This window comes from Hevea brasiliensis, chromosome 7, assembly GCF_030052815.1.
Source record: "Hevea brasiliensis isolate MT/VB/25A 57/8 chromosome 7, ASM3005281v1, whole genome shotgun sequence".
NCBI lineage: Eukaryota > Viridiplantae > Streptophyta > Magnoliopsida > Malpighiales > Euphorbiaceae > Hevea > Hevea brasiliensis.
Window position 1 is genome coordinate 101,605,876 of NC_079499.1, and position 143,154 is coordinate 101,749,029.

The window sequence follows — 143,154 nt, forward strand, 5'->3', positions numbered from 1 at the left end:
TATTTTAGCTTTTATTTTTTTTGTTTGATGTACGCATATGATCCTTTTGTATAATATTTATTGATTTGCATTAAAAAATAATTGAATTCCAAGGCCCTCTCTCTCTCTCTCTCTCTCTCTCCTGTTGTAATTTTTCTTGTTGCTAAAGAATTATTACATGCAATGTCTTCTTGCAAATTCTTATTCTATCAAAAAATGAAATTTCCCTTCAGAAATATAATCCAAAGATTTTGTTTCTACAATATATGATGATACAGCAAATGATAAAAGAAACAACACAGCAATGTAAATGATTATACTTCTGTGTTTTGAAATGATTATGAATCTTGATATGTTTAAGGCCATTTGTCATCTGAATTAACATTTGTTCAAAAATGCAAAATTTAAAGACCAAGAAAAGAGAAAGTCTGATACAGTGGTTCTGTCATTCAAGTACTATAAGTTATAAAATCTATTACATACATTTTGGAAAAATAAAATTGAACATATATCACGAGGGTAATGGATTAGAATTTTTATGAAGATTTAGTCAAAGATCTAGAAATTGTGACTATGAAACATTAAATTAAAGTTGGATATTTTGCTGATATAAATTGAAATTTAATCATGTAATACCTCCTCCTCCTCCTCCTCCTCCTCCTCCTCCTCCTCTCCTCTCCTCTCCTCTCTTTAGGAATTTTGCTATTTTGGAGACTAAAATAGGGATTGGAGGATTAGGTCGTGTATAGTGGCTGCTGCTGAATTTTCAAAGTCAACCTTTTTTTTTTTTGAATCAAAATCAATCTTTTGTCATAAGAAAACTTGTAGTAGATTTTTAATGGACACATGGACAGTACTGCCCTGTAAACAAAGCATCACGGTCATTCGAAGCACATGGTCAATAGGCCATCAACATCAGGGAGCTGCTTTCGGACCTAATAACGCCAAAAAGCATGTTTACATCGGTACACTTTCCCTATTTGTCCCGCTTGATCTGCAAGGGTTTTAAATCACGTATAAAAAAAAAAATGTCATACATTATTTTTGACCAAATTAATAAATTTACTTCACAAGGCCCATAAATAAAGGAAAGCGGATCCACACGACTCGGACCAAACTCCAAACAAACTTAAGGCACATTTATAAGCTGAGCCTCGAAGGACAATAACTAAGACCAATGTATGGGCTTACTTCGACCTAAAGCCCACAGGCATTCTCATCAGCCTGTACAAAGCACCGTCCCCCGGTGCAGATTGCATCACATTTCAGCCCACTTATTTAAAAAAAAAAAAAAAAGAAATCAGTTAAACAGATTAAAAAATAAAGGAAGATAATACTCTATAACAACAAAAAAAAAGGGAAAGACAGATATCCTATTTTCTAAAGACATGCAGTTATATGCATATAATCTTTGGCAAATAAAGCAAGAAATAGTGCAACAATCAATTCAGAAATGAGCAATACAGACGACAAATGAAATGAGAATTAAAATAGCATTCATAAGAAAAATTCGTAACAGGCATTTCCATGGCATACGGTACATAAGTATCCTCCCAACACGTTCGTTTTTGTACTAGCATGGGGCAACCAAAAACCGCTAAAAACAAATTTTGACTCAACTCAGACTAACAGTACTGAAGGAACACCGTTATTGCAGAAGCAAGCTAATATGAGCTATCAATCGGACACCCTCAATATCAGCAAAAGAAATTACTCTGCAGACTTCACCTGCAGTCCGTGGTGATCTTCATTTTCCACCGTTGGCTTAACCTAAGTCATACGGACCCCACCACAACTTCCACCTTCCTCCGTAACAGCTGAACAGGCTCCATCTACTACTGCATGATCTCCACCGTCCAAGTCTTCCCCCAGGATCCCATCAAAGCCAGCAGCAGCGGGATGAATCCTTGGAAACGGCAAGTAAACACTGTGTACGACAATCTTCAGATTACGGATCACATCAGGCACTTTAATTCTCACATAGTTAATCCTCATCGGATAGGCTGCTGTACCTCCTCCACCAGCAGTGGTAACCACCAGAGACTGCCCTCTTTCAAGCGTTGGCAGTGTGGCCCCCACTGGTAGCTTCTCCAGGTCTGTAGCCGTCAAAAAATGATCGGGCACCATGTGAAACCTTACGCTACTAATGTAAGAGTGAGATCCAGAGAAGATTGAAACGTCGTCGAGAGCAAAAACAGTCATGTTGTTTAAGCTCGCCAGCTCAGCGTATTTCACTCTTATAGCGAGAGAGAGGATGCTAAAGCCATTGTTGCGGAGCCTGAGCATGGCATCACGCAGCATCAAGCGCAAGATAGCAGGCTGCGCCAGAGGCTGGTTGTGAATTTGGCGAGACGCGCGATCTGGCATGTAAAACGGAATCGAAAGCGAGTTTAATCTCTCCACATCGCAAGAATATGGAGAGAGAGGAGCGACAAAGCCTTGAATTCCATGAATTACAATCAGACCGTTGTTGAACAGATCTGGGTGCGTTATCTCCACGCCACCGATGAAAACCTTCTCCACAGTGGCTGATGCGGTTGCGTTTTCTATCGAAGTGGAAGTCACTGTGAGGCAACGGCCAGGGCTTAGAGTTTCTATTTTAGTGCCAAAGGCGAGCTTGCGGAGATAATCGATGGTGTAAAGACCAGGAATAATGTGTTCACGAAGGATATTTGGAATGGAGCAAGATAAGCACGTGTGGAGAGAAGAGTCAGAGGGAGCAAAGATTGTGGAGGGGCCAGACCAGGGGTTGGTCGAGGAGTCGGATGAGAGAGAAGGAGCAGCCATGGACAGCTCGTTAAAGCCGAGATGGGAAAGGATTGGAGCGAGAAGAGCTGTGTGAGAGAAGGAGTTTTCATGGAGGTCGTTAGAGATGGTAGGCGGCGGAGGGGGCGGTGGTATTGAAGTTGAGTGCAGCGTTTGTGACGGTGGTGGTGGTGGCGAACGAGAGAAAGTGGAGGTGGAGTTGAAGCCACCAGTGGCATTTGCATGGGAAATGAAGAGAAAGAGAATCAAGATAGCAAAGAGAACCACAAATGGCAGAGAGGTCGCCATGACACGGAAAGAGAAAGAGCTTTGAAATACTGAAATATGAAGAGGAAAAGAAGGTTTTTGGGGAGATATTTATAGGTGAATCAGGGCTTCAAGAGGGAGCGTTTACAGAAGTCTGTTAGCTGAGGAGGTGGTGAGAGCTTGTGCAGGCGCGTGACATCGAGAAACGAGAATTCACCACGGTTGCTATGGTTGGTTGTAGAGCGTGTTCTTTGTTTCTGTTATTAGTTTTGGCGGGAAAGTTGAAAAACATTGGGTCTTCTACTCTTGTTTGATGATCAACATTTGTGGCAATCAGATCCTTCCGACGGCTGATATCACACCAGGTGTCGTTCCTTAAGAGATCAACGACAAACGCGCAATGTTTTGTGGTTCTTTTGTATGGACGCTCCTTCACATTAACATATAGCCTATTTTCCAAACACACACATATATAATTAAGTACTACGCTCAGAGCAGAGGTGGGTATTCAATTCAAATAAAATTCAATCGAATCAGCTAAATTAAATTATAAAAATTAAATTATATATTTTAAAAGTTAAATTAAATTAAAATAAATAAAAAATTAAATTGAATTGAATCGCTCTAGTTTGATTCAAATCGATCAGTTTTGATTTTTGATTGATTTTTTAATTTAGATTTAATTTTTAAGTTATTTGATCTGATTTTGACCTTAGTTTGAACATAATAACTATTAATCAATGAAATTAAATAATTTATATATATAATTACATATAATTCATAAATTTCTCATAAAAATAAATTAATTTAAAAATCAATCAAACTATTCGATTCGGTTTGATTCAACCTTTTTTTCTCTTCAAAATCGAATTGAACTGAAATAAACGAAATTTTTATAATATAAAATCGAACCAAATTATCTTAAAAATCAAACTAAATTACCGAATTAGAGCGATTCGGTTCAGTTTATTCAGTTTGAATAGAATAATGCTCACCCCTTCCTTAGAGTTCGGTATAATAATTAAGAAAATAATTGAATTAAAAAGATATTGATAATTAGTTAAATTATTTTTTATTTTATTTAAAAAATTATGTAAATATTTATTATATTTAATATAAATAGTTAAAAATTAAAAAAATAATATATACAACTGATAAAAAGAATAGATACTTTATTAATTAGATCGGTTAAACTTGACACAATTATAAATTTTTATAATTTTATTATACAGGAAATAGATTTAACGAAATTAAATGAATTATGTTGAAAATAAAGTTCAAATTTTCATTCCTTAGCAATAGTAACCATCAAAGTAAAGCAGAATATGCTGTGAAAGCTTGTGCCTTGTATGCAACTCGTCTGCTACCAGAAACTGAAATGAAAGCATGTTTACAATGCCTCTGTTTGGCTAGATGATCAATTCATTTCAGGTCTGCAAAAGACATTATGTGCTACTACTGAACCATTTATTTTGATGCTGAAAAAATCCTAAGAGCAGTTGTGTAAGTAAATAATAGCCTGATTCCTAATACTTCCATTTTTGCACTATTCTGCAAGTTTTGCTGTGACTTTGATCTTCCTACAGTTATAGATAGTAACAAGCTTTTTAAAATTCGCGCTGTGCTGCGGATGTGAATTTTTTTTTTTATGTATATATATTTATCATATTAATATAATTAATAAAAAAATATTTTTCTTAAAAATACATGTAATTTTTTAAAAATATATAAAAAATTATATTACATATTATTCATGTGTAGATCACAATTCAAGTGAAATAAAATTTTAATCATTCATTATATTATATATTAGTTATGTGTATATAGTTTAATTTAAAATAAATTAATATTACTTGTCATGATCCAACCTATGGGTCGGATCGGCACTAGGACCTGGGTCAGCCTAAAACCTTTGAGGCCCGTAGTTTGATTAACTATTCTTTAACCCAATGCTAAGGCCCAATTTAAGTCCAATTTCAAGAATTCAACCGGATCATACAATGGAGAGTTTTTTACTCGCCCGACCTATAAACACAATATATAATCATTTGAGAAGCTCAGCTTATCCTCCACATACTCATAATATCATAAAATCCAATGGGAGCTTAGCTCCCTCATCCAATCCAGTCAAGCATAAATTGAATGTTCTTACAAATTCAACACAATATTATAGTATAGTCCTAAATTGGTTAAAATACTCTTAACACATACGGAGTCTAAAATTTGACTAAATTGTATAAAATACATTAGGTATTACTAATTGACCTGCGACAAAGAGGAGCAGGTTAGTCTCAACAAGTAATCCTCCTGTAGCCTGGAAAAATAAAATGAATAGGAGTGAGCGTTAGACTCAGAAAGTAAAATACTAATTTTAATTACAATTTCTATAGCTATCTAAAGCTAATGCATCCTAAAGAGTGGAATGCAACATCATCATAATTTTCATACAAATCATGTCATAACAGCAAAAAGGCAATTTGGAGAACTCACACACACAATAATGTTCAAACAGTACATATATAGGAGCTCATCCCCTATACAGCTCTCTTAATTTAATCTCTGCCAGCGGGTGTCTCTCAAGCTGGATTTTCGCTTGATAATCCAAATGCGGGGGCCAGCGAGATCATCTCGAGCCGTGTCTACCCGTCCTATCCATACCCAAAACCGCACACCACACGCACGCCAACGCATGCATACTGTTCCAAATTATCACAAATAACATCCATGACATTTCATCAAATGAGAATGCAATATAAAATATGCCTAGTGTTTAACTACATAGATACATATTTATAAGTGATGCATGGGCATGCTTGAACATATAATAATATTGAAATTATAATTAAAATTAATATTTTACTCACAAACTTGAACCGAGGTTACTGCGGCAGCGGCTGGGTAGAGGAGGAAGGTTGTCCCGGCTCACTTAACAATTTCATTACAATTGTTTAATATATTTGACTCAATAGAAGTTTGAAAAAGATCAAAGACACCCTAAGTCGTGCAGAAAATTCGGTAGAGTCTCCCCTATACCTAGGACCTACCCAACCTGTAAAAGGGCTCAAAATGCACTTCTATATCCACAAGTCATACATCCACAACTCAATCACATCACATGGCCCCTCCTGAGCTTATCCAAATAGTCAACAATCATAATTTGGAAAATTATAATTTAGTCCTTACAATTACCCCTTTTGCAAAAACTACTCAAATGAGCTTTAAAATTCTAAAACTTTGCCCCGCGGTCCCTAGCAATATTATTAAGCTAATGCAAAAGGAATTATATTTTTTTAACCTATCACGGATATTTTATAGATTTTTAATCAAAATTAAACACTAGATAATTAAGAAAAAGTAGGGTTCGGAGTTACCTATGCCAATTCCGACTTTGGGGACGCGTCCAAAACATTTGAAAATGGTGGGGTAGCCTATAATTTCGATCCAATTTTGAAACTTTTTCGATAGCCTGCCTGCTCGATCCGAAATTGCAGACCTGAGAAACTGTTGAATTTCAGTGAATTGAAGGTACCTACGCGAAGCCCACAACACGAGGGTTAGTATATAATTTTTACGAAATTTTCTAAACTCATTAAATGATCGAAAAAATACTGCGAAGTTTTGCAGGACCCACCGGAAAACGATGTCGAAAAAATTCGAAATGAGTATTGCATCGAAGCTCTCTTCGAGGGGAGCACTCCAATACTCTTAGATTTTTAGTAGGGTTTACGGTTTTCGAGAAATCTAGCCCAAAAATCAAAATGGGCTAAAATTTTCAGAGCAAAAATTAGACAAATCGCTCAATAGATTTTTGTGTTCTTGGTGTCTATGGAAAGCTCTCGAGGTGTAGATGTGTTTTGGGATAAGACTCGATCCAATCGGTGGCCGGATCTGCCGGAATTGGGCTGTGAAGCCGAAACAGCGTGCGCGAAGGGGAGTTTTTGGGGCCATTTTCCGAAGGCCTGCAGGGTTGGCCAGCGGTGGGGAGGTGTCCTGGAGGTGCGCTGGTGACCGCGGAAGGCTGGGGGGGTGGCTGGCCAGCCAGCGAGGGGAGGAGGGAGGAGAGAGAAAACAGAGAGAGAAGTGAGGGTATCGGGTGCGCGAGGGAGGAGAGGGAAGAAAAAGAAAAGGCCGGTTCGATTCGGTCGGTCCGACCTGGTTCGGTTAGATTCAGGATACCCGAAATTAAATTTTTTACTCTACCTTGGGATCGAAAATGAGGCCCAAAAATTTCGAAAAATTTCTAAAAACTCAAAAAAATTCATAGGGTCTAAATATATTTTTAATTTTGCCACGTGACCTTTAAATAAATTTTTAAAAATCATCAAAGTTTTATATTTTCAAAAAATAGAACCTGATTTCAAAAATTTGAAAAATTTCAAATAATTTCTCAAAATTTAAATAAAATAAAATATTAATAGCTACCCATAAAATAATTAATTTAAAAATTACGAGTGTTACATTCTTCCTCCCTTACAGAAAATTCGTTCTCGAATTTACACAAGTCAGAATAAAAGAACAGAATTACACATTAGACAAATAAGGGTACTTGCTATGCATGTCCCGTTTTGACTCCCAGGTGCATTCTTCTACTTATTGGCTCCTCCACAACACCTTAATCATAACGATCTATTTCGACCTTAGTTGCCTCACTTGGTAGTCTACTATGGTTATTGGCTACTCCTCAATCGTCAAGTCTTCTTTTAGCTCTACTGTATCCAGTTGTAGCACATGAGAGGGATCTGATATATATTTCCTGAGCATGGAGATGTGAAATAGAGGATGAACATGAGAAAGGCTGGGTGGTAACTCCAACCGATAGGCAACTGTTCTAACTCTATCAGTAACCTCATAAGGTCCAATATACCGAGGTGCTAACTTTCCCTTCTTTCCAAATCTCGTGACTCCCTTCATCAGAGAAACCTTCAGGAATACGTAATTGCCTACTACAAACTCTACATCCCTCCGTCTGGGATCTGCATAACTCTTCTGCTTACTGAAAGTTATTTTCAATCATTCCATGATTAAAGGAACCATCTCTGAAGTGTACTGCACTAGGTCTATATCATGCACCTTCGCTTCTCAAATTTTCGTCTACCACTAAGGAGACCTACACTTTCTGCCATATAGCGCCTCATAGGGTGCCATCCCGATACTAGAATGATAACTGTTGTTGTAGGCAAACTCCACCAAGGGTAGTTGATCATCCCATTGACCTCTAAAATCTAGAACGCATATACGAAGCATGTCTTTCAGTGTCTGAATTGTTCTTTCGGACTGCCATCTGTCTAAGGGTGGAAGGTGGTACTAAAGTTTAAGTGCGTACCAAGTGCCTCTTGCAGCTTTCTCCAAAACCTAGAAGTAAACTGAGGCCCTCTGTCAAATATTATTGAATCAGGAACTCTATGCAATCTGACTATTTCTCAAGCATAGAATCTGGTGTATTGTGCAACAGAATAGGTGGTTCTCACAGGCAAGAAATGAGCTGCTTTAGTCAAACGATTTACGATTACCCATATCGAATCATATCCCCACGTGGTACGAGGTAACCCAGTTACAAAATCTGTAGTGATTATTTCCCACTTCCATTCTGGGATAGGGAGCTCTTGCAGCTTCCCTGATGGCCTTTGGTATTCAAACTTCACCTTCTGACAAGTCAAGCATTTGGACACAAAGTCTGCTATGTCTCTCTTCATGCCATTCCACTAGTAGCTATCTTTCATATCATGGTACATCTTGGTGGAGCCTGGGTGGACATTGTACAGTGTATAGTGCTCCTCTTGCATAATTTCATTCCTGAGATTGTCCACGTCGGGCACACATATCCTGGAACCTTGCATAAGAGCTCCATCATTGGCAAATCCAAACTCACCACCTTCACCCTGCTGTACTATTTCTATAATCTTCATCAATTGCGGGTCTCTGTGCTGGGAAACTCTGATTTTGTCTTGCAAGTCTGGTCTCACTGAAAAATGGGCCAATAATACCCCCTCATCTGAAATATCTAAGATTAGACCTTGATCTATCAACTCATGTACTTCCTGAATCAATGATCTCTTCTCCACTGATATGTACGCCAAGCTGCCAGAAGATTTTCTGCTCAAAGCATCTACTACTACATTGGCCTTCCCAGGATGATACCAGATGGTACAATCATAGTTCTTTAGAAGCTCTATCCATCTCCTCTGTCTCAAGTTTAAATCCCTCTGTTGGAAGACGTACTTCAAACCTTGTGGTCTGTATATATCTCGCACACTTCACCATATAAGTAGTATCTCCAGATCTTTAGTACAAAGACTACAACAACTATTTCCAAATCATGGGTAGGGTAGTTCTACTCATGCCTCTTTAGTTGCCTTGAAGCATAAGCTACTACTTTCCCATGCTGCATCAAAACACATCCCAAACCAACTCTGGAGGCATCACAGTACACGGTATATCCTTCACCACTCATCGATAATGTTAACACAAGGGCTGTAGTTAGACATTCCTTAAGCTTCTGGAAGCTCTCCTCACAATCAACTGTCCAAATGAATGGAACATTCTTTCAAGTTAACTTAGTTAGGGGAGTTGCTATCCTGGAGAAATTCTGTACAAAATGCCTATAGTAGCTAGTTAGGCCCAGAAAACTTTATGCCGTAGTGACTGTTATAGGCCTAAGCCAATCAGTTACCTCCTTAATTTTCTTGGGATCCACTTGAATGCCTTCACTAGAAACCATGTGTCCCAAGAATGAGATGCTTTCTAGCCAAAATTCATATTTTGAAAATTTAGCATATAGCCGGTACTCCCTCAAAGTTTGCAACACCATCCTTAAATGCCACACATGTTCTTCCTCAGTCTGAGAGTATACCAAAATGTCATCTATGAATACGATAACAAAACGGTCTAGGAATGGCCTGAACACCCTATTCATCAAGTCCATGAAGGCTGCTGGTGCATTAGTGAGTCCAAAAGACATCATCAAAAACTCATAATGACCATATCTTGTCCTGAACGCTGTCTTGGGCACATCCTCATTCCTGATTCTCAACTAATGGTAGCCTGATCGTAGGTCTATTTTGGAAAAGAATCTAGCCCCTTGGAGCTGATCAAACAGATCATTAATATGAGGAAGTGAGTATTTGTTCTTCACAGTCACCTTGTTCAGCTGTCTATAATCAATACACAACCTTAAGGACCCATCTTTCTTTCTCATAAATAGTACAGGAGTGCCCCAGGGTGAAGTTCTCAGACGTATGAAACCCTTATCCAAAAGCTCCCGTAGCTGCTCCTTTAGCTCTTTCAATTCTGCTGGTGCCATCCTGTAAGGCAGCATTGATATGGGGTTTGTACCCGATACAACATCAATGCAGAACTCTATTTCCCTTCCTAGTGATAACCCTGAAAGCTCCTCAAGGAAGACATCCATATGTTCTCTGACAATAGGAACATTCTCAATGTTAACACCTTCTACAGATGTATCTCTCACCAATGCCAAATACCCCTGACACCCACATCTCAACATCTTTCTAGCACTAATTACTGACACTAAGTTATATGGAGCCACGCTCCTATCACCATCAAAGCTAAACTCTTTCACACCAGGTATATGAAAGTACAGCTTTTTATTCCTGCAGTCTAAAGTGGCATAATGAGTTGCCAGCCAATCCATCCCTAAAATTACATCGAAATCCATTATTGGTAGAGGAACCAAGTCTACTGGGAGGATCCTTCTAACCACTATCACTGGGCTACCCGAAAAAACCATATCCACATCTATGTTGTCACTAAGAAGGGTAGCTATAGATAAGGGGCATTCTAAAGTTATAGGGTTCCTACCCAATCTCATGGCCAAAATAGGGGAGACAAATGAGTGCGTAGCACCCGGATCTATCAAAACACGAGCCTCATAGGAACAGACTAGAAGAATACCTGCCACAACTGCATTGGAAGCCTGAGCATCCTGGTGGGTCAAGGTGAAAACCCGAGCTTGACCCTTATCCTGCATTGCAGAACCCTGAAATTGACTTCTAGCTCTTGACCTGCCTCCAAACCCATGTCCTCCTTGTCCTCAGCCCTGTTGGCAACTGAACTGACTGCCTGCCATACTGTAAGTACTAGTATATAATTGACGAAGAACATTTGTAACAGAACCCTGTGACCCCATCTGTGGCTCGCTGAACATGGGACATTCTCTAGCAAAGTGACCCTACTGGCCACACCGGAAACATACTCCTGAACCCATCATATAAGGTCCTAAATGTCCTCTTCCACACTGTGTGCAAGGTGCCAAGGAGGATCTTGAACCAAATCCAGAACTGCTGTAACCCGAACTGTGACCACTGTTGGATCCGTACCCTGGTCTGAATCCCCGAGATCTGTGTTTAAAACCACCCTTCTTGTTGTTTCTACTTCTTCCTTTGTAATGACTTTGGCCTCTACTATCCGTGGTACCCATGTAGGGAACATTTGAAAAACCCTCTGCTCTATTCTTCTTTGCCCTTCCACTGTCATCTCCTGTATAGCTAATTTCAATCTGTTAGCCTCGATCAACTATCACATCGAAAGACTGATTAGACTTCATGGCCAGGTTTGCATATCTCCTGTCTAGCTCCTTTATAAACCTCTTTACCTTTATACTTTATGTAGCCACTGCTGTAGGGGCATACCTACTCAGTTTTAAAAATTCTATAGCATATTCATCTACGGATCTGCCATTCTGCCTTAAGGCCTCAAAGGCCCACTGCTTCTGGTCTCTGAAGCTTTCTGGCACAAACTTATTGACGAACAGTTCCACAAACTGAGTCCAAGACAATCTCTCAATGTGAGATAGTACGTAGTCTGTCATCCACTGCATTGGCACTAACCCCAATACATACTGCACACACTCTATAAGTCTCCTATCAGTCAACTACAACTCCATCCCTGTCTGTTTGGAGGAGTCCAAAAACCGATAGGCATCATCTGACACATCATAAGTACTAGGCATCAACTTCTTGAAATTAATTATTTATTTGTAAGGCTCCCCTCTTGGTGCGGTGGGCTACTGCTGTTGTGGAGGGTGGACCATGTATTGTGCCATCATATCGATGGTTCTCTGCAATCCGGCCAGGGTAGCTGCCATTAGATCCACAGGACCCTGGGCCATAAAAGATTGTTCCTGTACTGGTGGTGGCTACTCTTCTACTTGAGCAGTTCTAGGTCTCGTGCCCCGCCTCCTCAGGGTAGGCGCCTCATCCTGTGCCGACACCTCGTCTGGACATCCTGTTCTGGTGTAGTGGCAACTCTTCTACTTCTACGCATTTTTCTGAAATTCAATAGCATTAGCCTACAAAAATTTAAAACGGCATATTACACAGCTCTATAGACTCATATTTACACACAATTATACAAAGCAAAAACTAGAAGCAAGGATGACAATGCAAGGATGAATGTGGACCCTATTCTTCGCATGTGACTCCTATTAGACTCTTCTCAAAACTTTAGACATATATTCCCTATGAATCTGGAACCCATGTAACACCCCTATATTCATCAGTTCCATACATTCTATTGTTCTGGCGACTAGTGTCTGTTTGGACAGTCAGGATATTCAGAACCATAATTAAGTCACCTAGGAAAGCCATAAATAAAAATAAATAGGAATTGCATGAAGGTAAAAAGGAAATAAGAAAAACAAAGTATAATCAGTTAAATGAGCCAAGGTCCCAGCGATGGGTGATTGAACTGGGAAGTGACTGCGAGCTCAGTTGCTACCCTGATTTCGTGTGGGGCTTTGTGACACCCCAGGCCTAGGAATAATTGTGAAGCTAATGGTAATGTGAAAACCACATAAAAAAATAGAAAACCAATTCAAATAATTGAATCAAAGTTCAGGAAGTAACTCAGTATTATTAGAAAAATTGATAAGACCGATAAGCGATAATTTGGTCAATTCACCCTCAGAGTTGACTCTTGGCCTAAATATCCATTAAAATGTAGAAAATTAAAATTTTGAAAAATAGATTGAAATTGAAGAGGTGAATGGAAAGAAAAGGAAAAAGAAATGAAAAATAAAAAAAATTAAAAAGCTTTATGACATCATCCATTGCACAAGCATGGCATAATAAATTATAATTTTTAAATTATGAAATTTGCGGATAATTAACATAATAAAAAGAAAAATTAAAAAAAAAAAATTTCATTTCCCACTTTCTTCTTTCCCTTGACTGATTGTCTTCTCTCTCCTCTCTCTCACTTTCATTTCTTCTTTCCTCCATTAAAGCCAAAGTTAAGCTTTGGTAACCCTAATTTTAGGCATAAATCCCATAAACCCCTTAAGTAAAATTTGTGTTTGAGTCTTGGTAAGAAGATTGGAGAAAGAAAAATTCAAGGAAGAAGTGAAAATTTGAAGAGGGAAAAGCTACACATAAGGTTAGTGAAGATTTTTTCAATTTTCTCTTTAAATTCATCATTGGACATATAATTGAGTTAGAATTGTTTGGAAAACATGAAAAAATTCATGCTTATATGGGACCCCATGGATTTTAGCCAGCTTGGGGTTGAGTAGAGTTTAATAGACTTTGATTGAATTAAAGGTGTAGGCTAGCTCAATTGAGTAGGTAGAGATGATTTATGCATTTGAATTTCATGAATTATAGCAAATGCATAATTAGGGTTCTTGATAATTGAAAATTTGGGGAAAATTTGGAGATTTGGTGAATTGATGCCAATTGACCAAATTAATGTTTAAGTTGGTCAATTGGTGTAATTTGGAGTGTGATTGATTGATTGAAATTGAAATTGAATTGTGAATGGTAATGTCCAATTCTGGACAACCTGACCATGGTCCACTCAAATGGCCATAATTGAAATTATGTTGCTCCAATTGGTGTGAGGCCAATTGGAGATGAAAATTACCCAAAGCAATAATTTTCATGTAGAAACTTTGCCTTAAAACTGACTACATGTTAGTGTAAAATTTGATCAAATCTGGATTAGGTACCCTGTTACTGGACAAAACAGACCATATGAATAGTATATGTTCAAAGGGTCATAACTTTGTGTAGAGAGGTCCAAATGACCTGATTTTTGAACCATTTGAAAGCTAGGACATAATAGAACAACTTTCATGAAGACCACAATCCCAAATTCTGGCCATAACCAAATCAGATTACCAACCAAATTTGGATCATTAAATTTGCCTGAACCTAAAATTGCCCAGAAAATTTGGAAATGACCAATCCAGCCAGCCTTAGTAAAAATAGCATAACTTGAGCTACAAAATTTCAAATGGAGTGATTCAAAAAGAAAATTAAAGCTAAGACATTAAGGAACAACTTTGGTGAAGAAAAGTTAGCTAAATTTCCACTGTAGTTAGGTCCAATGAAACAGTAAACCCAAGTGACCAAAACTGAAATTTTGGAATTTCTATTAGGGAGTTTTGAATTTCAATTGGCAATTAATGCCAATACAATTATAACTCAAAATGTGATATGTGGGTGTAATTAGAACTAATATACCTATTAAATATGAGAAAATCAATATTTTACCTAATTGATCAAATGAATAGTAACCACCATAGCCATAAACACAAAGATGAGTAAAATTAAATATGCAAAGTTTAATTATTGGGTTAATTATTAGAAATGGTTTGGAAGGATGGTGAAACACTTTAAAATTATGTGTTTCAGTTGGAAAGAAGTCATCCGAGAAAGAATGAGAAATTGGGATAAATCAAGGCAGACAAAAGAGGTTTGTGTACAACTAGCCTATTTCTATATTTTAAATTTATAATGGGTTTTGAGTGAACTTGATAATTGTATTTTCTCTTGCGTACAAGAACTTTAATTCATTGAATAACTTTGTATGATTTAATTATATTTTCTTCTATGCATTTAAGAATTTATTGCATGGTTTTAAGAATTATAAATTGTGAATTTAATGTGTTGCCAACCATGTGCATAAATTTACAATGATTAAATATGTTTAGTGATTTGTAAATACCTTTTGTGAATAGAAATTATTTTGAATATGATTTGAAACCACAGTAGACATAGCAATGTGATTGAATTCTTCATTAGCTTGTCTAATGGGATGAACATGTTATTCCCTCTCTAGCTGAAGTGTTGAGGTGTGTGCTAGTTGAGGAAGAATTGAATGAGTACTCATACTTGCTAGCTAGCCCATGTATACCCCTTTAGCCTTTGGTTATTGGGAGAATTGGCTTTGTTGTGGTGTACAACCCGATATTGTTTTAGTGTCATGCTCTAAGCTATGTGAATGTTTTCAACATCCTTAAATCATGCATACTTTGATAAAATGTGATTGAAACAAATATTTGTTAGTGGTTGGAAAATGATATATTGTTTCATGGTTCAAGAAAAATATAAATATTTCAATTGCTTTATTATGAATTGGATAAATTGTTATTACTCGATCAAACGCTATTCATCAAATAATTTGTGTGATTGGAATTATCAATTTTAATTTTATGAATTTTGAAGAAATTAAATATTTTGAGCCTTTTTGTTATGATTTGTCAAAGTATATTTTATATTAAATTTTAATTTATTTGTTGTGCACCACTGAATTCATCGCTCAGCGACAGTTTTGTGTGCTGTCGCAAGTGAAAGTAAAGATATAACAGCTGAGTGAGGACACTTGAAGCAGTGGATTGAAGTTATTTACGAGTATAGCCTAGGTATACCCTTGTATGTTAAGTTTTGGTGTAATTATGTAATTATATGTATGTAACCATATTCTAGCAGTTGTACAGAAACACTTGTAATATTATTTTGGGATTATAATAAAATGAAAAAAAAATTATACTATTAATTAGGGACTTAATTATATAAATTTCTTTTGTAATATAAATTTTGTTATCTCAATGAATGCAAGTATTTAAGTTTCTTTCTGAGTATTGTACATAATGAATTATTTTCTTTATGATGAGATTGGGTTGTGTTACTTTAAATGAAGTTTTGGTTGAAATAAATTATAAGAAGTGTTTTTCTGCAGGTTTTGAAGAACTGTTTTCTAAATTTCTAGCCGGCACTCTACCGAAATTTTTGTGAAATTTTTAAATATTAAATTAATGTCAAATAAAGTTTATGGCATCACCGCAAAATTTTAAAAATGCTTAATTATTCCTAAAAAGTTTTATGACAGATATTGGATTTGAAAACACTTAGTTTAAATTTTTGTAACCACGCTAGATTGTTAAATGGAATTATTTTGCCAAAATCTCTTGTAGTATTTTTAATAGATTATCGGTAGGCAAAGTACGATAATTTATTAGGTATACTACGGGATCATGTTATATCTTACGGAGGGGTGGGGTGTGACAGCTTAAGTTCTGATACCACATTTGTCACGACACAACCTATGGCTGGACCGGCACTAGGACCTGGGTCAGTCTAAAGCCCCCGAGGTCCGTAGTAAGCCTAACTATTCTTTAACCCAATGCTAAGGCCTAATTTAAGCCCAATTTTAAGAATTCAACCAGACAAAGTTCGGCCATAATAGGGATCATACAAGGGGAGTTTTTGATTCGCCGGACCTGTAAACACAATATATAGTCATTTGAGGAGCTCAGCTCACCCTCCACATACTCATAATATCATAAAATCCAATGAGAGCTTAGCTCCCTCATCCAAGCCAGTCAAGCATACATTTAATGTTCTTACAAATTCAACACAATATTATATTACAGTCCTAAATTGGTTAAAATACTCTTAATAGATGTGGAGTCTAAAATTTGACTTAATTGTATAAAATACATTAGATATTACTAATTGACCTGTGAAGAAGAGGAGTAGGTTAGTCACAACAAGTAATCCTCCTGTAGCCTGGAAAAATAAGATGAACAGGAGTGAGCATTTGACTTAGAAAGTAAAATACCAATTATAACTACAATTTCTATAGCTATCTAAAGCTAATGCATCCTAAAGAGTGGAATGCAACATCATTATAATTTTCATATAAATCACATCATAACAGCAAAAACGCAATTTGGAGCACTCACACACCCAATAATGTTCAAACAGTACATATATGGGAGCTGATCCCCTATACAGCTCTCTTAATCCAACCTCTGCTAGCTAGTGTTTCTCAAGCCGGACTTTCGCATGATAATCCAAATGCGGGGGCTAGTAAGATCATCTCGAGTCGTGCCTACTCCGACTTATCCATAAAGGACTGGGTTCCAGTGAGTGTCTCTCAAGCTGTGTCCACCCATCCTATCCATACCCAATACTGCACACCACACGCACGCCAACGCACGCACACTGCTCTAAATTATTACAAACAACATCCATGGCATTTCATTAATTAAGAATGCAATATAAAATATGCCTAGTATTTAACTACATAGATACATATTTATAAGTGATGCATGGGCATGCTTGAACATATAATAATATTGAAATTATAATTAAAATTAATATTTTACTCACAAACTTGAACCGAGGTCACTGCGGTGGCTGGGTGGAGGAGGAAGGTTGTCCCAGCTCACCTAACAATTTCATTACAGTTGTTTAATATATTTGACTCAATACAAGTTTGGAAAAGACCAAAGACACCCTAAGTCGTGCCGAAAATCTGGCAGAGTCTCCCTTATACCTAGGACCTACCCAACCTGCAAAAGGGCTCAAAATGCACTTCTGTATCTACAAGTCACACATCCACAACTCAATCACATCACATGGTCCCTCCTGGGCCCATCCAAACAGTCAACAACCACAATTTGAAAAATTACAATTTAATCCCTACAATTACCCCTTTTGCAAAAACTACCCAAATGAGCTTTAAAAATTCTAAAACTTTGCCCCGTGGTCCTTAGCAATATTATTAAGCTAATGCAAAAGTTATTATAGTTTTCTAACCTACAATGAATATTTTATAGATTTTTAATCAAAATCAGGCACTAGATAATTAAGAAAAAGTATGGTTTAGGTTTGCCTATGCCAATTCTGACATTGGGGACGCGTCTGGAACGTCTGAAAATGGTGGGATAGCCTATAATTTCGACTCAATTCTGAAACATTTTCGGTAGCCTGTCTGCTCGGCCCAAAATTACAGACCCAAGCAACTGTTGAATTTCCATGAATTGAAGGTACCTACGTGAAGCTCACAACACGGGGGTTAGCATATAATTTTTACGAAATTTTCTAAACTCATTAAATGCTCGGAAAAATACTGCGAAGTTTCGCTGGACCCACCGGAAAACGGTATCAGAAAAATTCGAAATGGGTATTGCCACGAAGCTCTCGTCGAGTGGAGCACTCCAGTACTCTCAGATTTTTTGTGAGGTTTACGATTTTCGAGAAATCTAGCCCAAAAATCAAAATGGGCCAAAATTTCCCAAGCAAAAATTGGACAAACAGCTCGATGGATTTTTATGTTTTTGGTGTCTATGGAAAGCTCTCGAGGTGTAGATGTGTTTTGGGACAAGACCCGGTCCAATCGGTGGCCGGATTTGTTATGACCCAACCTATGGGCCGGACAGACACTAGGACCTGGGCCAGCATAAAGCCCTCGAGGCCCGTAGTAAGACTTACTGTTCTCAAATCCATAACTAGGCCCAACATGCATATAAAAATAATTTAAATTAAAATATTATAATTTTATTCTAGGTCAACTTAACCCAATATTTATCAGAAACTTAAATTAGGGGAGCCCAACTCAAGCCGGTTACATCATTTACAAATTGTTTAAGTATCATACAAATCTTTATTTATTAACCTCAAGAATTTAAATTAACACAATTCCTAACAGGGTCTATACTACTGCTAACACATGCGGAGTTCTAGATTTCAAATTTAGAAAAAATAATAAAAACAATTAAATAACCGACGTTAAACCTGCAAGGAAGAAAGCAGGTTGCTCTATAAAAGAACTTCTCCCGTAGCCTGGAAAAATAGGTGAATAGGAGTGAGCGTTCAACTCAGAGAGTAAAATACCAAATTTAACTATAATTTCTATAGCTTTCTAAAGCTAATGCATTCTAAGGAGTGGAATGCAACACTATCAAAATTTTCATACACATCACATCATAACAGCAAAAAGGTAATTTGGAGCACTCACACACCCAGTAATGTTCAGACAGTACATATATGGGAGCTAACCCCCTATACAGCCCTCTTAATCCAACCTCTGCCAGCGAGTGTTTCTCAAGCCGGACTTTCACTTAATAAATCAAATGTGGGGTCCCAGCGAGTGTCTCTCAAGCCGTGTCTACCTGTCATGTCCGTATCCAATACCATACCATACGCACGCCAACGCACGCACACTGCTCCAAATTACCACAACAACATCCATGGCACTTCATCAATTATGAATGCAATATAGAACGTGCCTAGTGTTTAACTACATAGATACATATTTATAAGTGATGCATGGGCATGCTTGAACATATAATAATATCGAAATTATAATTAAAATTAATATTTTACTCACAGTGTATCAGAGGCTATTGTAGCTGTTGGTTGGAAGAAAATAGCTGACCTCAATCACCTAGATAATTATATTATAGATTTATTAGTATTAATTCAAAATAAGACTCTAAAGAAATAACATACAACCTAATTTATGCCGAAAATTCAGCAGAATCTCCCCTATACCTAGGACCTACCCAACCTACAAAAAGATTCAAATAACACTGCTAAATCCGTAAATCACACAATCACTACTCAATCACATCACAAGGCCCCTCCTGAGCCCACCCAAACAGTCAACAACCATAATTTAGAAAATTATCATTTAGTCCATACAACTAACCCTTTTACAAAAACTACCCAAATGAGCTCTAAAAATTATAAAAATTTTGCCTCGCGGTTCTTAATAGGGTTATAAGACTATTGAAAAAAGAATTATAATTTTATAATCACCCATAAATATTTTATGAATTTTTATTCTAAATTAGTATTAGCCGAAAATGAGTAAGTTGGAGTTCGAGTTTATCTATGCCAAATCTGACACCTGGAATGCATCCAGAACGTCTGAAAATGTTAGGATTGACTATAATATCGACCACGTTCTGAGACGGGTTGCTGGGCAGCCGGATCTGGCTGAAAATGCGGTCCCGACACCAGTGAGCTATCTTCGATCCGATTGCACCTAAATTATGCTTAAAAATTGTTAATAATTATCATAAAATTATTTTTAAATTTTGGGAATCGAAAAAGTTCGAAAATCTCACCAAGCGATTTGAACCGTCCGATTATCGCTTTTTTCCAATGGTATCCGATCGGAGCAGGGCCGGTTCCATCTTGAAGGGTCCATCGGTGGTCTCGGATTTCCGATCTGAAGGTCGGATCACCAAAAAAGTGATCGAAAATTGAGAAACCCATATGATTTTCTTCCAGCTTTTCCTCGCCGGTTCTCTTTCCTCCGGCCACCAAACGGGGTGTCACTGATCTCATCTGAAAGTTCATTATCTTGGGAGTCCGTGGCACTTGAAATCACTTGAAACGGCCGCGGGAGTCGGCCGGGGCGACGCTGCAAAGTAGGGCCCCTGTCACGCGCTCTCTCCCTCTCTCCTCTCTTTCCTCTCTCCTTCTCTCTCTTTCTGCCACCTCCTGCTGGGTGCTGCCACCGTCTGGTGGTTGTTCTGACATGGGGGAAGGCCGGCGGTATGTCACCGGCACTGATGCTGGCCAGCCGGACGGAAGTTGGGGGGAGAAAGTGAGGGGGAGAGTGGAGTCGGGGAGAGAGAGTGTTGGGGGGGGGGGGGGAGGGGGGGCTACTGCGTTTTAAATTTTCAGGGTTTTTTTTTTTACTTTTAATGTTATTAAAATCCATGAACTTTTCTTGTTTGTTCACATAAGTCCCTAATTTTTCTTTAATACATTTAAATTGATAATAATAATAATAATAATAATAATAATAATAATAATAATAATAATAATAAAATTAGTGACCACTAAATCAATTGTTAATAATATAAAATAATATTTTGTTAAACATTTAATATGGATGTTTAAAAATAGTCATATAAATAAATAATAATAATAATGATAAAAATAATAATACATTTAAAAATAATACCCATTTAACACAAATTAACATTGTAAAAATATTAATTTAAATTCATGAGTAAAATATCAATAAATTATTAGCTCAATAAAAGAAAATTTATAAAAATATATTTTTTTAGGAAATTTGGATTGTTATAGGATGGGCCGGAATAGGCCCGGGAAGCCGAAACGGGGCGCGCTCGAAGGGGAGTTTTTGGAGCCATTTTTCGGCGGCCTAGAGCGTCGACCAGCGGCGGGAAGGTGTCCTGGAGGTGCGTCGGCGACCTGTGAAGGCTGGAGCGGTGGCTAGCCGGCGAGGGGAGGAGAGAGAAAACGGAGAGAGAAGTGAGGGTGTCGAGCGCCTGAGGGAGGAGAGGGAAGAAAAAGAAAATGTCGGTTCGATTCTGTCGATCCGACTCGATTCGGTTCGATTCGGCCAGTTCGATTCAAGATACCTGAAATTGAATTTTTTACTCAGCCTTGAAACCGAAAATGAGGCCCAAAAATTTCAAAAAAATTTTAGAAAACTCAGCAAAATTCGTAGAATCTAAATATATTTTTAGTTTTACCACGTGATCTTTAAATAAATTTTTAAAAATCATCAAAGTTTTATATTTTCGAAAAATCAAACCTGATTTCAAAAATTCAAAAAATTTCAAAAAATTTCTCAAAATTTAAATAAAATAAAATATTAATAGCTACCTATACAATAATTAATTTAAAAATTAAGGGTGTTACATTAATAATATTATATTTATTATTTATTAATTATAATACATAGAATAAACAAATAATTTCAAAAGAAAAAATAATTAATTGTAGAGTATAATTTTAAAAGAAAATAGTAGTAATGATGGTTTAAAAAAGTAACAAAAAAAATATGTCTACTATTATTCTTAAGGTAATAAGTTTAGTATATAAAAATAATAATATATATGCATATTGTTTTAAAATATTTTTAATTATTAAAAAATAAATTAAATATAAGCAAAGTAAATTTAATTATTTATTATTTATAATTATACATTTAACTCTAAATAGATATTATAAAAAGTTTATAAATATTATTTTTAAATATTTTAAAAGATAATAATAATAATAATAATAATAATAATAATAATATTTATTATTATTATTATTATTATTATAACAAAAAATAATAATTTTAATCAAAATTTTAGAAAAAAATAATGCTCAAATAGATTAATAAAGTAAAATTTATTTTATCATAAAATAATATAATCTTAAAACTGATTTAAGAAAAACAATAATAATGAATGCAAATTAAACAATTAAATAATTAAAAACAATTAAATTGAAAATAAAAAAGTAAAAATTATACAAAAATCAATTTATTTATGATCATATAAATGACTTAAATATTAAAATAAATAAATAAATAAAAATTTAAAATTTCAATTAATAAAATATAATACCTATATAAAAATTTAAAAGGATTCAAGCATTCATTTTAATTCAAAAATTCAATTAATTAAAAATAATATTCTAGAGAGTTAGATATTCAAGACACATCATGTAAAAATTAAAAATAAAATATTAATTTTTAATAATAAAATAAAAATAAAAATAAAGACAATAAAAAAAATACAATAGAGAAAATTATCACAACATTGTTATTAATCAATAAATTTCAAAATTATTTCAATAATAATAATAACTAAATAATTTGAAAGTAATTAAAATTAAAATATAAATTGAAGTGAGAAAAAATAATTTGAATTGATATATATATGTTAAAATTATTTGTTATTATATTATTCGACTATTAAAAAAGCAAAAACTCTTTAGGATTTAGAAATTGTTTTTTTCATAAATTTTATTTAAAAGATGATTATTTGATATATGAACATTGATTGTTATCTGACAATTAAAATCAGAAATCATAGAAACAATAACACCTCTACAGTTAACACGTGCTATATATAACCAAAAAAAAGCAAGGGTAGAGAGGATTTTTCACTTTGTTTTCCTTTAATAATAATAATAATAATAATAATAATAATAATAATAAATAAAAAGGATAAAATTACATTTTTTACTAGGAACAGTAAAAAAGTAAAAAAGTTGTGCGTTTTCGTAATATATAATAATTTGGTTTTACAAGATGAATCACCCAGAGTAGCAATCGGAGGGTCAAGTTTCCCTGGAGGTAAATGTGATGGTAAATGAGCCGACTGATCTGGGATGTGTTAGAGGTGGCTGATGTGGGAGTGGAGCTGTTCTTGTTGCCCCTCACGATGTCTTCCAATTTGTAGTAGGATTCTGTCTATTCACTTTCATCATCACTTTCCTGAAAGTTCAAATGGTTCATATTCCTTTCTAGCGGTGGAAGTCCATCTTCTGAATCACTAGAAGCATCCTCATCTTTGCTTGTTTCTGCTCCTATAGCACAGAAAGCTGACATTCTTCATTATATAACTAATTTTTAGGAAGTGTCCCACAAATGTTAGTAAATTTAGTATAATCAGCAATGTAATCAGAGGCCAAACTTGCAGTCATTATTAGCATAATTCAAAGTCACAGGCATAGCAAAATTAGGGAAGATGGTATAAACCAATATTTCCAGATTACTAAATTACACTCAAGATTTTCTCAGTGGCTCACCAATTCCAGAACAGCAGATCAGCTATCCCATTGGATAAGGATATTCAGTGTGGAGGTAAACAATACACTTCTTTTACAGTTAATAATAGAAATGGCATTGCATTATTTTCATATATAAGACCTATAAAAGTAGCATTATGATGTGAAAAGAGAAATCTCGAGTACCAGCAAAAAAGTACCTTCAACATCTGGGACAGCTTTTGGAACCTGATTTTGCAGGGAAAGCCAATCATTTTGAACAGAAATAATGGCCGCACTATTTTCACACTCAGAGTATGCCTTTAGAAGTTCCCTGCATCAATTGGAAACCAAAACAAAATGAAAAGAATTTAATGTTATGACGTATATCAAGAGCAATGCCAAACTCCACATAGATATGAAACCATTCCAACATGAGAATGTCACTAGAAAATGCACCCCCTCTTTCCTCCTTTTTTCTTCCAACCCCTATTATTAATATAGATAACTATATACACACACAAAACACACAGAGTATTATTTTCCAAAAGTTCACTTATGCTTCTAACCATTACAAATTTGTCTCTCAACAGTGACTTCTCAAGCCAGTTATATCATCAAATTGAACATCCCAATAAAACTTGTCTAAAAAATTCCTTGTCCTCTTGTAACTTCATGATTATCAATTGATACATGATAATAGGGTTTTTTTTTTTTCATTTTTTATTTTTTTACAACAAAAGGATGGCAAACATGAAATTCAGAGCAAACAAGACGACACCAATCCTAACTCTTCCCGTTCCAGAAAATCAGATATAAGAAAAGCATTGTAAGAATTTTTTTTAAAGCACAGAAAAACATATGCCAAAGTAATAATATATGCACTTCCCTTAAGAATTTCTGATGTACCAAAAAATAAAATAAATGAATAAAACAGCACTTCAAGGAGCAGAACCTATAGCCTTCAAATAGTCCTTGACTGATCCGTTCTATGCTTATGCATAACAGAGTTCAAAGTGCTTATGCATAACAGAGTTCAAAGGACATTTAATTTTTGTTTTCTCATGATTTAAGATATAATTAACAAATTTAGGCTGATTTGAGTTTCAAAGATAACCATGCTTCGTAAAACATTTATGTAAATAAAAAAAAAGAAAAAAAAAAAAAAGAAAGCAAGTACCTATTGAGGCTCAGGAATGCATGACCCCATTTGAACTTGCCCAGCAACAAATTTGCAGTTTCCTTTTCCCCACTGTCAGAAAATATAACAGCAGCGTTAAATCACAGATATTTTGACTAACAACATGAATTCGTGACTCTTACCCAACAAAAAAGCAATCTTGAACAATATCTACCAATATTATGAACATTGTGTAAGAAACGGGTTACTTTTTGAAGATGGCTTAGACTTGGTTACGAATATCTGATCCATATGCATGTCCAAAGGTCAGACTTTTCATGATTTCATAGATTTTCCCTTCAAGTTGAAGCATCAAAGTGTCAAACGAATGTTCAAGAATCCTTATCCGTAAACGGTACTTTAGATTAATGTGAGCAGTTGAAGTAACAGCTATATGCTATATCAATTATGATCATCCAAACTAACAATAAATAAGATGACTGCCTTTAGCACCTCCACAATCCAGTCACCTACTTAAACTGTACTCTCTTGTTTCACCAAAATCACCTGTATACCAGCACAACAAATACATGTGCCACTATCACAACTGTCAGCATTAACATAACCACCTTGCCACAGCTGCCAATTAATACTACTTAGACTGACATAAATATCATATCTTGCTTTGGTTTTTCATACCTTATATATCTCTTTATTTTCAGCATGAAGAAGATATTAAGAGTTCATTTGGTTCCTATTTTTAAGAAATATATTCTGATAGGATAAAAGGGAAAACTGTCTTCTAAGATATGAAACTTCAGATGATTTTCTCTTAGAAGAGTTTATCAAACGGTGAACTAGCCAAAAATCCCATATTTTTTACAAAGTTGCTTGCTGAGTTAACAAAAACTATTTTGAAGATAAATTCTCTTGAAAACAATGAAAGAAATGACAATATCTTTCATTAGCACTGTCAGAAAATGATTTGTCAACCAAAAATTAAAAAAAAAAAAAAAGAAAAAAAGAATTCAAATGTCACTAGTTTTTACCAAACTTCTCCCACATGAAAGATTTTAATGGCTAAAGGCTATAGCCTCACTACATGCTAGAGGGATTTTCCTCGTTATGTGAAACAGTCTGCTTCAGTGGAATGCAATAGCAAAGCACACTCTTTATCATCTAAAACCTTTGGCAGAAACAGGAGTGGTCTCAGATTGAGCCTCTCCTTAAGCTGTTACACAACTGTCTCACCTAAACTTTAAATAAACAGATAACAAATTTTAGGCTAACTTCAGTCTAAAATTATATCTTAGCTAAGTTAACAATTATTTGTAAATCAACAGGATATAAAGGGAGAAATAAAAACGCATCACAGCAATAGTACATGACAACCATTTCATGTGAATTTGAGTTGGAAATTTTTTCACCATATTATCAAAGCTGCAGATAATGCTTCTACACAAGAGAGCTCACAGGGTCGACCATAATTTACTGGGTTCGCTGCTACAAGCCATGGTACTGCAATTAATAAAAAGAAAAAAAAAATCATGAGCAGACATCCATTGGACATCTAAGCATGGAATAATCACTTAATTCTATAAAATCACTGATATTCAAATCACATTAATGTTGTAAAGAAAATGTGATCTTTAGTTTTGATGTAACACCATTGAATAGCACGATATCACGCTTCAAATCAATAGGTAGCGGTCCCAACATGATCATGTAACCGTGATTATCTTCTATTTCAGATGTCCATAAGTAAACAGCCATTCTCCGAACCATCAAGAAATAAAAGACCAAATTAAAGAAATAAAAGACCGAAAGTAAAACCAGGTTTTCCTTATGTAAGTAAAAAACTATATACACAAACATTGTCAGGGAAAAATGTTTACATAATTGCTGATGTCCATTCCTAATCGCCTAATAAGGAGCAACCTACTTTGCAAGACTTAACTATCAAAAAGCCATTGGGGAAAAAAAATCCTTTCATCATGGCTTTAAGTCGAGTTCCTTCTCATTCCTGAAAAGAATAGTTGATTATCACAAATTTTGTGTATGCTGTATCTTAATTTTATTCCATCGCCCAATACATTTTCAAAACCACTGCAAACACAAGATTAATGACTCATTTTCCAGAGCAACATAGTCCGTTCATCAACTTACAAGATTAATGACTTGTCTATTGTTCAATATTAAAAAGCAACTCCACAATATAACAACAGGCAACAGCAAACACAATTTTGGGATACAAATAAATGATCAAGACCTAACCTTTAGAAAAATTTCTTTTCATCAATGTCAATGACAATACTCAACACTACAAATAAGGTCAAATCCAACTTGAAAGTTCAACAAATTGAGTCACACAAATGAAAATAAATCCTCAAATTCAAAGAGGATAACTACATTCTCATGATTATGTAATGAAACTATGCAAATGAATTCCATGCTCATGATGATTACTTGAAGGAATCGAACAATAAAGATGTTATGTAGATCTTCAAATACATGTGATGATAATCATTACAAACAGTAGTGAAGCATAAAATGAATAATTATATTCAGAAGTAGCCCAAATGCAAAACTAGCACAAGATGTATATACATAATTCTCGAAAAGGAAAAAGAAAGGGCATGTAGTTATGTGCTTTTGTAAAATAAGATTCTTTTAAAAGGGTTAACTTATGATGAATTAATGTTCATACACAAGCGAGGAGCAGCACAGCGCAGTTTCACAAATGGTACATCATTCAAGCGTGCCCATGAGCAATCCACAACAGCTAATCCTCTCCTCTCTATTAAGCAATAATCTTCTTTAGAGACGCATTGACTCCCAACAGGACTGCCAGCAAAGACAAGCAGCAGATAATAAGATGAATAAAAAATTTCATGAACAACCTCTCAAGCCCCATATAAACCATGGGGGAACTTTAAGAAGAAAAATATAGCAACTGGTCCCACAATTTGCATTATTGACTCGATTATAATTTTTAACAATGTGCGGCATAAAAACAATTATTCTAAGCATTAGTCAATCTTGCACCACTCCCTATCTCCCAGTTGGCATCACTTTTCAAAATCAACCATACAGAACATCCAATCAATAATAAATTGCGTTCTTCTGAGCTCAAATCATTAGACAAACTGAGATTCAAGGGCACATTAAGGCATAACAATTGGACAAAAAGAAGCATGAAAAAATGGATTGGAAGAGAAACCATTCAAGAGGAAGAAGCTACATCAGAAACTTATATATGTTAATGAAGAAAAGTTGCTGGTGTTACCTTAAAACAATGCCACCAAAACCACTACTGACACGCAACTCCTGCATAAAATCATTCAATAATCCATTTAATGGCATGAGAAACAATCTATTTTGCATTAGTAATGCATACAAACACATTAACCAACTGATCCTTCAAATATGTGAAGTGACTGCACTTGATATCATTTCATATTTGAGCTTGTTGAACAATGCCGTGAAATAAAGTTCAGGATAGCAAATGGTGCCTCGAGGTTTTAAACTCTGAAGTGATATCAACCGACAATCTTTGCTACTAATTAAAGTGATGAGCATATCATGAGTGAGGGAAAATGACATCACATATTTATCTTTATACAACAATGGACCACCAACTTTTCAACAACATGAAAATTACTTAGATCAACTGACACATAACCCACAGCAAAATAAAGAGATATATGGTCGATAAAACACTATTTTGAGAATCTGAAACCTAGTTCTTTGTAGTTTTCTCTTTACTTTATTTTGGCATCTGTTACATTTTCTATCAACCTTCTCAGAAGAAATATCAACATCTTTAATACAACTCCCCTTCTACATATAAAACACCCGTATCATAATCCAACAACTTCTGCACCACACAGTACCAAAAGAAAAGAAAAGTAATACATTAACTATTGAAGTCGTCATCATATTCTTAGTAGTTATTGTGAATTGGTGACCAACTTATTATGAAAGAGGTTTTGTGCATAAGAGTGCTCTTCCATATTCAAGCATGTTAAATAACATCATTCAATTGTGGTCCACAAAGGACCATACGAGATCTTATCATTGGCCATATGATGCGATCACATAAGACAAACTCCTATTAAGCATAATAAGAATACAATCAGCTGAAATATTAAACTAGAAGAAAAAGGTTATACAGATACTTTCTTTCAACAAACCAAATCTTGCGAGCTTGCGCCCTGTACACCTTTTCGCGTCACACTGTCCAAAGTCCTGAACAACACATTACAACTGATTATATCGAATGCTAACATCAAGTTTAATCACCAACTCCATTCTTAACTGAAATTCAAGTTACATTCTATAGTATAAAACCATCTAGAAATTGATATTGCTGAGTACGATATATCAATTGAGATACAAGAAAACTGGTTAAAAAATCCTATTAACATAAGGGGATATTAAAGACAAAAGGACATCAAAACGCATGGAGCAGAGAGAGAGAGAGAGAGAGGAGTAAAAGGACGCATACCCACATTGCAAGCTGAATTCTGGGCACATTTGTAACCTCTTCAGGAACTACAAATAGTAAGAAACTTAATTAAAAAAGGAAAAACGAATACCACCACAGCAAATATATTTCAAAGTTTCAAACACCTGATTAAAAAAAAAAGTAAGAAAAAAAGGACTGACGAAGTAATACCTTGATCAGATGGGAGAGACTCATCTTCCCTGCAAAATTGGAGGAAATTCAATTTCAAAACAAGGAATTCCCAACAATGATATGAAATTTGAGGTTAAAAAGGAATTACCTTTCAAGGTGACTGGTCCGGCTGGATTGTCCACGATGAGAATTGTGAGTTTTAGATCGCCTGGGTTTGTTACGACCCATTTTTGGTCGTGAATGGAGCGAGAACAAATCACCAACCGAATCTAATACGAGAGAGTTAAGAGGGAATACAAGGAAGAGAAAGAGAAAGGTCTACGATTTTCTTGCCAAACAGCGTTTTCCTGGAAAAGAAAGAGGAGTAGAATTGCCGGAAAAACAGACAATTGGGATCTGTGAGAGCTATTTGCGCAGGTGTCCGAGTTACAAAGTTTGCTTGGCCGATCTATAAGAGCTGAAACAGAAACCTTTGAACCTTCACCGCAGGGAGCAGCAGCCTACTAGGGTTTATGCAAGCACGTGATATTCAGGTGCATCCTAGAGTGTTCCTTTTTTTGCAAACGGTTTTCTTTTAATTTAGGCAAATAAAATGTAAATTACACTTCAGTCCCTAATAGTATTTGAAGAAAAAAAAATTTCCCCAAAATTACTCACATTATTATATATATATATATATATTTTTTTGAAAATGTATTATATATTTTAATTAAATAATATAAATTGGTGATTTATTATGCCAGGAATTTTTGTTTATTAAGAAAAATGCAAATTGCATCCTAAGGATTAATTTGTAACTTTGAGAATTAAAAACTACACCTTTTTTTTCCTTAAAAATATGAGAGATTACTATGCAATTGAAGAGTTTGTATCTTCCGCTGCTTGGACAGAGGACTCTCATAGCCATTATCTCCTTGTCGATCTTCCTGGTATTCCTTTTTCATCCTTCTATAACTATTCTTGGTATTCCACTTCTCTAATTTGGTAGTCTTTCAAATTTATATAAATTCATTTTTTTCATTTTTAGATTTTAGAAAGGAAGAAGTGAAGCTTTAATTTGATAATAGGTTCGGTCAAATAACAATGAGTAGAGAAAGGCTAGTCAACAACAACAAATATATATATTTCAAGAAGACATATAAAGCACCAGAAAATTTCAGACATAGAAAAGATCACTGGAAAATTTGATGGTGAGATTCTTTGTATAAATCTTCCAAAGCAAGTACAAAAGAAAGAACCAAAGAATGAGAGGGAAAATAATAATAGCAAGCGTAGCGCTGAGAAAGATGGTCATTATAGGCGCCAAGTCAACAAAATAATTCACCTTCACTCGCTACCGCGTGAGATGCATCTTCACTGTTTTGCTGATTGTGCAAACTTATGTTCAAGTGATACGTTTTTATTAAGTTGAGATATAAATCAATCAAAATATATATTTGGCCAATTATCATCAGTCGGAAATTAGATTCCACCATTTTAAGTTCAATGCAAAAGTTAAATTCTTGTAAAACAGGATAAGAAGGAACTCTTGTTCAATAGCAATACACGATATGATCACAGGTGGGTGGATCGGCCCATACACGAGTTCTCAAGTCATGTTTTCCAGCACTAAAATAAAACTTAAGCCTTTAAAAGGCAGTCTTCCAAAACCAAAAATCCATCAATCGAACCACATCCCTTTCTGCTTTGGCTGGAACAATTCCTTCTATAAGCAACACCTGCAAAGACTCGATTATGTGATACTATCTAACCATTTATCTAACATACTGACCATCCCATACGAAAATCCTAAGAGCAGCTACGGAAGTAAATGATAGACTGAATGACTGATCCCTATTACTTGGCGTTTTTGCCCCGTTCAGCAAGTTTTGCTGCCACTTGTTTTTCAGACAACGGAAGATAATAGATCCGAGGAGTTGCTCTAGTTTTCCGAAAGAGATCATCCAGAGTAACAATTGGAGGGTCATGTTTCTCTGGAAGTGGAGGTGGCTGCGGATGAGCAAGCCGTTCCTTAGCCAGAGAAGGGTTAGACAGAGGTGGTGGAGATGGAAGGGGAGGTGGGGGTGGAAGTTGTTGCCTAGAAACCTGCTGACGGGGAGAAGCCTCCAGCAAAGATGGAGCAGCAGTAGCACCAGGAGTGACGGGCGTAGCTGGAGGAGCCTCCACTTTTATTTTTACTTCCTTTGGGTCAACAAACTCAGCCGCTAAAAGACGCCCACCATTTGAAGGCCATTGTAGGTTATACACAGCATTTCTAGTCTCTATAGCTTCTTCAACAGATGAGTACTGCAACAAGAATTTTCCCCGCATACAAAAAATTAGGACAGAGATTCAACAACATATACATGCCAAAGACCATCAAATGCATCTTGCTGGTCCCAATAAAAAAGATTCTTCTGCATTTAAATAGACAGCAAAATTAAAAACTTGCTATTGGAGTCCCATAGACAATGGGAAAGAGAGAAGCCTTACACTAACATAGCAATGGGTTTTGATTTGGTCCATCCAGAAACTAGTGACCTTCCCAGTTTTGCCTAGAAGTTCTTGGACAGCTTTCAGGGTAAAAGGTCGCACAAAATTATCAATTCTGAGGGAATTAGTTTGAGGCTTTTGTGATGGTGGAACTGCCAAACAATAAAAAGCTAAAACTCAGTAAGTTTCGATTACAACCGCTCCCAGATACATCTGTATTAATCCACTAAGAAAGAAACCACAACTTACCGACACGTTTTCTTGGTGCATCCTCAACACTAACGGAGGAGTCGGATCGTGAGAAGTTGCGTCTAGAAAGAGTAGGCTGAGATGCATCCTTGGGCGTAGTGGCAGGTGCTACATTAGAGCTTTGATGTTCAGGCACCTTAAGGCCTTCAGATTTCCATCTGCGTTGCCTCTTTAAAGGCTCAGCACTTTCAACAGCATCTTGATCTGCAAAAAACACTCATTATGCCAAAAGAACATGAGGAACCCAGTTATCATCATACAGAATATATATATATATATATATATATATATATATATATATATATATACACGGATTACTGAGTTAAAAAAAAAAAAAAAAAACTCAACTTTCACACATGTAAGAATTTTGACCAATTCTTTTAATTTTATCAATTGGGGGTCAGAAATATTTTTATTATTTGGTTAACAACCAAACCACCAAAAAATGGCTTTCACCTGTTTAATCAACATGTTTTCACATATACAATTCTTTTATTATTTGGATAACAATTAACAACCAAACCAAAAACAGCATTGATACCAAAACAGCCCTAATGTTTTCAAAAGCGTAAGTCTACCTGTGCGGAAAATTATTAACTGATAACCTGATATATTGCATCAGTTATGAAGAGGAAAAATTATGAAAATTTGCATGCACTCATGGTCATAAAGAAAATATTCATATCGCAAAATGAAGATAAAAACTATTCTAATAGCAACACCATGTTAAAGGAACATGAGTAAAGTGTAGAACATATGGCATAAGGAATTTGCAAAGGAGTAAATATGAAGGAGAAGAGGGGAAACTCAGAATGCAAAGCTCACCGTTAAGCTTTCTTTTCTCAGCAGGCACAGCAGGAAGAGTTTTATTCTCAACATTCATTTCCTTTTGGTCTAAAGACAAGTTGCTCCCCACAACATCAACAGTATTTTCCTCATTCACAACATGCATTCCACTTTTCTCACTTTTGTCTCCTACATCATCGGAGTTATAATTTGAATCAATTTGCTTACTCTCCACAACATCCTCCTCCATAGAATCATCACCAGAACTTCTGTCTAAATTTAATTTTTCCGAGTACCCCACATCTATAATATCATTTTTCTTGCTCATATCTGGATTTGTAGAATTGCTGTCATCTTTCTCTTCAACAGATGCCTTCTTCTCTTGTGGCTCCTCAACATCCATTGGATATGATTCGCCACCAACTGGGATGACATTATTGGATGATGGTTCCACCATCTCAGGCTTAACAACATCTAGTTCTAATTTGACATTATCAGCATTTATATTATCCTTTAGTTCAATCTTTTCATTAATTGACACAGAATCAGTAGAAATAGAATCAGATTTTACTTGAAACCCTAAATTAGGGCTGACCTCAGATACCTGGTTGTTTGGAGCAGAAGAGTCAAGTGTGGCAACCTCGTGTGGAGCCCTCAAACCCTCATTCTCCAGCTGGGGCTTTGATTCATCATAGTCCAGCTGGGATTTCGAATCCTGAAGGTCCAGCTGAGGCTTCGTATCCTCATTGTCCAGCACGAGCTTAGAATCTCCATTCAATTCCTGTGTTTCAGAATTTTGTGCATCTTGCCCACCCAATGTTTCTTCAGATGCTACACTCTCAGAAACTGTAGTGCTGATCTCCAGAGTAGCTGCAGGAACAGTGTGCTCCCCATCAACCATAGAAGAATCAACACCTCCTATTATGATACCTTCACTAGGTTCTTGACCTGTGGCTTCAGCACTATCATTGATATCAACCTGAACCTTAATATCACCCACATTCTCAGTTTTTTCAGCAACAACATTCATGTCAACTTTAGCTGCATCAGAAACAACTGGCACTGCCTCAGAAAATTTTGTCCCATCTACAGGCTGTTTATCAAGATCAATATCAGCATCCACATCTTTTGCATCATTTTCCCTCTCAATGAGAAGTGCTTCGCCTAAACGTTTTATTAAATCATCCTTCAATCCTTTTGTTGTCAATTTTCGCCTCTTAAGTTCTTCCTTTAACTCTGTAACCTTCCATTGTTCTATTGGTCGACTGTCAATAGTTGGGTATTTTGATGACATCCTTTTCCAGCTAAAATCACTTTCACAATCCTTAACAAAACATAAAAATTCAACACGCAAGCAGCCACTTGTGATCTGACAGTGAAGCATACAACAATGGTAAGAGACCCCCATAATAAATTAAAATTACACACCAAATGTACCATGTCAGAAAAAGCAACCCAACGTTGAAAAAGCATGGATTGCTTAGCTGCAGAACCAATTTAATATCCTAGGAAATGAAACAGAAAGGTTTTTTTTTTCTCTCTTTTTTTTTTTTTTTTTTTGGGGTTGTTGTTAAGCATAGTACTGCAATATCAATGGAAAATATAATTTTAAAATAAAATACAACAACAAAAACATCAAATATAGATAATCTCTAACACTATGTTTTAGATCATGGTTTCATAATATATCGTAAGGTTTTCCTCCTTGTTTGTTTTGTTTATTCTTGAAAAAAGATGATTTTGGATTGTAAAATGATGATTTCCTAACCATCACTTCACCATAGGTTTCAATCCATCAAATCAGTGGTTCGAGATGATTTAAAATTTTTATATTAACATTTTATCCTCATACAATTTCTAAAATTTTAATTATTATCGTATTCTTTAAACTATTTAGATATTTAAAACATTAACAACGGTGGGTATTTTAGTAATCTTTATATTTATTTTACTGAACCATACCATACCCATCTTTCCAAACATGTTAAAAATAAAAACTAGACTATACAATAGTATACATTAATAAATTAATAACCACGTTGCCCTCAATCCCATTGTAAAAACATGAAAATTTTCAAATGCATGTTAAAAGAAAAACATACCAATATCACTCAAACCAGTTTCACTTTGGGAATTGAGAAATTCAGCAAAAAACCAAGAACATTATTCACTGACAAGCATTAGACACTTAATTCAACAACAAATCACAGCCGAATTACCAAAAAAAGAAAAAGCGATTAAACATAATTTAAGCGATAACTCACTGGAATATTTGATTAGCAGCTCGCAATCACCCAAAAGGCTCACAACAGAATGGGATATGTGTGAAACCCTAATTTCACAACATAAAATCCACCGTCAGACGTATAGAAACAAAAGCAGCAAGAAAAACAACAGAAGCCCACAACAAAAGACAGGCCAAACAGTAATTTATCGCAGCCCCCAAACAACAAAAGACCCAACAATCTGCGTCTCGGAGCTGCTCTGATTCCTGAAAACAAAATGAACAAAACCAACTAAAACTAAGAAAACATGAGAATCAAATGTACAAGAGGGGAAAAGCAACAAAGGTTTCTAGAGATACGAAAATGAAAAAAAGAAACAGCTTCCGTTGGATTTTTTTTTCTCTTCCTTTTATCCAATACAGGAATTTTTTTTTTTTTTTTAGGGAGAAAATATGAAAAAATGAAATTAGGGTTTCTTTGTTTTTTTTTTTGGTTGCAGAGTTGGCTTGTGTTGTCGAAAAATAAATTGTAAGAATGGGTACTCTGAGCCCTGCGTCTTGAAATACTGATTTCCCTTGTGCAATACCGATTATGCCCTGATGGATAGCCAGATGCGGTGAGATAAATTTTCTCGGTAATCAATAATTTTGTTAATTTTGTCATTTCAGTAATTGTAATTTAATTTATTTCTATAAAATTACTATTTTTTGTTTTTTATATATTAATAATTATTAAATTAAAATCCGATAAAATTTTCCTTCTTTATGTTATCAATCACTCAAATAAAAATGCAGTAATATCTATGGTAAAAATCATATATCACGTGTTTAAGTGGCTTTAAATAGTAAAAGAATTATATTATTGCAAATTTAGATTAAAAAAATAATTAAAAAAATATTATTTTTTAATACTCTAATATATGAAATAATTAAGCAGACTGTATACGTAATAGAATAATAAACTTCTAAAATTTTAATGTTTATCAATTTTGAATTAAATCTTTTTTAACTTTATTTTTCCTTATCATCTTCCTATTTTTTTAGAGTCATATGGTATATTATTAATCAAGATAATTTGAATAATTCAATCAAATAATTGGAATAATTCAAATTGTATAATTATAGTTTAATAATTATACATTGATGGAAAATTTTTATTAAAAATAATAAGTAATAAATTTTTTGCTTTTTTTTTAATGTTCAATATGTTATCATGTTTGGATTTTAATAATTATTAATTTTATAAGTTGATAATTTTTATAGTTATTTTATTTAAAATAAAATAGGACTATTTTATTTCAAAAATATTTATATTTTTAGATAAACTAATATATTTTTGTATAATAATTATTTTCTAACAACTTTCATAAATTAATAAAAATAATTACACTTTATAAGTATATAGTTTTTATAAATGATATAATAAAATATTATTTTAAATTAAAAATAGTGAGATTATTTTTTCTTATTAAAATCAAATAATTCAGTTCATTGTAAATTTAATATATATATATATATATGTTTTAAAGTATATATTTTATTTTTATTAATTTAATATATTTTTGTAAAGTAATTATTTTATAAAAATTAAAAAATATTCTACATAAATTTACGTAAATAAACGTAAAATTTTGTGAAACTTAGATTTTAAAATAAAATTATTTATTTATATTAAAAAAATAATCATAAAATTATCATAGAAATGACAATTATAATTCAATCAATTAATTTTTTTTAATTAATTTATATTAATTTCGGTTAATTTTTAATTTCCTAAATTTTCTCATCAGCCCTCGAGACCTACGTTGCCCGTTTAAGCTTGAAGTGGGACCACTTCAAGCTAAATTGGGCTTAATTGTTATAAGTTAAGGGAAAAAAAAATTGGAATTAATTTTTCATTTTAGTGTTTATACACATGATGCTTGTGATAGGAATGGAGTAAAGAAAATTAAGTTAATGAGATAAAAAAAATATTTTACTTAATTATAAGAGAAAAAATATTATAGATAATAATAATTTATCTAATAAGAAAAAAATGTAAAATTTCAATATATAATAATATAGAGTAGAAAAAAAATTATAAAATAATAAATTCTCACTATAATATTAAATTTATAATTATACTTGATGAATTTACATTTTGTGTTGTATAATTAATTTATTGTTAATGTTATTAAATTTGAGAGAATATTTTGACAAAAGTCAACAAGATGATATAATTATTTTTATATTTAACAGTTAAATCAGTAGTTATCTTTACCGAACGTTTCTGCTTTTAACAACTATATAAACAACTAATCATTAACACTTAATATCTAATAATTAACAATTAATAAAACAGTTGACAGCTATTAAAATTGTTAACGGTTACTAAAACAGCTAATATTATTAAATATAGCTTTAGTAAATAAATTTTTAATTTTTTAGATTTTATTATTAATTTTAAAATATTAAAATAATAGATGTCTAAGGTAAAGTGATCAATGTATTTAAATTTATTAAATATAATAATATTTTCAAATATTTAATGGGATCAAAAATTATTTTAACGAGTCATATAAATAACTTTCCATAATAATATATATGAAAAATTTCTAAAAAAAAATGAGTATGCCAATTGACTCCACTATATATTGATCAAATATTTTATTATGCTGTTATTATTTAATTTTTAATGTTTTATCACATATATAATTTAATTTATTTTTCAATTATTTTACTAATAGATATATTTTTAAGGTATTTTTTTAATTAAACATGTCAATTATTTATTAGCCATTTATAAACACTTTATTCAAACACGTAATTATTTAAAATTTTAAATACTTATAAATTTAAATTAACTTATAAATACTATGTGCTTATAAACTAATTTTAATAAGTTAAAATCAAACACCTTCAAAGTCTTATTAATTTCCCTATTGGTTGGTCTTCCTACATCTTAAGAAGCAAAGGAGTATAAGAGTCTCAAACTCTCTATCTACCTCTTCAAACATTATTCACCTTTATGAGAAAACGGAGAAATATATATCGTTGTATAGTCATTAGTTGTAATTAGTCAATTACGCTTTTTTAAATAAAAAATAATATATTTTCTATATTCTACCCATTGAGTGGAAAAATCTTTTTTTTTCTTCATGCATCAAATAATAATAATAATAATAATAATAATAATAATAATAATAATAATAATAATTTATTATCAATCTAAATAATTTATTTTTAATGGAACCAAGGGATAGATTTAAGGTGATCATAAAAATTGAAATTAATATATCTTAAAAGAACCTAAAAAAAAATTAAATTATAGCATTTGAAAAAATATTATGTACTTTAATTTTAATAATGTCACACTTTGACTTTTAAATTTCTTTCGGTTCATCTCTATTATTTAATTTTAAAAAAGGAAAAAAATAATTTATCTATAAGCAAGTAAAATTTTCCTTTAAAATATCACATAGCACTTATTATTTGTATTGTCATATGGCCTTTACTATTTATAAATAAACTTATTTATATGTTAAGTTTTTTTTAACAAGTATTTATTTTATTTTAATTATATTTATTATTATTATTATTATTATCATCTTAATTTTTATAATTTAAATAACTATTTTATATTAATATTTAATATTTTCTTAAATTTTTTAAAATCTATTGAAGTAATTTTTATCATATATATTAAAAGGTGATTTTAGACTTATGTTAAAAATTACTGATAAAAAAAGAAATTAAATGATTTTTTTTGGAATAATTTACTAAAAACATTAATTAAATAAAAGAATTAGAAGAGATAACAATATTTTAAAAGTTTTTTCATTTTTTATATTTGATTAATAAAAAATTATTTGTTAAAAATATTAATTAATTAAATATTTTAAAATTATAAAAGAAATTCGGCATACGGCTACCAAAGTTTAATTTATACATCGTGTTGGATATATAATTGGAGGTAATATACAGAAGGATCCTCTTCCACCATCTGGCCAGCTCCCTCTGTTGCGGCAGCAGCCGGAACGCGATCGTCTCACTGCTAAACATCTCACTATTACGAACAGTGGCCCCAATCCAATCAACCGCCTATACCTTATTTTAATGCCTGTAGCCTAAAACCAAGACCATCTTTATTCTTTGTTCTCTCTTATCGATTGGACATTTCCTCTCTCTCTCAGTCATTCAATCAAACACTTGCCGAGTCGCGCCCCTTCGTTTGCAAGATAAACTCTCTTTACAATGTTTCGAAGGTGTGGACTTTGCCTTTTACAGCTACTAGTGTACCATTTCATTCTTTAATTACCATATCAGATTTTGTCTTTGAGTTATACAACTTGTGTTCTAGGGCTTCCCCTTCTTAATTGAACGTTAATATCATTGTCGAGCTTCAGCGGATGATAATTCTTCATGGGATTCTTTTTTCAGGTCGATCTTGGAATTATCGTCTCGTCAAACAGTGAGGAGGATCCCGAGGCGGGTTACATCTCAGGCATGTAATTTGACTGACCCATTGTTCTTACATACTTTCATTTGGACAGATTACTTATTTTATGCCTGGAATTGTTTGTTTAGTTGCGTGTGAGATGTAATTATTGAGTGGAGGATATAAATTTTTTACTATAATTTGTTCTGTAACTCTGTACTGGCATTTAGTAAAATTTAATTTATGGAACTTGAGATTATGACAATGGCTATGTGGTTTAGTGCGGGAAATTAAAAATGAATGTGGAAGGAACTTAGGTTTGCACTATTTGTATATATGCTTTTGTTTTGATTAGCTTCGTTATTTGGTTAATGATCAACTCTCATGTACTGTTATTGGGTGGGGGTGTGATACAACCGCAGCCTGTACCGTCATTTCTTTCTTCAAGGAAGGAATTTTCAACGTCATTCCAGAAAAATGCACCCCCAAAAGCTGATTCCAGTGGTAAACCACCTGAATCAAAGAGCAGTTTACCAAAAGTTCTCCTGGGAACCGCCATTGTTTCTGGTGCTGCTCTGTTAGCATACCAATCAGGTTATTTAGACCAATTTATTGCTAAAGAGCAGCAAAGCTCCGCTAAGGTTGGCAATGATGATAAAGAGGTAAAGGAAACCCAACATTTCGGAGAGCACGTGACTGTTACCATTAGTGAAGAACCTGGCAAGTTGAGTCACGGTTTGGAGCAGACTGGAGAAAAGGTTGAAAATCAGATAGATCTTCCTCAAGTTGAAGCTCAGCAGAAGGCTGAAACTCGCATAGATCTTCCTCATGTTGAAACTAAGCACAAGGATGGAACTCACAGAGATCTTTCTCAGGTTCAAGCTGAGGGGAGGATTGAATCACAGACAGACATTCATCATCATGAAGCCTTGAAGGAAACACCAGGTATAAACCAGTCTTACATTCAAGAAAAATCTGATGTGGTAGTAACAGAAGATGAATCAATTGCTGTTAAGGAGAAACAAGTGCCAGAATTTTCTCAAAGTATAAATACTGAACATAGTCTTGACAAGGTCAAGGAAAAATCCGAATCAAATACTACTAGTGAAACGAGTGAGGGAGTTCAAGTTACACAAGAACAAACTCGGGTCAAGTTGGTTCCTGAAGAGGGTGAAACAAAAACAGTGCCGCAGCATCTCGCTACAGAAGACAGATCAGAGGTACTCAGATAGTAATTTCTAATGCTCTTTTTGGCTTCATATTTCTTTAAAATGTAACATCTATGAATATTGTTGCATTGTAAGAACTATCATTTTGCTTTAAAAAAAACGAGTGGCACCTTTCATTGCCCTATACAGCCCTATACAGAAGATGGCACAGGCAGTAGATTGTAGTATAGACTGTTGTATCTACCAGGAAAGGTTGGGCTATGTCTCATGTTCATTCTCCTGGAAAAATAAATAAATAAATAGAAGGAGAGTAAGAAATGAAGATGATATATTATTTGTTGTTGTATTTCTATTGGTTTACATTGTCAGAAAACATTGCATTTCCTTTTAACTTAAGTGGAGAAATGTTTCATGAGGCTTTTTCAATAGAGAAACCAGATAAACCAAATCCTGATTTGTATTTGCATCCCTAATAATGATTGGGGTATGCATGATGCATCTATCATGAAAATTATGATAATGGTGATGATTCCTGGCTTTTGCACTTTCGTACAAAATGAGTATAAAAAATTGTTTGTGGTTTTCCTCTATTGCAGGCTGCAGTGGGTAAAGGTACGGAAGCAGCAAGTTTACTTGATGCATACAATCTCAAGGATAGGGCTGAAGAAAGCATTGCAATGGAGGGGCCAGAAGAAGAGGTCATTTTAAGCATCCTCAACTTTTTTGTGCATTTTATTATTATACTGTGTAAAGAACTTTCAATTACACAAATGGAAACACAAAATGAAAGCAACACTAAATTTTGGTTCCTTGAAATAATAGGCTCTTGTTAGTGCCGTAGAGGAATTGAATGATAGCTATATAACAAAAGATGGAAAGATGGTTATGAGTTTTCTTGAAGCAATTCATGCAGCTGAAAAGAGGCAAGCTGAGTTAGATGCCCATGCCTTTGCTGAGGAGAAAAAAGCATTGAAGGTTTGATTATTTTATAGCCTTGAGAAATGAACTGCTCAGGTTGTTAATGCATAATCTACAATTTTCTCTCCATTAATGTGTTCCTTGGTATAGCCAACTTTTTGTTATGTTTTTAGTTAGCTTAATGATCCTATATTTTGAACCTTACCTGGATTTTCAATTGAATCCAATTATTTTAATTTTATCCAATTGATCCGTAAACTTTTGAATTAGTATCAATCTTATCCAAATCCAATGGCAAAGGACGTGGACCATTCTCAACATGGCAACTGGTGTTGCATTAAAATTATTGTATGTGTGTGCTGATGTGCAATATGCATTAAAAATAATATTCTATTTCAAGAAAAATTATATATATATATATAGAAAATGCAAAATCAGCAAGATTTTTTTTTTAATGCCATATTAAGCACCATATCAATTATGGCACATCCCCTTCAGCTGTTGGATAAAATTAATACTAATTTGGAAGTTTATGACTAAATTGATAAAATTAAAAGAATTGGACAGAATTGAAAATGGGAGCAAAGTTCAGGATTTTTTAGACCATTAGATATTTTTAGTTCTACTAATCTTTTCACTCCCATTCAGGAGAAGTACGAAAAGGAATTGAGAGATTTAAGAGCTAGGGAACTTATGCGTGCTGAAGAGGCAGCAATACTTGATAAGGTTGTACAGAATTCTAGCTGCTTGCTCATAATTTTCTTGTTGTGAATGATGGCAACTGTTGAATGAGCCTAGCCTTCACGCATATGCAAACTCTGCAACTCCTTCCCACCAATTCAGTACTGTAAACTCATTAGAACTTCTATCATTTCAGGAAATAAAAAGAGAGAGAGCAAAAGCAGCAGCTGCCATCAGAACACTTCAGGAAAAGATGGAAGAAAAACTCAAGATGGAACTTGAACAGAAGGTATGCATTTTTGTTTTTTGGTTCTGTTAAAAGTATCATATGCCTCTATTCCAGCACTTGACAACTGATTAACTTAAGTTGCCATTCTGTTATAATTGCAGAAAAATGAAGCGGAAATGAATCTGAAAAAGTTTCAGGACCTGGCAAAAGCAGAATTAGCTGCAGCAATCGCGAGTGAGAAGGCAGCACAGATTGAAAAAATGGCTGAAGCAAATCTCAATGTAAGATATTTTTTAAAGTCATATGGAAATAGAATTTCACATTATATGTTAATACATGAGTTTAAAATAATTAATGCAAATTTCGACTTCTGTATTACTAGAAAATTTTCAATAGTTTTGTTGTGGTTGAGAAGATAATAAAAAAGTCTGATCCATTGTTGAGGTGGAACCTTTTAAAGGTTTATAATCAAGGTAATTATTGAAGGCTTGCACTGGATTGCAAAATTTTAAAGTATTGGCCAAAACTAAAACACACACCAAAACCTTCTGCACTATTGGTCATTAACAGACAAGATGTTGGTGACATGAATGCATGATAAAAGGTAGGCATATTTTCTTCCTTTGGCAAACAAAACTTCCTTGTTTTTCTTTTACGTGTATAAAAGAAAAGGCAATTAAAAGGGCACCAAGAGAGTGCAAGCTCTCTCTCTATTATTATTAACTTCAAATTTTACTGAGATAATTCCTTTTTGAATATCAGAGATTGAAAAAAATAAAACAAGTTTCCATGGGAAGGTATTGGAAATAATATTCAAACCAAGTCTTATATAACTAGCATTTGCAATCCGCAAATTAGAAATTTGTGTTTTGAGGGATTAATATGATTTCAATCAACCACTAGCTTACATTCTATACTTTTGCTAATTAATTACACCAACAGCAAGATTATGACAAAACTAAGTTTGGGATATTCTCCTTAGCATGTGTGGAATATTAGCTACTAATAAGAGTTCATATTTGAGTGCATTTTATAAGGAGTAGTTTGTCACAAGCATGAATTGCTCCCCACATGGAGCTATTAACTTATATGCTTGGCAGAGTTCAACATTGAACCTCAAACATGTTTATTTCATTTCAAGTGACAATGAGGCTTATTACTGTGATAAGTAACTCATAACTTGCATTATGTTTGTATATATATATTTATTTTGCTTCTTATTAGTTTTTATTTATTGACTTTTTTCAATCAATAACCAAGTAGCACAATGCATTTCTCTATAACGCAAGTTATTTAGTTTCTTATACTTTTGTAGATTAATGCTTTGTGTATGGCATTCTATGCACGATCTGAAGAGGCTCGTCAAATTCATTCTGTTCACAAGCTTGCTTTGGTAATACTCTTGTTCTCTTTTTCTTAGACAATTGTTACTTTTTAGTATGCATGTAAACACACCTGTCCTCTTTAGTGGAGTGTACAAGATGTGATCTTTTCTAATTTCTGACCTAACCATTTTTTTTTTTTTTGGTCTAGCCAGCAAATTGACATCCTCTATGTTGATTGCAGGGAGCACTTGCATTAGAAGATGCACTTTCCAAAGGACTTCCAATTCAGCAAGAGCTAGATTCTCTGAATGCCTATCTAGAAGGCATCAATAAAGACTCTCTTGTACATTTGGTTTTATCAACCCTCCCCGAAGAAACTCGATATCATGGTACTGATACTTTGTTACAATTGAATCAGAAGGTAAGTTACTTGAATGTTCCACTGTTAAAATATATGCTTGTAAGTGTTTAAGCATAGCCAAGTTTATATCATATCTCACCTCTTAAGAGGAAGTTGAACTGTCAACTCAACTCAACTCAACTAAGCCTTTATCCCAAAAATTTGGGGTCGGCTATATGGATTCGCTTTTTCCACTCTGAACGATTTTGGGTTAAATCCTCAGAAATGTGTAATGCTTCGAAGTCATGTTGTACTACTCTCCTCCAAGTCAATTTAGGTCTACCCCTTTTTTTCTTTCTATCCTCTAACCTAATGTGCTCTACTTGTCTAACTGGAGCCTCCGTATGTCTACGCTTCACATGACCAAACCACCTTAATCTCCCTTCTCTCAACTTATTTTCAATTGGCACCACTCCTACCTTTTCTCTAATACTTTCATTACGGACTTTATCTAGTCTAGTATGGCCACTCATCCACCTTAACATTCTCATCTCTGCAACTCTTATCTTAGATGCATACGACTCTTTCAGTGCCCAACACTCACTACCATATAACATAGCCGGTCGTATGGGTCATGCGGTAAAATTTTCCTTTTAATTTATTGGGAATCTTACGATCACATAAAACTCCCGTGCACGTCTCCACTTTAACCATCCCGCTTTAATCCTATGACTAACATCCTCCTCACATCCCCATCTACTTGAAGGATGAGCCTAGATATTTAAAGTGATTACTTTGGGACAGTACCACTCCATTCAAACTAACTCCTTCCCTATCACCGGTTTGACCTTCACCGAACTTGCAATGCATGTATTACATCTTCGTTCTACTTAACTTAAAACCCTTTGACTCTAGAGTACTTCTCCAAAGTTCTAGTTTCCTATTGACTCCTTCTCGTGTCTCATCTATCAGAACAATATCATCCACAAACATCATGCACCAAGGAATACTCTCTTGTATATGTTTCAGTTCATCTAAAACTAATGTAAAAGGTAAGGGCTTATGGTGATCCTTGGTGTAATCCAATTGAGATCGGAAAATCTCTTGTGTCCCCTCCCGCACACAATAGTAGTTGCTCCTTCATACATATCTTTCAATACTTGTATGTACCTAATAGATACCCTCTTTTGTTCTAACACATTCCATAAGACTTCTCTTGGAACACTATCATAAGCCTTCTCCAAATCAATAAAAACCATGTGTAGATCTTTCTTCACATCTCTATATTTCTCCATCAAGCTTCTAATGAGAAAGATCGCTTCCATAGTTGAGCAATAGGGCATGAAACCAAATTGATTGAGAGAGATAGAAGTATCATGACGTAGTCGATGCTCCACAACTCTCTCCCACAACTTCATAGTATGGCTCATGAGTTTAATTCCCCTATAGTTTGAGCAACTCTGTATGTCTCCCTTATTTTTAAAAATAGGTACTAAAATACTCTTCCTCCATTCATCAGGCATTTTCTTTGAGTTTAGAATCTTATTAAATAATTTAGTTCACCATGCCACTCCCATATCTCCCAAATACTTCCACACTTCAATTGGTATTTCATCGGGTCCACAGGCTTTACCCACTTTCATTCTCTTAAGTGCTTCCTTTACTTCTAAAGATCTAATCCTTCTAGTATAATTTACATTCTTTTCTATTGTTCTATAATCTATATTCACGCTATTTCCATTTTGACTATTATTAAAGAGATCATTAAAATAATTTCTCCATCTTTCTTTAATGTCCTCATCTTTCACCAACACTTTTCCTTCTTTATCCTTAATGCACCTAACTTGATTGAGGTCTTGACATTTCCTTTCTCTACTCCTTGCTAATCTATAAATATCTTTCTCCCCTTCTTTAGTTCCAAGTTTCTCATATAACTTTTCAAAGGCCTGTGCTCTTGCTTGACTAACTGCCTTTTTTGCCTCTTTCTTTGCTATCTTGTATTGTTCATATGCCTAATTATTATCACATTTAGGTAATTTCTTATACCATTCCTTTTTTCTTTCTTGCCTTTTGTACTTCCTCATTCCACCACCATCTCTCTTTTGAGGGTGGTCCATGTCCTTTAGACTCTCCAAGTACTTTTCTAGCTACTTCTCTAATCTTTGATGCCATCTGTATCCACATATCATTGGCCTCCATATCTAGCTTCCATACTTCGGACTCGAGAAGCTCATTTTTGAACTTCAATTTCTTTACTCATCTAAACTACCACCACTTTGTTCGAGCTATACGAGTTCTTCTGGCCGTACATGACTTTTTCCTCAACTTGACATCCAAGACCACCAACCGATGTTGACTTGTTAAAGCCTCTCCTGGAATGATCTTGCAATCCTTGCATAGAGCTCTATTTGTCTTCCTGGTTAAGAGGAAGTAGATTTGGCTTCTATGTTGCCCACATTTGAAAGTCACTAAATGCGAACTGTTTTTATAAAGTAGGTATTTGCTAGTATTAGGTCGTATGCCATAGAAAAATCCAGATGCTTTTACCTCCTCATTTCATTGCCAAAACCAAACCTCCATGAACATTCTCATAACCTTGTCTATCACTTCCTACATGTCCATTCAAATCTCCACCAATGAAAACATTCTCTTCATTCGGTATGCTTTGCATTAAATCATCCATATCTTCCCAAAACCTTTGTTTACTCTCACTGTCTAGTCCTATTTGTGGGGCATAAGCACTAACTATATTTATTGTTTCCCCTTCTAATACTAGCTTTACTAGTATAATTCTATCTCCTACTCTTTCACATTTCTGCGTCTTTCAATGTTCTGTCTATGATTATACCCACTCCGTTCTTGTTTCTCTCCTTTCCGGTAAACCACAATTTATACCCTGAATTACCCACTTCCTCACTTTTCTCTCCTACCCATTTAGTCTCCTGAATGCAAGCAATATTCACCATTCTCCTTTCCAAGGTATCCACAAGCTCCATTAATTTTCCTGTAAGTGATCCAACATTCCAAGTACCAACCCCTCCTCCTCCTATCCCCTCTCCTTCCTAATCCTATGGTCTCCTTCTATGATATCTTCTATTGTTTTCTATGTCTATCTTGTGTTCTGTTCCACTATTTGTTCTACTATCTGTCCTATGGACTAACTTCTTACCACACACCATGATGTGGGAACCCTTGAGCGCCTACACCCTTGCATATTTATCACTACACCCGGGCTCCGATGTAGCGCGTCGTTAGTAGAGGACGCCCCAACGTTTATATCTTTTGAATCCATATCATAGGGTGTGACGAAATTTTTACGCTGGTTGTCACCTACCGCAACCCTCCTCCTTCCAATAAATAAATAAAAAGCCACTAACTGCTGTTATGCCACATTGTCATTCTTACAGATTGACTCTTGTCATCTTTACAACCTATGGTTAAATTTTGTTTCCCTACTATTTTCATTGGAATAGAGCATAAAATGCTGCCCTTCTCTACCTATTATAAGTTAATGTGATGATTATTTAACAAGTAATTTATAGTTTCTAATGTGCCAATTTTAATGTGCTCTGTTATGATATAGATTTGAACATTAATGTTCTTATTAGAAATAATGCTTGATTTCCTAATTTACCAATTCAGAAGGTATTATTGTTATTATCATTGTTGTTGTTGTTTTTGACTAATCTCCATTTTTCTGCAGTTCAATGCCTTGAAAGGGACGCTACGGCACTACATTCTGATCCCACCTGGTGGTGGTGGCATATTGGCACATGCTATGGCACGCATTGCATCCTGGTTGAGGGTATTTGAAATAAGCTTTTAGCTTCCAAAAAGATTATTTATTTAACCCATTTACTGGAATACACTTCATGAGGCAGCTCTTAACTGTTTAAGTAACTCAGGATTAAAGTAATGTTTGAGTTGTCTTGAGAATTGCTTTGGCTTTTGTGCAGTTTAAGGAAGTTGATCCATCTGGTGATGGGATTGAATCTGTTATTAGTAGAGTTGAGAGTTTCCTAGCTGAGGGAAAGCTTGCTGAAGCAGCTGAGGCTCTTCAAGAAGGACTCAGAGGCAGCGTGGCAGAGGAGATAGCGGGTGATTGGGTGAAGCGAGCAAGGAATAGAGCTATCACAGAGCAAGCTCTAACAGTACTTCAATCATATGCTGCTTGCATCAGCCTTACCCAATAATGCATCATTATAAAGTAGCAGTCTATCATAATTTATCATCTGATATGGCACAGTTTATGCATGCAGTAGTTTGGTTTTTTCCCTGATCATTACCTACACAGAAAGAATGAGGAGTTTAGTATTGACCACCTCAAATTTACAAGAGTTTCGTAATCGTTATGACACCAAAATTGTGTAGATTGTCTCCACCTCTTTGAATAAAATTTTGTTTTTCTTTGCACATTCATGTTCTTTTTCCTGAGAGTATGAACTGCTTTCTTATATTAGTTTGTTGGTAAGATGAAGCATATGGTGCCTTGTGATTATGGCATTCACATTGAGGTGAATTGTCAATTTCCTGACTTTATTTGGAATTGTCAAACACTAACGCTGCCAGTAATTTTATTTTGCATGTCTTTCTGAATAAGTACTAGCTAGTTGGAAAAATAAAAAAAGAAAGAAAAATAAAATTTCTATATTTGATTTTACTTTGATGAGAAATGAAAAATAAAGGTAAAATGCAACATTGTTGGCCTGTAACTTGTAGTGAGATCATCCCAAAATATTTGAATATTAAACAATCAGTTGGTATTAATACAATATGTATGTAATATTATGATGAGACATTTATATTTTCTTATATTAAATATATATGTTTGCTTAAATTAAATAAATAAAGGTTGTAAAAAAAATAAATAAATAAAGGAAAGGCAATAAGTTGGCTGTCCCCTGTCCCACCCTTGAAGAAAACATACACTGCTAAAAAAAAAAAAAAAGTGTATATATATTATAAATACCAAATCATTTGCCAAGAATTAATATGATGTGAATATGATCTTCCACTTCCAGTCTTTATCACTAGAATTTGTTCAGTTTTCTTCAATTTCTGGTAATGGGTTTCTTGTCCCAATCATAAACTGGTGAGAGATCAGCTTCCATTAAAATAAAAAATCAAATCCTTTTTGAAACAAAAATGAAGAAACAAGGGGCCCAATTATCAACTCCTTGGTAACACTAGAGAGAGGGAGAGAGTCCATTGCTCAACTAATTACAGCTCTGATTAGATTATCATGTTGCAACAAGTAAAAGACTTAATTAAAGTAGCTGGTATTGAGTCTCCATCATTCTCTCAAACACTTGCAGAAAATGGAAAGAACCAAAATGGTTTATTAATTTATTTTTTAAATGAACCTTATGTTCCTTCAGAATTCAAATACATTACAATCCTCCCTTATCTTTGCTTTCACACTATTGCCACACTCTCTTTCCCCTCCTTATTCCTGCCTTTGATCAACCCCATATCTTGCATTCCTTAAATTATTAACCTGAAGGAGGCATGGTTGATAAAAGGGTAGTTTAGTCATTTCAATAAGAATAATAATGTGATGGTTATAGTTAGAACAACAGGGATTGTTAAGTAATTATCAAATTACATAATCAACCTTATTAGGTGTATCTCTCTGGTCCATGTTCCATAATGCTATTGCCTTTCACCAATAAATAAAATAAACAAAAAAGTGAATATTATTTTTCTGCCAACTAAGAGAGAGAAATAGAGTGGGAAACATGTTTTTGTTTGCTTTCCAAATTGGCTTGGCTGCACTGATATTGCTTTCGTCCTTTTTTTTTTAATAAAATTAAATATACAAGTATAATTTTTAAAAAACTTATTAAAAAAAATTCTATATTTATAAATTTTTTACAATTTTATTATATTAAAAAAATTATTAATTAAATCATATAATTTTTAACTCTTACCAATTATATCTTTAACATCACTGACAGTTATTGTAAAATCTAATTCTTATAATATTCATCATCACCAGTAAATTTTAATTTTTATAATATAATGATATTTTAAATACTTACACTTATTCACAAACAATTATGTTAGGACATAATATATGAATCACTCAAGTCCATCTAGTCACTGTGATCTTATGATATTGGTCAATTGAAATTATTATTAATATCAATATTTGTAATTTAATATAACAAAAAGGCTTAATACTACATATATATAAAAAAAAATAAAGTTTTAGTTCTAAAATTTAATTTTTAATATCATCCCATCACTGTGTATTCAGATATTTTTTTTTCCTGTATAAAATTAAATAATTGCTACCTTGATTTATTTCATTGTGATTTATAATTTAGTTTCTGAATTTTATCTTTATTATATTTTAATTTTTAAATTTAAAATTAATTATTTAATTATTAAATTTTATATTATATTATATTTTAATATATAAATTTTCAAAACTTAATTATTTAATTTCTAAATTTTATAGTATTTCATCTTTAATTTATATAATTTTAATATATAAAATAATTTAATTATTCTATTAATAGATAAAATTATTATAAATATTAAAATTATATAGATGAAATTATTTTATATATTAAAATTAAAGGAATTATATTTATTTTTTAAAATTTAAAAATTAAAATATAATATAATAAAAAATTTAGAAATTAAAAAGTTAAAATATAATATAAGGTAAAATTAAATATCGGGTCCGGTTGTGAGAGTGAGCCGAGCCGAGCCGCGAAGCCTGAGGTGGAAGTTGTCGGTGGTACTCGTGCAAGCTAACGAATAGCAGAGCATAGCTCGACCTCTTCTCTCTCTCTCTCTCTCTCTGTCTCTCTATGACTACGAAAACGTAATACCCGTTCGAGAAACGGAGAGGAAAAAAAAATAAAATTAAAAAGTAAAAATAAATATCTCTTTCTCCATTGCCTTTCTCAGCTTCTTCTTCATGCTCCCTTCTCTTCTACGGTGTCTTTAGATGCATCATTCTTCTTCTTTTTCTCTTGCATTTCTCATTCTTTCTTTGTGTTTTGATGTGTTGTATTCTTGGCATTGATGTGGATTTGTCGTTTCTGCGAAACTTGAGGTGTTGATTCATTGCTTTTTTGTGTTTGGATTCTTGTAAATCTCTTTTTAGATTCATTCCTTTATTTTGGTTTTGTTTGGTAAGCTCATTTTCAATGAATAGTGAAAATTAAAGTGTTTTGTTGCTTCGATCTACTGTTTGTTTCACTGAATTGTTTTTGGAATTCACTTCTATCTGTTTCCTAAAATGGCGGTTTTCTCCGATTTGATTCAGTTTCATCTGTTTGGTTAGTGGGAAAGCTGTGGAATTTAATTGCCTTTTTTTAGAATGGAAAGTCAAACTGAGAATATGGTATTGGATTACTATAATTTTCTGTGCAAAGAACTGCGCTTTTTGGACATGTAAGCTAAAGCAGAGCGATTGATCTGTGTCCTAGTAGTTCAGGACAAATGAACTTGAGTAATTCAATGATGTGGCACTCTCTTTAGATGTGAAATGCTTTCAGATTCACTTGCTGTGGCTAGCGTTATATACACACGAATTATACTCTTCTTCTTCTTCTTGTTCATCTTCTAAAGTGATTTGAATTCAGTTAGCGTGATGACCAATCTGATCTGGCATTTTCATATCGTCATTATTGTTATTTTGTTTCTCACTTGGGCTTTTGTTTTGTTCTCTGCAGGGGAATTTGATGTTTTGACTCTGTCTACAAGGTAGATCTGGAGAAGGGCACAGTATTTGATTGATTTGTTTTTGGTTGGGAATCTTGAAGTGAAGTAAAGCTGGCGGCTACACTGGCTTGGAGGTTTGCTGCCAGTGCCACCAATGGCAGCAGCCTTGGTGCTAACGACATGGTAATTGATTCTGCTCGTGTTCATTTGTATGAGAATATACAATGAAGAATTTGTTGTAGATGTTGATTTTTGTGTGCCCATTTCAGAATATGAATGGTATAGGCTAGATCCTGTTGTCCTCATTGTTGCTGATTAATATGTCTAGTTCTGTTGGATGCTCCTGATGTTTGCTAGTATAGACTTCAAATCTATGATAGAGTTATCAGAGAAAACGTATTATGCAAGTTAGTAGCATTGTGTTGTTGGCTGCACTTCTCTATGCCTGTTTCAGTAGGCCTGCTGAGCTATGGCAATTGTAGATAAAAAAGGGAAATGCTAGTATTATTTTAAGTGATGTACCATTTTTGATAAGTGAACATCAATAATTCTTCCATAGGCCTTCTCTCTCTCTCTCTCTCTATCTCTCTATGTGTGTGTGTGTGTGTGCGCGTGCGCGCGCGCGTGTAATATCCAAATCTCAAGAATGTTGGTAATGTTTTGGTATTTTCATGATTGAGCAAACTAATATGGAATTGAATTTTCTAGTTGCTTCTCATAATTGCTATTTATGTTCATTATTGACTTGATGTTTTGACTTGTACAACGGACATTCTCATTCATAATTGTAGGAAAAAAATGTTGATGGAAAACTTCAAGATTCAGAGCCCCCAACTCCACATTCAATTATAAAGATGGGTTTGAGGTGAGTTCAGATTTTACTCATGCAATGTAGTAGTTATTTTTCTCATCACGAGACCAACTAGGAGGAAGTTTCTTGTAAGTTACGGTAGAAATGACAATTCTTGCTCTGTTTTTTTATGCTTTTAAATCATGTGCAGAGACCGTAGCAGTAGCATGGAGGATCCAGATGGGACATTAGCAAGTGTTGCACAATGCATTGAACAGTTGCGGCAGAGTTCCTCATCTGGACAAGAGAAAGAGTATTCCTTGAGGCAGTTGCTAGAACTTATTGAAACACGGGAAAATGCTTTCAGTGCTGTTGGATCTCACTCTCAAGCAGTTCCAGTGCTTGTTTCTCTTCTCCGATCAGGATCACTTGGAGTGAAGATACAGGCTGCTACTGTTTTAGGATCTCTATGCAAGGAGAATGAGCTAAGGGTAAAAGTCTTACTTGGAGGATGCATTCCACCATTACTTGGTCTCCTCAAGTCAAGCTCTGCAGAAGGTCAAATTGCAGCAGCAAAGACAATATATGCTGTTTCTCAGGGTGGTGCTAAAGATCATGTTGGATCTAAAATTTTTTCCACTGAAGGAGTTGTTCCAGTGCTCTGGGAGCTGCTTCGCAATGGGCTCAAAACTGGCAACTTGGTTGATAACTTATTGACTGGAGCACTAAAAAACCTCTCTAGCAGCACTGAGGGATTTTGGTCCGCAACAATACAGGCTGGAGGAGTAGATATACTTGTGAAGTTGCTCACAACTGGACAGTCAGGCACTCAAGCTAATGTCTGCTTTCTTCTTGCTTGTATGATGATGGAGGATGAATCTATTTGTTCTAAGGTATTGGCAGCAGAGGCCACTAAACAACTGCTTAAGCTATTAGGACCTGATAATGAAGCCTCTGTGAGAGCAGAAGCTGCAGGTGCTCTTAAGTCTCTTTCTGCACAGTGTAAGGAAGCAAGACGAGAGATAGCTAATTCTAATGGCATTCCTGCCTTGATAAATGCCACAATAGCTCCTTCAAAAGAATTTATGCAGGGTGAGTATGCCCAAGCCTTACAGGAAAACGCCATGTGTGCTCTTGCAAACATTTCAGGCGGTTTGTCATATGTAATCTCAAGCCTTGGTCAAAGCCTTGAATCATGCTCTTCACCTGCCCAGACTGCTGACACCTTGGGGGCTTTAGCTTCAGCGCTGATGATATATGATAGCAAAGCCGAATCTACAAGAGCATCAGATCCTGTGGCTGTTGAGCAGACTTTGGTTAAACAGTTCAAGCCTCGCTTACCATTTCTTGTGCAGGAACGAACTATTGAAGCTTTAGCCAGTTTGTATGGAAATTCCATACTTTCCATTAAACTTGTAAATTCTGAAGCAAAACGATTGCTTGTTGGTTTGATCACAATGGCGACCAATGAAGTTCAGGATGAGCTTATAAGAGCTCTTCTCACACTATGCAACAATAAGGGCAGCCTGTGGCGTGCACTCCAAGGCCGTGAAGGGGTTCAACTTTTGATATCTCTTCTTGGGCTTTCATCAGAACAACAACAAGAATGTGCAGTTGCATTGCTTTGTCTTCTATCTAATGAAAATGATGAAAGTAAATGGGCCATCACTGCTGCTGGTGGTATTCCTCCGCTTGTTCAAATTCTTGAGACAGGGTCAGCTAAAGCCAAGGAAGATTCTGCAGCAATCCTTAGGAATCTATGCAATCACAGTGAAGACATACGTGCATGCGTTGAAAGTGCTGATGCTGTTCCTGCATTATTGTGGCTACTCAAGAATGGGAGCCCCAATGGGAAGGAAATTGCAGCAAAGACTTTAAATCATTTGATCCATAAATCTGATACAGCAACTATCAGCCAGCTCACTGCATTGTTAACCAGTGATCTACCTGAATCAAAAGTGTATGTTCTGGATGCTCTAAGAAGTATGCTTTCTGTGGTTCCCTTGAGTGATATATTACGGGAAGGCAGTGCTGCAAATGATGCAATAGAGACAATGGTTAAGATATTGAGCTCTACTAAAGAAGAGACTCAGGCAAAGTCTGCCTCGGCTTTGGCTGGAATTTTCGAAGTCAGAAAGGACTTGCGTGAGAGTGGTATTGCAGTTAAAACTCTTTGGTCGGTGATGAAATTGCTAAACGTTGAATCGGAGAACATCTTAGTAGAGTCATCTCATTGCCTTGCCGCCATTTTTCTGTCAATTAAAGAGAACCGAGATGTGGCTGCTGTTGCTCGAGATGCATTGTCTTCCTTAGTCATGCTTGCTAACTCCTCAGCTTTGGAAGTTGCAGAGCAGGCAACATGTGCTCTGGCGAATCTTATTTTGGATGGTGAAGCTTCAGAGAAAGCCATTCCTGAAGAAATTATTCTGCCTGCAACTAGAGTTTTGCATGAGGGCACAGTGTCCGGAAAGACTCATGCAGCAGCAGCAATTGCTCGTCTACTCCATTCTCGCAGAATTGATTATGCCATAACTGATTGTGTTAATCGTGCTGGAACGGTTCTTGCATTAGTTTCATTTTTAGAATCCGCTAATGGCGGACCTGTTGCCACATCAGAGGCACTAGATGCACTAGCTATTCTGTCAAGGTCAGAAGGGGCCAGTGGGCACATTAAACCAGCATGGACAGTTTTAGCTGAATGCCCAAGAAGTATAACCCCAATAGTTTCATCCATTGCAGATGCAAAACCTTTGTTGCAGGATAAAGCTATTGAAATATTGTCACGACTATGTCGAGATCAGCCTGTTGTTTTAGGAGACACTGTTGTTACTGCCTCCGGATGTATAGCATTAGTTGCTAGAAGGGTGATCAATTCCACAAATCCAAAGGTCAAAATTGGAGGAGCTGCACTTCTTATTTGTGCTGCGAAAGTTAGTCATCAGAGAGTGTTGGAGGATCTTAGTCTATCAAATTCATGTACCCATCTTATTCAATCACTTGTTGTAATGCTTAATTCTGCAGAGGCTTTTCCTTCGGGAACTCAAGGTGATGATGACAAGGAGGTCATTAGTATCTGCAGGCATACTAAAGAAGAAGCTGGGAATGATGACTCCAACACTGGAACAGCACTAATTTATAGTTATAACTTAGCTATTTGGCTACTCTCTGTACTTGCTTGTCACGATGAGAAAAGTAAAACTGTGATAATGGAGGCTGGAGCAGTTGAAGTCCTCACAGACAGAATTTCACATTGTTTTTTGCAATATAGTCAGGTCAGACTTCCTTTCTTCTTCTTCTTCTTCTTCTCTCGCTCTATCTCTCTCTCTTTTTCTTTTTTAAAGTAAAACAATTACACCTTGTTATATATCATTTTCCTGAAGGAACATTGAGTGAATCTTTGTATATCTAGAGGATCAAAATTCTGAGATCTGCACATAATAATGGACTAAAGTTTATCACATAGTTCGATATTATGCAGCATTAAAATGTAATCTACGGTCTTATTTCCATTAACTTTAATTTGCACCAATATGGTTATCTATGCAGGGTGATTTCAGTGAAGATGGCAGCATATGGATTTGTGCTTTATTGCTTGCAATTCTGTTTCAAGATAGAGATATCATACGAGCGCATGCAACAATGAAATCTATACCAGTACTTGCAAATTTGTTGAAGTCAGAGGAGGCTGCAAACAGATATTTTGCTGCTCAAGCAATTGCAAGTCTAGTCTGTAATGGTAGTAGGGGAACTCTTCTGTCTGTTGCCAATTCAGGGGCAGCAGGTGGCCTTATCTCTTTACTTGGCTGTGCTGATGTTGATATATCTGATCTTCTGGAATTATCAGAGGAGTTTGCTTTGGTGCGTTATCCAGACCAAGTTGCTCTTGAGAGGTTGTTCAGGGTTGAAGACATAAGGGTTGGAGCTACTTCTCGAAAAGCCATACCTGCCCTTGTCGATCTACTCAAACCAATTCCAGACCGCCCAGGGGCACCTTTTCTAGCACTAGGGCTTCTGACCCAGCTTGCAAAGGACTGTCCACCAAATAAGATTGTAATGGTAGAATCAGGGGCTTTGGAAGCCTTGACAAAGTATCTTTCACTTGGTCCCCAAGATGCAACTGAAGAAGCTGCAACTGATCTGTTAGGGATCCTATTTAGCAGTGCTGAAATTCGGAGACATGAATCTGCATTTGGTGCTGTTAGCCAACTTGTGGCAGTCTTACGCTTGGGTGGAAGAGGTGCTAGGTATAGTGCTGCTAAAGCGTTGGAAAGCCTGTTTTCTGCTGATCATATCAGGAATGCAGAAAGTGCCCGACAAGCTGTCCAGCCCTTGGTGGAGATCCTTAATACTGGGATGGAGAAAGAACAACATGCTGCTATTGCTGCATTGGTTAGGTTATTGAGTGAAAACCCATCACGAGCGCTTGCAGTTGCAGATGTTGAGATGAATGCAGTTGACGTACTTTGCAGGATCCTCTGCTCAAATTGTTCAATGGAGCTCAAAGGGGATGCTGCAGAGTTATGTGGTGTTCTTTTTGGAAATACACGGATCAGGTCCACAATGGCTGCGGCACGCTGTGTTGAGCCTCTGGTTTCTCTCCTTGTTACTGAGTTCAGTCCTGCTCAGCATTCAGTTGTCCATGCACTGGATAAACTTGTTGATGACGAGCAACTGGCAGAACTAGTTGCTGCACATGGTGCAGTTATTCCTCTTGTTGGCCTTCTCTATGGTAGGAATTACATGCTTCATGAGGCTATTTCCAGAGCATTAGTGAAGTTAGGGAAAGACAGGCCTGCTTGTAAAATGGAAATGGTAAAAGCTGGAGTAATTGAAAGCACACTTGATATTCTCCATGAAGCACCAGATTTTCTCTGTGCTTCATTTGCAGAATTGCTTAGAATATTGACCAATAATGCTGCCATTGCTAAGGGACCATCTGCTGCAAAGGTGGTTGAGCCTCTTTTCCTGCTGCTAACAAGACCAGAATTTGGGCCTGAAGGACAACATAGTGCATTACAGGTTCTAGTGAACATTCTGGAGCGTCCACAATGTCGTGCTGACTACAACCTCACCTCTCACCAAGCTATTGAACCACTTATTCCCTTGCTTGATTCTCCAACTCCAGCAGTTCAACAGTTGGCAGCTGAGCTTCTATCACATCTACTCCTGGAAGAACATCTTCAGAAGGATCCATTGACACAGCAAGTAATTGGTCCCCTCATTCGAGTTCTTGGTTCTGGCATACACATCTTGCAGCAGAGAGCTGTCAAGGCTCTTGTTAGCATTGCACTCACATGGCCAAATGAAATTGCGAAAGAAGGAGGTGTGAAGGAGCTATCCAAAGTGATATTGCAAGCTGACCCTTCTCTTCCTCATGCCTTGTGGGAATCTGCTGCTTCTGTATTAGCTAGCATTCTGCAATTTAGTTCTGAATTTTATTTGGAAGTGCCTGTTGCTGTGTTGGTAAGGTTGCTTCGATCTGGATCAGAAAGTACAGTAATTGGTGCACTAAATGCCCTTTTGGTGTTAGAAAGTGATGACGGAACTAGTGCCGAAGCAATGGCTGAAAGTGGTGCCATAGAAGCTCTTTTGGAACTTCTTAGAGGTCATCAGTCTGAGGAAACAGCTGCAAGGCTTCTGGAAGTATTACTCAACAATGTGAAAATCAGAGAATCAAAAGCTACTAAATCTGCAATCTTGCCCTTGTCCCAGTACCTCTTGGATCCCCAAACTCAAGCCCAGCAGGCAAGGCTACTGGCAACTTTGGCACTTGGGGATCTATTCCAAAATGAGGGCTTGGCTCGAAGTACTGATGCAGTTTCAGCCTGCCGTGCTCTAGTCAATGTCCTTGAAGAGCAGCCTACAGAAGAAATGAAAGTTGTGGCTATATGTGCTTTGCAGAACCTTGTTATGTACAGCCGGTCTAACAAAAGAGCAGTTGCAGAAGCTGGTGGTGTTCAGGTTGTATTGGATTTGATTGGTTCGAGTGATCCAGATACATCTGTCCAGGCTGCGATGTTTGTTAAACTTCTCTTCTCCAATCACACCATTCAGGAGTATGCTTCCAGTGAAACAGTTAGAGCTATAACTGGTAAGTTCTCTGTATTTCCCATGCATGATTGGTTTCATATTTCTTACAAACCAAAACAAACTGTCTATTCAGTTCAACCTGATTTGGTTTGTCAATTTGCATTCAATGATGAACACCTCAAATTTACCTGTTGTATTTGTTGTGACAATTTCTTTGATGTTTCCTGATGTGAATTGCAAATTATTTTGGTTATTGAATTTTGGCTTTGTAATAATAAAGCTCTCATATGACTTTTTCATGTCAAAATCAGAGTTCAATTTATGTAAAGAAAGGAAACATTATCATATTTTCTGGACAAGCAAAGGTAAAAAAGATGTATTCTCATGGAGAATTTGCCTAGAATTTGTTGTGGAGGTTTGGTTGGGTATTTATTTTATCAAGTTGCTTGTAAGTTCAGATTACACCCTTGATCGAACTTCCTTGAAACTAATTTAAAAACTGATTATTCACCCATGTAAACACTGACTGCATCAGCTGGTAACTTTAGCCAGAAGATAGCTTATATGAATTATTGAAATATTTCCTGATATGAACAACATTTCCTTATCTCATATGCAAGCAACATGTTATGTACTTGTTCTTTTCTTTTTAAATAGAACAATTTTTACTTGCATAAGCATTAATAATTTTAAGTTGCCTACTGTGTTGAAGATGCTCGAAAGACTTAACAGTCAGTTTGACAGTAGATTTAGCCCAGCTAGATTAGTTGGTGTTTGGAAATTAGTTCACCTTTTCAGTTTTGATTCCGTGCATAATGCGTTAGCAGCTATTGTGGCTGAGTGAATTTTCAGTGCAAGGATCTTGTGTCCCCCCTTTTTCAATTGTCCGGTAACTTTCTGTTTTGGTCTTGCAGCTGCTATTGAGAAAGATTTATGGGCCACTGGAGTTGTGAATGAGGAGTATCTAAAAGCTCTAAATTCTCTCTTCAGCAACTTCCCACGTCTGAGGGCAACTGAACCTGCAACACTCAGTATACCTCATTTGGTTACATCCCTTAAGACAGGTTCAGAAGCAACTCAAGAAGCTGCCTTGGATTCACTTTTTCTTCTCAGGCAAGCTTGGTCAGCATGCCCAGCTGAAGTTTCAAGAGCTCAATCCCTGGCTGCTGCAGATGCTATCCCCTTGTTGCAATACTTGATTCAGTCTGGCCCACCCCGATTTCAGGAGAAAGCTGAATTCCTGCTGCAGTGTTTGCCTGGTACATTGTTAGTTATCATCAAGCGCGGAAACAACATGAAGCAGTCAGTGGGAAACCCAAGTGTATATTGCAAACTAACACTCGGCCATACTCCGCCAAGACAAACAAAGGTAAGATGCTTTTTGGTATTTCTCCCCAATTTTTAATCCGATTTGTTTTTGAGAATATGGGTTTTAATTTCATTTGTTACATATTTGCCAAAATAAAGCTTCAATTCTGAAATATAAACACAATACAGAAGAGCCTTTACATCAATAAAATCATTACAGCTAGAGCTCATTATATTTTGTTTTACGTGCTAAAAATGCCATCTAAACTCAACTCTCCAAGAAAATGTATGCAAACTTAAAAAATGCAACCTAAACTGGGCCCCCTTTTATGCGTAATTAGTCTTGGAGTGCTAGCTTATTGTTGTTTCATAATCTAGAACTGAACTCTCCAAGAAAATATAGGTTGAACTGATGAAGCATACTGTGCATATCATTGTCTTCTCTTCTCTTCTAGTAGAATTTGCCATTTCAGCTTCTTTCTCACAAATGATATAATTGTCAGATTGTATCAACTGGCCCAAATCCGGAGTGGGATGAGAGTTTTTTGTGGTCCTTTGAGAGTCCTCCAAAAGGCCAGAAGCTTCATATTTCATGCAAAAATAAGAGCAAAATGGGGAAGGTACTCCACTAGAATATAGATATTCTTTACATTGTACCTAAATTTTTTCTTATTATTTAACCTATTCATTTCTCTTGATCTTACAACAGAGTTCTTTTGGAAAAGTAACGATCCAGATTGATCGGGTTGTAATGCTAGGAGCAGTTGCTGGAGAGTATACTCTGTTGCCTGAAAGCAAAAGTGGGCCCTCAAGGAATTTGGAAATAGAGTTCCAGTGGTCTAACAAATCCACTAATAATGATGCAACCACAAATTGAATTTTTAGGGAGGAAATATTTTCCCAGTATAGTTATTATTATTATTTTAAAAAAATCTTCCCTTCCAAATTGAGTTATTTCTCATTTCAGTGTAAATAGTTTGCAAAGGATTTTGATTTTTGTAGGTGCTTGCCATTGAGTCATAAAAGAAATTGTAATTTGTTCAATGTATTCTTTTGTAAGTTGATGTTATTATAATCTCTGGAACCATATGGACTGAGTTAAATTCTTCTTTGTTGTTTTTGTACCAAAAATGTGTGCTTGTCAATCTGAGAGGAAAAAAAAAAAAAAAGTGTCTGAGCATCTTTAGCAACTTCCATAGATTTGTTGTTTGATCCCAAAGCTAACACCAATTATGTATGACAATTTTTTTACTTTCTTTGGACTCCTAGTGAAGTTTGGACTTGTAACTCTGAAAACAATTTAAATATCATTAAGTCAAATTTTATTGTCTATTGATTGATGTATTAATACTTCTTAATTACTTTGTTTTGTTATGAGATTTTCTTTTAGGAAATTTTATTTGAATTCCATAACGATTTCTAATTTTAACAATAATTTTACAGGGATAGTGTTATTTCTAGAGTTTTTTTTTTTTTTTTTTAATAAAAAGTAGGGGAGCCAAATAAAAAAACTAGACTGAAACAAATCTAGAAAAAGTCACTCTGGAGATATTACTCTCCATAAGTGGAGTGACATTATTTAGAGGGTTGTTCAACCGATATATTACTTGACAGTATTAATTTAGATTTAAAGTTTGTTTGACATTATTATTCGAGTTGTATTGATATGGCTCTACTGATTTTTTGAATAAATTTTGTGATTTGAATGATTCGTAAACAAATGAGAGAGAGAGAGAGAGAGAAGGGGAGAGAAACGACAATGGCGATAAGAAAGGATAGCGCCATAAGGGCATTAGAAGAATAATAAAAGCATTATTTTATCATTTGATTTGTTTAACCAACCAAATACCAAATATGATGGCCAAAGTCTAAGTGCCATTATTCTTTCGTTTTTGTGGGTTTTCTCCTCTCAGGTTAGGTTTGTCATTTGCTGCACGTGGTTTTTTTCTGCCCCTCTCTGGATGGAGAGAGGCAACCTTCCTTTCTCGATTAATGGGTTCTCTCCCTACCAACAGATAGAATCATATATAGTTTTTGATTGGTGGGCAGTGAGGAATTATTTGTGAGGGATCTTTAAGCTCCCAACAGACTATAAAATAAGCTTAAATTAAGTGTTTATAAACTTATTTTTATAAGTTAAGCCAAACATTTTCTAAATAAAATATGATTACTTTTGAAAAAAAAAAAATATAAAAACTCAACACTTGGATTTAACTATATAGATCCTAACTAGTGTTCATACGTAATACCCTAAGATCTCTATCATATTTGTATTACTAGTCAGTCATATAATTACGTGAAAAATATGAACTATATAGATTAATTTATAGTCTAACTGTGTACCTTATTATTACAGAAAGATAAAATGCTTTAAATCATTATGATTGAGAATACATTTAAAAAAAGTTTAAGAACTAATTTCAAATAGTTAGAACTTTTGTTACTATTTTAACCAACTCCCTTTTTTATTAAGAAGATTGGCTATTTGTAATTTAATATGACTACCTTTGCCTAATGGATATAACTCTTCGTATGGATACATCTCTATATATGGATACAACTCTTTATAATTACACAGGTTAATTACTTTCTTTTAATATATATTTTTATTTCACAAAATAGAAAATCACGAATCTGGATTGATCCACATGGGTGACCCAATCCATATTTCTAACAGTTTTTAATTCCAAGTTTCATAATTGAAACGCTAGGAAAATAGAGATTATGCAAGGTTAGGATTCTTTTGTAAGGTAAAATAAAGGGTATGGGTAGCATAAATCCACTTGAAGTAGACTGTTTTATCCTCGCCCACATCTTTTACAAGCCTTCTATAGTTTGCATAATAACTGATGAATAGAAACACGTGATCGTCTCTACAGCAATCATGCTTGCCATTGGTACATAATGATGAGAATGCTGAAAGATTATACAGCTTTATGTTAATGCTTCACTTAATATAGTACCACCACTGATAGCCAAACTCATAATCAACCTTTTTAACGAGCTCACCATTTCGGCAATAATAAATAGAGAAAAGAATCGAGGTAAAACAAAAGTTTTAGCTTTTGAATTAGATTTCACTATTAACAGGTGTGACGAGATCCTAGGCACGAGAATATAACAAATTGATATTAGAGCCAACCATCATAGGGACTCAAATCCAAGAGAAGAGTTGAGATCTTTTTTCCAGAAAGCATAAGCCATATCCGAAGCCAGGGTGGCTGAAGCAGAATCAAGAATGGAGGCTCGAGTTGTACAATCAGAAGCCAAGATTGAAGCACAATTACAACTTTTATCTCAAAAACTTCAGGAAATTCTTAATGGTGCCAGTAGAAACTAAAGAAGAGAATCTGATGGAGGAATGGGCAGCAGCAATAGTCACGTTCTTAACAAAACTGAAGAAAGAGTAGAAGGGTGATTGTAATAGGAGTTGTTCCACGAAACACTAAGTTGGATTTTCCAACTTTTGATGGAATCAAAGATTCATTAATTTGGCTGCATAGATGTGAGAACTTCTTTTCTAATCAAAGGACTTCTTAGATATATAAAGTATGTTTTGTTGCATTCTATATGCTTGGAAAAGCACAATTTTGGTTCTATAGATTGAACAAGATGAATCAAACTTAACATTATGAGTCTTCAAGGATTATTGCAATTTGCATTTCAGACCTCCACTCAGTAGCAATCCTTTGGGACAATTGGTTAATTTGAACCAAACAAGAACGGTAGAGGAGTACCAACGCCAATTTCAAAGTTTACTAGCTCGAGCAACAACAATCCAAGTAGACCATCAAGTGGACTTATTTACTGTGGGGCTAACTAATTCAATCAGGCTTGATTTGGAGATGCAAAATCCACCATGTCTAGTACAAGCAATGAATTTAGTAAGAGTTTTTGAAAGAAAACAACAGTTGGGGGAGAGATTTATAACAAGGAAATTGGACAAATTCATGGTCCAGTACAAGAATAGCACCTACTTCATCAATTCTGCTTGTAACCAAGGCTACCGCCAACTAGATCTTTAGCACATCACAGATTCTAGTTCAGGAAGTGTTTCGTCCCTCTCTATTAAAAAATTGAGTTATACAGAGAGGGCTAAATGAAGAGCAAGGGGCATTTGTTATAATTGTGACGAACCATATTCCTTGAGGCATTAATGTAAGAAGTTGTTTTGGTTAGAAATTGATGATTCAGAGGAACGAGAAAAGGACTATGGATGCATTTGTCCTATCTTACTGTTGAGCTTGAGAGCAAGCTCTTTCTCTAGGAGGGGAGTGATGCTATGGATGCATTTGTGGTTGAATTTTGGGGATTTATTTCCTATTATTATTAGATATTAATTATTGTTTTAGTTAAAAGTTATTTCCTTTTCAAAATTATAATCCTTCTTATACAGGAACTTCTAATTCTAGTAGGATTATTATTATTTCCTTTCTAGTTATAAACTTGATGGAATTAGGATTTCTAATACTAATAGGATTCCAATAGATCTTGTGTAAATCTCTCTTATAAAAAGGGTAACTTGAATTAATAAAATTAAGGAGAACTATTTTCAATTAAATTGAGATCTGGACTCTCTCTTCTCCAATGAATCTAAGATTAGAGCTTCCTTTTGATGAGCTCACATTTTCAACAATAATAGGTCAAAAGAATTGTGGTGAAGCAAAAGATTTAGCTTTTAAATCAAATTTTACTGTTAATAGACTTGTGACATGATCCTGGGCACAAGAACATAACATATTGCACTTGATACTATTTCATATTTAAGCTTGTTGAACAATGCCATAAAATAAGGTTCAAGATAAAAAAATGGTGCCATGAGGTTGTTTGATTTTATAAACCCTCACTTGACATTGTGTGTACTTCGTTAAACGTGAGTCCAGCATGCCCAGTGCCATTGGTTATGCAGCACCTGAAGCTCATCTTTTGCATCTAGCATAGGACAATGCCGAAAAATACTGAATTTAATACTGAACATACTGAATGGTAATATCAATGCACAATAATCACATTTTCAATCATTTATTTTTTATTGATAGAATTAAATTAAAGAGAGAGAGTGTGTGAGAGAGTAGCAAAGAGTTTAACTCTTAGATTATGTAATAAAAATAGAGGTCAACTAAATGTCTACCATCACATGTAAGTTACGTGACAGAAATTATGCCCCTTTGATACAAACTTTCAACATTTTGACTCTAAGAATCATTTTTAGAAGTTTAAATGAATCAACTAAATTGCTAAAAGCTTATTTGATTCTAATAGTAATTGTTAGGGGGCTTAAATGAATCAACTAAATTAATAAGAACTTATTTGACTCTAATAGTAATTATTAGGAGGCTTAAATGGATAAATTAAATTAACAATGACTTGTTTCATTTTAAGAGTAATTGTTAGAGCTTTAAAAAAGTCTTTTTACCAAGATTATAATTCTAAATACATATTAAATTTTACTTTAAAACTTCCTAAAAATAATTCTGGACTCGTCATTGATTATAAAGCAACTAAGAAAGAAAATCAGAGAATGGATCAAAAACAATCCCCCCAAAAAAAAGATAAGAGCAAACTTAATTTGTAAGCAAGTTTACACAAAATTTGACTTTCTTTTTTATAGATGTGGCAAATGCTAACGTTTCAATTTCGAACTAATAGCTGATGAGTAATGTAACACCCCAAATTTTATTATTTATGAGTATTTTTGGTATTTTAATTTTATTTGAATTTTAGGAATTTTTTTGAGATTTTTCGGATTTTAAAAATCGGGTTCGATTTTCCGAAAATATAAACTTTGATGATTTTTAAAAATTAATTTAAGGACCACGTGGCAAAACTAAAAATATATTTGGAGTCTACGTATTTTTCTGAGTTTTCGGGAATTTTTTCGGAATTTTTGGACCTCGTTTTCGGTAGAGTAAAAATTCAAAATTTTGTATTTCGAATCGAATCGGCCGAATCGAACCGGACCGGATCGGACCGGTCGAATCGGACCGGTCTCTTCTCTTTTTCTTCCTCTTCCTCCCGCGCGCGACGCTCTCCCCTTCTCTCTCTCTTTTCTCTCTCCTCCCGGCCACCGCCTCCTGCGTCCTCCTCAACGCCGCGCGAAGGTCCCTCTTCCTCACCAAATCCGCCGATCCGGTCACCGATTGGACCGGGTCTTGTGTCTAAAATCATCTACTCGTGAGCTTTCCATAGACACCAAGAACGCCGAAATCCATCGAGCGGATTGTCCGATTTTTGCTCGGGAAGATTTTAGCCCATTTCGACTTTTGGCTAGATTTCTCGAAAACCGTGAATCCCACGAGGAAACCGAGGCCACCAGCACTCTCCATTCGTCGAGAGCTTCGCAACGACATAAATTTCGAATTTTTCCGACACCGATTTTTGGTGGGTCCCACTAACGTATTTTCGAGCATAAAATGAGATAAGAAAAATCTGAAAAAATTAAAGTACTAACCCCCGAGTTATGGGCTTCGTGTAGGTATCATCGATTCGCGGAAATTTGCGCAAATTTGGGCGAATGGACGTTAAAAAGTCTCCGAATTGGGCCGAGGTTTTGGCTAGCCCCCATTGTCGACGCCCCGAGCGCCTCAAGTCGAATCGGCAAAGGTAAACCCGAACCTAGTTTTTACGTAATTTTCTAGTGCTTAAATAGGATTAAAAATCCATAAAATATTCGTGGTAGCTTAGAAAATTACGATTCTTTTTGCAATAGCTTAGTAATATTGCTAAGGACCGCGGGCAAAGTTTTATAATTTTTAGAGCTTGTTTGGGCAGTTTTGCAAAAATGATCAATAATAAGGACTAAATTGAAATTTTGCGTATTGTGATGGATTATTGATTTGATGGGCCCAGGAGGGGCTGTGTGATATGATTGAACTGTTGATGTATGGATTGTGAGTATATAAGTGCGTTTTAGCCCTTTGCAAAGTTGGGTAGGTCCTAGGTATAGGGAGACTCTGATTTTCTACGACTTAGGACGTAATTGGTCTTTTTCTTTATTTGTATTGAGTCGATTGTATTAAATAAATGTAATATGATTGTCGTGAGCCGACAACCTTCTTCCTCCGCCACCGCCACTTTGTCGTCAAGTCTGTGAGTAAAATATTAATTTTAATTATAATTTCGATATTATTATATGTTCAGCATGCCCATGCATCACTTATATGCATATATTTATGTAGTTAAATTCTAGGCACGATTTATGTTGCATTCATAATCTGATGTACCATGGATGTTGTTGTGGTAATTTGGAGCGGTGTGCGTGCGTTGGCGTGCGTGTGATGTGGTGTGGACTATGGATAGACGGGGTAGTCACGGCTTGAGTAATTCGGGACCCGTTCCTTCGAGGGGTAGTCACGGCTTGAGTAATTGACCCTCGATTTGGTTATTAAGTGGAAGTCCGAGCTTGAGTAATTCGGCACCGTTGGATTTAAGAGAGTCGTATAGGGATCGGCCCATATGTTATGATTGATACTACAGGTGTGTGAGTGCTCCAAATTACCTTTTGATGTTATGATGTGAAAATGTTGTGTATGTTGCATTTCACTCTGTTGCATTAGTTTCATATATTTATAGAGAAAATAGTTAAAATTGATATTTTACTCTCTGAGTCGAACACTCACTCTGTTCAAAAATTTTTACAGCCACGGAGGATATTTTGTTGTTAACTCGCTTTTTACCTCGCAGGTTGTTTATCAATATTGTGTAATTTTAATTACTCCTAGAATTTCCGCATGTGTTAGCAGTAATTATTTGAAATTGGTCTGTAATATTATATTCATGTTGGACCTGTAAACTTAATATTTTAAGTCTGTTTGATGGATTGGATGAGGGAGCTGAGCTCCCATTTATTATTATGTTGATGAGTATGTAGAGGGTGAGCTGAGCTCCCCAATGGATTGTTTATTGTGTTTACAGGTCGGGTGAGTCGAAAACTCCCCGTTGGAAAGTCCATTTTATGGGACTCCGCTTGTTTTCTTGATATTGGGCCCAAATGGACCTTAGAGTTGGGTTAATGAATAGTTAAGGCTTACTACGGGCCTCGGGGGCTTTAGGCTGGCCCAGGTCCTAGTGCCGGTCCGGCCCATAGGTTGGGTCGTGACAAGTAAAAATTGTAAGTGATTGGATACAAGTCATGGCATACCCTGATCCTTAAGTGAAGCCACCACACAAATGTTATCATTCTCAAGAATTATTAATAGGTCACTCGTTCCCCTCGCCACGGAGAGGAGAAAGAAAGTGAAAACTAAATTTATGTTCTGTCAAGCACCAAATTTAAATCAAACTAGTTGATGCATGCAACAGATTAGAAAAAAATGAAGAGGCACAGTAAGCCAATCCCATAAATAGTCATAGTTCTGATTCATAACTTAATATCTAGGCACGCATAAGCCATTAGCTTCATAATTTCTCAAATTTCTACAATTGGTTAAAACACATCAGAAATTATCATCAGTAGGAAATTAGATTCCACCATTTTAAGTTCAATGTGAAAGTTAAATTCTTGTAAAACAGGATAAGAAGGAATTCTTGTTCAATTGGAACACACGATATGATCACAGGTAGGTGGATCCGCTCACACATAAGAGCTCGGAAGTCATGTTTTCTAGCACTAAAATAGAACTTAAGCCTTTAAAAGGCAGTCTTCGAAGACCAAAAATCCATCAATCGAACCAAGTCCCTTGGCTGGAACAACTCCTTCTATAAGCAACCACTGCAAAGACTCGATTATGTGATACTATCTTACCATTACTGAACATCCCATACGAAAATCCTAAGAGCAGCCAAGAAGGTAGATGTGGACTGAATGACTGATCTCTATTGCTTGGCATTTTTGCCCCATTCAGCAAGTTTTGCTGCCACTTGTTTTTCTGACAATGGAAGATAATAGATCCGAGGAGTTGCTCTGGTTTTCCTAAAGAGATCATCCAGAGTAACAATTGGAGGGTCATGTTTCTCTGGAAGTGGTGGCAGTGGATGAGCAAGCCGTTCCTTAGCCAGAGGCGGGTTAGACAGAGGTGGTGGAGATGGAAGGGGAGGTGGGGGCGGAAGATGTTGCCGAGAAACTTGCGGACGGGGAGAGGGCTCCGGCAAAGGTGGAGCAGCAGTAGCACCAGGAGTGACGGGGGCAGCTGGAGGAGCCTCCACTTTTAGTTTTACTTCCTTCGGGTCAACAAACTCAGCTGCCAAAAGACGCCCACCATTTGAAGGCCATTGCAGGTTATACACAGCATTTCTCGTCTCTATAGCTTCTTCAACAGATGAGTACTGCATAAACAAAAATTTTCCCCACATACAAGAAATTAGGACAGAGATTCAAGATATACCTACTAAAGACCATCAAATGCATCTTGCAGGTCTCAATGAAAAAGATTCTTCAGCAATTAAATAGACGGCAAAATTAAAAACTTGCTACTGGAGTACCATAGACAATGGGAAAGAAAGAAGCCTTACACTAACATAGCAATGGGTTTTGATTTGGTCCATCCAGAAACTGGTGACCTTCCCAGTTTTGCCTAGAAGTTCTTGGACGGCTTTCAGGGTAAAAGGTCGCACAAAATTATCAATTCTGAGGGAATTAGTGTGAGGTCTTTGTGATGGTGGAACTGCCAAACAATAAAAAGCAAAAACTCAGTAAACTTTAATTACAACCGCTCCCAGTTAAATCTGTATTAATCCACTACATAAGAACCACAACTTACCAACACGTTTTCTTGGTGCATCCTCAACACTAACGGAGGAGTCAGATCGTGAGAAGTTGCGTCTAGAAAGAGTAGGCTGAGATGCATCCTTAGGCGTAGTGGCAGGTGCTACATTAGAGCTTTGATGTTCAGGCATCTTGAGGCTTTCACATTTCCATCTGCGTTGCCTCTTTAAAGGCTCGGCACTTTCAACAGCATCTTGATCTGCAAATAACACTCATTATGCCAAACGAACACGAGGAACCTACTTATCATCATACAGAACCAGATAAAAAAAATCCTCAACTTTGACACTTGTAACAATTTTGACCAATTCTTTTAATTTTATAAATTGGGGGTCAAAACTATTTTTTTATCACAACCATGGAGTCTGTCAGTATTTCATAAAATTACAGTTAAATTGACGACGTAATAGGGCTGCAAGACCTATACTTTGATGAAATGAGATTCACCAACCTTTGTTAAAGAGTCAAAATCCTAATTTACTTCATGAAACTGAAAAATATCAAATTAAATGTGCATATTTATAATTCAAGGTACTTTTAATGAAGTATATCAGAATTTTTAACCATTAATTAAGATTAAAGAATCTCATTTCTAAAATCATGAGTGTCACTACTTTGTCACATTGTTGTTTTAACAAGAATTGTGAGCAAATACTGATGCTGGATATAATTATAATGAAAAAAATAGTTCTGACACCTATCAGATAAAACTAAAAATTAATGAAAATTGTTAAAAGCTTCATAGTTCAGGATTTTTTTGGTACATTAAGCCTATAAATATTCAAAATAAACTTTTCCAATGCTCTGATAAGAGAAAATTATTGATCAAATGAGCAACAAATAAATATGTTGCTGAACAAGAAAAGCAATAGATCATCTATAAATAGATTGAGAATTGATGAAAGCAGCTATTTTGTAGTAAGATAAAATTTTCCATTACTCTAAAATTTATAGGGTCGCATTGCATGTAATAATTTAAGCTATTCAAAATTATTAAACCCTCTATGTATAAATAAAAAGAATTAGATAAAAAGAGATGAGCATTATTTTAAATGCATCTGAAGTAACACCAATACCTAGATATGTAAACTTCAAACCTAGCAAAAAAAGTCCAAATATGCAAGAGTCAACTTTAGGAATTTAACAAAGAAATTTACTGACGTAAAAGATGCTTCCATCCACCAATAATTTATAGCAACAACAAAAGCTTGTTCTTTATCCATGATTGGACACAATATATAGGACCTTAAATCCTGTGTAACTTATTTTATGCAAATGTTTCTCCCTACTTAGAATAGTAACCATAATAAATGCATAAAACAGTAAAGAACACATGACCAACACCTTTGAAATAAAGTACATGTAGTCAAGCAGATGCCACAAGCATAAAAGAACACAAAAACTTGGATCATGCAAACCTTCTCCAGAACACATCTCCAAATGAAAAAAATAAATAAATAAATTAACATTTACATAAAATTCAACTTCAAATATCAATGTCACTGGTCTTCCACTAAAATTTCAATGTTATCACAATTCTCAGTCGATAAAATTATAATAGAAAAATTGCAATAAATTAAGTACTGAGAAAAACAAAATGCAAAAATAATGCAAGGGAAAAATTGAAGAAAAGAAGAATTTGCATGCACCAGAGGAACATATATTTGTGTGCATGTGCCCCTTGCAACAGCAAGGACAGTCATTAATAATTAGAAATATAAACTCACAATCAGTTGGGATATCATGTACAGTCATCAATAATTAAGACAGCAGGTTTCTCTGGCATAAATCAAAATTTTCTTAATAAGACAAATCCACCAGTTATAAGCCATATATTTGTAATCTTGAGGCTCAATTACAGGACTCTAAAAGCGAGCGAGAGAGAGAGAGAGAGAGAGAGAGAGAGGGAGAGGGTGGGGGCGATTGGCCAGGGTAGGGTCTTAGTCAAAACAAGCTTTTCCCTCACCTCCGTGCAGACAATGGTTATCATTCTTGAGATGACGAGACTAATTCCTAATTTTATGTAAAATAAATACCTAAATCATCTCCTTCACAGCAATATGCATTAACTGAACAAGGCAAACATAAAACCCATGTCATTCCTTCCACAATTAGGTCCATGCAAAAACATTCATTAAAGGTCCATTTGATATCCAAGCTATTTTGGGTTTTAGATTGTTGTTGTTCAATAATTAAAAAAAAAAAAAGTCATATCATTAAATTTTTTTTTTTCACTTGATGCCTTTAAGAGAAAAAGGGGTTGCTATAACCACAAAAAAATGGTTTTCACCAATCTAATCAGCATGTTTTCACACATACAATTCTTTTATTATTTGGATAACAATCAAACCAGAAGCAGTATTGATACCAAAACAGCCCCAATGTTTTCAACAGTATAAGCCTACCTTTGCGGAAATTATTAACTGATAAACTAATTTATTGCATCAGTTATGCAGAGGAAAATTTATGAAAACTTGCATGCACTCATGGTCATAAAGAAAATGTTCATTGCAAAATGAAGATAAAAATTGTTCTAATAGCAACACCATGTTAAAGGAACATGAGTAAAGCGAAGAACATATGGCAAAAGGAATTGCGAAGGAGTAAATATGAAGGAGAAGAAAGGGAACTCAGAATGCAGAGCTCACCATTAAGCTTTCTTTTCTCAGCAGGCACAGCAGGAAGAGTTTTATTCTCAACATTCATTTTCTTTTGGTCTAAAGACAAGTTGCTCCCCACGACATCAACAGTATTTTCCTCATTCACAACATGGATTCCACTTTTCTCACTTTTGTCTCCCACATCATCGGAGTTATAATTTGAATCAATTTGCTTACTCTCCACAACGTCTTCCTCCATAGAATCATCACCAGAACTTCTGTCTAAATTTAATTTTTCCGAGTAACCCACATCTATAATATCATTTTTCTTGCTCATATCTGGATTTGTAGAATTGCTGTCATCTTTCTCTTCAACAGATGCCTTCTTCTCTTGTGGCTCCTCAACATCCATTGGATGTGATTCGCCACCAACTGGGATGACATTATTGGATGATGGTTCCACCATCTCTGGCTTAACAACATCTAGTTCTAATTTGACATTATCAGCAATTATATTATCCTTTAGTTCAATCTTTTCATTAATTGACACAGAATCAGTAGAAATAGAATCAGATTTTACTTGAAACCCTAAATTACGGCTGACCTCAGATACCTGGTTGTTTGGAGCAGAAGAGTCCAGTGTGGCATCGTCGTGTGGAGGCCTCAAACTCTCATTCTCCAGCTGGGGCTTTGATTCATCATTGTCCAGCTGGGATTTCGAATCCTGAAGGTCCAGCTGAGGCTTCGTATCCTTATTGTCCAGCATGAGCTTAGAATCTCTATTCAATTCATGTGCTTCAGAATTTTGTGCATCTTGCCCACCCAATGTTACTTCAGATGCCACACTCTCAGAAACTGTAGTGCTGATCTCCAGAGCAGCTGCAGGAACAATGTGCTCCCCTTCAACTGTAGAAGAATCAACACCTCCTATTATGATACCTTCACTAGGTTCTTGACCTGTGGCTTCAGCACCATCATTGATGTCAACCTGAACCTTAATATCACCCACATTCTCAGTTTTTTCACCAACAACATTCATGTCAACTTTAGCTGCATCAGAAACAACTGGCACTGCCTCAGAATTTTTTGTCCCATCTACAGGCTGTTTATCCAAATCAATATCAGCATCCACATCTTTTGCATCATTTTCCCTCTCAATGAGAAGTGCTTCACCTAAACGTTTTATTAAATCATCCTTCAATCCTTTTGTTGTCAATTTCCGCCTCTTAAGTTCTTCCTTTAACTCTGTAACCTTCCACTGTTCTATTGGTCGATTGTCAACAGTTGGGTATTTCGACGACATCCTTTCCAACTAAAATCACTTCCACAATCCTTAACAAAACATAAAAATTCAATACGCAATCAGCCACTTGTGATCTGATAGTGAAGCATACAACAACGGTAAGAAACCCCCATAATAAATTAAAATTACAAGCCAAATGTATCACATCAGAAAAAGCAACCCAACATTGAAAAAGCACAGATTGCTTAGCTGTAGAAATTTAATATCTTAGGAAATGAAACAGAAAGTTTTTTTTTTTTTTTTTTTGTGGGGGGGGGGGAGGTGTAAAGCATATTGTTGCAATATCAATGGAAAATATAATTTTAAAATAAAATTCAACTACTAAAACATCTAATCTCTAACACTATGTTTAGATCATGGTTTCATAATGTATCGAATGATTTCTCTCCTCATTTGTTTTGATTGTTCTTGAACCATCACTCTACTACAGGTTTTGGGTTTCTTAACCATCACTCTACCACAGGTTTTCAATCCACCAAATCGGTGGTTTGAGATAGTTAAAATTTTTGTATTCATATTTTATCCTTATACACTTTATAAAATTTCAATTATATCATATTCTTTAAACTATTTATATATTTAAAACATTAATGAGTTATTTTAGTAATCTTCATATTTATTTTATCATACCATATGAAGGTTATTAAAATTTCAATTACATCCTATTCTTTAAACTATTTATATATTTAAAACAATAATAAGGATATTTTAGCAATCTTCATATTTATTTAAACCACCCAGTACCATACCAATCTTTACAAACATGTTAAAAATATAAACTATACTATACAATAAGATAAATTAATAACCGCGTTGCACTCAATCCAAACGGAGTGTAAAAATATGAAAATTTTCAAATGCATGTTAAAACAAAAAGATACCAATATCACTCAACCAGTTTCATTTTGGGAATTGAGAAATTCAGCAAAAAACCAAGAACATTATTCGCTAACAAGCATTAGACACTAAATTCAACAACAAATCACAGCCGAATTACCAAAAAAGAAAAATGGATATAACATAATTTAAGCAATAACTCACTGGATTGCTTGTTTAGCAGCTCGCGATCACCCAAAAGGCTCACAACAGAATGGGATATGTGTGAAACCCTAATTTCACAACATAAAATCCACCGTCAGACGTATAGAAACAAAAGCACCAAGGAAAACAACAGAAGCCCACAATAAAAGACACGTCAAACAGTAATTTATGACAGCCCCCAAACAACAAAAGACCCAACAATCTGCGTCTCGGCGCTACTCTGATTCCTGAAAACAAAATGAACAAAACCAACTAAAACTAAGAAAACATGAAAATCAAATGTACAAGAGGGGAAAAGCAAAAAAGGTTTCTAGAGATGCGAAAATGAAAAAAGAAACAGTTTCCGTCGGATTTTTTTCTCCTTTTTTTTTAATCCAATTTAGGATTTTTTTGAGGGAGAAAACATGAAAAAGTGAAATTAGGGTTTTTTTTTTTTAGGTTGTACAGTTGGTTTACGTGTAATCGAAATATAAATTGTAAGAGTGGGGACTCCGAGCTCTGCGTCTTGAAATGCTGATTTCCATTGTGAAATACCGATTATGCCCTAACGGATATTCTTTAATTTATTTTAATAAAATCACTTTTTTTTTTCAATAACAGCTACTTAATTAAAATCTCGTAAATTTTTAATAAAACTTTTATGTAGTATATTTTACGTATTTTTAAATTATAAAAAAATTATTTTATCATTAAATTAAATTAAAAAATATATTTTATTTCAATATTGTTATTATATTAATTAATCTCAATTTATAGATAAAAAAATAAAATTTAATCTAATTCGATAAAAATATAATTATTTTTATATTTTAAAATCATATAAAACATATTATATATAAATTTTATTAGAGATTTTATAAAATTTTGATTTGAGAGGTTGTTAATAAAAAAAATTAAAGTTTAATAATTTATTTAAAAAAATAAAATATAATAATTAAATTTAAATAATTATTAAAATTAAATAATTATTAAAATTTAAAAATTATTAAAATCATTTAATATATATATATATATATAATTTCTTTAAATTACATGAAATTTATTTTTTATATTATATATTATATAGAGAGTCTACCTTTTTTTATAAAAGTAAGATTTTTTTTTTTTTTTTTTGAATCGAAAGTGTTCTGAAAATCAATCCAAACGCGGTCGGAAGGGAGGGCGGGGTTCCGTTTGATCTCACGCGTTTTAAGCAGCGTGCGTAATAGGATAACAAGCTTCTAAAATCCTGTGCAGTTTTAATTAAACCTTTTTTTCTTATTTGCTATAATTATATTTGTAAAAATATTATTTTTCTGTTTTTTTAGCCCTATGGTACATTTATTAATCAAGATAATTTGAATAATTCAATCAATTTGTATAATTATAGTTTATTTATTGAAAATGATAAGTATTAAAATTTTTGCAATGTTTTTATTATAAATGTTCATTATGTTATTATGATTGGATTTCAATAATTATTAATTATATAAGTTGATAATTTTTATAGTTATTTTATTTAAAAATAATTATTAATAAAGCAAAATTTATTTATAGAAATAAAGTTATAATAAAAACACTGTATTATATTTTATATTTATAAAACTCTTAAATTATAATAAATAAATAATTACAAATATATATTTTATAGAAAACAATAATAATTTATTAGCTTTGCCTTGAATATATACATAGGTCAGTTTGAGTGAGTTTTTTATATTTTATCAAATCAAATAAAAAAGTTAATTTTAATAGTATTTAAATTATAATTAATAAATAAAATTATAAAATTACATATATTTAATTTTTACAATAAATAAATTTAATTTATGAGTTAAATTCAGTTTGGACGGCTTTTATTTATTTTAATATTTTTTTCATAATTAAACTCTTATTAAACCTCTTTTATAATATATATTAATTAAAAAATAAAATATTAATATAAAATATATAGTTCAGTAAAAATAAATAAAGTTATTTACGTTTTATATATATATATTTTTTGTTTGAGTTCAATTTTTATTATACCAACCCGAAACTTAGATTAAAATTTTAATTTATAATTATTTTTAAATTATAATTAATATTTAAATATATAAAATCACTGATTTCAATTTGTATTCAATTGAATTGATGGATTTGTTGATTTTTTTATACACCCTAATATAAGTTATTAAATCCCATGAAGTTAGAGTTCCTTGCATGATATTTACTTTAACAAGAGTTCTTTGCATGATGAAAATTACATTGCTGCTCTTCTGATTAATGGTGTACAGACTAAATTACTAAAAAAATCGAAATCATTAAAACTGTAATAATTTATATAAAACAATTAAAACATAAAAAATTAATTATATTTATTTAAATTTCTATTTATTTCTTCTAAAATTATTTATAATGAAAACAGTACCTCCCGTTACATAGCTATTAATTGTAATCGTCTCGTTATGTCAAAATAAAATAATATAAAATTACTTAGCTTGGTTTTGTATATTATTTAGCGGACACATGTTATAATAGATTAAAATTTAAATTTTTATTCTTTAACTTTCTTAAAAGAAATCTATATATAAAGTAGATAAAATTTCATTTTAAATTGTCATGTATTATTTATTATTTATGTTATCATACGACGTTTATTATTTATAAATTAATTAATTAATTTATATATGAAATATTTTTTAGTAAATATTTATTTTATTTTAAGTATCTTTATTATTGTTATTATTATTTTAATTTTTATAATTTAAATAATTATTTAATGTTGCAATTAATACTTTTTAAATTTTTTTAAAACCGTTTGAAATCATTTTTATCATATCTATTAAAAAGTTATTTTACTCATTAATTAATTGATTTTTTTTAAATTACTAATAAAAAAAAGGAAATTAGATAAATTTAATTTGGAATGATTTACTTAAAATTTTAATTAAATAAAAGAATTAAAAGACTATGTTTTAAAATAAAAATTTTTTTATGAAAAATATTAATTAATTAAATATTTTAAAATTACATAAGAAATTCGGCATACAGCCACCAAAGTTTAATTTTCTGCACCTATATATCGTGTTGGATCTATTATGATTGGAGGTAGCATTCGGAAGAATCCTCCTCCACCATCTAGCCAGCTCCTTTTGTCGCGGCAGCTGCCGGAACGCGATCGTCTCACTGCTAAACCTCTCACTAGTACGAACACTGGTCCCAACCAAATCAACCGCCTATACCTTATTTTAATGCCTGTGGCCTAACACCAAAACCACCTTTATTCTTTCTTATCGATTCAACATTTCCTCTCTCTCTCAGTCATTCAATCAAATGCTTGTTTCGAAGGTGTGGACTTTGCATTTTACAGCTACTAGTGTAACATTTCATTCTTTAATTAACATATCAGATTTTGTCTTTGCCCTATAAAACTTGCGTTCTAGGGCGGCCCCTTCTTCTTAATTGAACGTTAATATCATTGTCGAGCTTCAGCGGATGATAATTCTTCATGGGGTTCTTTTTTCAGGTCGATCTTTTGGAATTATCGTCTCGTCAAACGGTGAGGAGGATCCCGCGGCGGGTTACATCTCAGGCATGTAATTTGACCGATCCATTGTTCTTACATTCTTTCATTTGGCAAGATTACGTACTTTATACTTGGAATTGTTTGTTTAATTGCGCGTGAGATGTAATTATTTAGTGGAGGATATAAATATTTGACTATAATTTGTGCTGTAACTCTGTACTGGCATTTAGTAAAATTTAATTTATCGAACTTGAGAATATGAAAATGGCAAAAAAAAAGCTATGTTGTTTAGTGCGGGAAATCAAAATGAATGTGGAAGGAACTTGATTTGCACTATGTGCATATATGCTTCTGTTTTTTATTAGCTTCGTTATTTGGTTAATGATTAACTCTCATTCACTGTTATTGAGTGGGCGTGTGATACAACTGCAGCCTGTACCGTCATCTCTTTCTTCAAGGAAGGAATTTTCAACCTCATTCCAGAAAAATGCACCCCCAAAAGCTGGTTCCAGTGGTAAACTACCTGAATCAAAGAGTAGTTTATCAAAAGCTCTTCTGGGAACCACCATTGTTGCTGGTGCTGCTCTGTTAGCATACCAATCAGGTTATTTAGAGCAATTTATTGCTAAAGAGCAGCAAAGCTCCGCAAAGGTTGGCATTGATGATAAAGAGGTAAAAGGAAGCCCAACATTTCGGAGAGCAAGCGACTGTCACCATCAGTGAAGAACCTGGCAAGTTTAAGTCACGGTTTGGAGCAGATGGGAGAAAAGGTTGAAAATCAGATAGATCTTCCTCAAGCTGACGCTCAGCAGAGGCTGAAACTCACATAGATCTTCCTCATGTTGAAACTAAGCACAAGTGGATGAAACTCATAGAGATCTTTCTCAGGTTCAAGCTGAGGGGAGGATTGAATCACTAGCAGAAATTCATCATCAAGAAGCCTCGAAGGAAACACCAGGTATAAACCAGTCTTACATTCAAGAAAAATCTGATGTGGTAGTAACAGAAGATGAATCAATTGCTGTTAAGGAGAAACCAGTGCCAGAATTTTCTCAAAGTATAAATGCTGAACATAGTCTTGACAAGGTCAAGAAAACTTCGAATAAAAAACTACTAGAGAAACGAGTGAGGGAGTTCAAGTTCCACAAGAAAAAACTTGGGTCAAGTTGGTTCCTGAAGAGGGTGAAACAAAAACAGTGCCACAGCATCTTGCTGCAGAGGGCAGATCAGAAGTACTTTGATAGTAATTTCTAATACTCTTTTTGGCTTCATATTTCTTTAAAATGTAACATCTAGGAACATTGTTGCATCGTAAGAACTATTAGTTTGCTTTAAAAATACAAAAAAAAAAGAGGAATGGCACTTTACATTGCCCTATACAGAAGATGGCACAGGCAGTAGATTTGTAGTATATACCGTTGTATCTACTAGGAAAAGTTGAGCTATGTCTCATGTTCATTCTCCTGGAAAAATAAATAAATAAATAAAAGAAGAGTAAGAAATAAAGAATATATATATTTGTTGTTGTATTTTCTATTGGTTTACATTGTCAGAAAACACTGTATTTCCTTCTAACTTAAGTGGAGAAATGTTTCATGAGGCTTTTTCAATAGAAACTAGATAAATCAAATCCTGATTTGTATTTGCATCCCTAATAAGGATTGGGGTATGCATGATGCATCTACCATGAAAATTCTGATGATGGTGATGATTCCAGGTTTTTGTACTTCTGTACAAAATGAGTATAAAAAATTGTTTTGGTTTTCCTCTATTGCAGGCTGCATTGGGTAAAGGTACAGAAGCAGCAAGTTTACTTGATGCATACCATCTCAAGGATAGGGCTGAAGAAAGCATTGCAACAGAGGGGCCAGGGGAAGAGGTCATTTTAAGCATCCTCTACTTTTTTGTGCATGTTCTTATTATTATACTGTAAAGAACTTTCAATTACACAAATGGAAACACAAATGAAAGCAAACACTAAATTTTGGTTCCTTAAAATAATAGGCTCTTGTTAGTGCCATAGAGGAATTGAATGATAGCTATATAACAAAAGATAGAAAGAAGGTTATGAGTTTTTTTGAAGCAACTCATGCGGCTGAAAAGAGGCAAGCTGAGTTAGATCCCCATGCCTTTGCTAAGGAGAAAAAAGCATTGAAGGTTTGATTATTTTATAGCTTTGAGAAATGAACTGCTCATGTTGTTAACGCATAATCTACAATTTTCTTTCCATTAATGCATTCCTTGGTATAGCCAAGTTTTTTGTTATGCTTTTAGTTGGCTTAATGACCCTATATTTTGAACTTCACCTGGATTTTCAGTTGAATCCAATTATTTTAATTTTATCTAGTTGGTCCGTAAACTTTTGAATTAGTATCAATCTTATCCAAATCCAATGGCAAAGCGTGTGTGCCATTGGTGGGAAGTACTTGGCAACTGGTGCTGCATTAACATTGTATGTGTGTTCTGATATGTCATATGGATTAAAAATAATATTTTATTTCAAGAAAAATTATATGTATAATGTGAAATCAGCAAGATTTTTTATTTTAATGCCACATCAAGCAGCATATCAATTATGGCACATCCCCTTAAGCTGTTGGATAAAATTAATACTAATCTGGAAGTTTATTATTAAATTGACAAAATTAAAAGAATTGGACAGAATTGAAAATGGGAGCAAAGTTTAGGATGTTTGAGACCATTAGATATTTTTAGTTCTACTAATCTTTTTATGACACTTCTATCTCTCTCAATCAATTTGGCTTCATGCCCGGTTGTTCAACAATGGAAGCGATATTTCTCATTAGAAGCTTGATGGAGAAATATAGAGATGTGAAAAAAGATCTATACATGGTTTTTATCAATTTGGGGAAGGCTTATGATAGTGTTCCAAGAGATATCTTATGGAGAGTGTTAGAACAAAAGAGGATATCTATTAGGTACATACAAGTGTTGAAAGATATGTATGAAGGAGCAACTACTATTATGCGCACAGTGGGAGGGGACAAGAGATTTTCCTATTTCAATTGAATTACACCAAGGTTCAACTATAAGTTTTTACCTTTTTACATTAGTTATAGATGAATTGGCGAAACATATATAAGAGAGTATCCCTTGGTGCATGATGTTTGCGGATGATATAGTTCTGATAGATGAGACGCGAGAAGGAGTCAATAAAAAGTTAGAGCTTTGGAGAAGTACTTTGGAGTTAAAGGGTTTTAAGTTAAGTAGAACGAAGACAGAATACATGCATTGCAAGTTCAGTGAAGGCCGAATTGGTGATAGGGAAGGAGTTAGTTTAGATGGAGTGGTATTGCCCCAAAGTAATCACTTTAAATATCTCGGCTCAATCCTTCAAGTAGATGGAGGATGTGAGAAGGATGTTAGTCATAGGATTAAAGCCGGATAATTGAAGTGGAGACGTGCCACGGGAGTTTTGTGTGATCACAAGATTCCCAATAAGTTAAAAGGAAAATTTTACCCTACAGCCATACTACCAGCCATGTTATATGATAGTGAGTATTGGGCAATGAAGGGGTCATATGTGTCTAAGATAAGAGTTGCAGAGATGAGAATGTTAAGATGGATGGGTGGTCATACTAGACTAGATAAAATCTGTAATGAGAGTATTAGAGAAAAGATAGGAGTGGTGTCAATTGAGGATAAGTTGAGAGAAGGAAGATTGAGGTAGTTTGGTCATGTGAAGTATAGACATACGGAGGATCCAGTTAGACAAGTAGAGCACATTTGGTTAGAAGATAGAAATAAAAGAAGGGGTAGACCTAAACTAACTTGGAGGAGAGTAGTACAACATGACCTAAAAACATTACACATTTTCGAAGATTTAATCCAAAATTGTTTAGAGTAGAGAAAGAGAATCCATATAGCCGACCCCAATAAATTTTTAGGATAAAGGCTTAGTTGAGTTGAGTTAATCTTTTCATTTCCATTCAGGAGAAGTACGAAAAGGAATTGAGAGATTTAAGAGCTAGGGAACTTATGCATGCAGAAGAGGCAGCAATACTTGATAAGGTTGTACAGATTTCTAGCTGCTTACTCATAATTTTCTTATTGTGAGTGATGCAAACTGTTGAATGAGCCTAACCTTCATGCATATGCAAACTCTGCAACTCCTTCCCACCAATTCAGTACTGTAAACTCATTAGGACTTCTATCATTTCAGGAAATAAAAAGTGAGAGAGCAAAAGCAGCAGCTGCCATCAGAGCACTTCGGGAAATGACGGAAGAAAAACTCAAGATGGAACTTGAACAGAAGGTATACCTTGTTTTTTTGGTTCTGTCAAAAGTATCATAGGCCCCTATTCCAATGCTTGACAACTGACTAACTTAAGTTGCTATACTGTTATAATTGCAGGAAAATGAAGCAGACATAAAACTGTTATATATGCTGTTATACTGTTAACCAATGGGAAGGAAATCGCAGCAAAGAGTTTAAATCATTTGATCCATAAATCTGATACAGCAACCATCAGCCAGCTCACTGCATTGTTAACCAGTGATCTACCTGAATCAAAAGTGTATGTTCTGGATGCTCTAAGAAGTATGCAGTATGCTTTCTGTGGTTCCCTTGAGTGATATATTACGGGAAGTAGAAGTGACAATTTTAGACGCGACTCGCAAACACGATACTAACACGACACGAAAATATAGGGTTTGAGTTAGATTTATTTGTGTTCGTGTCGAATTCGTGCTGACCCATTTATGAGATGGTTATAATCGTGTCGTGTCACTGGTTAACCCGTTAACTTGACTTGACACGTTTATGACACGATTTAATATTCGTGTCACGTATTGATCCGTGATCCACTAACTTATTTGACCTACTATGAGTCATGAACCCACTTAGCGTATTAAATGGGTTAGGTCATGTCAAACCGTGTTAAATGGTTTATTTCGTGTTAAATGGATCGTGTGATGTTGAATATACCTAATATAATTTAATATTAACCATGTTGTATCGTGTAATCTGTATAATAGAAGGGTCGTGTTCGTGTTTAAATTTTTGACACGATTAGTTAATCGTGTCGTGATTGTGTTGATTTTAATCGTATTCGTATCGCGTGTTAATACAACACGAGCACGACCCATCAACTCGAATTGCCACCCTGAGGCAGTGCTGCAAATGATGCAATAGGGACAATTGTTAAGATATATCAGCCAGCTCACTGCATTGTGACATCATAGGTTTAAATTTTATGAATGTACTATGACAAATTAAGCTTATTAAGCTATTATAGGGTTTTGTGTTGGTCTAAGTCTAAGCACCAATCAAGGGAGTTAAACATTTAACTAAATTTTAATATACAAAGTTAACTATGAATTAGTGAACTAAATTAAATCAAGAATTAATTAAATTTAAATTATAACAAATTAACATGTCTTGAATTGGCTAGATTTTTTAATTAATTAGCTGAGGAAATTATAATATGTACAGAAAATTCACAGGCAAGGTATTCTTTTCTGATAGAATGGTCAAAGGTGATAGCATATGTAGAGTTTCTTTTCTGAACAGAAATGCCTTAAAGCTCAAGAAGTCCAGCTGATTCTGAATCTTATAAAATGAAATTGAAAGGAATTCCAGGCATAAATCCAATAATCCAATGTTCATATACAAAAATTAAAATAATAAAAAAATGAGCGATAATGAAAATCCAAGAGAGGTGGATAAGCAAATGAGTACAGGGCAAACAAAGAACTTCAATTTAATAGGAATGTTACAAAAATTAGTTAAATGAACTAAGAATTGTTTCATTATCAAGAAAACTATATGAAACAAAATCCTCTGCATATATGTACATATATAAAGACACATGCTTAACCAATATAGTTTCATTCAAACGTTTTACACCAGTTGGCCCTAATCGAAAGTGGTGGAAAAACAAAGTAAAACAGCAATAGAAATGGCAACAAGGACACGCACAGGAGGATCAACTGCTATCCAATATGAAGATTTTCAGCCCAAGTCTGAATTGAAGGAAGAAGGAGGAGCTAACATATTAGTTGTACATCTTCCTGGTGAGTTCTAGTTTTAACATATTAATTAATTACCATCTTTTTTTTAAAATACAATTATATAAAGAGCTATAGTGATTATAATTACACCTAGTGCATATGCATTCTCATTCATGATTTAATAAGGTCACTACCTAGACTCGATTTATGATTAACTCAAAACATAAATATAGTCTCACTTATTTCATTTGTGAATCTCACTACATATAATGTGTTTTGAGTCCATGAAATAGATCTAGCCAATAATTTTCCTTTTTTTTTTCTATAGAGAAGTTACATTGCTGAGAATATAATTTACTTATTGTTGTTTAGTTATATTATAAAAATTAATTAGAAATTACTTTTTAAATTTTGTGTACAATGAAAAATATTAATTTTCTTTTAGATAAAAATTAAAATTTTCATATTTTTTTTCATATATTGAATAAAAAATATACAAAACAATAACTTTCTACGTATCCTCTGCAGGTTTTCAAAAGGAGCAAATCAATATCAGTTATGTGCATTCATCCCGTTTGATTAGAGTTATTGGAGAGCGACTGATCGTTGGTAACAAATGGAGCAGGTTCAACCAAGCATTTTCGGTTCCTCAAAACTGTGATGTGCAGAAAATTCAGGCCAAATTTCAAAATGGAGTTCTTACCATTACAATGCCAAAACTCCAACCTTCAATCCCTGATAATCTTACTTCGACGAGTGTTGCAGTTGAAGAAGGAAAGGAGAAGACAGTGGCTCCTCAAATTCCTCAGCAAGCCAAAACATATGTTGCGACCCAAAAACAATCAGATGGAAAGCAAGTAGAAGGAGCCCCTAGCCCCGGAGAAGCCTTGAAAGATCCAAAGTCTCAAACTCAGGTTGAAGCCACCTCAAATGTTGCTTCAATAACTGATGATACCATGAAGACAAAAGATAAAAAGGGTGCTAAAGTTGGTGAAGAAAAGACCATTGAAAAGAAAGAAAAGGGGGAACTATATGACAAGGCAAGCGAATCCAACCAAGAGGAAACTAGCAAGAGAATAAAAGAATCCTTGTTAGCTGATCAAAGTGAAGAACGTACCAAGAAAAGAAAAGAAGTGATGGTGACAAGGCCTGATGAAAGAACTAGAAGTGGTAAATTTGGTGGAGGTGAAGAGAAGCCAAAGGAAGATTTCTTTACTGACAAAGTGAAGAATGTGGCAGCTGCTGCAAAGAAGAATGTGATGGAGCTGAGCGAAGAGAGGCAATTGCTGGTGAATATAGGTGTGGCAGTTCTAGTAATTGTAGCACTTGGGGCTTACATCTCTTATAGTTATCGATCATCTGGGAAGTCCATGGACTAGTTTTTCTAGCATATTGCTGATATGATATTTAATATTGTACAAAGAAAATCAATCAATAATCTTATGCTTCTGTTATAAAACCTAAATTCTAACTGCAAATGAAACATTTATAAGAATATATTCGATTTCATTCTATTATCATTTAATAATTTTTAAATCAATTCAGTTATTTTTAATTTAATAATTAAATTAATAAAAAAATTAAAATTTTATTAATTAATATTTAATTATAATTATTTTTCATTAAAAAAAATCTTATTCATTATTTTTATAAATAAAAAATTACTATAAATACAATTTATTATTATTATTATTTTATTAATTAATAAAATAATATTATATTATATTTTTTAATAGTTCAATTATAGTTAACAATTAATTGAATATTTCTAATTTTAATTAAATCTAATTTCTCCTCATTTCGATTATGTTCAATTAGTATTTCGAAATCAATTAAAATTTTAATTATTTTAAATGTTAATTTATTTAGATTTGAACACTCTGGTTAGGTTATCTATGCAAGGTGATTTCAGTGAAGATGGCAGCACCTATGTAGCAAGGAAACGGAAACGATGACACAGGGAAATGAAATTTTAAAAAATATAAGAAACGGAAACGTAAGGGAAATGTGTAAATATAAAAAAATATAGGAGTATATATATATATATATATATATATATATATATCATGAAAGATGTTCAATAATAGATAAAGTCCAAATCAATATTCAAATTAAACTATAAAGATACATATTTAGAAGTTTCATACTTATAAGAAATAAACATTAATTACAACACATTCAAATGTTAAAAAAGAAAAGATAATGAAATTTATAACATTTCCTCAACTTCACTGTCTTTCTCCTTCTTCATGCCTGTAGTTGCATTGTCATCAAATAAAACATACTTTAACTCTAGTTCATCCAATGAAAGGTTGACAAATTCAAGAACTCCCACATCTTCCATACTCCCAAATTGATCACCACCAACATCCCACAATTTCATCATAATATTGGGAGGAGTTTCTCGACAGAAGACGACGATTATTATGGATAAAAACCAAGTCCTCTGCACGTTTTAGAGTTAATTTATTCCTTCTACATGAATGAATGAAGGAATAAATACTCCAATTTCTTTCACAACAAGAGGAGGAAGTAGGTTGTCCAAGCACTTTAAAATCCAACATTTGAAGTAAATGTGCATTAGAACCAAAACATGCCCACCATTTCCTAGGATCTGTAACATACATACTTCCAATAGAATCAGAATCAGCAAAAGGTCCACTTTTCAAAGAAAAATTTGCAAATTCATCATTTGCTCTAATTCGCTCATCTTTATTAGAAAAAATCCTCCTAAAGCATTTAATTCTTTCAGTTGATACTTCTCCATCCATATGAGGAGACACTCTACCTTCTCCCTCTTGAAGCCATTTTTCACTATAAAATCTTCAAAAATAAGAAAATAAATTCAGAAAATAATAAAAAAATTATAACAAGAAGATGAGTATGTAAGTTAGAAATTTATCTTGGATTTAATGAATGAGCCAAACAATAAAGGGGAATGTTGCTCTTTGCCCAACGATCAACAAGAATTTGATGAACCGCATAATAGAAAGGAGAAAACCCATCTGCTTGCTTTCCTTCATGATCAAAAATAACTTGCTTCACCTTTTCAATAATAAAATCCCCACAACTCATAAACCAAATGAAGGCATGGTTTGTCTGTGTCACAAACTCTGATCATGTCATAAATGGGCCCAGTAAAAGCAAGGATGTAATCAACCTTTTCCCACCAATCCTCATCTACCACTTTATCACGAACAAATCTAGCTTTGCCTTGGTCATCTTCTCGGTATTGTGCCCATTGATCACTCATAACCATTGCTTCTAAAGCACGCCTAATAAGTTTAAATCTTTTAAGTATCACAACAATAGAAGCAAAGCGAGTGTCAGCAACTGAAAGCAATTTCAAAGGGCTAAATCGATTATAAATTGCAAGCCTTGTGGAATGATTCATTATAAAATTCTTGATTTGCAAAGCATCCCCATGGATTTCAGTGATCCAGTGACACACATCATAAGTTTCTTGATTAGTTTCCAAATGTTTTGCTGCACATATATTCTTCAAAGCAAGATTAAGAGTGTGCACAACATAAGGAGTCCAATAAATACATGGAAACATTCCCTCAATGATTTCTCCAGCACCTTTATAATTTGAAGCATTATCAGTAATGACTTGTACCACTTTTTGATGACCCACCTCATCAATTACTTCTTTTAGCAAATTAGCAATAAATTGCTTATCTTTCACTTCACCAGAACAATCTATAGATTTGATAAACATGGGGCCAGACTCAGAAACAACCATAAAATTAATCAAAGGCCTCCTCTGGGGATCACTCCATCCATTACTCACAATACTAATACCCTTTTCTAACCAAGTGCTTTTAATTGGTTCAAGCAACCTCTCTATATTTGCTTTTTCTTGCTGAAGTAATGTGGTTCTCAATTTGTTATAACCAGGCGGCACATAATCACCCAAAGCATGATTAGTAGCAAAAGAATAAGAACTCACATAATAAGGATTTCTAGCAAAATCAAAAGGTAAACCCCCAGTGTAGAATATTCTAGCAATCTCTACATCTAATTGAGCTCTAGTTTGCAAGTCAAAAGCTCTACAAAGAGGAGAATCATTAACTCTTCTTTTCTTCAAAGCTGTTAAAATACTTGGTTCAGTTATATTCAATGAAGGAAAAGAAGTTATACTAATAGGCAAAGAAACTCGCCTAGATTGTGAATTGGTAATTCTGTTTGTTGCCTCATCCTCCTGTTTCCTCATTTCAGAAATACTATCATTCATCACTTTTTTACACACACCAATCCCTTTTCCAATGATTTTCAATAAATGAGCCATCACTCTAGTATAAGTCCATTGCTTTTTTTGTCCATAAAAATTACATATCCATTTACAATTACCCCCTCCTTCTCCAGTTTTCTCAAGTTTAGTTACATATCTCCACAAAGGATTAAATTTTTCCTCCCTAATTTTTGAAGAAGTGGCACTAGTACTATTTGTTTGGGTAGAATTAGAGTTCGAAGAATCTATTCAAATATTGTCCTATCAAAATAACAAAAAGAAAATGCAATTTTATACGATTTATAAATTATTTAAACAAATTATATATTAAGGATTAAAGCACAATGCAAATTATATATTAAAAGATTAAAGAATTAAATAATAGAATTGAATAAATTGACTATAAAAATTATTATGAAAAATTTTAATATATAATATAACGATACATTAAAATAAATTATATTAAACAAATTATATATAAATTATTACAAAAATATAAAATATATTAATATAAAATACAAATTTTGAATGTTGGAATTTTTTTTATTTATCATTAATTAGAATTTAAACTTGAAATTTTATAATTTTAAAAATAACTTTAAAAATATATTTACATTTGTCCTTAATTTCCTTCAAAATGTTGATTGTAAAAATATGGCAAATCTTGAAAATTTTTAGTGAATTTGGGAGAAATTTGTTTTTTTATCTTTCTTTTTTTAAAAAAAAAAATATTTATGATAACTCCTCAAATTTGGTTTAAGAAAAATCTAATTATGGAATATACATTTAGAGAAAAAAAATTGATATTAAATGTGATAAATTTATGATTAATTAATAGAAGTTGCTTAATAAAATTGTTTCACAAAGAAATTAAAAAAGGAAAATAATAAATTAATGATAAGGAAAATAAAAAAAATAAATAATAATAAATTAATCAAATTCCTATATAAACCTAATACTGCACAATCGAAAACCAGAAAAGAAGAAAGGCCATCGTTACTTGTGATGTACTTGTTGTTCCTCCCTTCTGTTGCTTCTTCTTCTTCTTCTTCTTCTTCTTCTGTTGATAAGGATGGAGAGGGCATATCAGAGAGTAAATATTGGAGACCAGAGAGAAAAGAAGAGAAAGGATGTTGTGATCCTTACCTGCGATTTTGTCGTTGAAGGTCTGATACTCCCTTTCTTCTTCTTTTTATTCTTCTTCCTTTTCTGTTGATCTTGATGGTGAATGTTGTGAAGTGATCGATTTTAACCTACCCATTTTTCTTTTTTTTTTTTTTTAATTTTCTTTAAAGAAACACATTTCCGTTATTGGAAACGCGTTTCCTAGTTCCAATATTTTCGAAAATGGCCCGGAAATGTTTCCCAGCCGTGTCAGGCCGTTTCCTCATCGGATAAGTTTCCGACACTGGGAAACTTGACCTAGTACCGTTTCCATGCTTCATTGATGGAGAGTAGTTTGAGGCTGTCACCCATTGTAGATATGGGCTTTACCAAATGCTAAGGATTTGACTTTGTTCATTGTAGTCTCATGGAGTGAGAGAGGTTTTGAACTAAGATGTAGAAAGGACATAATTCAAGATGAATAAATTATTGTCTATTATAGTTGAAGACATTCTCTGTGGTGTAATATTTGAAATAGTAAATATATTATTTTATATCTAGAGTAGACTGAAAGAACTCACTAATGTATTTACTCTAAGCAGTTTTGTAGTGTGGGTTATCTTGGGTGCAAGGGTTGATGAGTAGTATCGTTTTGAGCTTGTAATGATAAATTATTATTGTTGATAGTGGAAAATGGCATGTCCGTAGATATAGCCCTATATTAAAAGAGTGAATCACGTAAATATTATTATTTTGTGTGTTTACTTTGCTTTTTTATATGCTTTCGCAGTGCACAATATGTTGTATCTTAGGGACCAAGTGAAAGATACTTTGTCAAGGCTTCTAAAGCCCCTGATTCTATGATTACAATCTTATTTGGCGGACAGTCCTTTGCAAGCTAAGTCAGAAGCCCTAGTGCTAGAAAAGGTGCCTCAGGGCCGTCTGGAATTGGTTTGAGTAGATCGACAAGGGCAGGTATGGCTTTTCGAGCAGTAGCTCCAACCCTTATGTCATCAACCCTGAATAACCTCTCAAGAGCAACTTGGTTTAGATAACACACCAAAGCAAACTCCTCTGATAATTCCAGAAGATCAAATATATCAACATCAGCACAGCCAAATATACAAATAAGGCCATATGCTGCCCCTGAATTGGCAACAGACAGAAGAGTCCTCCTACTACCATTACAGACTAAACTTATATTTGCTTGAGCAGCAAAATATCTGTTTGCATCCTCCTCTAACTTCAATAAATTTATAAGTACTGGTATAAATTTCATGGTTGCATGCGTTAATACAGCTACTCTCCATCAATGAAGCACGGAAACGACACTGGGTCACGTTTCCTAGTGTCAGAAACGTTTTCGATGAGGAAATGACCTGACATGACTGGGAAACATTTTCAGGCCGTTTCCAAAAATATTGGAAATCAGAATCGCGTTTCCGGCAACCGAAACGCATTTCTTTAAAGAAAATTAAAAAAAAAAAAGGAAAATGGGTATGTTAAAATCGATCACTTCACAACATTCACCATCAAGATCAAAAGAAAAGGAAGAAGAAGAAAAAGAAGAAGAAAGGGAGTATCAGACCTTCAATGGCAGCATCGTAGGTAAGGATTGCAACATCATTTCTCTTCTTTTCTCTCTGGTCAGCCATATTCACTCTCTGGTATGCCCTCTCCATCCTTATCAACAGAAGAAGAAGAAGAAGAAGAAGAAGCAGAAGGGAGGAACGACAAGTACATCACAGGTAACGATGGCCTTTCTTCTTTTCTGGTTCCCGATTGTGCAGTATTAGGTTTATATAGGGATTTCATTAATTTATTATTATTTAATTTTTTATTTTCCTTATCATTAATTTATTATTTTCCTTTTTTAATTTATTTGTGAAACAATTTTATTAAGCAACTTTCATTAATTAATTACAATTTTATTCCATTAATTAATCATAAATTTATCACATTTAATATCAATTTTTTTCTCTAAATGTATATTCCATAATTAGATTTTTCTCAAATCAAATTTGAGGAGTTATCATAAATATTTTTTTTAAAAAAAAGAAAGATAAAAAAACAAATTTCTCCCAAATTCACTAAAAATTTTCAAGATTTGCCACATTTTTACAATCAACATTTTGAAGGAAATTAAGGACAAATGTAAATATATTTTTAAAGTTATTTTTAAAATTATAAAATTTCAAGTTTAAATTCTAATTAATGATAAATAAAAAAAATTTCAACATTCAAAATTTGTATTTTATATTAATATATTTTATATTTTTGTAATAGTTTATATATAATGTGTTTAATATAATTTGTTTTAATGTATCGTTATATTATATATTAAAATTTTTCATAATAATTTTTATAGTCAATTTATTCAATTCTATTATTTAATTCTTTAATCTTTTCATATATAATTTGCATTGTGCTTTAATTCTTAGTATATAATTTGTTTAAATAATTTGTAAATCGTATAAAATTGCTTTTTTTTTTTTGTTATTTTGATAGGACAATATTTGAATGGATTCTTCGAACTCTAATTCTACCCAAGCAAATAACACTAGTGCCACTTCTTCAAAAACTAGGGAGGAAGAATTTAATCCTTTGTGGAGATATGTAACTAAACTTGAGAAAACTGGAGAAGGAGGGGGTAATTGTAAATGGATATGTAATTTTTGTGGACAAAAAAAGCAATGGACTTATACTAGAGTGATGGCTCATTTATTGAAAATCATTGGAAATGGGATTGGTGTGTGTAAAAAAGTGATGAATGATAGTATTTCTGAAATGAGGAAACAGGAGGATGAGGCAACAAACAGAATTACCAATTCACAATCTAGGCGAGTTTCTTTGCCTATTAGTATAACTTCTGTTCCTTCATTGAATATAACTGAACCAAGTATTTCAACAGCTTTGAAGAAAAGAAGAGTTAATGATTCTCCTCTTTGTAGAGCTTGTGACTTGCAAACTAGAGCTCAATTAGATGCAGAGATTGCTAGAATATTCTACACTGGGGGGTCTACCTTTTAATTTTGCTAGAAATCCTTATTATGTGAGTTCTTATTCTTTTACTGCTAATCATGCTTTGGGTGGTTATGTGCCTTCTGGTTATAACAAATTGAGAACCACATTACTTCAGCAAGAAAAAGCAAATATAGAGAGGTTGCTTGAGCCAATTAAAAGCACTTGGTTAGAAAAGGGTGTTAGTATTGTGAGTGATGGATGGAGTGATCCCCAGAGGAGGCCTTTGATTAATTTTATGGTTATTTATGAGTCTGGCTCCATGTTTATCAAATCTGTAGATTGTTCTGATGAAGTGAAAGATAAGCAATTTATTGCTAATTTGCTAAAAAAAGTAATTGATGAGGTGGGTCATCAAAAAGTGGTACAAGTCATTACTAATAATGCTTCAAATTGTAAAGGTGCTGGAGAAATTATTGAGGAAATGTTTCCACATATTTATTGGACTCCTTGTGTTGTGCACACTCTTAATCTTGCTTTGAAGAATATATGTGCAGCAAAAAATTTAGAAACTAATCAAGAAACTTATGATGTGTGTCACTGGAGCACTGAAATCCATGGGGATGCTTTGCAAATCAAGAATTTTATAATGAATCATTCCACGAGGCTTGCAATTTATAATCGATTTAGCCCTTTGAAATTGCTTTCAGTTGCTGACACTCGTTTTGCTTCTATTGTTGTGATGCTTAAAAGATTTAAACTTATTAGGCGTGCTTTAGAAGCAATGGTTATGAGTGATCAATGGGCACAATACCGAGAAGATGACCAAGACAAAGCTAGATTTGTTCATGATAAAGTGATAGATGAGGATTGGTGGGAAAAGGTTGATTACATCTTTGCTTTTACTGGGCCCATTTATGATATGATCAGAGTTTGTGACACAGACAAACCATGCCTTCATTTGGTTTATGAGTTGTGGGATTCTATGATTGAAAAGGTGAAGCAAGTTATTTTTGATCATGAAGGAAAGCAAGCAGATGGGTTTTCTCCTTTCTATTATGTGGTTCATCAAATTCTTGTTGATCGTTGGGCAAAGAGCAACACTCCCCTTCATTGTTTGGCTCATTCATTAAATCCAAAATAAATTTCTAACTTACATACTCATCTTCTTGTTATAATTTTTTTTATTATTTTCTGAATTTATTTTCTTATTTTTGAAGATTTTATAGTGAAAAATGGCTTCAAGAGGGAGAAGGTAGAATGCCTCCTCATATGGATGGAGAAGTATCAACTGAAAGAATTAAATGTTTTAGGAGGATTTTTTTCTAATGAAGATGAGCGAATTAGAGCAAATGATCAATTTGCAAATTTTTCTTTGAAAAGTGAACCTTTTGCTGATCCTGATTCTATTAAAAGTATGTATGTTACAGATCCTAGGAAATGGTGGGCATGTTTTGGTTCTAATGCACATTTACTTCAAATGTTGGCTTTTAAAGTGCTTGGACAACCTACTTCCTCCTCTTGTTGTGAAAAAAATTGGAGTATTTATTCCTTCATTCATTCATGTAGAAGGATAAATTAACTCTAAAATGTGTTGAGGACTTGGTTTTTATCTATAATAATCGTCGTCTTCTGTCGATAAACTCCTCCCAATATTATGATGAGAAGATAAAATTGTGGGATGTTGGTGGTGATCAATTTAGGAGTATGGAAGATGTGGGAGTTCTTGAATTTGTCAACCTTTCATTGGATGAACCAGAGTTAGAGTCTGTTTTATTTGATGACAATGCAACTACATGCATGATGAAGGAGAAAGACAGTGAAGTTGAGGAAATGTCATAAATTCATTATCTTTTCTTTTTTAATATTTGAATGTATTGTAATTAATGTTTATTTCTTATAAGTATGAAACTTCTAAATATGTATCTTTATGATTTAATTTGAATATTGATTTGGACTTTATCTATTATTGAACATCTTTCATGATATATATATATATATATATATATATATATATATACCCCTATATTTTTTTTTATATTTACACGTTTTCCCCACGTTTCCGTTTCCTATATTTTTTAAAATGCCGTCTCCCCGTGTTCGTTTCCACGTTTCCCCTTATCCGCGTTTCCGTTTTCGTGCTACATAGCTCTCAATGAGTAAAACCACTTTCTATGGGCGAAGCCATATAATCTTTCTATCATTCTTATATTTACAGTGTTAATTTTCTCAATCCTAATATGATTAGGAATCTTATTCAATTTAAAAATAATACTAAAATAAAAGTTTTACTCTATATAAGAAAATATCTTTCTTTAAATACCACTAGGATTTTAAGTCATAATTCTAACAATTTTTACCTTGACTCAAAATTAATCAACCATTACATGCCTCAAACTCTTAAATGTCATCAAATTATCAGTTATTCATTCAAATCTTTAATATTCAATCTTCAATTTGGGTGTAACTTGCTTATTTTTTCAAAAAATCTTCGCGTCATCAACCATATTGATTTTGCATTAAGAGCTCCACCTTAATTTTAGCTCTCCACCATCATTATTATTTCATATGCAACTTTCTACATATCGTAAAAACTTCCCTTTTAATCAAACTCACCAAGATCATCTTCAAACTCTGATACTAATTTGTTGTGTACTGTAAAAACATGTAAACACATAAAACAATAATATTTATGTCATTCATTATCTCAATATAGGGCTACATACACAGGCACGCCATCTTCTACTATTATCAATAATAAATTATCATTACAAGCTCAAAACTATACTGCCAATCAATTACACCCAAGATAACAAACACTATAAAACTACTCATAGTAAATATATTAGTCAGTCATATCAATTTTCTCTAAATATAACCCAATATATTTACTATTTTAACTGTTATATATACAAAAAAGTATCTTCAACTATAATGAACAATAATTCCTTTCTCTTGATTATGTTTTTTCTCCATCTTAGGCTCAAATCTCTTTCCTTCCATGAGACTGTAATGAGCAAAAGCCCTTTATCAATGGGCAAAGCCAAATCTTCAGTAATTGGCAAAACTTCTCTCTATGTGGTGACAACTCCACTCATGGGTTGAAAGCCACTCTTTACAATAGGTGACAGTCCCATTCTATGGGCCAAAATCTAGTCTCTATGAGCAGAACCACTCTCTATGGGCGAACCACTCTCTATGGGCGAAGCCAAGTAAGCTTTCTATCATTCCTTCAATCCTAATCTGATTAGGAGTTCTACTCAATTTAGAAATAACACTGAAATAATGAAATAATAAGAGTTCTACTCTATATAGGAAAAAGTCTTTCACCAAATCCAGTAATATTCTAATAGGGATCCTTTTTAGAAGTTCTGAAATTTGGAGACATGAATCTGCATTTGGTGCTGTTAGTCAACTTGTCGCGGTCTTACGCTTGGGCAGAAGAGGTGCAAGGTGTAGTGCTGCTAAAGCGATAGAAAGCCTGTTTTCTGCTGATCATATCAGGAATGCAGAAAATGCCCGACAAGCTGTCCAACCCTTGGTGGAGATCCTTAATACTCAGATGGAGAAAGAAGAGCATGCTGCTATTGCTGCATTGGTTAGCTTATTGAGTGAAAACCCATCACGAGCCCTTGCAGTTGCAGATGTTGAGATGAATGCAGTTGACGTCCTTTCGAGGATCCTCTCCTCAAATTGTTCAATGGAGCTCAAAGGGGACGCTGCAGAGTTATGTGGTGTTCTTTTTGGAAATACACGAATCAGGTCCACAATGTTGAGCCTCTGATTTCTTTCCTTATTACTGAGTTCAGTTCTGCTCAGCATTCAGTTGTGGATAAACTTGTTCATGATTAGCAACTGGCAGAACTAGTTGCTGCACATGGTGCAGTTATTCCTCTTGTTGGTCTTCTCTATGGTAGGAATTACATGCTTCATCAGGCTATTTCCAGAGCATTAGTGAAGTTGGGGAAAGACAGGTTTATCCACAACTGAATGGATACCAGAGCATTAGCTTGTAAAATGGAAATGGTAAAAGCTGAAGTAATTGAAAGCATACTTGATATTCCCCATGAAGTACCAGATTTTCTCTGTGCTTCATTTGTAGATTTGCTTAGAATATTGACCAATAATGCTAGCATTGCTAAGGGACCATATGCTGCAAAGGTGGTTGAGCCTCTTTTCCTGCTGCTAACAAGACCAGAATTTGGGCCTGAAGAACAACATGGTGCATTAGAGGCTCTAGCGAACATTCTGGAGCATCCACAATGTCGTGCTGACTACAACCTCGCCTCTCACCAAGCTATCGAACCACTTATTCCGTTGCTTGATTCTCCAGCTCCAGCAGTTCAATAGTTGGCAACTGAGCTTCTATCACGTCTACTCTTGGAAGAACATCTTCAGAAGGATCCATTGACGCATCAAATAATTGGTCCCCCCATATGAGTTCTTGGTTCTGGCATACACATCTTGCAGCAGAGAGCTGTCAAGGCTCTTATTAGCATTGCACTCACATGGTCAATTGAAATTGTGAAAGGAGGTGTGAATGAGCTATCCAAAGTGATATTGCAAGCTCATGCCTTGTAGGAATCTGCTGCTTCTTCATTAGCTAGCATTCTGTAAATTTAATTTTAAATTTTATTTGGAAGTGTTGCTGTGTTGGTAAGATTGCTCCGATCTGGCTCAGAAAGTACAATAATTCGTGCACTGAATGTCCTTCTGGTGTTAGAAAGTGACGATGGAACTAGTGCCGAAGCAACGGCTGAAAGTGATGCCGTGGAAGTTCTTTTGGAAATTTTTAGATGTCATCATGTTGAGGAAACAGCTGCAAGGCTTCTGAAAGTATTAATCAACAATGTGAAAATCACAGAATATTAAATTTATTTTTAAAATTGTAATAAAGTCATAAATTTAAAAATAATATTTAATCCGAATTTAATTAACAAGAAAAAAATAATTAACGAATCTAAATTGAATTGGGCCGGGATGGGCCTGTATTAAAAAAAATAAGTAATTTTTGTGTGTTTAGCGGGTGCACCGTAGCAGGCCCTCGCAGTCCCTGTCTCGTGATTTCCCGCAGAAGTAAAGTTGCATATAAACACTCGACAAATATTTGCTCCTTCTCTTCGCCGGCCCTGAACAAATCGGTGGCTCATCCCTCCTACACACGGTGGCCGGAGCTATACACATTTCAACACTAGCCTCAAAACGCTAGATCTCCATCTTATTGCTTAAAAGCACTCTAAATTGCCCTATTCTGTTCATTTTTTCTATTGTCATTTGCACACTGCTAGATCATCAGCCGCCCACCCTTGCTTGCTGCACATTTCGAGTCGCCATGGCGGCTCGATCTCTGCTTATTTTGGTAATGGCGAGCCTTCTTGTGGGGGAGAGCTTAGAAATTACATTCTCGTCGAAGCTGATTCACCGGTTCTCTGACGAAATGAAGACGCTTAGGGTTTCGAAGTACGGAAGCTTGAGCATGAGGAACTTGTGGCCTGAGAAGAAGAGTGTGGAGTATTACCAGAAGCTCGTGAGCAGTGACTTCCAGAGGCAGAAGATGAAGCTTGGACCTCATTACAATTTTCTCTTCCCTTCCGAAGGCAGCAAAACGATGTCGCTTGGAAATGACTTTGGATGGTACACTTTTAGTTTGTTTTTATTAATTTATTCTTCAAAAAGATTTTTCTTATAATTTTGTAAGCCTATTGCGTACTGGGTTTTGCTGATTTCTGTATATCGTCATCGTTTGCGCGGTATTGACTGCTGATATTGACTACTTTGTTGATTTATTAATTTAAGAGTGGATTGGCTGCTTTCTAGTTCGTCTCTCTTTTGCCTCTTTCTTATTAATAAATTGAATTCTGTTACTGGCTTTGGCAAAATGTCAAAATCCGGTCTTTACTGATCAGGCTTTTTTCCTTACGCCCGCCCCTCCTTTCTATTGTCCATTTAATATAAGGATAATTCAAATGTCAAACGATCAACTGTCAATTAAAGTTCGTGCAAATTTTACTTAATTGGAGTAAACAATTCTCTAGTTTATTGGGTTTTTCCAAATGGAGCACCAAATTACTTTTTAGGTTAGTTTGTTAACTACGTGTCTAATGTACTGTAACTTGGAACTCAGGATTTTTTTACTGGAAATAGAAGTTACTGTGTAAAATTTATTTCTGTGGTGCCATGGTTTGTGGAGTTTTGATAGGTGATATGAGAGGGAATCAGTTTATGCAAATTTCTTGATTGTCCTTGCCTGTTAAATATTTCTCTAATTTTGTTGTGCAATTCAAATTGTAGTAACTTACTGATATAGCAGAAGTTATGTGCGGCAGTGGTCACATCTGAATTTTTACTTATATGCTCATTAGCTAATGATTTTAATATGGTTTTTTGCAGTGAATGGTACTTTTGATTCTAAAAATAACTGATCTTTGAAAAAAAAGGAGGTTTATCTAGAAATAGGGTTGTAGAGATGAGCCAAGCCATGCGGGGTATTAAGGTGTTTAAACTAAGTTCCACTTATTTTAGATGAGTAGGAACTCAAATTACACTGTCAAGCTTTGGTTTGAATAGAAGTTAATAAACTTGAGCTGATAATTGAGCCTCAGGCTGAGTGTAGACGTGTCCATGAGCTGGGTTGGGCTAGAGCCAAATAAAAATTGGCATAGTCGAGGTTCACCCCAGATCGGAACTGCCTAGGGAGTGGGCTCCCAGTTCCCTCTCCTTTGTACCGGCAGTTTGATCAGGTTTAAACCGTGAATTAAAAGAAGAAGAAGAAGAAGAAAAAAATTCGACAAATTTTTTCAACTTTTGGATGTGGGTCAATTCGAATAGAATTGGAATCGGAACTAGAACTATCCTCGAACTGGAACTGTGGGGAACTAGTGAGTAAATAACATTTTAAGTAATTCATTTATAGTTTTTCTATATTAATTCAACATCAAGATATTTTTTTAAATTCCAACTGACCCTGCTACAAGTGGGTTTGCCCACAAACTTCAAGCAAGGTTGGAGTTTAAAATGAATGGATGGCCTGACTTCTCTCTACATAGCGGTGGTAGCTCCTTGCACGGGAGTCGATTAGAGGGAGTTAAAGGTTGAAATGTAAGTGGAGGTTAGGAGATTAACCTTGTTTGTAAGTTATTTTTGGTTGTAAATGAAAATTAATTAAGGTTAAATATTTACATCTGTTAAGTGGTCATTTTTCTTGGCCACCGCTTTTGTGGTTAAAAGGGTGGAATGTAAAGATTTTAAAGGTTAACATCCAATCTCTCTCTCTTTTTTTTTTTTTAAATCCCAAAAAAAAAGTAAAATTAATTAATTTCCCTTTACATTCCATATCCTTCCATTACTTCCATTAATGTTCCATTTCATCTTTTTTAGAACTCCCATGCAATATCTTAGGTTACTTGGGTTCAATGTGGGACTTTAGCCACCAATATTCCTCACCTTTATTTATTTGTTTCTTTTCCATCGCTCTTGTACCTATACTCCAAAGCAAATATCTTCTACTCTAGTGATTTATTTTACATCTCACAAGAAACTTTAGTTTTATTTATTATTTTTCTTTTACTAAATTAGTTAGTAATGACCAAAATTTGATAGTTTAAAGTTGGTTGTATATCAACTATTATCAATTCTAAAAGAGCAGCTTAGCAAATATAGTTGAGCCTAAAATAAAATCATTCATAAAAATAAATGAGTTGAGCTTGTGTTCTTGGGTATATTAATTAAACTTGCAAATTTTTGTTGAAACTAGTTCTCTTCATAAATGAACATGAGCAGGTTTTTATTAGTTTGCTTACATCCCTTTCCAATGGAGGCCCACTTACCTGAATGGGTGCTCATATTTTACTCTTTTTTTTTTTCCTCCTTATTGTTCCAACTGTGCTTTTAATCTTGAAAAAATATCAAGAATGATTCTATATTATATTTTCATGGCATTTTCTAAAGAATTCTTCTTTTCTTGTTTAAATAATGCATCTATCTTATATTATGGGTGCTGCCATGTTCATTCAACTTATATGTAAGGTCCATCCATGAATTAGGCACATGGAATTCACTATCAGAGGTAATACAATATTTTTTCTCAAAATATTCCCTTATGGTTTGGGAAAGAGGAGGAACTTTTCAATACTGGAGTTCCTAATTGGAATCCCTAAGAGCAAGCCAAGGGCTTCAGAAAGTTCAAATTGCTTATGACTTAACCACATATTAATGCAATAATGGCTTCATTAAATTAACATTTATAAGATTGTTTTTCCTTGGAAAGTTTCTGTTTGGATTGCACTGTATTAACCATAGGAGGAAGCAGCTAAATAACTTCAAGTAGGTTTTTTTGGCAGTATTACTAGAAAAAAGCAAATACAACCTGTGGCGAAAATGAGCGTAGGACTAGATTTCTGAATTCAACTTAACCTCCATGAGAGCATGAACTTACAAACTGACTAACTCTTATTGTTTTTGTTTTGTATATATATATATATATATATATATATTTTTTTTTTTTTTTCCTAGGTACTTGTTGTCATTACTTTAATGTACTTTTAAAGCCTTATCACAATTTTAGGAATTTTATTTAATAATTTCCCAATCTGTTATTGGTTTTTAATGGCTCTTTGTTCTCTTGGAGTTTGATATCTTAGTTTTCAATTTTTAGGTTGCACTACACCTGGATTGATATAGGGACACCTCATGTGTCATTTCTTGTTGCACTGGATGCTGGAAGTGATCTACTCTGGGTGCCTTGCGATTGCGTGCAATGTGCCCCCCTATCTGCAAGTTACTATAACAGTCTGGTAAGCCAGCCTTTTCCCTATGATATTGACAATATGTTATTTCTTGTAGCAGTGTTTTGTCTCCATTCTTTTATTTTGCCCTGCTTTTTGTTGCATATCTAGCTGTGCTTTTATGATTCAATTTATAATGATATGTGCATATGAGTTGGTGAGTTTGACTTGATATATTTAGATCATCATCTTAGCATGGACAAGCCTTTATCTGGTGTTGATTGACCCTTGGATTCTTACATCTTTTTCCTCAAATTCCTTAAACTATAAGGCAAAAAGTATGAGAGTGATTAACTGTAGATTATAGAAGTTCTTTAGGAGAGTCGATGAGGGTGGATAATGGTCTTATGCTTGCGGATGGGTTTTGCTACTTTCACCAAAGCATCTTGGGCGATTGCCGCCAGAAAGATGAAACAACAGCTCAACTTTTTAATTGAGAATGCGCAAGGTATGCGCTTGAAGGGATTGGTGTTACGTGTTAGATGATTTATGAACTGGAAGAGGAGAAATTTAGCAATGTAGCATGCAAATTCTCTATCCAAGACCAAGGTCAGTGGAGCATCGATTGGTCTTGTAGTAGCATTATCACCATAATAACCAAATACCAGGTTAACCAGGCAAAGTTGCTTCAAAGAAACAAGTTCCAAAAAGGTTGGAAATTAACTTTATGTCTTCAAAACTGCCGTTTTCTTTATTTTAATGTGTGTGTAACACCTTGAGAAAGCTGCCTTCTTTCATAATCATTGGTGTGAAGGTGTCATTGATCCTAATAATTATCTTTCCATTTGCCTAGGACTACTACTGTGACTGATCTTTAGTAAAGGCTTATATTTTATTGTGTTATTTTGTTATATTATACCAAACTAGTTCAGCAAAGTTTACATTTTTTACTTAAATTTCTTTGTGTGTTCCTTTTGTATCTGTCCGTGATCTAATAATTAGTCAGGTTTCTTAAGATGATTTCTCATTTGGTCTCATTGATTGCTTCTTTCTAAAATCCATTCTTGACTTTTATACTGTCATGCCTGCTAAGTAAGGTATTTTATGAAAGTTTGTTGAGTTCATTTGTTGATTTATGTGACTAAATGCATGTAGACTTTTATGTGAATTTGGATTTTTTAACAAGAACATTTCATGTAGTGTGTATCTATTGTTTGTAATAACATGCTTGCGGTAGAGGAGATTTTCTATTATATGCAGTTGTGAAACTTATCATATGTTTAGCAATTTTGTAGTTTAAGAATACTCGCATTACACATACAATTGATTCCCTTATTCAGTGAATAGCAAAGAATAAAGATCATAAGTTTCTATGAATTTAGATGTGTCATTAAGTTAAATTGGAGATCCACAAAATAACAGTTTTGGAAAATCCAAACTGTAAATATGTTGGTCTAGATCCCCTCAAAGCTTGCCTGTTCAATATTAAACGCTTGATAAAGTGCAAAGAAATTTTAGACCGCAAAAGTGATAAACGGGTGCCAAAATAGTAAAAAAATAAATGCTCCATTACATAATATTTTAAAAGGATAATTCTTTTATTCTACATGTGTGTTGTGCTAAAATGTGTTCTTTGGTAATCTGACTTTAGCTGTACTGCTGTATAGTGACCATCTTAAATCACTCATTGTCATTTGATACTAGTCTTGGATGTGGGGTTTCAAATAATCGGTGTGTCACCCTGTTTTTGCCAAGGCAGTGATATGGGATTTGCGTAGCACTGATTTCTAGAATTGCAAATGTTGTGTCCTTAACCGGACTCATTGGATGACATGTCCTACACTCACCATTACGAAGTGTGATAATCAGGTGTTCACACCATAAGAAGGAAAGATAGCGGGAGGCACACCTGGGGCTCGGTTAACTGGCCAAATTCCTTATTTTGTCATTTTTATTTTACCTATTCTCATGGGCTTTCTGATGTTTTAAAGCCCTAATTGTTTAGTCGGTTTTCTTTTAAATTTTTATTTGATTTATCAGCCCGTTCATAAGAACAAAGGCCATGAGTTTAACATAAAATAATTTCAAAGTGTATTTCTTTAATTTTTCAGGTGTAACATTAGCCCTTATTTGTTATTATTTTTTTCTTTTAACTTAGTGTTAAAACTAGCTTCTTATGTTCATATAAAATAATGATATTTATACCAAATAATTATTTTTTAAATTTTAAATTTATTAATTTATAAATTAAGCTTAATTTTAATTGTAAATATTTTAATTGCAATGCTACCGAAAGTATGTTATTATAAAATTCGCTTTCTAATGATAATGTCAACTATCACTACAAAATTATAATTTCTACTAAATAATAGTTATGATAGATATTAGAAGTATTGATATGTTGTCATCTAGCCCAATATATCTTAACTTGTGAAATTGTGTCATTTTGCTTATTGTTTTACAAAATTCTGAGAGCCCCAGTTGATACAGTCTGATTTTTCTACTCCATGACCATGGCTGATACTATAGTGTAAGCTGTTTCTAAACCCTACTTGAGAGTGGCAATGTTGGCATTATGACTTTAACATGGATACTTATCTATTAAACCTATCCTCTGTTTATTTCAGCATCCGGTTTCTAATTTGTTTCAAGCATGCCACAAACTTTTTAACCTTAGGTGAACAAGAGGGAGAGATTAGTTCATTGTAAGCATGTGATGAATGATGCCTGAATTTATTTCGGATTATTTGGGAAAATAGGTGCATCATAGGAGAGCATCGAATGCCTCAGTACGAAGGTGTGATAAGTTAGTGATGGGAGGAGTGAGAAGGGAAATGGGTAAACCTAAACGAAGTGGTGGGAAGTAGTATAAAAAAATTTACATTTTTTTGTATATTGATGTGGAATTGGTTCCAAACAGAGTTGAATGGAGGAAAAAGATCCATATAGCTGATCCCAATTAGTTTGGGATTAAGGCTTAGTTGTTTTTATTCTTGTTGTAGTTGTATATGTTAACAGGTTTAGCACTTATTTCCAATAATTGATTGGCAGGTGCTCCCTCATATTTGGAGCATCTATTATGCAGGATAGAGATCTGAATGAATATAGTCCTTCTCATTCAAGTACCAGCAAGCACCTATCTTGCAGCCATCGGTTATGTGAATCAGGTCCGAACTGCAAAAGCCCTAAACAGCCATGCCCTTACGCTATTGATTATTACACAGAAAACACATCAAGTTCTGGATTGCTGCTTGAGGACATATTACATCTTGCATCAGATGGTGATAATGCATTAAATGCTTCTGTGCAGGCTGCAGTGGTCATAGGGTGTGTTTCATTTATCATTTGATGTTTGGTATCTTCAATTTAATGTGTTACATATATATATATTTGCAAAGTTTAGTTTTAATTCCTAATCAAGGTTTTTATATTTTGCATTCACACTTGTCTATTCATTATTTTATGTTTTTATTTTCTTAAACACAGATGTGGCATGAAGCAAAGTGGTGGTTACTTGGACGGGGTTGCACCTGATGGTCTGATGGGTTTAGGACTGTCAGAAATTTCAGTTCCCAGTTTTCTTGCTAAAGCAGGATTGATCAGAAACTCTTTCTCAATGTGCTTTGATGAGGATGATTCTGGGAGAATATTTTTTGGTGATCAGGGACCAACAACCCAGCAATCTACTCCATTCCTCACTCTAAATGGGAATTAGTATGGTTCCTGTAGATTTCTTCTGCTCCGCCACCCCCCTTCTTCTCTTTCTTTTCTCCTTATTTTCCTCAAACTTCCCCACATTTATAATTATGAACCCTGGATTTCATTCAGCACAACATACATCGTGGGAGTGGAGGCCTGTTGTGTTGGCAGTTCTTGCCTTAAGCAGACAAGCTTTAGGGCACTAGTTGATACTGGCACATCATTCACATTTCTTCCAGAAGATGTTTATGAAAGAGTTACTGAGGAGGTATTTTTTTAACATTGAATTCCATAATGTGATGTAATTACCAAACTATCTGATATGATTGTTGTGCTTTATAGTTTGACCGACAAGTGAATGTTACGATCTCCAGCTTTGACGGTTATCACTGGAAGTATTGTTACAAATCCAGGTGAGTTTGCACTAGACGATAGCTATACTATCTTCTCTTTTTGTTTGTATTATACATGGTATGCAGTACTAATATTTGAATGGGCTTGTTTTAACAGTTCAAAGGACTCGCCCAAGGTGCCATCTGTGAAGCTCATTTTCCCGTTAAACAACAGCTTTGTGATCCATAATCCTGTTTTTATGATCTATGGCATGCAGGTGAGACCTATTGAAATCGACTGTGGTTGACTGAAAATTTTGTGTCCCCTTTTTCTCTCGACTGGGTCAGTTGTCTTAACTAGAGATGGTCGGAGTGGGACACATCATTTAAACTAGGACAATGTGAACCTAGGTTTAAAGTGGCATTGACAATGTTGAAAGTAGATTTACATGACTCAATCTAGGGTTTTATTATAAAAGAATTCTGAATAAATATGGGATGGTTATTTATAGTGCAGTAAAAGGTATTTATTGCACCACTAATTTGGAGCTATTCTTTACACCTAAAATTAGAAAGGTTTATTAATTTTCTTGTATTTTGCTCCCACAACCCACTAAACCTCCACGCAGTGGGGCACAGCCCTCAGCAGACTAGATGTAGTATGCCTTCAGTATAGAATAATTTTAGCAATTATATTTTTTCTAACTGTACTAATTTTGTAGTCTGCTTTATAATATATGCATATTGCTCTTCCCCTAAACCAGTGAAATTTATATGTTTGTGACCTTGATGGTTTAGGGAGTTGCTGGATTTTGTTTAGCCATTCAACCAACTGATGAAGATATTGGAACCATTGGACGTAAGTGTGCTATTTTTTTTTTCCTGGGCAAGGGCTCCTTTTCTCTCAATCTGGGATTATTTTTATACTTGAAAGAAAAATTTTAATGCAGAAAATTTCATGACGGGATATCGAGTGGTGTTTGATAGGGAAAATTTGAAGTTGGGATGGTCACGCTCCGATTGTGAGTTTTCTGGCCTTTGTTACTATTTTTCAAGGTGTATGACAATCGAAGACTAAAAGCTTTTATTTATGTGAGATAGATCTTATCAGTCAATTGAAACCCCCCTGTACATATGCAGGTGAAGGTCGAAGTGATGGCAAGAGGATGCCTCTTACTTCTCCCAGTGGGGCACCAGCTAACCCATTACCAACAAATGAGCAGCAGAGCACTCCTGGAGGACATGCGGTTTCACCTGCTGTTGCTGGAAGAGCTCCATCTAAACCATCAGCTGCCTCAGCCCGGCTACTTACATCCCAGTTTTGTTTGTTGAAGTCATTGCTGGTAGTGGTGGTGCTTCATGTACTTGTTTAGGTTTTTGCCTTCTATGAAGATAAGTTTTACTTTTCTTACGGCCGTCTTCTACATGTAAATTAAGCTTGTCCTTTTTTATATGTATACAAAGTATCTGTAGATCTGTCCTGTGATCCAATGCCATCAGTTTTTTTCCCTCCTTAATGGCATGTGGTTGATCAGGACTTTGGAGGGCGCACACTGCAATTCAGATATATTAATGTCTCTTGTTTCTGTTATCTCCTGTGCCTTACAATAGCCATACTTGAAATGGTTATCCATTGTGGCTGAGTTATTCCACCTTGTATTACTGGTTTGCAGATTTATGCTTTGCTTCAAAATTTCAGAAATTTGTTTGGCTGCATCCTGCATGCATGCAACTATTATATTATTTAGTGGAGAAGAGGGGTAAAATATGCGACTTACCACGCAACACACTTAGAATTGTAAGAGGTCCAACTTTTGACAAAGAACCAGATTTTCAGTCTTGAGGTGTTCTAATAGTTGGACCTGGGTTTCAGTAGTCATTGGTGGCTTCGCTGCAGTTTTCCTTGGTTTTGGTCATGATTCATGAAGATAAAGTGTTAATGGAAAAGGAAAACGAAATGTAGGAAGATTCAATGAGTGTGATTTACTGGATTATTGTTACCCATTGATCTGAGCACAGTTAAAATACAATAGCTGGCTTGAGTTGTTCAATTTTAAACTTGTACAAGCTTAGGTTATTTCTAACTTACTGAAGTGACAAAGATCCAATTGTTTGTTAGTGGATTTTACATCTCATTTCGACAAGGGTTATTAAAATGACAATTTAATATCTAAAATGAGGCCAATTTAATCAGGTGTGATTGGCATCTGCTATTTAATTTAATAGCAAAACAATAATTCTTGTATGTTGATTGTTGTTAATATTATTGCAATCATTCTGGTTGGTTGGATGATTTAATACTGAATTACCTACCAGAAATGCTTTGTTTTAATGAGCTGTTTGTTTATTTATTTAATATACAGATTGTTTGCTTTGCTTGGCTGTTAAGTCCTTTGTGAATTGAAGGAACTTCCCAATTATCATATAAGAAAGTCATATATATCATTTGTAATAATATTTATTAAAAAGCATACCTTAAATGTACAAATATTTTTCAGACGCTGCACGTGAGCGTTCTTTCTGTGTTCGGCTTTCCGCCCCTTCAAAATCCACGCAACCTTTAGGGTTTAATTTTACTGTAAAAGAAGCTTTTCAATGCGCAATTAGGAAACTTTTGGACTTATATCATCAACTTTGATTGATTCAAAGAATACAATAGAATAAATAAAAAGGCATTTTCTCCATTTCTAAAAGCTGTTGTTAATGTGTACATAAACATCCAAAGCTTTCAAATAAAAACAGAAGAAAGTAGGCAAGGGAACCCATTTATGGATGTCCTTTTGCTTTCATCTTTTTTGGGGTTTTTTCTTTTTTGTAGGTGGAAATTTCTTAAATGAGAAAGAATGAGCTTTAAAACTCAAATTTTTAATTTTTTATTATATTAATAAATTATTTATTCACCATTTTTTTAGTCATGATTTAATATTTTAATAATCGCTTGTTTATTTAAAAAAATTAAAATAATTAAAGGAGTAAAAATAAACATTTGAAAATATTAATTTTTTTAACGTTAATTTTAAATTATAAATTTTGAATTTTTAAATTTGTTAACATTAATAATAGCTCTCTTAAGCTTTTTGACAGTCGGCTCCTGCAACAACAGGGCGGGTTGGGAGTGAAGATCGCTCTGCCATTTTTGCTCTGCAAGAGATCGGAATTGGACAAAAACTTTAAGGTGGGTGAATATCTCTACCGTAATTGTTTTTATTTTATCATTTTATAATATAAATTTAATTATTAAGAAAATAAATTATAAGTTAGGAATATAAGTTTTAAATATAATTTTAATAATATATATTTCTTAAAATTATAATAAATATATAAATAAATAAATATAATTTTTAATAAAAAAAATAATATATTATTATGCAAGCAAGTTATGAAAATCTGAGATAAAAAGATCTTTTCCCCGTTTTATAAAATATTGAAATTGAATGGAATTATAAAAAATTAATTAATTACAGAATAAATTAATTGAGTTGGAAAATAATTGTCACCCAATACGTTGGTGGTTTTGCAACTTTCCATCTCTAATTTACGCTTCACAAGAGCCAAGGGCAGGCCATAAGCCAGCAGTTGTGGGTTAAGTTGAATCGTTTTTAGTTGATTATTGGGGTATATTTGATATTATTATTAAAATTATTATAAAAATTATATATATTTTTAAATATATTAATTAAAAGTTATTAAAAAATAATTTTAAATTAAATTTAATACAATTTAATCATAAAAAATTATAAAACAGTCAAACAACTTTTTTTTAATTATTTTTTTTACTTTTTTTAAAAATAAATTTGTACTACAATCCCAAATAAGCCCTTAGAGATTTATTTATTTTCAAAATATACCAAATATTATTTAAAGAAAAAAACATTTTTTAATTGCTAATCAAAATAATTAAGATAATATTATAATAAATTATTGTTGCTGTTAAGTAGGTGGCATCCACAAGCAGCCCATGTTAATAAAAGATATTGAAGGTGATGAATAGATTAATAGACAGAAATGGACAGAAATTTTCCTTGGAATGCATTGGTTTTCGCCTAGAATAGAAAAATTATTTTGGTTGATTGATTTGCTTAAATGCTCACCAAAAATAAATATGAAACAAATTTTATGAGCGGTGAACTCAAAATATAAAATATATGATGAAATTTACTTATTAAATATATATATATATATATATATATATATATATGAGTTTTATATATTTATATTTTGATTTTATAGTGGATCGAGTTTAGATAATAATTTTTTTTATTTACTGTAAATAATAATTACATACGGAGATTCAGATCGACTAATAAAAAAAAATAATTTTTATTTAGTTCTAAAAAAATTTAATAAATATCATTAATATTATGCTCTAAGCTGCAGAAATGAATTAGTGGGTGGCTGAAAAATGGTGAAAATACTTGACAATGAAGGGGCATCACTGCAAAATACTAAACTTGTCATTTTCATACTTGCACCCTAAGCACAAAGGTTTTTTTTATTAAGAAAGAGAAATGATATCTTAATATTGGAGAAATTATTTAATATTAAGGGCAATGTCATTAAGAAGAAGAACAAAAATATCATATCTTGAAAAGCTTTTGTTAATGGCTGGGCCACCACCTTTTTCTCTGTTTGAATCAGATGGAAAAGCCTATATAAGAAGTAGACCTCTGTAAAAGAAACATATCTAAGGAAGAAAAGAAGGAGAGCAGCCTTAAAAATAATTGTATTTCTTTGTTTGTTAGAAGGCAAGAAAAGAATCCATTATTGTGTGCAGGGTGGGAAGTTCCTTGTAACTTCTCTTTGGCAGCTGTTACAAGGTTTTAATTTGGTTTCTGATGCTATAAATTTTAACGTTACTTGCTTCTTTTCACAAACCAATCTTCTCTCTTCATTCCATTTTCCATTCCTTTGTTTTTCCCTTGAAATTACTATCTGGGTGTTTGTTACTTTCTGTCAAGCTCTTAAAATTTGTATTGAAACTTTTGATTCTGTACTTGTTTGAGAAGTCTCTTTTAGACCCATTTTTCTTGGTAGATCATAATATCAAAATATGGGAGTTGGAGCTACTTTGGAGTATTTATCTGATTTGATGGCATTTAGTGGCTATAAACAGAAGAAGAAGAAGAAGCAATTACAGACTGTAGAGCTTAAGGTCAGGATGGACTGTGATGGCTGTGAGCTCAAGGTCAAGAATGCCCTTTCTTCATTAAGTGGTATATCTTGTTTCCTCATTCCTCTCTCTTTTACCTCTCTTTCCTGCTTTTCTTCACTCTTGTTTGTGTGTTACATTTGAGGATAACAAAATTGTAATTTTTTCTTTTTTTTTTCAGGAGTTAAAAAGGTGGAGATAAACAGGAAACAGCAGAAGGTTACTGTAACTGGTTATGTAGATTCAAACAAGGTATTGAAGAAGGCTAAGTCAACAGGAAAAAAGACTGAGATTTGGCCTTACGTTCCTTACAATTTAGTGGCTCAGCCTTACATTGCTCAGGCTTATGACAAGAGGGCACCTCCTGGTTATGTCAGGAACGTGGAAAGCACTGCAACCACTGGCACTGTGACCAGATATGAAGAACCATATATCTCCATGTTCAGTGATGACAACCCAAATGCCTGCTCTATCATGTAATGCCCCCAATACAAAATACTACCATTTCTGCCTTATTTATCTGCCTACCCTTTTCAGGAGTCTATAAGGATATCATTGTAAAATCCCCATCTAGGGGTTTTTCTTTTTTCCTTTTTTACTTTTTTATTTGGGATTTTATTGTTATATTTCATGAATGTAACCTGTGAGGAGATTAGTGAGTTCATGAATGTTTTCTTGCTTTGCTCTCTGGAGTCTGGACCCGTTCCGTTTTTACCCATTGTGGCCTTTCTGTCCCAATCAGTAGTCTGTAATTTTGCTGGGAGTGGTTCTGCTGGTGGGCCAAATGCCAACTTTTTAAACGTGGGTTTAGGTATTTGATGGTGAAATCAAAATCCAGTGGGTTGTTATGAGTCTCCTATATATTTAGTACCTCACTTTGTTTTGTTGTTCTCTAAAGCTTCTCTCTTTGTGTGCCCATTTTGGCTTGGTCACAGCTGTAGTCCTATATAAAAACAGTGCATGATGGGTACAGGATTAGGCGATAATAGGGGTTGCTATTTATAATTAGGTTGCTATTCGTGAACAGAGGGAGCAAATGCATGACAATACAGGATTTCAGGCTCAAAGGTGGCAACTACAGAGGATTCAAGACAAGAAATTACATTTAGACCCGTTAATCACAATTGCCTACTGAGAAGCTATCCCATGCTTAAAGAGGTCTGTCATGTTCAATCACTTGGCTGAACTTGCAAGAATGCCTATCCTTGAGTTTTGGCAAATGGTATTTTGGCGCCAACATTTGAAGTTATAAGATTTCAAATCCATTATGTTCCAATAAAGGAGCAAGGGGTAAAGGAAAGAAATTCCCAATATAAAAGCATATTGCTGCCTTCTTTTTTACCCACAAGAACCAATAGAAAGGACAGAATCTTTCTTTTCTCTTTTCTTCAACCTTTCACCGATCCAAAGGAAGCGTAAAGACATTCATGCAATACCCAGAATTCAAAAGGCATATCTACACTCATTTCTAATCAAGATTTAGTGAAGATAAGGCACTTAACAACAGTAAGAAACAAGGGAAAAAAGGATTTACATTTTATGTTCTTTTTCTACACTCTTCCTTCAATATTCTATTAATACTACACTACAATAACAAGCATTCTGATGATACATTCATATGGTTTTATTTTCTATTTTTAAAGGCAGATTACAAGTTGGACATATAAATGAAGAGACATAGCTATCAACCCATTACAACAAATGATTATAAATTTAATTTATTTATCTACTGCCAAGCCATCTTTATGGTAATGCAGCAAGTGCCCATAAAACGTTGGGGCTATGACTAATAGTTTTTTTAATAGTCTAATTTTCATAATTTTTCATCTAACAAGTACTTGCAAAACAAATATATCATGTGGATTGTGAAGAAAAGCCTGATAAATTATACTATCTCAGCTAGGATAAATGCATAATTGGTTGCTTCCTAGCTGAAGCTTTCAAAGCAAGAGCATCATACAACCGAAGCGGGTGAGTATCGTGCTTCTTACATGTGCTCTGTAGTGACATCATTCTGCACCTATGATTAAAGCATAGGCTTTCTATAACACCATGGCCTTCAGAAGTAGTCATTGACCTCCACCATTGATGGCCATTATCCCACATTTCAATGTTTCTTGTTACTCTAAACTGGATTAATCCAGTCATTGTAACCACTTATGTCAAAGCATATCAATGTTTCTTGATACTCAAAACAGGATTAATCCAGTCTTTGTAAATGTCACAGCATATCACTGATTCTGCAAAGCAGGGGTGGACAGAATATAATTTCAAGTATACCATCAAAACTTGAACTATTAGACTTGTTTCCTGACCAGCATATTGCAGGCTCCTGATCTTCTATTTCTTAGTTAACTGGACACAAGAAAGTAGATGGATATTGCTTCTAGTTTAGAAGCATTGACTGCCATTTTTTGGGTTATTGATTGATCCTATGAAATGTACATGTATAATACTAAGAGCATTGATAGGACATTATGACCTTTTGAACTAAAGGGAAGCCATTGATCTATAAACACATACGCTGAATTGCCAAGAATTATTAAGGCCATTATGTTCATTCTAACAATGAAGGTAAGATACAACAAACACTCCACAGAATATATGCACATTTATTTCAACAACACATGCAACGGCTACACTTTGGAATAATTTCATATGAAGCCAACTACAAAAGAGAAAAAAGGCCAGTATTCAAGAATGAAACTTTGGTGCGCACAACCCCATCTTTATTTTTTTTGAAATTTATAAATCACATGATAAAGTTATTCCATTTATGATCTAAAAGTCAAGTTTAAGTCACGAAAACAATCTCTTTGCAAAGCAGGAGTAAGACTACATATATCAATGCTCTCAGAGCTCATAGGTCACCTTTTTTATAAACAACATGGTATGAACAAATATGGCATGCCAATGCAGATAATCTGACCAACGAATGAACACAACAGTGCAGTAAACATATATGAAATATCACTGAAAAGAATTTTTATTGGAATTAGTAGCATTACTTGTATTGAGATATTGACTCTAGTTTTACAAGCAGCAATTAAATTAAGAGATCAATAGATTTTCTTTCCATCAACACAAATGCCCATGGTGAGAGGCTTACCATCTGCAAGCAAATCTTGCAGTGTAATAATGAGCCTACATTAAGCACCAAAAATTTCTCTTTGCCACCATAATACTTCTTGAGGAAGGAACTACAATGTTTCTAATTAATAACTTGGATTTTTATATAAATAAAAGTGCATTTAGATTAAGTGTAGTTAGAGACAGAGTCAGCGTGGGAAAAGGGTACTGGGCCCCTTGTAATTTTAAAAGATTTCAGGGATATATATGTAATTTTACAAATCTCTAAAAAGCCCCTGGTATAGCCACGGTAGACTCAACTTTCTCTTTATCAAAATTCCAATTTATAGCTCAAATTTCTCTCCATTTTCTTCTCCTTCCCACAAGATTATCAAAGCTACAACTACAAAACCCAAAAGTAAGTCTTCTCTCAACTCTCAGAAACCATCTTCTCTCAACTCTCAGAAACCATTCTTACTCAATATGTGCAATTCAGTTTAAGTTTTCGTTTTGGGTATTTAATTTTCATAATGAATTTATGTATTTGAGTTTTGGTTTTAAGTTACCAAGCTAATTGGGTATTTAATTTTCATAATGCATTGTGATTTGCATACTTCACTTCTATATTAGATTCTATTTTATTTGTTTTGTAGCTCAATTCAACGTAGTTGATTTTATTCATTGCTTGGATTTTTCATGCAGCTTTACAATATATTAAGGACTTGGCCGTACTAATACACTTGGATATTATGTTTTTTTAATTTTAATATATAAAAATAATTTAGTTTTTTAAATTTTTTATTAATTATTTTATATGTTATTTTTATTATTTTTTATCTCTCAAACTTTTTAATAAAAATTTTATAATAAAAATAACTAAAGTCTATTTATATATAATATATATATAAATATATGTAATAAGTATAAATATATATAATTAATATATGTTAAATATCATAACTTATCTTATAATAATGGCTATTATTATTGTAATAACCCGAATTATAAAAATATAAATTTTATATTTTTATATGGTATTTAAATATTATTTTAATAATATCTAACTAATTTATAATTTTTGTAAAACACCCATTTATATATTCTTAATATTTTTTCTAAGTATATTTTATAAATTATTTAATAGTCTAATTAATTGGAATGATTAGTTTTAAATATAAATATTTAATCAATTAACAAGATATAATATTACATTATTTATAACCTTGATTCTAAGATTGATTTAATTATTATTAATTTAATTATCATTATTATTTTTATCAATATTATTTATTACATTTTCTTTATTGTTTAATTTTTCATATATAGTATTTTGGGACTTACTTGAAAAACATATAAAATATCAAGAAATTATTTGAAAATTTTTTCCAGAATCTAGATAAATGCTTGTCTAGATTCATTCTCAGATTAAAAAAAAAAAAAACAGCAGCATTCTCTCTCTCTCTCTCTCTCTCTCTCTCTCTCTCTCTCTCTCTTTCTCTCTTTTCCTCCTCTTCCTATCACTCTCCCTCTCCCTCTCCCTCTCCCTCTCCCTCTCTTTTTCTTGTGGCCAGTGAGCCACCAGCCGCCATGGACGGCCGACGAGGAGTCCACCCACCTTGGGCAATGTCGGCGAGCCACCAGCTAGCTTGAGAAGCGCCGACAGCGATGTGAATGGAGGAATTTCCTCCTTCAACGAGTGCGCAGAGGCAGAAACTTTTCAGTGAAATTCTGGCTTTATCCAACGTCTGATCAAGACGATTCAGGTGGCGTTGGAAAGCTTATTTTGAGAGCTTTCTTTTAATAATAATTTTGCAACATTTGGTTGTTGAATGAGTGAGATATGGAAGAGAGAAATTTTGGGTTTTTCGAGGTTTTCAATTAGATCTAGGACGATCCTATTATTGGATCGACAATTCGAGGCCATTAATGGACTCAGCGCATCTAGACCTTCGAGATGAGACTGACCCCGCTTTAATTGGACACCGTTTGAAAAAAGTGATCATCGGACAGTTCAAATCGCTTGGTGAGATTTTCGACTTTTTGACACCCGAAAATTAAAATATAATTATATGATAATTATTAACAAAATTTGAACTTCATTTAAGTATGATCAGATTGAAGATAGCTCACCAAATACGGACTGCATTTTACTACCCGCTGCAGGCGATCTGAAATATAGTCAATATTACAATCGATCCTAGTATTTTTAGACGTTTCAGACGCATTCCAAGTGTCAGATTTGGCATAGGTAAATTTGAACCTCAAGTTGTACATTTTTGCCTAATACCGGGTTTATAATAAAATTCATAAAATATTCATTGGTAGTCAGAAAATTGTGATTCCTTTTGCAATAGCCTTGTAATATTGTTAAGGACCACGGGGTATAATTTTAAAATTTTTAGAGCTAGTTTAGATGATTTTTACTGAATGTTAGTTTTAAGGATTATAGTAGTTTTAAGGATTATAGTTGAATTATCCAAATGCTTGAGTTTGGTCTAGTTTGGAGGGCCCACGAGGGGCCATGTGGTGTTGTTAAAAGGTTTGTGATATTAAAAGTGTTGTTTGAGCTACTTTGCAAGTTAGATAGGTCATAAGTATAAAGAAAATTCTGCTAGATTTTCGGCATAAATTAGGGTGTCTTTGCCTCTTTAAATTCTTAATTTGAGTTAGCACTAATAAATTCATAATATAATTGTTTAGGTGATCAGGGTCCGTCATTCTCCTCCACTCAACTGCCATAGTGATTCCCGACGTACTGTAAGTAGATATTGATTTTATTTATAATTTTAATAGTATTATATATTTAAAGTATGCCCATGCATTCATTTATATAGCTATATGCATTTAGCTAATATTAGACACGTTTTGTGTTGTATTATTATTTGACGAAATTGATGTGGGTGTCGTCATAGGGTAATTTTGAGTTGTGTGCATATCGGCGTACGTGGGGTGTGGTACTAGATATGTGTAGGAGGGGCAGATCGGTTTGAGCTAGTCTCGCTTGGGGTCCAGTCCTTTTTATGATAAGTCGAGGTGAGTATGTCTTTGGGTTGATATTGCTGGCCCCCTCATTTGGATTATTAAGAGAATGTTCAGCTCGAATTAATCTCGCTGGCAGAGGTTGGAATTAAGAGAGTTGTGTAGGGCATCAGTTTTCATATATATTAATATATTTGATTGACGTGACACATAAGTGTGTGAGTGCTCTAAATTATTTTTTGTGCGAATATTATTTGAACTTAGTTGAATGTGTTGATATATGCTGCATTTCATCCTTAGGGATGCATTAGTCTTAAATAGTTATAGAAATTGTATTTAAAATCAATATTTTACTCTATGAGTCAAATGCTCACTCTTGTTCATCCTATTTTTTTAGGCTACAGGAGGGTCTTATTTTCAAAAAAACTTGCTTCATTTCTCGCAGGTTTTTCAGCAGTCGTTCCTTGTATTTCATTTTTTTGATTTAAAATTTAGAATTTCGCATGTGCTAGAGTTATTTTTGACTTGTAGAACTGTAATGATCTATTTTCTTTAGAAACTAGTAACTTAATTTTTATGGACATATTGAATGTATGAGATGGATTGTTTTGAGGATGATGGAGCTGAGCTCCCATTTGATTATATGATTTATTGAAGATTGTGAGGGTAATCTGAGTTCCCCAATTTAATTTATTCTGTGGTTACAGGTCGGGTGAGCTACAAATTCCCCATTGAATAGTCCAAGTTATGGGCAGACTCTGTCAGATTAATTTCTTGAAATTAGATTTAGAGTATGGCCTTTACGGTTGGGCTAGAACAGTTAGACTTACTACAGGTTTTGAAACTCTTATACTAACTCAAGTCCTAGTGCCGGTTCGACTCAAAATTTGAGTCGTGACAATTGTAGTATTAAAAAAGTAATTATTAAATAATTATAACTTATATATAATAGCACATATAATAAGGAATATCATGTGTTAATATTTGAAAGAGAATGCCACGTGATAATACTATGAAAGAGAATATCAATTGCCAATCTCTTAAAAATATCTTAATGCATCAAAATATATATATAAGTTTTGCTATTTTCTAGGTTTGTTTGATAGGTGATCAGTTTTTATTTTACAAGGGTTGAATCAAGAAGTAGAATGCGAGACAGAAATAAATATTGATATTTTAGATAATATCTTTTACTAGGCTGTGGCCCATTAGGACCTTTTAAGAATTAAATAATCAAGCAATATACCGTTTGGATTTTTAAAATTTTTTTTTACTTATCACGGTAAAAAGAACCATTTATCATTGAATTTTGCTCTTCTTTATGTATATAATTTTTTTTTCATTTTTTCATAGAAAAGACAATATAATAAAATATAATTTTAATTAAATGTATAAATCTAGAAGTAATTTAATTAATTTAGAAATTAATAATTCATGCGAAAGTTAACTATCGGTTGGAATTATTTTAACTAGATTTCTCGGTTAAACTCCATCATTGAGGGTAGCCTCAATTTTATTCTTAAATTATTATTATTATTATTATTATTATTATTATTATTATTATTATTATTATTTATCAAATAGAATTTATTAAACTAAAATTGGACTGCCATTATTTTAACAATATACTTCTAAAATTTAAATAAAATCTAATAAATGTAAAATATCTTAATTCAGAAGAGAATTCTCATAGAACTTTATATAATGTGCATTTTAATATTTTATAGGTCAACTGACAGAAATTCCAAACAATTTTTTGTATTTTAATTTTTGATAGTTAAAATTAAAAAATATATATCAAAATTAAAATTTTTGAAGTAAATAGAAAATATGATTTAATCATTAGACCTATTTATATTATTTAATTTATATAGAAAATTCTCTGGTTACAATGCACGTGATCTCACGTGCGTAAGCATGCTATTTATTTGCTGAAGATGGAACTCAAAACCCTAAGCCGCTTGGCAACAGCAACCTAGAATTGTGGGGTTTCGGCGGCAGGACTCTCACTGAAGAAAATCCCTAACAACTCAAAGATTTCAGCTTTCTTTCACTGCGAAAATGGCTGTTGGCAAGAAAACTGTGCGTCCCTTCCTCTTCATTTTCCGCTATCCTAAATCTCACCCCTTTCTCTCTCTCATTTTCTAATTAGATTTGTGGTTTTTATTCTTTTTGCGATATTATAGAAGAAGACCCATGAGAGCGTCAACAACAGGCTTGCTCTGGTGATGAAGAGTGGAAGGTTCACTCTCGGCTACAAAACCGTGCTTCGCTCTCTCAGAAGTTCTAAAGGTCCTTTTTATTAATTTTGTAAAGAATTTTTTTGGTTGCTATTTCAGTTCGATTTTATTTTTGGAAGTTTTAATTTTGGGATTTTTTCTGGGCAGGAAAACTCATTATAATTTCAAACAATTGCCCACCGCTTAGAAAATCCGAGATTGAGTATTATGCCATGCTTGCAAAGGTTGGCGTCCACCATTACAATGGAAGTAAGTGTTAATATGAACATTGCATCCTTATATATATGATAAGTTCTGTTTTGATTGAATGCCATTTTGTTTATATTATCAACACTTTTCAACTGATAACAACTATGGTTTTAGTTGTAATAGTTGTTTGCGTCTATGGTAATAATCTGACTATTGTTGGAATATAATTAATTGTTAAGACAGGATTCACAACAGCCTGTCTGAAGCTCTCTATTTACTTCTATGCTCTGATAATCTCCGTATGTCAAAACAGATAAAATATATTTCAAGACTTATAGATGTGCCTTGTGTTGAAGTTGATTCACTAGAGGATTGTCAAAAAATACTAAATAGCAAGGCATTACATCTCACGACCCAATATTTTCTTCAAATGGTTCCTATCAACACTTCAGCAGAGGGATCATCGCATTGTTTCTCAAATTAACTCTTAAGCTTAGAAACCACTTCAAGACATAAACTAATGCACTGCAATTGGAGTTTGTTGTTATTAATATCAAAACAGAAATGCAAAATCTCTTCTTGCTAAAAGAAACCCAATGAAGTATCTTCTATTGTAACTCTTAACATCCTGCTAAATACCTCCTTCAGTCATTTACCCCACTGAACGATACAGAGAGATGAGGGATATTCTTGTCTCCTATTGAAGTACTCCCATATGAAAATTATTAATGGTGAAATGTGTTGCATCATCCCTTTCTTTTGATGATTCTTGATTCCTATAGCCCATCTTCTCCCTAATAAAAATGACCAACCCCCAGTTCAGGAGATTGTACATCTCCCCTCTCAAATTTTAGTATAAACCATTTTGTTAGCAATCAAAGCTGCATTGAGGACTTTTTTCCCTTATGCAAAGCATTGTAGTGTTGGCCCTACCGCCTTATATCTCTTCAGAACCTCTAAAATATATGTTTAGGAACATCTTTATCTAGTCACTGGCAGGAGATTGTTTATTATGGATTCTGTTTCATAGCCATTGCTTTATTGTAGCTCATTTGTTCATGCTGTCGTCTAGATTCTGCATATTTGTTGCGTAGAGCTTGAATTTTTTTTTTCCAACTGGTTTTTGAACCTTCAAAAATTGTCAGCTGATCATGAGTTTCCCATTTTTAATAGCTTTTTTTTTAAGTTATCATGAAACTTATCTCTTTATCATTGTGTTATTCCAGACAATATTGACTTGGGAACTGCTTGTGGCAAGTATTTCCGTGTTTCTTGCTTGAGTATTATTGACCCAGGTAAAAACCATATTTTAAATTGTGTTTTGATCCTTGTGTTGGAGAGTGAGATTGATGCCAATGACATTTATATGAATATCTCTGCTGTGCAGGTGATTCTGATATCATGAAGAGCCTCCCTGGTGATCACTAATCAGATTGCATATCTAGTTTTATCTTGCAGCAGTACTCTCTTTCAGCATCCTCTTTTCCTTTTAGAACGTGTCCAATACCTTAAATGTGTATTGTTTTTTCCCATAAAAGTTTATGTGCTTGTTTATCAAATTTTGCGTAGTTTATGGAGAACGCAGGCTTTAAATTTACAGTTTTATTCCTGGCAAATTATTTATTTATGGATGAAGATATGCCTGTACTCCCATACGAATTATACCGTAGTTGAAAAAAGATTGGTAAATGTTGGCGATTCTCAATCAATAAATCCTGTTTCAAATTGTGGGATTGTGTGAGAGCTGTGTTAGCCCTAGTAAATGCTAAGGCGTTATAAATTACTATCTTTAAGGTATTAATTATCTCTATTAGAGTGTTGTAAGGTTATAATATGCAACAAAACTCCAGGCATTCTCTTTTCTTTCTAGAACATGTCCAATACCCTTCAATGTGTTGTTTTTTCCCATAAAAGTTTATGCGTTTGTTTATCAAATTTTGCATAGTTTATGGAGAAGGCAGACTTTAAATTTAGTGTTGTTCCTAGCAAATTATTTATTTATGAATAAAGATATGCCTCTACTCCTATACGAGTTATATTGTAGTTGAAAGTGTTAAATGTTGGCGATTCTCACTCGGTTTAATCCTGTTTCAAATTGTAGGATTGTGGGAGGGCTATGTTAGCCCTAGTAAATACTCTTCACAGGTTAACAGTGCACACTGTTAAAGACAGTAGGTATAGAGTGGGTTTTGAGATGTGATAAATTAGTATTTTTAAAATATTAATTGCTCTCGCTATATTATTGTAAGATTATGGTAATATATCTCTGGGACACCAAAAAAGTTAGAAATTTATAGACAATAATTTTTGAAGATCTTTATGAACTAGTTTTAGAGGGACAAGAAGAGAAGAAAAAGAAATAATAAAAGAAAGTGTATATGATTTAAACAACTTTTTTACATTTATAGATAATGAAAAGTTATGATATCATTTTAAGTAAACACATCTATCTATTTTTGACAAACATGATTATTTGTTTGAAATTGGTACCTCCATATGATTGTTTACGTGTCATAAACATGTTTATTTATTATAGCACATCTCTAAATAATTGTTACTATTTATATATAATATACAACAATTTATAATAAATACATTTGTTATGACACATCTCTTAACGGTTGTAATTTTTTGTATGTAATAATATATCTATTTATTAATAGATAATCTACTTATTAATAAATAAGTCTATTAGTAATTTTATTATAAAAATTAAAATAAAACAGTTATTCATTATCATAATAGAATAATAAATATATATAATTTTATATATTTCAATTTCTTTCGACTACTTTTCTCTTATTGATAAGGCCTTACAGGCATGGAGAGATAGCTTTGGCCAGTGAGGATTGTGCGAGCTAATTTAACCATAGGAGGTTTATAGCATGTTTGAGATTGAAGTTTAAATCTGATTTTGAGGCTTTACATATATATATTATTTTTATTGCAGTTTATATTTTATATGAAAAAAGTTAAAAATATTTAAATTTAAATTTTTTATTCTCTACATTTATAATTAATATGTAAAATGAAACTATTTTATAAATGAGTAATTAACTCGTTAATATTTATAAATATTAATTATATATTAAAAATAAAAAATAAATATATCATCTTATAAAACTTCTTGTATTATTATAAATAAAAAAATAATAGCTAAATAACACTTTATTAATTGAATAAAAATTTAAACTTTTAAATATTATTTGATATTTTTAAAATTTTTAATTCAAAAAATTTTAATTTGCTGGGTTAATGAATCACCGTTTCAACTTTCAAGTCATTCAATTTTTCTCTACTAAATTCTTTGTCCGATTCAACAAAAAATTCGACTTGATTTTCTATCTAGATTAATATTTCATCAGGTCAACCCACCAGATCGATTAGATTTTATAATAACTTTGCTTTATTTTGCTTGCTGATATAAATATAATATAAATATTCATTCACATTAATAATACAATTTTCATATATAATACCTAATCAAATACATAACAAAGAACTTTTCTACATTACCAAAAACAAATTTAAAGACAATAATTTATTATAAGGTATTCATAAATAATATTAAATTTAAAAATATTTGATCTATTTTTTTATAAAATTAATAAATATAATTATTTTGTACATTTTAATATACATGTAAAAAATTTATTATTATAAAAACCTATAAAGTATTTAATATATTTTTGACACATACAAAGGTGTGATATGATGTATTTAATATTTATTGAATAAATGTTCAATATTATATTATTTTTTGTTAAAAATGTTTTGGTATATCATAGATTTTTTTAGAAAGATTATCTTATTTTTTTTTATAAAAGTATCTCATAATAACTAATTTTCTGTTATATTAAAAATAAATAATTTTCCTAAAAAAATAATTTATTACTTATTATTTTGATTTTAAAAAAAGGTGTAAAATTACAATTAATTTATTTAATTGGGGTAGATTTGTAAAATTAAACAAGTTAGACAAAATTATAAATCATTAATCGAAATCAACTCTTAAAATATGGCATTTAAATTTAATTAATCCAAGTCCATCCTGTCCTACTCATACAGCGCCGTTTAGACAAGGAAAATGTCGACTTTGTTCATGAATTGCGCCAGATGGCTCCAAGTCCAACCTTGTTCCCTGCAAATTTCCCCCGAAAACATTTCTAGGGTTCAGCAACATTTCTCTTCTCTTTCTCCCGCATAAACAATTTCCATCTTTCACCTTCTACCTCTCAATTTGATATATCTTTCAGCCTCTTATCTGTAAGCGGTTGTTCTCGTGATTTTGCCAGACGTCGTCGTTTCTTTCCTCTTCTTAGGGTTTACATTGCGCGTCAGACATTGTTTCCCTATGTAATTCTCAATCCCCTTTATCAACATTCTCTCCAATTGGGCGTCAGCCCTGTAGTTTGAGTGTGGTATTGATTTTGGCAATTATCTTTGAGAATTCTTAGGGTTAAGATAACAATTTTGATAGTCTCTGGTTCTTGTTATTTCAGCTTGTCATTCCCAGTTGGGTTTGCAAAAGCCTTGTTTGGTTTCTAAATGCCAAGAACGGAAGGTTATTTGCTATAGGGTTTTGCTATTGATATTGTTGCTAGTGGTTGGCGGTCGGTTTACTGGGGCATTGTTAAGTTGGGATGAATAGTGTTTTCAGTGAACAGATACTTGCAGACAAGCTTTCTAAGCTGAACAGCACCCAACAATGTATTGAAAGTATCCTTTTGCTTCTTTACTTTGCTTGGCTTGCTTTTTTACAATGAGTGAATTGTGTAACTTATTGATGATATTGTCTTCCTTTCTTTTTATTGCAAAGAAAGTTAACTGATTTGAATGTTTTATGTTCTTTCTACTTTCTTTTTCTATATAAAGTTACATTTTAATTTTACTCAATGTGTTTATAATAGTTTACTTGTAAATGGTAGCATCTTCTATTTGTAGTTGCTAGTTTAGCCATTGGCAATGTAATTCCTGGTATTGCTATTCTCTAAGCCCCAAAGTTGTGCTACTTCTGAATATAATCCAAATTTCAGTGGTTTTTTGAAGTTTCAGATTCAATTTGAAATTAATTCTGAGATTTATATTCAAGGTCCAGCCTTGACGCATTCTTATTTGGTATTTTCTGCATTTAAATTCATCCAGAGCAATAATTTTGAATAGCGTGCTTTTAACCTTTACATTTTCTTGCTGAAAGGTTATAAGCTGTCACATTGAGTCTTTGTCCAATTAAAAATGTTATCTTGACTCAGTTATGTAGCTTTGTCACATTGGTGCATATTTCATCAAAGCAAAGCAGAGCAAGTTGTTGCAACATGGGATAAACAATTCCACAGTTCACAGATGACTCTAAAAGTTCCTTTATTGTATCTTGCAAATGATATCCTACAGAACAGTAAGCGTAAAGGAAATGAATTTGTCTCAGAGTTTTGGAAGGTTCTTCCTACAGCACTTAAAGAAGTTGTTGAGAAAGGTGATGATCGGGGCAAGAGTGTGGTCTCTCGATTGGTAAGTTGATTCATCATTTAGTTAGGGCCAGATGATTCAAATATTAGGATGCGTACGTTCTTTTTTTTTGCCATATATATATTATTTACAATTATTGGGTTGCATGGCATTGTAATTGTGGATTTAGAGCATCATATTTATTCTAAGCTATTCAGGCTAATTTTAATTTTGGCCTTAATCTATTTTGATAATAACATCATTCTTAGTCTATTGTTATGTGATACATCATTTATGAACTTGTAACTGGATGACTAGTCTGGAATTTTTCAATGGTGGTTCAGTTGAATTCTTAAACATTTTCTTTCTTTTTGTAGCCAACAAACTTAGCTTCCTCTTACACCATAAAAATAACACCAAAACAGAAAAATTTTATTTGTAATTAGTTTATAATAAAAAAGAGTGTGAGATGCCAATATGAGGCTTTTTTTGTCCCCCTAAATGCTGTAATATCTTTAAAAAAATGTGGAATGAGATGTTTCAATTTATCTAACTAGTCTTCTTATTTTTGTTCGGTCAACATATAGGAAAGTTTATCAAACTAATCTCCTTATTTTTATTAGGTGAACATATGGGAAGAAAGGAGAGTATTTGGATCCCGTGCTTGAAGCCTCAAAGATGTAATGCTCAGTGAAGATGTACCTCCACCATTGGAGTTCAGCAAAAAACGTTCTCGCTCTGTAAAAATTGTGAAACGGGATTCTCGATCCATTAGAACGGTGAGAACATAGATTTTGTTACATAGATTTTGTTTTTCATTGTGTTAATAGTTTAAGAATTTTGTGTTTTTTCTGATTCATATATATATATATATATATATATATATATATATATATATATATATTTCACACATGCAAATCTCTTTCTCTGCACATTTACACTTGTTATATTACCTCCATCAAATGACGAGAGCATGCTTATCCTTCCCATCTGCTTCTTTTACTAAAAATGTGCCTCACTTTTGTATCATTGCTCTGGAAACCAGAAATTGACCATTGGAGGTGCTGCGGAAAAAATTGTATCAGCATTTCACTTGGTGGTCAGTGAACATCTCACTGAAGAAGCAGAGATGAGTAATTGTAAGTCTGCAGTCAACCGTGTGAGGAAGATGGAGAAAGATGTTGATATTGCCTGTAGTAATGGTAAGCCAAAACTGAAATGAAGTTAATGACAAGGTGTAACTTTGAAATGTTATTCAAGCCATTTTATCATTACATGAAGTATAATTTTTTGTTTCTTCAGGAAAAGATCCAAAAAGAAAAATTTTAGCCAAAGACCTAGAGGAGGAAGAAAATCTTTTGAAGCAATGTATTGAGAAACTAAAATCAGTTGAAGCAAGTAGAGTAGCACTTGTGTCTCAGTTAAAAGAAGCTCTACACGAACAGGTATGAAGTAGAATGAGGTATTTAGGCATATTATGACCACTGTTGTCATTTAAATGTCTACACTTATCCAAAATGGATATATTATCTATTTGTGCATGGCATATTGGATTTGTTTAATTTTATGCTGAAATTTTCTTTTTTGTTTTGAAGGAGTCCGAACTGGAGAATATTCGAACTCAGATGCAGGTATTTGTCTTGCTCAGTTCATACCTCAACAAAGATATGCTTTGTTGTCAGTTGTCACTTGTTTGTTTCTGGGTTTTGATAAACAGTGGACATGTTCAGTGCATGTCCATGTGTGCTACATGATATCATAATCCTGCTTCACTCATGTCTAACAAAATGCTTGTGCATGCAAATTCTAACTGATTTACAACATTTGGAATATTCTCTGGAATGTCAATAATCTGAATGAACCAGGTTGGCCACTAATATGTTGAAATTGATGTTTGGTCAGAAGTAATTGCTTTAGAAGTGATATAACTTGGTACGAATGTTAAAGTGCAAGACTAATAAAAGCTATATTATGAACTTGTTGAGTTTTCGGCGGACTTTTATCAATCATTGATCGTAAGACATTAGTTGGTCAAATTTCATACCTTAGGAGTTGGGAATTACATTTTGCATTGTAATTCCCACCCATCATTTCAAACTACTTTCAAATCTTTTTGCCTAATGAGAAACTAAATGGTTGATATTGGATTATCTTTTTCACACTAATAAATTTTTAAATATTACATTGATAATTTGCAAATATATCAAATGCTTAAAAGATTTTTGCTAGTGGGCTTTATGCATATTTTGGGTCAGAAAATCCTTAAAATTTTTGTACTTTTCCAAAAGCAATGTATGTCCTTGCATTCTTATATTATTGTTTTCAAGTTTACATGGTAAGAATGCTTTTAAGCCAATTTTTTAAAATTGGATAATCCATTTTTCCTGACGGCCATTGTCAGCTGCCAATTTAATTAATGCACATTCAACATTTTGATGAGGATTTTTTGCTTTGATATCATGTAACCTGAAGGGAAGGACTGCTTTCAAGTTTTCTAGTTCATGGATGTTCTATCTGCACAAATTAGTTTTGATCTTGGGTATTAAAGTAGTGTTTGAAATTACCATTGGTTTGTTAGTGCTTTTTATTTCCTCTGTTGGGGGTCTTCATTGTTATGGATACCCCCAGAATTGGCAAAACTTCTGAATGCTTTACATTTGTTGATTTCAGGTTGCCCAGGCACAAGCTGAGGAAGCCAACAACATGCGAAAGCGGCTTAATGATGAAGATTATGTACCCAGTGCATGTACTTCCACAACCCAGCTCATTGATACAAATGCAAAAGCAGGACAAACAACTAAGAGGACAGCTGCAGCCATTGCTGCTGAAGTAGCAGATAAGCTTGCAGCTTCCAGTTCCTCTCAAATGATTATGCACTCTGTTCTTTCTACATTTGCAGCAGAAGAAGCAAAGAATGCTGGATTAACAAAGGTCTCAACACCGTCAAATTCATTAGCGGCCGTGCCCACGAATTCAGTTATTGATTCATTGTCAAAGCCTGAGAAGTCCTTGGCTATTTCAGATCCCAGTGTTTTTATGCCTGCAGGGTCACTTTCTGCTCCATCTAACCATTCGTATCAGCCAGTTTTGTTGTCCCCACCAACCATGCAGAACCAGGCCCATAGCTCTCAAGCTCAATTTCACATGCTTCCAAACCCATCCCAACAATATTTGCAGCCATCAGGGGGTATTATGACCCCGTATGGCTATGGAAGCATTTCTCCCTTGCCCCCGGGGCCACCCCCACCCCCACCCTACATGGTGAGTCCAATGGTTTCTTTGGCTCAACAGCCATCACAGATAACTCAGCAGCAACAAATGCCTATGGCACAGCAGCAGGCCCCAATAACTCGGCAGCAACCAATGCCTTTAAACCAACAAGCACCAGGTCCTCCTAGTTTTCGCTCTCTTCAGCCACCTGTGATGGTGTATTATGGTCACCCTCCCCATTCTTAGCGAAAAAATTACTTTTAGGCGGGTAGATAGTATAATCATTATTACCATGTTTTTAGGGCTGAATCAGTTTCTGGAGTATTTTGAAATTTTGTTTATTATAATCAGTCTGGCTGAGGTTACAATATATAGAAATCTGAAAATAATTTAAAAGGAAATTTTATCAAAACAGCAAGTAGCAACTGGGAAAGGGGACATTGGAGGTGGCATTTGGCTTGACCATCAAGTTGAAAGGACGAAGGTTTATTTATTTATTTTAGCGAGGTTGGATCAGATCATTTCAGTTGGGTTGTTTTTGGAGATGTTCATTTTCAGGTAAATTTTCAGTAGCTCGGGTTTGAGGAAAAGTTTGAAGCTTTTGAGAATTCATTTACTCTGGTTTGGATTACTCAATGGGTGGCACCCTTTTGGAAATGCATTTATGGTTGTTTGGGTTAATTTTGTAAATTAAATTGTTCATATTTCTAAGTTTTTAATAGAGGTTAATTTGTAATTTCAGTTTTTATGGACTGTTTTTGTTTTTGTTTTTTTTTTTTCAAATTTGCCAATTTTTTTAATTATTTTTAAACGGTTTTTAGTGATCCTTAAATCATCCTCAGAATTATGAAATTTTAAATTTGAGCTTATCAAAGACAAATAGAAACACATTGATTAACTTCGTCGACCATTATGTACCATCCGGCTAATAACCCAGTGGTCTAGAGCTTACTATCGAGTATCAAGATGCAACACAAACATCTATCTCTGTTAGCTAACTGAGCTCTGGAGCTTTGAACTTCGGAAAAAACACAGAAAAAAAAAAAAAAGGCAGGACTCGTTGCATTCACATGGGCAAACGACGACCAACTAAACCTGTAGCGCTCAACACTTAAATGCTCTCCTGATGATAAAATCTCTAACGCAAAGCGGGAGATGGTACATGATCGACATAATGGTGGAGTAGTGACCTGATGAGAACCATGCAGGTGGATTTTTCTTCAGTATGGCAGATACGGTTTTCTTTGCAAACTCGTCTGTAGGGGTGGACTTGATTCCTTGCGAAAAATATGCTCTCTCCTTGATTGCTGCTTCAAATGGTTTGTATAACTTCCACTCTGGCATCTGGTTGTAGCTGGCTATAGCTGAATTTCCTATGTTTGATTTAATAGCTCCTGGAACAACATTGATAACATCAATCCCTAAAGGCTTGAGTTCCAACCTGCATTATTAATATAGAAAAGCTGTTACTACTAACATCTGTTAGATGAGAATTAACATCATATCTCAGAAAATGCTGTAAACATGCCTTTCCTTCTTCATGGACCTGATGAAAATAAATATCCAATCTTGTAGGGACACGTGTTCTAATATGTTTTGAGACAAACTTAGTTCCACACTAATGTCTAAAATATTAGTCATTTATGAAAACTATCATGAAGTCCAATGCATTCTGATGAAGCAATGAGGTTTACTTATATATTTACTCGCTAACATCTTAAGTATCAACAAAAAAGAAAATATGCTACTGAATCTATGAGAGTTAGTAACTTGTGAAGTTCAAGATCTGCATTTTTTTACAAGCATACTCTCTCACACACACACTCACACATGCACACACACCAAAAAATAAAAAAAAAACCTAGTGCATCTAAATTTGGGTCTGGTTGCTACCATTTGCAACACCATGGTACTACTAGAATTTTATGAAGGTATGAAACAGTCTTCTACATACCTCAAGGTGTCCGACAGTGAATGAAGAGCGGCTTTGGTTGCAGTGTAAACACCAGCCCAAGGGATAGGAGCCATGGCAGAAACACTTCCAACATTTACTATTTTTCCCTTTTTCCTAGATGCCATGTGAGGAACAGCAGCTTGAATAAGTCTTATGGGACCTAAATGGACATATAACTACAACATTACAAAAGCAACAAAAAATAATGGCATAGCATGTCCATCAGACAATAAATTAATTGCTTGCATAATCACGTGCATTACTTGCAAGAATGACTGTCTAGACAATCTTTCCATAGAACATAAAAATTGTTAAGAATTAAAGAACATTTTATTACCCTGAACAAAGAAACCATATAGAGATAGAAAACAAGGACCTGAGGCACATATCTATCCATGAAATGATCTTATAACATTACTGGGGTTCTTATTATAAGAGGCAGCATGATGTGCGGACTGTATCAAAGAGTAACAGGGTTTCTAGCTAATTCTAGCAAGATGAAACATGACAAGAGATGATGCTTAACGCACCATTTTTTAAGAGTAAACCAGAAGAAGTTGAGATCTGTGCTTCCCAGAAGGGAAATTCTATGATCCAAAAAGGAAAAGGAATTTACTAGGAGAGGCAGTGACAAACTTCCTCATTAAAACGCCAGAATGTGGGTGGAGAACCAAATCATTGATAATGCTGTTATGTCTTACTATAGCTAAAAGTATTGCAAGATTAAATAATATGAGGATTGCATATTCAATCAAATCTGAATTAAGGCCACACCTATAGAAGAGCTAAGAAAAGCCTCAAGAATCCCATTTGCAGAGATATCATTAATATATGAATGCCCTCACAACTTACAAAACATACACAAATTCTCAAAAACATCAGCAGAGAAAATGGCGTTATATGATTAATTTGAGCAATTTTCAAGGACTACAATCAAAGGGAGAGTAAAGGCCTTATAATATATCATTGCACAAGACAGCCTCTCAGACCCATGAGAATGGAGGGGCTTCTAAAGGCTTTTGAGAAGATAGGTAGATCTGTATTTACACCGAGTTCAAAACTACACATGGGAAAAAATTGGGCATAAAGTTAAAGCCTACATATTTATAACTTACATGCATAATAAGATGGAGCACCCATATGGTAGGCATTAAGTATGTACTGCAATTCAATAGAGAAAAAAATGCAATTGTTCATATCAAAGACCCAAATGTGTCAAGGCCATTAGATATAGAAAAAAGAGTTGCTGCTAAGAACATGAATGCTACAGCAGAGAAAGATGTAAAGTGAGTCAAAGCAATAGGTGGAAGGCATTGGTCATTATTTAGACTATCATAGTGCCCTTTACAATCATTAACGTTCCATTCCTGTTCCTTCTCTTTTTTATAACTATCACTTTTCCACTGATAATGGTATCTTAAGAAATTGCCTTAGGCCAATAATTAATGATGGCTCTGGAGGATGGTTACTGCTGGAATAGGCAATTAGCTTCAAAGAGGAGAGAATTATAATAATTCTCGCGCATATTGTTTATAGCCATGGAGATAGGGCACAGCATAGTGGAAATGTCAGATCAATAATTTTCATATAAAAGAAAAAAGGCTTTATCCCATGCTAATAGACTACTAACATCTAAAGATCAATGATCGATATTCATTACTATAGGCTTCCTTATTAAAAGCATGACCTAGTTATAGCTTCCTTATTGTCTGACTGCAATCAAAGCAACATCAAAGCCACTAGAAAGGATGAAGTGTATCCTAGAATGGGAAAAATAAAACAACAAACTGAGATCAGCTTTACACAATAGATCACGGATGAAATTCAGAACACTTCTTTATAAGGGCAAAATTTTCTATAATTTTTACTAGCATGCCAAAATTGATATGAAGAATGAGTTTCCCCAAAATTCATAATATTCATTCATTTCACTTCTCACTAGTCATTAATTCAATCATGAATGCAGCATTCCCAAATGAAATATTAACCTATTGACTATTTTTCTGCACTAGGGAAGAAGCAATATCATTAAATCAAAGCATAATTTCCCCAATTGGCTAGCTATTCATAAATAAATCTAACCCAATTGCCTCTGCAAGTATAAATCATAAATAAAAAGGTAAACTCATCATGATTTTCTATAAAATAGATAAATTTGAGGATTTGATAAGCACATCAACTTACCATAAAGATTAGTGTCGAATGTTTTTTGTAAAGCGGATAGAGGGACTTCAGCAAGAGGGGCCACGCATTGAATCCCAGAATTGTTAACCAAAATATCGACTCTCCCAAACTTCTCAAGAACATTTGACATTACATGCTGGATACTCTCCTCTGACAAAACATTAAGTTCTTGGAGATAGAATCTATGGTCTTGATCAAGGTCTCTCATGGAGTTTAAGGACCTGCTTGTGGCCACAACTAGGCAGTTGTTGGCTGCAAACTCCTTCGCCAGTGCGTGGCCTATGCCTCCCTGGCTGCACCCAGTGATTAGAACCACTTCTTGGCCGTAGGATCCCATTGGAATGGAACTCTTGGATTCTTTCTTGAGGAGATTCTTGTAGTTGAAAAAATTGGATTGGAAAGGGAAGATTATTAAGGGATTTGCAAACAGAGAATTGGAGATCAAAGACGTGTCTTCGTTGATTCCAATAGGGGAAGGTCCCATTTCGTCGGTGGCTTCTCCGTCTATATTAACCAGTAATTACATTTATGCTTTGTTTGGGTGGATGGAAAAATAAGGAAGAAAGAAATTTGTAAAGTTTGGGATTATAATAAAATTTGGAGATAAAATAGAGAAAATTAATAAAATTATATTTTTATTTATTAAAATTTTTATTTTATTTAAAAATAAAAAGAGTAAAATGTAAATTTTACAAATTATTAAGTAGGAAAATTTCTATCAATATTTTTTTACTCTCTATTTTCTTTCCTTCCTAAAGAGCCTCCCAAACATAGCATTACATTTTATGGTAAGATAGGCAGGCATTGGAACCAATATTAAAAGGCAAAATTCATTTATAAGCTTTGCCTCTTAAATTTTTTTTGTAAATTATTTTTGTACTATTTAATTTTTCTTCTTTAAATTAAGCATATTAAAAACTTAAATATAGAAAATTAAAATTAAGCATATTTATACGCATTCTCTCTTTTTCATATATGTATATGTTTTATTTTAATTTAAATATAAATAATAAATTTAATTTTTATTTAATTAAAAATAAATTAAATCTTAAAATAGTAAATAATCAAAATTTGAGTAAATAAATACAAATTATTAATAGGAAGAATAATTTGGCATATAAATTTATGAGTAATATATGGGAACTTAAATTGTTATAATAAAAAATAAAAAATTACAAAAAAAATTATCATAAATATGTTTTCATATGAAACAAAATTAGTATATTTACCAGAAATATTTTCCATTGGCTTTATTTAGAATAAATACTTTGTAAGAAAATAATTCAATTAAATTCTCAGTTTATTTTTAATTTTTTAAAATAAAAATTTTTTAAATTAAAAATAATTAAATTCTTTCATTTTAAATATAAGAATGGATAAAAAAATTTTAATTAAATTAAATTTTAATAAAATTCTACACTCTAAATTTAAGGATTATGATTTTTTTATATATAATTTATTGTTTGAAAAATCAAAATAAAAAGTGTTTAAATTAGTGAATCTTACTATTAATATACAAACAAGTAAAAAAAAAAGGAAACACTTAAAATAAAATTAAAATTAAATAAAAATTTTATTATTAAAATTTTTTTATAATATAATTATAAAATTTTAAATATAAAAATATATATTAAATTATATTATTAAAGTTAAATAATAAATAATACACCAGTAGTTGTTTATTGAATACTAGTGACTTTCCTTGAGAATTGAGGCTTCCAAAAGTTGAGGGTCCCATAGAGAAGTTTAATTTTCTGAAATTAAGAAGACATCAAATGATATTGAAGCATTAATTAAGTAATTTAATTATGCTTAGAGGAGGATAAAAATATTTAAAAATTAATTATTTTATATATTAATTGTAGTCAACTGTAATAGTAAGCTTATTAATGTATTTGTTGGATTTGATAGTAAAGGAAGAAAAATATTTATTTAAATCAAGCATTGTTGCATTAACATTATATTTTTTGAAAATATATTAAGAATAAAAATATGAATAAAACTCCTTACATGAGTATGGAAATATTAATATCATTTAAATTTTAATTAATAGTTAATTAAAGTTGATATCAATACTTAATTCTTATTTTTTTAATCCTATATTAAAAAATTAATTAAATTTTTAATATAGAAAGAAGAGAATATTACTTATTCAAAACATAAATAATTCATTTACATTACATACTCTTTTATATAAAATATATGTCATACTCTAATTATAATTCAATTAGAAGTAGCTTAATAATTAGTTTATTTTTTTAATTTTTTAAAATATAAAAAATGAGAAGGTTTTGAATTTATTATTTATGGGATTTATTACATTTATAACAAAAATTAAAAAGTAATTATTTTTATTATATAATTTATTAATTAATTTCAATTTATTAGAGCTTCTCTAAATAAATAAAAAAATCTAGTTTTATTTTAATTATAAAATAAAAAATATGAATATGAATAAGCTTTAATTTAATGAATATTAGAGTTGTCATTGAGAGTGGGTTTTTGAAACTACAAATTTGTGAAGTTAAGGATTAGAATTAAACAAGAGAAGTCACGCGCGCGTTGCTTCATTATTATATATATTTAAAGTTATTTTAATAAAAAAGCAATAATTAGTATAAATATAACAACTAAATATTTGAATAAATTAAATAAAAATATAAATATAAAACAAAAAATTAAATAATTTTATAAATAATACTTAAATGTTGAAAATCAAAATAAATTGAAATGAAAAAAATTTGAAAAAAAGTGAAAGATAGTTTCGGTGTTTGGTGAAGTCATGGAAAGAATAAAGCATTGAGTGGATTGGTATTTTTGTGAAAAAAGAATAAATAATTTAAAAAATAATTTTTTAAAAATAAAAGGGAGAAAAATTATTTGCGAATAGTTAATGTGGATATCATTTTAATATATTATGAAAAAAGAAAAAGTAATTCTTAAAAACTAAAATATAAGAAATAAAAAAAAATTGTATAGTAAAAGACTAAATTAAAAAAAAACAATTTTTTATTAAAAAATTCATTCTATTTTTGAGTATTGAATATGTGTATTGTTTTAATATATTATAAAAAATAAATCATTTTAAAAAATTTTAAAAATAAAAAAATAGTATTCAAAAGGAATAGTAAAGATGGATTTGTTTTAGTATAAATGGATTTGATTTAATAAAATGTCTCAAATTTATTATTATTACAGTGAACATTAAACGCGATTTATCATGATTATGAAAATTTTTAAATATGATTATGAAAATTTATAAATTTAATAAATAAATTAATTATATATTTTATATTTTATATCTATGATCATTATATTTAAAAAAAGAAAATCTAATATAATTTGCGACTGTAAGCAAGGCCCTACGACAGTGGATTGGAATAGAAAGGGTAAACATCACATGATTACCATCTGCTTTAAAATAAATAAATAAACACTAATTTAATGCGAAGAAAATCCTATTATATAGAACAGGCAACAAAAGAGAAGGGAGGGAATTGATTGAGAAAAACGCATGCACCCCACCCATGCAAAGTTCATCAACACCTTAATTACTTTAATTATTATTAGTTTTTGGATACATACTAATTATCACACAAAAACCACTGAAAATTACACCAAGAAATGAGAAAACCAAATCTACAAACTTAGAAATGAAAACCCAAATCACCCCACATTTTCAATAATTTATTTACACAAACTTCACGCTGTAGCGGCTCAATAAGCATTATATTGTACAAATTAAATGAAGAAAGCTTCCATTTTCCCGACATTATTCTCCTTGTTTTCCAGCAGAGGAAGTGGCTGCTGGAAAATAATTACCTGGATGAACCTTTTTATTGCTCCATATTCCACTTGAAGAAGCACCAAAACCAACTTTCCTCATCTCTTCAATGCCTGTACTACTTCTTTCTTCTTCAGCTTTCTTCAGCTTCTCCTTCTGCATCTTTCTCATCAAGTAAACTTCAGCATAACCAGCTCCAATGGAAGACATATGGTCTCTCCCTCTCTCTCTTTCTCTCTCTCTCTCTCTCTCTCTCTCTCTCTTTCTCTCTCTAATATCAAGTAATTAAACTGTGTATATATTGGAAACTAAGGGAGGCTCTGAGGGAATTTATAGAGGTTCACAAGCAGTTGGTAAGTGCATTGGATATGAGTAGTTTGGCATTATCATGCACACTTTCAAGACGGTTTTGGTACACAGATATAGAGAAATTAAACAATGTGATTCTTTAATTATTGTTTGGGTAAGAATGTGATTCTTTATGTTTTTTTAAAGAGGTAGCGGATGAAAAGTGGGAAGCTACTTTAAGGGTGGCTTTCTTATTTTCCCATTGTGGGACCACCACCAAGGCACCATGTGTCACCTCTGGACTACTAGGGATGATTTAATGGTGGGGGCACAGTTGGAAGTCAATGGGATTACTTATCAATTATCATGTCACAAATGACCATTAAACAATGGCTTCTAACCCTTCATGACATTAGCAAATGGGCAAATTATTGGGAATCCTACGTCGAAAAAGATATATGAAGTAAAAGGGCAATATATAAATGGTTAAGTTGCAATATTAAATTGGCTAGTCATTTTGATGTGTAAAGCAATCTAATCACTTATATAAGCCCGAATTAAAATGAATTAATTATAATTTAACCGACACTCTCTCCAAATTTAATATGGTATCAGAGCAAAGTTGCGTAGCTATGGCAGCCATAATTTTTCTTTAATGAGATTGAGTGTTGTTTACAATCAGATTCGAATTCGTTTTCATTTTCTGTGTTTCCGCTGGAAGTTCTTGCTTGTAGTATGGAATCAGATAGCAACAGTTCAACTCCGACGAATTAGTCCATGGAGGAGGCATTTCGTTTGTAGACTTCTAATAATTACTGGTAAGTGTGCCATTGAATGGATCAAACTATTTGTCTTGGAGACGATCGATGGTAATTGTATTATGTGCGAAAGATAAATTGGGATTTGTTGATGGTAAGATCACAAAACCTGATGAAAAATCTCCTTCCTATGAAAAATGGTAGCGTGTGGATTGTATGGTGTTTTCCTGGATCTTAAATTCTATTTTAAAAAATTTGGTTGAAGCATTCATATATGTTACTACTGCAAAAGATTTGTGGAAAGAATTAGAACAACAATTTGGTGGGAGTAATGGCCCATTACTATACAATATCAAACGTGAATTAGTTCTTTCACTCAAGGAAACATGTCATTGGTAGTTTATTTTACCAAACTTAAAAAGATGTGCGACGAATTGCAATTTTTTAAGCCTTTTCCTGTATGTTCTTGTGGTTGTACCTATGGTGCATCGAAGGAGGTGGCTGATTTTGATCAAGATGACAAGAGGATTCAATTTTTAATGGGACTTGGTGCTGAATATGATAATGTGAGAAACCAAATACTACTGATGGATCCATTACCTAATGCTAGCAAAGCATATTCTATGGCATTGTCTGTTGAAAAGCAAAGAGAAGTTCATAGTACCATTGTTGAATCAAGTGAGAATGTGGTGATGATGGCTAAAGGAAATTTTCAGAAAAAGGAATTTGGGAACAGTAAGAATTCGGGCATTAAGAATGGAGATAAGAAGGAAGATCGCCATTATACTTATTGTAATAAGATAGGTCATGTTCGTGACTCATGCTTCAAACTCCATGGATACCCAGATTGGTTCAGTGAGTTCAAACAGAAGAAATTCAATAAGCCACAGGCACATATGACAACTTATGACACTCCATTAGATGATATGGGATTTGAGGCTACTATTAAGAAGTCAGAGGAATGGGGAAAGGAGTTCTCAAATGCAGTACATCTGGAGGTAGAAAAATACATGAAAGGCAAAATGAATAATGATGAAAGTTGCCAAAACTTTTCTGGTTTAGCTGGATTTTCAGTTATGGGTTCTAAGCATTATTATCTTAGTTCCAACAGTAAACACACAGGGGACTGGATTATAGACACAGGTGCATCTACTCATATGATTTCTGACCCATCACTTTTTGTTTCAAATCAAACTTTTACCACTGCCACATATGTTTACTTACCTAATGGTTCCACACAATACGTAGATAAAATAGGCACAGTTATATTACATCCAAAATTAAAATTGACAAATGTCTTTTACTTATCCAAATTTAAATGTAATCTTTTATCGGTTAGCCAATTAACCTGTAACACCCCTCACCCGACTACAGTGTAGCAAGCAAAGTGTACTACATTCGGTGCCAGAGTACCCTATCTTATCTTACTTTGTTTCTTTAATAATTTGATCTCGTTATATTTTAATATCAATTATTTTTCTACGGAGTAACCAGCGAAGTTTTCCCTATTTTATTATCAGTTGATGTATTTCACCATACACCTACTTGAAATTTTCAATAATATTTTACAATTAAAATATCATTCATGCTCATCATATTCATCTCACATTCAATTCTTGTAATTCACATACTCATTTGTACAAATCTATTCATACTCAATTCATATGTAAACATTCTCAAATTACATAAGTAAAATTTTCAAATTTCCTTAATTTACATAATTTACAAAATAATTACATAATTTCATAATTTACATGATCTACAAATTAATTACAGTTCCATAATCTATATTTCAACATACAATTCATAGTTTACATTACAAATAATAACTAATTATAATATACAAAATACATAATATGATCTATATGGGCTCTATCTATATGCATTGCTGAGGATGTGACAATCTTGAACACTCTGCAGAGCAGACTCCAAAATTTCTGTTTAGTATTTGCTAGGCTTTAACTTCAGTACCTGCGCGAGGAAACAAATCCATCGCGCTAAGCATTGCTACTTAGTGGTGCAATAATATAACAAGAAATAATGTATACAAATAAAAATAATTGGAGTATATTTTCTATACTCAAGAATTTTACTGGGTTCATATGAAATTTGCCATACAGTATATTTTTCGTCATTTATGTTGCTCTCTAGAATCTCTTCTATCATAAGTTTACAATAATCATTTATATAATGTACAAATAAATCTAAATATTTAGTTTATATTTATATTATTATGGAGGATGCATTTCTAATAATTACTTACGTTATGCTTATTTTGCTAGTCCTTCATTTACTCTCTTAATATTTTCTATGTGTTGTGGATCATTTCGTAATAATTAAATTTTTAATACTAATTTAATACCTTTCAGATTTTTCTCACTGATTTATTTGGTTTATAATATTTTTAACTTATTTCAATAAATTTTTTTGCTCAGGTAACCTATGACAGGCTGACTAAACTAGATAACGGGTCGTTGGCACTGGACACCGCAGTGCCTCGGGCCGTCATACCATGGAACGCAGAACGTCAACCACGTATGCAGTCAGTATGGCTAAAAAGCCATGATAACACATAATCTGGCATAAAAGCCATAAGTGCGGGCATAAAGCCATGAATGCGGGTATAAAGCCATGAATACAGGCATAAAGCCTTTCGCAATACTACTAAAACAATACCCTATTGGCATGCTAATCTATCCAATCTGACACACGTGTTTAGGCAATATATGGGCATATAGTACCATTTAGAGTTTATATGTTTCATCATTTCGTTATATTTTTCGTTTATATTTTTATAGCATTCTAATTTTGTTTATAATGGAAACATAATTTCCAAATTCACATTTCTAGGTAATTTGTGCATTCATCATAATATTCATACTAATTACAATTCACATTCATTTAATCTCATGTACCATTCACATTCAAAACATCTTTCCTTTCTCTCTTGATGGAAACCTAAATCCCAAATGACACTTTTATCACATTTATTCATTCAATAATCTATTCATGTAAAGTACATTTTATACTTCAAGTTGTATTGCTAATATATTATGAACTCCATTGGTGTTGGGAGTATAAGTCTCAACAATCCATCTAGGTTAATTTCATTTCATATTCAAGTGGTATCACTCATGTTTTATTAAACCTACTAGTAATGGGAATACAAATCTTAATTATATATTCACATAACTTAAATGTTCATTAAGTCATTTAGGTAAATTACTATTTCTATTCCAAGTAATCCATGAACATTTCATGGATTCCAAATTTCATACCTTAATTTCCTCTACTAATTTAGTTCTTACACTTTGTGTCTTTGTACTACTATTCACTCAAATTATTGACTTTTTACTACATAATAAATTTATTGAACCTAAGTTCTCCAAGATACCACATTTTGCATTTTATTTTTGTTGGTATTGATTTCTAATACCATTTCAAAGCTTATCTTATGTTATTCAAAATTTTCAGATTTCATACCCTAGGTTTCCTATTCCATTGGTCATTTGTACAGTAGGAATTTGATAAAATTGTCTTCATGAAAGTTGTTCCTTATTGTGTCTAGTTATATTTCTTTTTTTGAATCTCTCCATTTAGAGTTTTGTAACTCAAGTTATGATCGTTTTACCATAACTGGCTGGATTGACCTGTACCCAGAATTTCTGAGCAATTTGGTTCTGCCAGATTTGGTGACCTAAGTTTGATTGGCAATTTGACTAGGTTATGGTCAGAATTTGGATTTGTGTTCCTCATAAAAATTGTAGGGATATGTCTCAACTTTCTGCTGGTAAAATTTCAAATCAATTGAACTTTTTTGCACTGAGTTATGACTATTTGAACAAATACTGTTCATTTGGTCATTTTCCAGGGACAGCATGTTAGTCACCCGGATTAGGGTAATTTTTAGGTCAACTTGGTTTGGTTTTCTGGGCAGAGTTTCTTCACCAAAGTTGTGCCATTATGTCTTATAAAACTTTTTCCATTGGTTTCATTGCATTTGGAATTTTGTAGACTAAGTTATGGCCATTTTGCCAAAACTGGTCGGGTGAGCTTTAGTCCAGGAAATTCTGGGCAGAATGGTTTTGGTCAGTTTGGCGATCTCACTTGGGCCAGCAATTTCATTTAGTTAGAGGCATTTCTGGGCTTGGTTTTCTTAATAAAAGTTATAGTCCTATGTCTAATCTTTCCAATAACACAAAAATCAGGTCATTTGGACCTGTCTAGAGGAAATTATGGCCAAATGAATTACTGTTCATTTGGTCAATTTTCTAGGTTCAGTGTTTGGATTTCCGGATTGAGACAGTAAATTGGTCAAGATTTGGACAGAATTTGGGCATGGTGGGTATTTTGTCCTAGGTTTCATCTCCAATTAGCCTCATATCAAGTGGAGTCACACAACTTCAATTATAGGTCAAACAAGATCCTGGACTCATAGGTCCGAATTTCCTGCATATGAAACATCACTTCTAATATTCCATCCTCCTTACTCCCAACTACAATTTATCACTCATAATACTTCAAATGATCAACAAACAGTCTCAACAATATCAATCTCAAGCCATATCACCAAGGTAACAAAATTAACTCAAACCCTAACTCCAATTTCCAAAATCAACTCTCATGTAAATTCATACCAACCAAGGTTATCAATCATATATATATATCCTTATCTAAGCTTGTATTCAAGTTTTAATTCAACAAAACACATCAATTCCTCCTCTTATGGTTGCTGCCCAAATTTTACCTCTCACTTTTATACATGATTTCTTTCAATCTCTTAATCATTTACTCATATATAAGCTAACTTTCAAGGAATAAACAAGATTTAAAGGTTAATATGCACTAACCTCCATTGAAGAAATTCTCAAGCATGCCAACTCCACTTTCTCTCTTTCCTTTTACTGTCCAAGTCTTGCTCTAGGTGTGAGGATAAATTGTTATGAAGGGAGGATGAGGTTTTATGGTGGTTTTGGGTGGAAAGCAAGCTTGGGATCAAGGCTTCCATGGAGGTTTTCTTTATTCTCTCACTTTTCCTATGTTGCCGGCTGGTTTGCACATGAAGGAGCAGATTTGTGTTTTCATTTTTGTCTCAATTTATTCCTTGTTATTTGATTTATAATGGCTTGTTGAGTTGTGATTGGTGGAGGGCATTTTAATGACATCATGGTGATGTCATAAGTCCCATTTAATTCATTTTCTTTTCTTTTCTTTTTTTTTTCTACTCATTTTCAATTTAATTTTTAACAATATTTATTTATATTTTAGATCATAATAACTATTTACTTAACTAGACAAGTCGGCCAAAAATCATCTCTGAAGACGAAATGACCAAAATGCCCTCCGTTTGGCTTATTAAGCCAAAATCATCTGTACCGATCGAAAAAAAATTTTAAGCCTTTTCTTGGCATTCTAATGCCATAGAACCCTCAATGACTCTTCTCTAGAGTCCCAAAAATTATTTTATGAATTTTCTCCTGGGTCTAGGGCTCCTAGTTGCGAGAACCGCAACTTCCCACTGAGTTACCCATCGTTAGGACACCGGCTCATTTAACTTGGTTGTATTTTATTTCTAAAATTTTTCCTAAATTTTTCTTATTAATATTTGAGTTATTTATGACTCCTTACTCTAGTCTAAATATTTTTCCAAACGTTCTAGCTGTCCGGACCGACACCGATCACCGGAACAGTAAAATGTACGGAATTGCTACAGGGTGTTACATAACCAATACAAACCACCTTACTGTTATTTTTTTATCATAACCAATGCTTCCTTCAGGACCGATGGACTAAGAAGTTGGTTGCTGTTGGGAGACCGGAGAGAGGCCTCTATAGACTGAACAATGCAGCAGTACCCTCAACCAAGAAAGCCATTTTACGACCTACCATACCCACTGTTGTTACTGGCAAACATATGTCATCAACTAATACATGTACTGACATAAATAAAAGCCTCTCTGAACATAGCCGATTACCGTTTGGGACACGCATCACCTGTTACAATTTCTCACATACACATAATCAATTTCCACTCGAATATGGATGACTGTGATATATGCCATTTATCCAAGCACCGCAGGCTGCCATTTCCTATCAGTCAATCATGCTCAGAATCACCTTTCCAACTCATACATATTGAGACATCATGCGAAGTCAATTACAAATGCTAATTACATGCTGACAGTTGTCGATGATGATTATAGTAGAGCTACATGGACGTTTCTCTTACACAATAAAACTCAAACACCTACTATGCTTTCTACCTTCTTGAAAATGGTTCAAACCCAACATCAAGTGATGGTCAAGATAGTCAGAAGTGACAATGGTAGTGAGTTTCTTAGTTCTACTTGCAACCACTTATTCCAAGATCGTGGAATAATACATCAACGATCATGTGTTTACACCCCTCAACAGAATGGGGTATAGAACGCAAGCATCAACATCTCCTTCAAGTGGCTCGCTCATTGATGTTTCAATCTCATCTACCCAGCAAATTTTGGGGAGAATCAATATTTACAGCTACATTTATCATCAACTGCTTACCCACAAAGTTATTTTCATTCTGATCATATTTTTCTTTCACTCCTCTTTGTATTTTGACATGGTATCATTAAATTAAAATGAATTAATTATAATTTGACCGACACTCTCTCCAAATTTAACATGGTATCAGAGCCCGAACACGGTTATGGGTTTTCAGCTGCCCATAAGGCTGTATAATTGGGCTTGTATTGGATTAAAATACTAACTAATTATCAAGTAACAACCATGTAATTGCACTTGAGGGGGGAGTATTAGGAATTTTACATTAAAAAGATA

The 143,154-nt window shown here is 33.6% G+C and overlaps 15 protein-coding genes and 1 pseudogene across 22 annotated transcripts in view; 10 read left to right on the forward strand and 6 right to left on the reverse strand.

Annotated features, from left to right (window-relative positions):
- The window catches only part of LOC110663294 (L-ascorbate oxidase), a 2,517-nt gene extending 2,425 nt beyond the window's left edge, over window positions 1-92 (forward strand). Inside the window, exon 4 of the mRNA XM_021822552.2 lies at window positions 1-92. This exon is cut by the window's left edge and continues 1,428 nt beyond it. The gene's annotated coding sequence lies outside the window, so the exon portion shown is untranslated.
- A 1,352-nt stretch (window positions 93-1,444) lies between these two features.
- LOC110652105 (fasciclin-like arabinogalactan protein 21) lies at window positions 1,445-3,165 on the reverse strand. The gene has a single exon (XM_021807619.2). The coding sequence runs from the start codon at window positions 3,031-3,033 to the stop codon at window positions 1,750-1,752; it is 1,284 nt and encodes a 427-aa protein (XP_021663311.2). The 5' UTR covers window positions 3,034-3,165; the 3' UTR covers window positions 1,445-1,749.
- A 19,741-nt stretch (window positions 3,166-22,906) lies between these two features.
- LOC110671035 (uncharacterized) lies at window positions 22,907-29,860 on the reverse strand. 3 transcript variants are annotated; one of them, XM_058150338.1, is made up of 10 exons: window positions 29,457-29,860; window positions 29,348-29,376; window positions 29,177-29,223; window positions 28,850-28,917; window positions 27,956-27,994; window positions 27,377-27,513; window positions 26,097-26,187; window positions 24,730-24,801; window positions 23,771-23,883; window positions 22,907-23,363 (listed from the first exon to the last, which is right to left on the reverse strand). In XM_058150338.1, exons 1-10 carry the CDS (start codon window positions 29,534-29,536, stop codon window positions 23,254-23,256), a joined length of 786 nt encoding a protein of 261 aa, XP_058006321.1. In that variant the 5' UTR covers window positions 29,537-29,860; the 3' UTR covers window positions 22,907-23,253. The 3 variants fall into 3 exon arrangements, with proteins under 3 accessions (XP_058006321.1, XP_058006319.1, XP_058006320.1); XM_058150336.1 differs by having other exon boundaries at window positions 22,907-23,384; XM_058150337.1 differs by having other exon boundaries at window positions 22,907-23,369; window positions 29,457-29,859.
- Window positions 29,861-30,782: 922 nt separating this feature from the next.
- Window positions 30,783-35,573, reverse strand: LOC110671012 (uncharacterized). Of its 2 annotated transcripts, none has more exons than XM_058150343.1 (5): window positions 35,080-35,573; window positions 32,855-34,184; window positions 32,030-32,233; window positions 31,781-31,932; window positions 30,783-31,594 (listed from the first exon to the last, which is right to left on the reverse strand). In XM_058150343.1, the coding sequence occupies exons 2-5, from the start codon at window positions 34,107-34,109 to the stop codon at window positions 31,145-31,147; spliced, it is 2,061 nt and encodes a 686-aa protein (XP_058006326.1). In that variant the 5' UTR covers window positions 34,110-34,184; window positions 35,080-35,573; the 3' UTR covers window positions 30,783-31,144. The 2 variants fall into 2 exon arrangements, with proteins under 2 accessions (XP_058006326.1, XP_058006325.1); XM_058150342.1 differs by having other exon boundaries at window positions 31,781-31,950.
- A 3,404-nt stretch (window positions 35,574-38,977) lies between these two features.
- LOC110671013 (MICOS complex subunit MIC60, mitochondrial) lies at window positions 38,978-48,531 on the forward strand. Its single transcript, XM_058150345.1, has 12 exons — window positions 38,978-39,283; window positions 39,459-39,517; window positions 39,874-40,676; window positions 41,222-41,323; window positions 41,448-41,600; window positions 42,192-42,269; window positions 42,421-42,513; window positions 42,615-42,734; window positions 43,769-43,846; window positions 44,020-44,199; window positions 47,822-47,923; window positions 48,075-48,531. The coding sequence occupies exons 1-12, from the start codon at window positions 39,273-39,275 to the stop codon at window positions 48,309-48,311; spliced, it is 2,016 nt and encodes a 671-aa protein (XP_058006328.1). The 5' UTR covers window positions 38,978-39,272; the 3' UTR covers window positions 48,312-48,531.
- Window positions 48,532-50,927: 2,396 nt separating this feature from the next.
- Window positions 50,928-61,029, forward strand: LOC110671010 (protein CELLULOSE SYNTHASE INTERACTIVE 1). Of its 3 annotated transcripts, none has more exons than XM_058150340.1 (8): window positions 50,928-51,069; window positions 51,810-51,981; window positions 52,590-52,663; window positions 52,800-55,860; window positions 56,135-58,679; window positions 59,533-59,987; window positions 60,430-60,546; window positions 60,636-61,029. In XM_058150340.1, exons 2-8 carry the CDS (start codon window positions 51,979-51,981, stop codon window positions 60,801-60,803), a joined length of 6,423 nt encoding a protein of 2,140 aa, XP_058006323.1. In that variant the 5' UTR covers window positions 50,928-51,069; window positions 51,810-51,978; the 3' UTR covers window positions 60,804-61,029. The 3 variants fall into 3 exon arrangements, with proteins under 3 accessions (XP_058006323.1, XP_058006324.1, XP_058006322.1); XM_058150341.1 differs by having other exon boundaries at window positions 51,044-51,187; XM_058150339.1 differs by lacking the exon at window positions 50,928-51,069 and adding an exon at window positions 51,383-51,528.
- A 7,339-nt stretch (window positions 61,030-68,368) lies between these two features.
- On the reverse strand, window positions 68,369-75,053 carry LOC110671011 (uncharacterized). Of its 2 annotated transcripts, none has more exons than XM_021833357.2 (5): window positions 74,574-75,053; window positions 72,278-73,561; window positions 69,625-69,828; window positions 69,377-69,528; window positions 68,369-69,190 (listed from the first exon to the last, which is right to left on the reverse strand). In XM_021833357.2, the coding sequence occupies exons 2-5, from the start codon at window positions 73,530-73,532 to the stop codon at window positions 68,741-68,743; spliced, it is 2,061 nt and encodes a 686-aa protein (XP_021689049.2). In that variant the 5' UTR covers window positions 73,533-73,561; window positions 74,574-75,053; the 3' UTR covers window positions 68,369-68,740. The 2 variants fall into 2 exon arrangements, with proteins under 2 accessions (XP_021689049.2, XP_021689050.2); XM_021833358.2 differs by having other exon boundaries at window positions 72,278-73,606.
- A 2,872-nt stretch (window positions 75,054-77,925) lies between these two features.
- Window positions 77,926-83,100, forward strand: LOC110671037 (MICOS complex subunit MIC60, mitochondrial-like; annotated as a pseudogene).
- Window positions 83,101-83,981: 881 nt separating this feature from the next.
- LOC110671038 (inactive protein RESTRICTED TEV MOVEMENT 2) lies at window positions 83,982-85,412 on the forward strand. Its single transcript, XM_058149483.1, has 2 exons — window positions 83,982-84,096; window positions 84,562-85,412. Exons 1-2 carry the CDS (start codon window positions 83,982-83,984, stop codon window positions 85,410-85,412), a joined length of 966 nt encoding a protein of 321 aa, XP_058005466.1.
- An 830-nt stretch (window positions 85,413-86,242) lies between these two features.
- On the reverse strand, window positions 86,243-88,324 carry LOC110671042 (uncharacterized). The gene is made up of 5 exons (XM_058149484.1): window positions 87,194-88,324; window positions 86,961-87,078; window positions 86,793-86,856; window positions 86,583-86,694; window positions 86,243-86,479 (listed from the first exon to the last, which is right to left on the reverse strand). The coding sequence occupies exons 1-5, from the start codon at window positions 88,322-88,324 to the stop codon at window positions 86,243-86,245; spliced, it is 1,662 nt and encodes a 553-aa protein (XP_058005467.1).
- A 4,030-nt stretch (window positions 88,325-92,354) lies between these two features.
- Window positions 92,355-94,174, forward strand: LOC131181423 (uncharacterized). Its single transcript, XM_058149485.1, has 3 exons — window positions 92,355-93,447; window positions 93,553-93,827; window positions 93,902-94,174. Exons 1-3 carry the CDS (start codon window positions 92,355-92,357, stop codon window positions 94,172-94,174), a joined length of 1,641 nt encoding a protein of 546 aa, XP_058005468.1.
- A 3,223-nt stretch (window positions 94,175-97,397) lies between these two features.
- LOC110671030 (aspartic proteinase-like protein 1) lies at window positions 97,398-106,745 on the forward strand. 2 transcript variants are annotated; one of them, XM_021833390.2, is made up of 10 exons: window positions 97,398-97,966; window positions 100,986-101,124; window positions 104,141-104,382; window positions 104,542-104,769; window positions 104,884-105,022; window positions 105,097-105,167; window positions 105,265-105,364; window positions 105,885-105,945; window positions 106,037-106,142; window positions 106,227-106,366. In XM_021833390.2, the coding sequence occupies exons 1-10, from the start codon at window positions 97,665-97,667 to the stop codon at window positions 106,228-106,230; spliced, it is 1,392 nt and encodes a 463-aa protein (XP_021689082.2). In that variant the 5' UTR covers window positions 97,398-97,664; the 3' UTR covers window positions 106,231-106,366. The 2 variants fall into 2 exon arrangements, with proteins under 2 accessions (XP_021689082.2, XP_021689081.2); XM_021833389.2 differs by having other exon boundaries at window positions 97,400-97,966; window positions 106,037-106,108; window positions 106,227-106,745.
- A 3,008-nt stretch (window positions 106,746-109,753) lies between these two features.
- On the forward strand, window positions 109,754-111,132 carry LOC110671017 (heavy metal-associated isoprenylated plant protein 23). The gene is made up of 2 exons (XM_021833364.2): window positions 109,754-110,299; window positions 110,417-111,132. Exons 1-2 carry the CDS (start codon window positions 110,137-110,139, stop codon window positions 110,713-110,715), a joined length of 462 nt encoding a protein of 153 aa, XP_021689056.2. The 5' UTR covers window positions 109,754-110,136; the 3' UTR covers window positions 110,716-111,132.
- A 7,075-nt stretch (window positions 111,133-118,207) lies between these two features.
- On the forward strand, window positions 118,208-120,328 carry LOC110671015 (60S ribosomal protein L30). Its single transcript, XM_021833362.2, has 5 exons — window positions 118,208-118,365; window positions 118,470-118,575; window positions 118,671-118,772; window positions 119,939-120,007; window positions 120,100-120,328. The coding sequence occupies exons 1-5, from the start codon at window positions 118,345-118,347 to the stop codon at window positions 120,138-120,140; spliced, it is 339 nt and encodes a 112-aa protein (XP_021689054.2). The 5' UTR covers window positions 118,208-118,344; the 3' UTR covers window positions 120,141-120,328.
- Window positions 120,329-122,762: 2,434 nt separating this feature from the next.
- LOC110671019 (uncharacterized) lies at window positions 122,763-128,115 on the forward strand. The gene is given in 7 exon segments (XM_021833369.2): window positions 122,763-123,431; window positions 123,973-124,220; window positions 124,781-124,936; window positions 125,203-125,359; window positions 125,460-125,602; window positions 125,753-125,788; window positions 126,828-128,115. Coding segments are annotated over 7 exon segments (1,602 nt in total). The 5' UTR covers window positions 122,763-123,355; the 3' UTR covers window positions 127,614-128,115.
- Window positions 128,116-128,239: 124 nt separating this feature from the next.
- Window positions 128,240-132,058, reverse strand: LOC110671020 (short-chain dehydrogenase RED1). The gene is made up of 3 exons (XM_021833371.2): window positions 131,506-132,058; window positions 129,322-129,481; window positions 128,240-128,808 (listed from the first exon to the last, which is right to left on the reverse strand). Exons 1-3 carry the CDS (start codon window positions 131,987-131,989, stop codon window positions 128,472-128,474), a joined length of 981 nt encoding a protein of 326 aa, XP_021689063.2. The 5' UTR covers window positions 131,990-132,058; the 3' UTR covers window positions 128,240-128,471.
- Window positions 132,059-143,154: the final 11,096 nt, after the last annotated feature.

Coding starts and splice junctions, on each gene's coding strand:
- LOC110671042 (XM_058149484.1), bottom strand. CDS start 88,324: ATGGCTCATTTATTGAAAATCATTGGAAAAGGGATTGGTGTGTGTAAA. Junction 86,857..86,960: donor GAGCAACATTCCCCTTTATT/GTTTGGCTCATT, acceptor TTATTTTTGAAG/ATTTTATAGTGAAAAATGGC. Junction 86,695..86,792: donor CTCCTCATATGGATGGAGAA/GTATCAACTGAA, acceptor TTCTTTGAAAAG/TGGACCTTTTGCTGATTCTG.
- LOC110671038 (XM_058149483.1), top strand. CDS start 83,982: ATGGCAACAAGGACACGCACAGGAGGATCAACTGCTATCCAATATGAA. Junction 84,097..84,561: donor ATTAGTTGTACATCTTCCTG/GTGAGTTCTAGT, acceptor TATCCTCTGCAG/GTTTTCAAAAGGAGCAAATC.
- LOC110671017 (XM_021833364.2), top strand. CDS start 110,137: ATGGGAGTTGGAGCTACTTTGGAGTATTTATCTGATTTGATGGCATTT. Junction 110,300..110,416: donor TGCCCTTTCTTCATTAAGTG/GTATATCTTGTT, acceptor TTTTTTTTTCAG/GAGTTAAAAAGGTGGAGATA.
- LOC110671015 (XM_021833362.2), top strand. CDS start 118,345: ATGGCTGTTGGCAAGAAAACT. Junction 118,366..118,469: donor TGGCTGTTGGCAAGAAAACT/GTGCGTCCCTTC, acceptor GCGATATTATAG/AAGAAGACCCATGAGAGCGT. Junction 118,773..119,938: donor CGTCCACCATTACAATGGAA/GTAAGTGTTAAT, acceptor GTGTTATTCCAG/ACAATATTGACTTGGGAACT.
- LOC110671013 (XM_058150345.1), top strand. Junction 41,324..41,447: donor TGGAGGGGCCAGAAGAAGAG/GTCATTTTAAGC, acceptor TTGAAATAATAG/GCTCTTGTTAGTGCCGTAGA. Junction 44,200..47,821: donor TGTTACAATTGAATCAGAAG/GTAAGTTACTTG, acceptor ATTTTTCTGCAG/TTCAATGCCTTGAAAGGGAC.
- LOC110671020 (XM_021833371.2), bottom strand. CDS start 131,989: ATGGGACCTTCCCCTATTGGAATCAACGAAGACACGTCTTTGATCTCC. Junction 129,482..131,505: donor ATTCGACACTAATCTTTATG/GTAAGTTGATGT, acceptor ATGTCCATTTAG/GTCCCATAAGACTTATTCAA. Junction 128,809..129,321: donor TCACTGTCGGACACCTTGAG/GTATGTAGAAGA, acceptor TTAATAATGCAG/GTTGGAACTCAAGCCTTTAG.
- LOC110652105 (XM_021807619.2), bottom strand. CDS start 3,033: ATGGCGACCTCTCTGCCATTTGTGGTTCTCTTTGCTATCTTGATTCTC.
- LOC110671030 (XM_021833389.2), top strand. CDS start 97,665: ATGGCGGCTCGATCTCTGCTTATTTTGGTAATGGCGAGCCTTCTTGTG. Junction 104,383..104,541: donor CAGGCTGCAGTGGTCATAGG/GTGTGTTTCATT, acceptor TCTTAAACACAG/ATGTGGCATGAAGCAAAGTG. Junction 104,770..104,883: donor CTCACTCTAAATGGGAATTA/GTATGGTTCCTG, acceptor GATTTCATTCAG/CACAACATACATCGTGGGAG.
- LOC110671011 (XM_021833357.2), bottom strand. CDS start 73,532: ATGTCGTCGAAATACCCAACTGTTGACAATCGACCAATAGAACAGTGG. Junction 69,829..72,277: donor TGAGAAAAGAAAGCTTAATG/GTGAGCTCTGCA, acceptor TGTTATTTGCAG/ATCAAGATGCTGTTGAAAGT. Junction 69,529..69,624: donor TGCACCAAGAAAACGTGTTG/GTAAGTTGTGGT, acceptor ATTGTTTGGCAG/TTCCACCATCACAAAGACCT.
- LOC131181423 (XM_058149485.1), top strand. CDS start 92,355: ATGCAGAGATTGCTAGAATATTCTACACTGGGGGGTCTACCTTTTAAT. Junction 93,448..93,552: donor GAGCAACACTCCCCTTCATT/GTTTGGCTCATT, acceptor TTATTTTTGAAG/ATTTTATAGTGAAAAATGGC. Junction 93,828..93,901: donor TTCAAATGTTGGCTTTTAAA/GTGCTTGGACAA, acceptor TCATTCATGTAG/AAGGATAAATTAACTCTAAA.
- LOC110671035 (XM_058150336.1), bottom strand. CDS start 29,536: ATGGGTCGTAACAAACCCAGGCGATCTAAAACTCACAATTCTCATCGT. Junction 27,995..28,849: donor AGATTTGGTTTGTTGAAAGA/AAGTATCTGTAT, acceptor TTTTATGCAGGA/GTTGCGTGTCAGTAGTGGTT. Junction 24,802..26,096: donor TCTGCAGCTTTGATAATATG/GTGAAAAAATTT, acceptor ATTTTCTGACAG/TGGGGAAAAGGAAACTGCAA.
- LOC110671012 (XM_058150342.1), bottom strand. CDS start 34,109: ATGTCATCAAAATACCCAACTATTGACAGTCGACCAATAGAACAATGG. Junction 32,234..32,854: donor TGAGAAAAGAAAGCTTAACG/GTGAGCTTTGCA, acceptor TGTTTTTTGCAG/ATCAAGATGCTGTTGAAAGT. Junction 31,595..31,780: donor AAACCCATTGCTATGTTAGT/GTAAGGCTTCTC, acceptor TTCTTGTTGCAG/TACTCATCTGTTGAAGAAGC.
- LOC110671010 (XM_058150340.1), top strand. Junction 52,664..52,799: donor ATTATAAAGATGGGTTTGAG/GTGAGTTCAGAT, acceptor AATCATGTGCAG/AGACCGTAGCAGTAGCATGG. Junction 58,680..59,532: donor AACAGTTAGAGCTATAACTG/GTAAGTTCTCTG, acceptor TTGGTCTTGCAG/CTGCTATTGAGAAAGATTTA.